General features: G+C 37.7%; 1 protein-coding gene and 1 non-coding gene across 5 annotated transcripts; one reads left to right on the forward strand and one right to left on the reverse strand.

Annotated features, from left to right (window-relative positions):
- The first annotated feature begins 2,602 nt into the window (after nt 1–2,602).
- Nucleotides 2,603–58,317, forward strand: LOC122025676 (glyoxysomal processing protease, glyoxysomal-like). Of its 4 annotated transcripts, none has more exons than XM_042584513.1 (14): nt 2,603–2,748; nt 2,861–2,907; nt 3,006–3,186; nt 3,320–3,370; nt 3,514–3,585; nt 4,306–4,428; nt 17,817–17,891; nt 18,046–18,149; nt 19,718–19,803; nt 19,905–19,999; nt 20,072–20,783; nt 20,925–21,126; nt 57,800–57,888; nt 57,984–58,317. In XM_042584513.1, the coding sequence occupies exons 1-14, from the start codon at nt 2,698–2,700 to the stop codon at nt 58,214–58,216; spliced, it is 2,121 nt and encodes a 706-aa protein (XP_042440447.1). In that variant the 5' UTR covers nt 2,603–2,697; the 3' UTR covers nt 58,217–58,317. The 4 variants fall into 4 exon arrangements, with proteins under 4 accessions (XP_042440447.1, XP_042440445.1, XP_042440446.1 ...); XM_042584511.1 differs by having other exon boundaries at nt 2,606–2,766; XM_042584512.1 differs by having other exon boundaries at nt 2,606–2,766; nt 17,835–17,891.
- Nucleotides 58,318–107,661: 49,344 nt separating this feature from the next.
- Nucleotides 107,662–107,767, reverse strand: LOC122025865. The gene has a single exon (XR_006123889.1). It is a non-coding gene; the product is annotated as a small nucleolar RNA R71 (small nucleolar RNA).
- Between the last annotated feature and the right edge of the window lie 36,412 nt (nt 107,768–144,179).

The raw sequence follows: 144,179 nt of genomic DNA on the forward strand, positions 1-144,179 counted from the left end.
AGTCCAAGCAGGGAGCTTGGCACGAGGGAAAGACCTAACTGGGATGTTAGGCATGTGGAAAAGTCCTGGTGAGTGAAGCCAGGCAGTGGGAAAGTCCTAACTGGGATGTTAGGCAGTGTGGAAATCCTGGTGAGTGAAGCCAGGTGGAAAGTCCTGGTGAGTGAAGCCGGGCAAGGGAAAATCCAGATAGATCAAGGGTAATCGGACATCTGGTGTTGAGAAGTCCAAGTGAGTGAAGCTTGGCATATGGAGTCGGAGAGGGCTCGGTAGCTCGTTCTCCGAGCTAGGTTAGAGAGGGCACTCTAAACCTAGGAGTTGGATCGGTCTGCAGACCGATCCGATGGCTTCGATGTTTCGATCGGTGCGGTGACCGATCGATTCCACTCGATGGCATCTTGTGGGTTCTGATCGGTCCTGAACCGATCGGTGACGATCAGTGAAGAAAGAGCTCTGATCGGTCCGGGGACCGATCAGGTGTATGCTGATCGGTCTCCACGACCGTCGAGAGCAATCGCCACGGTGGGAGGCTGGGATCGATCGGGGACCGATCGGCCCTGATCGGTCCCCACGGCCGATCGGGCATGGACCGATCAGGCTGAAGCCTGATCGGTCCAGGTTCTAGCCGTTGAGTTGCAACGGCTAGTTTCTTCGCTGTCTTCTTCGTAGGTATAAAGGGGTCGAGAGCTGCTGCTGTTTTTCTTCTTCTTCCTCTTCTTCTCTGCGACAGAGCTGCTGTTCTGGTGCTTGAGCTTTGTTGAGCTCTTCTTCGCAAGCTTCGCGTGAGCTTCATTCCACGACTGGATCAGCTGCTGCTGAGTTGCTTGTCGGCATCCGTCCGTGAAGTTGTTGCTTCATCTGGGACTTCAGTCGACAACGAGAAGGCAAGCTAGTGTTGTTGCATTCATATTGTCTTGTATTTCTTGTTGTATCTCGTGTACTCTTTGCTTGCTGTTGCAAGATTTTGTGGCGAGGTTTCTCCACCCAGAAGGAGTATATTTTAGCCGGGTTTCCGGGGATTCATCCACCGACGGATTGACAGGGCTCGTCCACCTTACGGACACGCCGAGGAGTAGGAGTATCATCTCCGAACCTCGTACATCGCTGTGTTAAGGTTGGATATTCTTCCTTTCGTTTCTAGTTTATTTTTCCGCTGCGCTAACGAAGTGTAGGAAGAAACGCGAGCGATTTGGGGTCGGCTATTCACCCCCCTCTCTAGCCGTACAAAGGATCCTAACATTTGGTTGATGGGAATAGAATCAAGATTTTGGAATGAAACCTAAAAACTTGGGTATGGATGAAACCTACCCCCTTCCTTGGGTTTTGATAGAATAGAAATGTGAATTAAGTTTTAGACAAAAATACCCTTAGTATATTTGTTTGTTTTTTTAAATTTCACACACTCTTTTCTTGTTCTCTCTCATCATATTTTCTCTCTCCTTATTTTATCATCACACTTTCTCTCTCAACGTACTTTCTCTCTTCATTCTCTCTCATCACACATTCTCTACCATTTGCTCTCTATATTCTCTCCCATCATACACTCTTTCTTCTCATTTTCTCTCTCTTCATTCTCTATTCTCTCCCATCATACACTCTTTCTTCTCATTTTCTCTCTCTTCATTCTCTTCCATCACACTTTCTCTCCCATTACACACTTTCTCCTTATTTTTTTCATCATACTTTCTCTCTCATCACACTTTATCTCTCATCGTACTATCTCTCTTATCATACTCTCTTTTCTTATTTTCTCTCATCATACTTTCTCTCTCTTTATTCTCTCTCACCACTCTCTCTCTCTTTATTTTCTCTAATCACACTTTCTCTCTCAGCACACTTTCTCTGTCATCATACTAATTTCTCTCTCCCTAGTCGCTCATTTTCTCTCATCACACTTTCTCTCTCTTCATTTTTTCCCATTACTTTTTCTCTCTCAGCCCACTTTCTCTCTCATCATACTTTCTCTCTCATTATACTTTCTTTCTCCTCACTTTTTCATTTTCTCTTATAATACTTTCTCTCTTTTCATTTTCTCTTATAATACTTTCTCTCTTTTCATTTTTTCCATCCATCTTTCTCTCTCAGCATACTTTCTCTCCCCTCAGTCTCTCATTTTCTCTCATCACACTTTCTCTCTCTTCATTTTTCCCATCACTCTTTCTCTCTCAACCTACTTTCTCTCTCATCATACTTTCTCTCTCCTCACTCTTTCATATTCTCTCGTAATACTTTCTTTCTTTTCATTTTTTTTCATCACTTTTTCTCTCTCAGCACATTTTCTCTCATCGTACTTTTTTTTCTTCTCAATCTCTCTTATCATGCACTCTTTCCTCATTTCTCTCATCATACTTTCTCTTTCTTCATTTTTTCCTAACACATTTTCTCTTTTATCATTTTCTCTCATCATATGTTTCTCTTACATTCAATGTTCTTTCCCATCTATTTTTTTTTCTTATTTTCCTGAAAAAGTAAAAAAGGAAATTTAGATTAATTCTGATTGAAAGTATTTAACTAACCAAAATTCATTTTTAAGAATAATATCCAAACTCATACTCATTTTTATTCCGTAATAATATGATATCCATTCTCATTCACATTCATAGAGCCCGTTTAATATTTTGCCATCTTTCTCTTCTACACTAGTCTTTCGACCTTCCCTGTTGAGGCCATCGTCCTCGATTCACCGAAGAAGCGATTAACATGGAGGTGCTTCCGAACGTGGCCGCGTACTCCCGGAACTTCGCCGTCATGGTCCGCTCCCTAGGCCCAGTCAGTCTTTTCCTCTCTCCCTCTCTCTTTCCGTCTCTCTCTCTCTCTCTCACTCTGAGTGAACTTCAATGGATTCCGATTGTTTGCTTCCCAGGACCCCAAGGGCTTCAAGATGCGCAACCATCCTTTCCACCTCCATCAGTGAGTTTAACTTCTGAACCTTTTCATGTCGATTTCCCCTATTTTAGATGGCTGCTGCTTGACTTTGCGGATTTACGAATTTATGTAATTGGAATCAGGACAGGAATTACAACCCTTTCAGCCTCAGGGATTTTACTGCCTGCTGGTTGCCTCAGCACTCGACCCCCAATCTTTGATCATGTTTGCGGCATTCATGGACACCACGGCCATCTCGTTGTCACCACGGCCTCGTTGGTGGAGCCCTTTCTGAGTCCTGAATACAGGAATAAGGCCACTCAGGTTGTTTTTGTTGATTTATTACGATTTAAGGAAAATGGAAAATGATCATCCTGTTACTTCATTTGTTGTTGTTTATTACTTTCAATTGTTATGTTAGAGTTTTTTTTACCACTTTTTTTTCTCTTTGCTTCAGGAATTTTCACCAAAATTGATTTCTTCTGCTCATGTTGATGTTCTGGTAGAGGTATTGATTTTAATAGATGTTACTGGAACTCTGAGCTACTAGGAGCATTTGGGATGAAAACAGAGCTAGAAGATCTTGAATTGTTTTTTCCCCTGGGAAGAAGCACATACATCTTATACTTTCTAAATGATTTTCTTTTGCAGGGAGAGGAAAGAAGAAACAACAAAGATCATAATACAAATCCTCTCTGGCATAGCTGCAAAATTTTGGCATTGGTAGATATTTTGTACTCTTTCATTACTTTGTGGTATCTAATGTATGTCTGAGTGAATGCTTGTTCATATCTTATATTTGTTTGTCCAATGATAGTTGTCTTGTAGAAGATCTCATTCACTGTTGTCAGCTAGAATTTTCATTAAGCATTTATATGTCCATAGCATCTACAACTCAAGAGGCAGAATCATAGTCATTGCACCAGAAAGACAAGATCAAAGAGTTTATAATCCCAGGGCATGCCTGCACTACGAAGGCCTGAATCTCTTAGTTGAAACATCGATTTTATTACAGTTTAAATTTATGGAAGTGTATGCTCTTTCAATCCGCACTTGTCACACATCCAAAAGGATTTGTGTTGTGCTTTTGCTCCTTAAGTCACTGTGGGAGTTGATTGTGTTATATGTGTTTTCGTTGACATTTAGCTAAATAGCTCCTTTAATTTAATTGAAGCCTTATCCTAGGTTAAATATAAAAGTTTGCTGATTTCCTTCTTGGTTTGGTAATCTGAACCAAGGGGCCAAGCTGCCAAGGGTTTGACCTTTGTCTTTTTAATAAGAAGATATAATCAACCTTTTTCAAGTGGATATGTTAAGTTAATTTCAGAGTCCAGTTACTGAGCATGTTTCCTTTGATTCAAGTGTATTTTGTTAATTAATTTGAGAGTCCATACTATCTGTGCAAGTTGCATACAATTATTTCAGTTTTTTAATGTGCTTCAGGTTGATGTTACTGCATCTTCCATTGCTCTTCAATCCTTGGTTGGAGGTGAGAATATTTTGCAAAGTTCTTCATGGGATGTGGGTTTTTCCTTCGCTAGTCAGGATGACAACAATGAGACAATGGTAGATGTTTTTGTTAAAAACTTTTCTGTTCAGTTTCTTCAAACTTAAAAATGCACATCATGCTTTGATTACTTTTTTTTTTCCCATGCCGATGGATTGACTATCTTGGTAATATCAAAAAGGTTTAACTTTGGAACTATAGTCATTGACTTTTAGTTATGAATAAACTATCTTACTTTGTATGTACATAACTATAAAAGGTTAACAGTAAAATTATTATTTCTTCTGATGCATTTTTCCATTTAGGTTTGGTATGATAATTTTTCATATACTAAAGGAGATTACGATGTACATCAAAATCTTTTTCTAGTTTATATAAGTTTGGTCTATTATCATTGAGGTTGTGACTCCCTTCTGATGCTAGGTTCAAAACCTATGAGATTTGGATGCTAGTTATGCTTTAGGAGGGGGTCTATTAATAGTGGTAACCATTGGTTTGAGATCTCGTATTGTATGAGATGGCAAGGTTAAAACGTATTGTTATGATAAATTATTGAAATTTAATACACAAACAATGTCACCTATGTTATTGTGTTAATCATGTTGATGAGTATCATTTCATGCCAACACTCATGATATAAGACACATGTTGTAAGATAGGTTAAGATGAATTGAGATAATATTAATCCAAACTTTTAGTAGATAGTTGTCTTATTTTTTTTCCATCTCTTTCCCCCATTCACCTCTAATTTGCTACTCACATTATAAATCAAAATGTTGGCACAATTATGAAATAATATCGTTTATTCAATCAAAGACTGAAACTCCAACATGACTTGAAATTTTGAACCTGGGTAATAACCAATATTGGTTAGCAAGGTTTAAAATTTTGAAACTGGATCAATACGATTTCAGTACTGTATCGTGTTGTGTTGATATGATTTTGATATTTTTTAAATATAAAATATATTAATTAAAAATAAAAATTTAATCTAAATATTTAAAAATAAAAATACAAAAATTTTAAATAAAATAATTTTTTAAAAAAGAAATAAAATGGAATCGCAACCCTCCATATAATAAATAAATAAATAAGAATTTTGTTATATATTTTCAAAATTAAAACAAATTATATATATATATAATGGGTGTAACTTTATTAGGGTTCGATTAATCCTGTTTAGATTATTCTAGAACTTGATTGAAATTATTGACCAACTTAATTATTAACCTACATTGCTTTCTTATGCATCCATCCACACTCCCTTGGCATCCCCGTCGCGGCCCACGAAGGTCACACCGACCTCCATGACCATGCGGAGTTGGCCGCAGGATCGCGGTGCCTTTGTGATCCCGCGGTGGCCGGTGCTAGTGGCGGGCTGAACAACAAATTTTGCGTGTTTTTCTTGGCACAAAATGAAATTTTAAATCATGTTGGCTATTATTAAAAAGAAAATTACAAAAAATGGTGTAAAAGATAGCTCAAATTAATTTTTGGTAGCTGTGGAAGCTGACAAGATCCACTTTAAAATAATTAAGATGGTTCATGATGAATAACAGAATAAGTAAAATATTGATTATGTTAATCATTACAGTTTTAACAAGATTATACAAGATTTCAAATCTCGCAGACAACATCAATCTAGGTTTAGATAAGTACAAACCATAGTTGTTAAAGTGAGCGCTTTGCTCGCTTAAGCGCGAAGCGTAGCGAGGTGCAGCGAGGCGCAAGCCTTGCACTTCACTCCGTTTCGCACAAAAGCACAAGCGTTCGCTTTTGCGCGAAGCCTAGAAACATTTTTTTTCTACGATCCTTGTGACGATTTCGTCATCCTAGAGATGTCGCGGGATGCTTCCGGTGCCGCTGGAAGTGTCGCGATGCTCGTGGTCACTGTAGCACTGTGACAATTGTGGGAGCCGATTTAATTAATTCAATCAATTCCTAACTTAAATGGGATAGTTCGAATAGACTTTCATAAATTCTAATTGAATTATCCCAATAAAATATATAAAAATATATTTAAAATTTTTAAAATTCTAATAAATTTAATTAATTCATATAAATCAGCTTTATATTCTAAAAAATTCTAAATAATTCTATCACATTTTCAAAGACTTTTGATTTATTTTTAGTTTTTTGAATAATCTACCGTTTATGGTCATTTGGATTTTCAATGATTTTTAATAGATATAATAGTCTTTTTTGTTTATTACGCTTTTTTTCCATAAAGCATGCGCTCCGCTTTGCGCTTTAAGCCTCAAGACTCTTGAGCACTTTTTTGCACCTCGTGCTTTTGACAATTATGGTATAAACATGGTAAAGACAATAGTGACAAATGGTGTTAACTTCTAATTGACTTTGTTATGGTGAATTTACAACGGAACATAAAAGGTGACTAGCTGCAACAATTTAGGTAGGACCTCAGTCAAGAACAAAGCTAGAGAGCTTGAGTTATGAAAAGTTTAGTCAACTTGAAGTTAGGTTGAGGGAATTTTAGCCAAATTGAATTAAGTCTAATTAAAGGTAAGTTGGATGGGATATTGTGGAGTTCAATTTTGTTGAGTTCCTGGGATATTATGGAGTTCAATTTGTTGAGAAGCTAGGGGTTTAGCTAAGTTTGTTTATTTTGGCTTTATGTATGATCCTGGTCTGAGATCTGTAAGGATAAGCGCTGGTCCTGATGAATGATGATGACCTCCGATGAAGATGAACTCCGATGATCCGAAGAAACTACTCCACGCTCCTACGCACAGTGAGACGCGCCAATAAAGCGTTAGTGACCTAAGACCGGGGTGGGGATCCCTAGCTAGACCCTCCGACGCTCAAGTCAATTCTTCTCCAAGATGAAAGAAGCAGCAGCAGAAGAAGAAGAGTAACTAAAGTGAAAAATAGAGTTCTGATGTTAGAACTTGCGTACCTTGCCAACGCAGAAGATTCCCCTTTTTATATCACCTCACGTGACCTTAGTAGTCGTGAGGTGGTTCCCGGTTCGTTAGAATTTGTTAGGAGATGAAATCATCTTCTATATTTCATGCAATAATCCTTTAAGGAATCTTTTTTGTACCCCAGATATGCCCGTTTTGTCGTTTATAACACGTCATCATAATTAAAGAAGCTTCTAGAAGATATTTCTCGTCAAATATTCTGTTAAGCATGTTTCGGCCGATCATTTGAGCCGACCATGTATACTGTTAGGAATGCCCCCTGTTCAATATGTCTCGATCGGTCGTTCAGGCCGGCCGCATATACTGTTCAGAATATCTTTTGTGAAATATGTCTCGGCTAGCCGTTCAAGCCGGTTAAGAATACCTCCTGCTGAATATATCTTGGCTGGTCGTTCAAGCCGGTCGTATATACTGTTAAGAGTGCTTCTTGTTAAATATATGTCGGTCGGTTGTTCAAGGCAGTTGTATATACTATTAAGAATGCTTCTTGTTAAATATATCTCGGCTGGTCGTTCAAGCCGGTTGTATATACTGTTAAGAATGCTTCCTGTTAAATATATCTCGGCCGGTCGTTCAAGCCGACCGTATATGCTGTTAGCATATATGAGCGCGAGAGCGCTTGCTCGTCCTGCTATCGACCGGTAATATATTGAGAATATTATATAAGGCTAAATGCCTTTATGCTCGGGCAGGTTTTGCCCGACCGAGCCTATATGAGCGCTGGGGCATTCACTCGACTTTCGGTCGGCCGGTAATATATTGAGAATATTATATAAATCTAAATGCCTTTATGCTCAGGCGGCCTTTGCCCGGCTGAGCCTATATGAGCGCTAGGGCGCTCACTCGGCTTTCGGTCGATCGGTATTATACTGAGAATATTATATAAGACTAAATGCCTTTATGCTCGGGCGGGCTTTGCTCGACTGAGCCTATATGAGCGCTGGGGCGCTCACTCGGCCTTCGATCGACTGGTAATATGCTGAGAATATTATATAAGGCTAAATGCCTTTATGCTCGGGCAGACTTTGCTTGACAGAGCCTATATGAGCGCTGAGGCGCTCATTCGGCCTTTGGTCAACCGGTAATATACTGAGAATATTATAGAAGGCTAAATGCCTTTATGCTAGGGCGGGCTTTGCCCGGTCGAGCCTATATGAGCGTTGGGACGCTCACTCGGTCTTCGGTCGACCGGTAATATACTGAGAATATTATATAAGGCTAAATGTCTTTATGCTCAGGTGGGTTTCGCCCGGCCGAGCCTATATGAGCGTTGGGGCGCTCACTCGACCTTCGGGCGGCCGGTAATATACTAAGAATATTATATAAGGCTAAATGCCTTTATGCTAAGGTGGACTTTGCCTGACCGAGCCTATATGAGCGCTGGGATGCTCACTCGGCTTTCGGTCGGCTGGTAATATACTGAGAATATTATATAAGGCTAAATACCTTTATGCTCGGGCGGGCTTTGCCCGGCCGAGTCTATATGAGCGCTGGGACGCTCATTCGGCCTTCGGTTGGCCGATAATATGGGAATATTATATAAGGCTAAATGCCTTTATGCTTGGGCGGGTTTCGCCTGGCCGAGCATACATGGACACAAAGGCAATCATTCGGCCTTTGTTCGACCGGCGATTATACCTCTCCTATTTTTCTGGACTTAAATTCCTCTTTCACTTGTTCGACCCTTCTAACATAACCCGTATCAATGTATATAGTGAGTCTAGGAGAAGACCATGGGTTAGATCAGATTCTGAGTTTCGTAATACAACATTGGATTTATATGTGAATAATTGTTTCGTGGATTGTCATATTAGGTTAATTACATTTAAAAAGTATTAGGCAATTCGGGTTTTAATATATCTCATAATGTATAGGCCTTTAATGTATAGAGACTTAAGATTAATTTCTATTTTTATGATGGGCATATCAAAAATTAATAGGGAAGTTATCTATAGATTTGGTGGTTATGATCCATAGAATACACGTGACATTACCCTTTTTTTTATATTCTGTCACCAGAGAAAGATGACAGAGTCTCTTTGGAAAATGTGTTGCATTCAAAGATAAACTAGCAAACTACACAATTCGTTATTATGGATTCATATGCTTCTATTTTATTTTTCTTGATAATTGAACGTAGATACTAAATTTAAAAGATGCCTTTTATCTATTCAAGTTTTTTTCCTAACAAGTGGTACTAGAACCCTTCACGTTGAATCACTGATAAATATTTTTTAAATTTTGTTTATGTACAAATTTTGTTACATTTTGTTATATATATATATATATATATATATATAATTTTGTTATTAAATTTGAGTACATTGAAGGACTTTTTTTGATATAAATTCCTGAAAATTTTTATTTTATTTTTGTTTATTAGTTCCTTATATTAATTTTTTGGGGATTTGGTTTTGCAAGGAATAAAAATTCTTTATACTTGCATTTAGGTTTATCTTTTGGAATTGAATCAGATATGCTTGCAATGGTTGTCTAAATCAAAAGGGTTGATTTCAGTTGGGTTCAGTGTTTATTATGCTTATTAATTGAAATTAAAAAAGGTTTGTCTATTAGGTTTCAAGATATTTAGCCAATATTTCTTTAGGCTGCCAGTAAATTCAAACATTAGTATCATAATATATGTTTGGAGATGAATTAGTTAAAGCAACATGTCTCTAAATGACCTATCTTGTGGAAATTAATTTATTTTGCAATATAAATAGTTTTGTGCATTTAACTTATGTGAATATTAACTGACTCAAAGAAGCAATGTGGATATTTAACAATCTTGCATGTCCACATGTGGTAATAAATACTTGATGATTACTTGACTTTTCATGTGAACGATAAATCAACTCCAAAAAGGTTATTGTTTGTTATGTTTTTCCTAGCATAGTTTGATTACTACACCAAGAGATTGCTTATAAGTTAGAATTTTTATCCAAAAAAATAATAATGGACTGCATCATGGATTATATTTATCTTTTTTAAATTTATTATCAATTTTATTTTAGCTTGTTTTGTTTGTTTATTGGTCTTTGTTTACCTATGAATACTCCTAATATTTTTGCCAACATCAACTATATTCTTATGTTAAATCGCCCTAGCTTCAAGCCATGGCAAGAAAAGCTCTTGATACTTTTAGGAGTCATGAGCACAATGTTTAAAAATCATCCAAGGAGTGCAAAATTGAATAAAATGGGTCCAACACATCAACCAGAGGAAGTGAATAAATGAATCTTAAAGCACAATTCTTGTAAAACACAAATAATTCACAAGTTATTTGTTCACCAATGCTCATGTATGCCTTATTGATTGTGTCAAGTAGTATATCCATCTGAAACAATACAAATCAAACAAGACACAATTAGGTACAATTATTTTATGTGGTTTGGAGACTTCGCTTATAATTGACAACCTATGTGTTAATGTGTCACCCAGTGTTTTAAATCGCGTAGCATTGGTTTATTGCGTTTTTATCTTGTCATCGCGTAGCGTAAATAGTGAAGCGCAAAATGCAAACTTTTCGTGCATGTCAATGTTTAAATTTAAAAAAACAAAATATACTTATATAAATAAAATAAAAATAACATAATCTAAAATTAATCATAATAATTCATTATATGTCAAAATATCTCATAACAACAATTTAAAAAGTCTTATAATTAAAATAACATAACCTAAAAATAATCAGTATCATCCAATTCTATATCACTATCATCATCAATAGTATCATGGTTGGGAAATTTCCACTATCAAAAGTTGTTGGAATTACTCCACCATAATTTTCAGCATCAAGATGATTATCTTCCACATCAACAAGACTCAATCTTGCTTGTTTGTCTTTGCTTCTACCTATTATATAAGAGATACGACATTTAAGAATCAATTATAGGTGAAGTAGATATAAATAAATAATTTGCATATGCTTAGTGCTTGCTTGAATTTTCAACAACTCTTTTTTTTTTGAATTCGTAGGAGGAACTTCAACTATATCCTCAACATCTTCGATTCGCTTATCTGAGTCGAAAAGACTTTCAAAGGTAGCCGACGACACACTCACAATAGGATCACTTTCAAATAATTCATCATCTTCGAGCCATTTAGTAGTTACGGGGAGGACTGAACCTTCTTTCTCAGTTATCCATTCATTATCCGAATTAATTTCATCAACTACAATGGGATCAATCTTGTCTCTCCTCCTAATGCTTCTCTCCCTAAGCTTGAAGTTATGTTTCACAAACACCAACGCATTCAACTTTGCATGTTCAAGCCTATTTCTCTTTTTTGTATGAATCTAATATTACACAGAAGAAAACATATATAAAAAAATTAAACAATGATATGAAAATTATAAAACAATTAAAATTCAAGTAGAGTTAGAAACTTAGAATACTCACTGATTCAAAAGTGCTCCAATTTCTTTCACATCCTGAAGCACTACAAGTGAGACCAAGTACTCAAATTGCAAATGTAATAAGCTCGGGTGTCTTACTTCCAAAACATTCCCACCACGAGACTAATAAGTAATAACATAAAAAAAAAATTACAAGAATGTATATCATTTTAAAATACGAATGCTAGTATAATTTTACAAGAATGGTTACAAGAAGAAAATTTTACTCGGAGTTCGCAACATTCTTTGTTCATTTTGCTATTGGAGTTCCAAATTCTCCTTCAGCTTTGTTATACAAGTCCAATTGAATGCCCGCTTTAAGACGATCATCAGAAGACAACATCCTATCCATGCAAGTATGCAATCCATTTCTAACTTCATCACAATAAGAAAATCTTTCTTCATAACGCAATTGCGGGTTCAAATAGTACCCGACCGCGTGTAGAGGATGATGAAGTTGTGGAGTCCATCGTGAATCAATTTTTTTCCAAATGGGCTTGTATTTTCTGCCAACTCCCCCACACTTAAATTTTATTATCTCTTTTGCATTATCCATAAGTTCATAAATATATCCTATGGCCAATCTCTCCTCCGAATCAACTTCCCTTAACACACTTACAAGAGGAACAATACTCTTGACACAAAATGCAACATGTGGCCAAAAGTTTGGATCATTAACAACAATTCTCTTCACGACCTTCTCCTGAGTTGTTTGAGATAGTGGTGAACTAACCCAATCTTCGGAAGCAAACATTTGTTCAAGTGACCTTTTAACCTTACACATATTCTGAAGAGTGAGAAATGAAGTAGCAAAGTGAGTAACAGCGGGACGGAGAATTTCTTTTATCGTTTGTATACTTTCTCATTAAAGAAAGTATAGTCCCATGACCATAAAGGAACTTCACAACCATTTTAGTATGCTCAATTATGTAAGAAAAAATCTTCAATTTTGCAATATCCTCCAACATTAGATCAATGCAATGCGCCGCACAAAGGTGTCCACCAAATTCTGTGTCTAGTCTCCATAATTTTTTCCCTGCCTTAATGCAATTCGAAGCATTATCTGTGACAATTTGAATCACATTTTCCTCTCCCACCTCATCAACAACATCATCAAGATATTTAAAGATCAATTCCTCATTTTTAATAGAAGCTGATGCATCAATAGATTTCAAAAAGAAAGTGCCGGCGGGAATATTTTCCAAAAAATTGATCAAACTTCTATTCTTTCTATCTGTCCAACCATCAGACATAATAGTGCATCCATATTTTTCCATGCCTTTTTATGCTCCTCATATATTAGGTTGATGCCATCAACCTTAGCTTTAAGTATCCAAGTTCTTAATTCATGCATTGAAGGAGGATTGAACCCTCTTCCATGTTCCGTAATACCCTCAACCATATTCAACCAATAAGAATCATTCACAACATTAAATGGAAGTGCGGTAGAGTAAATAAAACAACCAACTCTACGCTTCTCATCAACCAATAATCTTTCTTGTATGTCGAATTTAGGGTTGTTTGTCTAGGTTTGGAACTAACAAACCCATGAAGAGTACCTTTACCTTTTGATTCATCACTACCAGAACATCCAATTGAATTTCCCCATACACTTCCAACTTTTGATGATTGCGTACTCATACTCTGGGACCCTCACTAATCTCTCGTAACAATTCGGTTTGTTTACTTTTAGATGCTCTAATTTTGTCAAGTGGTTCTCTAATTTCTTTCTTAATATCATTCGGAACACTAACACAAGGTACAACCCCCTTATGAGTTTGAGCTGAATGTTCCTTCAAGCGAGTAGTCCCTTCATTCGATATATGATGATAAAATTTGCACCGAACAGATTTCGCCCCCTCATTTTGATAATAATACTTCCAACTAATATCTTTTTTTGACAAATTCGTAGACATTGCAAATTCTAACTAGACAATCAAAATCCTAGAAAAACAAAAAAAAAATTAGAACAAATAATTAATTAATTAGAAACAAATCAGCAAAAAAATGGGAATCAATCCAGGGCATCTGGATCGATCCAGGATCTGGATCGATCCATTGAACTATCCAGATCCTTTCTGTTCGAACAGAAAGGATCTCAATCGGTCACTTGATCAATCTAGATGCTCGACTTTTAGAAATCGTGAAATCGCTTTTGCTCCTTCGAGAAACAAAAAACGAAAAGGAAAAATTAAACGAAGAAAACGAAAGGAGGAGAAAAGCTGACCTCTAATCGCTGTCCCTCGCCGCCGCTCACTGCTCGCCGCTCACAAGTTGTTGCTCGTCGATCGCCCGTCTCTAGTCGCCTGCCGCTTGTCGCCTCTGCCCTACCTTCTCGACGATCATGATTCCACTCGCCTTTGTCCTAGCTATTTTGTAAGCAATTTGCAATTATAGCGCCCGCTATCGGCCGCTAGGTCATCATAGCGCACGCTATATGCACTATCGACGCTTTTGTCCCGAATAGCGTGGGCTATTCGGGACAAACGCTAATTAGCGAATGCTCTGCAGCGTTCGCTGATCGTAGCGTGCTATTCGCTGTTATTGAAAACCTTGGTGTCACCCTCGAATAATCCACTAAAAGTACTACTTCACAAAAGGTGATAAAACAAGCCTCTTATAATCCAAATCTTTGGAATGAATATAATATTGCACTTCTCTCTCTTAAATGTAAGACTTAGTGAGAAGAGATTACTAAAGTCTTATTTTGAATCCATTAACACGGTTTCGCCCTTAGAGAAGTTGAACATTTGAGCACAAATTGACATGATAATTAAGCGTGGTTTCATGCAACTTTATTGACTCAAGACTATAAATTCTTATATAAATGTAGCTCTAACGAACACATCTTTTCCACCTCTAATCGGTAAAGTCTTCCATTTACTTATAGGGAAAATGTTACTATTAAGTAGTCACGACTATATCTAAGACTAAAATTAATTGGAAGTTTTGGTCTAGTCAATTGTTGCTCAAATAAAACCTTGTCATTCACCAAACGCTTACATTCAATTGACTCACTAGTTTGTTGAACTAGTCTAGTCGATTGAATTACCAATTGATTGAATTTTATTAGCGATCCCTTCCTCACTGGACTTACATCCTAATTAATTTACACAAAGTTTTGTGACAAAGCTAAGTTGGTAAAATACTTCTTAGTAATTGTCCCTCCGATGAAGGCTTTAAACCAAGCCATCAAGACATTAGGTATTTTACCTCTATCTGGCGACAATCATTCTTGATGATGTTGCTAAAAAGCAAAAACTTATGGTGATATCACATCTTTAGTAACTATCATGCCTCCAAGTTTTCAACCTTGTTGATACTCTTGTACTTAAGTCCACCTTGTGTCAAACCTTTGGCCTATCAATTTCATCAAGTTTCTCAAGCTTCGTCTATGTAATTTGATCTTCTAATCTTACGAGTTCACTTTACTCTAGGCAGTGCTAGAGTACACCTTGTGTACACCTTGAGTTAGACCTTTAGTCCAAATATTAACCTATATTGTTAAAGAGATCCACTAGAGAAAGAAGTGTGCCAAATAATTCAATTGTATTTTTCTAAAAACATGTTGACGATGAGGGCGAGGTTGATATTAGAGTGATGATAGATAATCCAATTAACTTCGGTCAAGTCATGAAAAATTCTAAATCTCAAAAGTGGATTAATGCAATGAATGAGCATACGAGTCCATGAACATGAATGAGGAGATGATGTTCATAAAGGACAATGGTGGGATCTTATCCCATTGCCAAAAGGTGTGAACCCCATTGGTTGTAAATGGATAATTAAACAAAGAGGTATTTGAAAGGATATATGAAGTGCTACAAGGCTTGTCTTATCACAAAGGGTCCACAAAGAAGGCATGGACGATATAGAGGCCCTAGTGGTGCATTTCAATCGTACATCCAAGGTTCAAAATCTCAGCCATACTAGAACATCGAACTTTGACTGAATGATACTGTTTCCCATATCAATGTTTCAATGCGTGGTGCTGTTGGAGAATTGAAAGGAGGAAGAGATGAAAAAGAAGAATAAGAAAAGAACACATCTATTCTAACTTCCATATAGAATTGTGCAATTTTAACTTTGTGTTGCATGGACAAAAGATAAAAAAAAACAAACATCACTTTTAAGCTGACTCAATTTGTCACATGTCAAAGGTTGTTGAATGTTAGTATGACACTATACTCATCGACATGATTGATACAATAACACATGATAAATTACCTATGTTGAGTAGTTTTGCCTAGTTTCAAGTTTCGGTAATTTATTAGAATGGATCATTAGAATGTAGTCAAATGAGTCTTGCAGTATGTACAAAGAATAAAAAGACTACATGCTTCCCTATCAAAGGTTGGACTTGCGTAAGATCATTTTGTCTATGGACTTTGATGTCAAGATAGTATGAGATCTATGTCGAGCTATATCTACCTACTAGTTGGTCGGTGTTCTCTCTCTGGAAGAATGCTAAATTATATCTTATAACCTCTTCTACTATCGTGGTAGATGTTATAGTGTGTTATGAGGCATCTAATCACAAAATATGGCTGTGAAATTTTATGACAAGGTTGCACATAGTGGGAGGTATTAAAAGACCACTCAAGTTATTTTGTGACAACAAGTTGGCAATTTTGTAATCCAATAGCTATAAGAGCTTGACAAAGTCAAAATATATGGACATAAAAGTTCCTAGTTGTTAAAGAAATTGTTTAGATTGGATAGTTGTCTACATAACACATCAAAACAAACGCTATAGTTGTAGATCCTCTAAGGGATTGCCATGCAAAGTGTTTCATGAGTACATTGCATTGCTCGTAGATGTGTTACGCCATTTGAGGATATCCATTTTTAGATTTTTAGTGGGTTATAATTTTAGATGCTTTTCTGCAATTTAAAAATTATTCTTCAGTTGTTTCTGTTTACAGATAATTTGAAGGTTATTTTTGAAAAAAAAATAAAGTTTTAGTTTGTTTACACCTTGATTTTAGTACACTTTTGGTATGGTTGGATCTTACCAAGGTTTAAGGGTTGACTAGCTGGAAATAAATTCACATTGCATAAGATTTTCATGCTACACATCCACATCATGATCCATGCTATTCAATTGTATTTGCATATGTGACATTGATGGGGTCAAAGTTATGACAAATGTAGTGAAGGCTGCATTGATCCTAGGTTGGTATGATTGTTGAGGATTTGTTATAGATACATTTTGATAATTGCAACAATGTCGAATCCATACGATTATTTTTGCAATGCATGATTATAAGGTTACACATATTGTTGTATCCTTAATCCAACATTGAACTTGTACGTGAATAATTATGCGTTGAACTCAAAAGTCCTAAGTGATTGGATACGGGTTTATGGGTTCTACTTCTAGTCTAGTCTATCAAGGCTTAGAGTTAGTAGTTGCTTTCGATGTACCAAGCAGGTTGGAGTATCATATAAGGTTAAGCCCTTTTAAAAGTGAATTTCTAAGGCTTGAGTGATTCACGCTTTAATGTGCTCGATAGTGTGGACTTTTAATGTGTAGAAATTTAAGGGTATCTTATGATAGGGTATATTAGAAATATCAAAAGATAATGGAAGTTATCTATCTATATGGTAGATATGGTTCACAGGACACACATGACATTACTTTTTTTGGTATCTCATGATTGGAAAAAGATAACAGGGAGCAAGGGAAAAGATTCTTTTGGAAAAACGTGTTAATCAGAAAGGTAAACTGCACAGTTCTAAAAGAGTAATTAGTTATGGATTTAGGTATGATTCTGCCATATGCAGATAAGTTGTGATGGATTTTGGTATGCTTCTGCTATTTTTTTTCTTGAAAATTTAACATGAGGTATTTAATTTAAAAGATGTCTTCCATCTATTCAAGTTTTTTCTAACAGAGTCCTAGGTCAAGAAGGGTTTGTGTAGTTGTGGACATAGTTAGCATAGTGATGCTCTATTCAAAAATGAGTACAACCTTCTCATTTCTTGACTGTTTTTCACGGGCACGAAGTTGGTATACTAGTGAAGGCCCTGTTCAAACTTTTATTACTGTTTTAATAAGTACTTTTTATTGATTCTATCAGTTAACGTTGTTTCCAGTGTTTAGCTACCTACTCTCTCGCAGATGGTAAAGTCAATCTCAAGAATTGCTATTCTTGGAGTTTCAGGATTAGAACTGAAGGTAGGTATTTGGTTATCGATCCTGTATACTTAATGCATTTTTAAGTTGATGGTGAAGTAAATTGGATCTTCTATAATTCAGCATATTTTTGGGATTGCAATATACCACTGTTAAAAACCCATGTTGATCTATAACTGCTTTTGATGATTATCAGAACATTCTGCCTTTAAATATTTCTCAAGATCAACAAAGAGGAGATTTACTTCTGGCTATGGGTTCTCCTTTCGGAATCATGTCTCCATTGCACTTTCTTAATAGGTAATGATACCATTTACCAAAATAACTGGTTCTTGTTTTCCCCTTGCTGCATGTTATATTATGTAAACTAATTGAGTATGGTGATCTTTTGAACTTTTAAATACTTTGTTTTCTTTGACAATGTTGAATTGAATATCATGTCTATTATATTGTTTCATTCAGTGTCATAAAACATGGAGAACCAATATAGGATGGTATTAATATGAGTGTTTATGATGGCCTATTTTATATTGAGCAATAATCAACAGAAACCCAATTATGTTATATATGTACAACATACAAGAGGAAATTTCATTCTATTGACAAAGGGCAGCCAAGTGTACGAAGCTCCCGTCAATGTGGGTCTATTGTACGCAGCAAGAGGCTGTTTCCGAGACTCGAATCCGTGACCTCCATGTCAAATGGCAACAGTCCAAGGCTCCCTTTCAACACTTTGATCAAATTAAATTTGAAAATTTAAGGAGAAAATACAAAGGCCATATAACCTGAATGCAAGAAAATTTTATCCTATGCCAAGTTTCTGGCCATTGGCACCAGATAATTTGAAACTATATCCCAAGATACAATGAGTGAGAAGCTCTCTGCTTGCAATGAAACAGTGGGAGATACATCCTATGCAATTTTTAAAACCCAAGATGAAACAAGAATATTGAAAATAATACACCCATCCACATGGTGAGTTAATCTCTTTAAATAGGGTCTTGATCTGTGATAGTGATAAATTGATGCTTATTGGGCTAGATAGATTAATTAGATAACATTTGCCCACTATTTGTATAAACTCAAGTCATATCTAGTCAATTAAATTAATAAAATATTTTGGAAACATTGTGGATCGACTTTAAAATATGAAAATTGAGAAAAGCTTAAGAAGATAAAATCTGGTGGCAAGAAAACTGTCCTAAAGTAATTTTTTGACCTTTTTGTGCAGAATGATCAACTGCATCCCAAGATATAACTGGTGATAGATAACCTCTCCTTTCTGGTAGTGAATAGTGGGAGATCCTAAAATAACAAGAATATAAAAAATAGTACACCCATCCACACCATGAGTTGTTCCCTTTAAATAAGTTGTCTTCACTTGTGATAGGGATAAGTTTATGCTTATCTATATTGGCTGGATATATTAATTAGATAACATTTATCCATTATTTGGATAAACTCTTAAGTCTCTACTTAAATTGATAAAATATCTTAGGGAAGTTGTGGATCCACTTTATATTAAAAACCTTCAAAACTAAATAAATAAAAATTATATTTGGAATTTTTTAGTTTCAAAAAACTCTAACAAGTTATTGGATTAACAATGATTGGTATAGTAAAATAGAATGAATCCATAATTTTTTTACCTGGATAAAACATGGAGCATAATATAGGATGATATTAATATGATTTTCTGTCATGGCCTATTTTATATCAAGTAATAATCAACAGAAATCCAATTACTGGATTTGAAATGATTGGTATAAAATAAAATGAGTCCAAAAAATTTCTACCTAAATAATATCTTATTTGATTAATCTTTAATTGGATATTGAGTTATTTGATTATTTTTCTGTCTTAATCAGTGTGTCTTTTGGAACTGTTGCAAACTGCTGCTCTTCTTGTTCTGTTCAAAATTCATTACTGCTTGTTGACATTCGTGGTCTTCCAGGTATGTCAATGTGAATACATTTTTGTTTCAGTGACAAACTGAAGGATCTGTTTTTCTACTAATATTATACCACTAGTCAAGCTTGATGTATGTTTATTCAGGAATGGAAGGTGGTCCTGTTTTTGATAGACATGCTTGCCTCATAGGCATGCTGACATGTCCATTAAGACAAAAAAACAGCAACACAGAAATCCAGGTATTGAATGTTACTTGGATATATTTGGCTTTTCAACTGTATTTGAAATTACAAATGGGATCTCTTAAACAGCTTGTAATCACATGGAATGCAATAACAATTGCATGGGGAAAACAACTGCAAGAATCTCAAGATTCCCAGCAAGAACTGACAGGAAGGTACTTGGACAAAGAGAGCAGTGTGTTGCATGACTTTGCTTATCCAAAGGCTAGCAGATGCCTACCTGAAATTGATAGTCTTTACCATGTGACTTCACTAGGAAGAGCTATGTCTTCAATTGTACTTATTTCAGTAGGTGGGTCCTGGGCTTCTGGCACCATACTCAATCGACAAGGTCTGATACTAACAAATGCCCATGTCTTGGAACCATGGAGATTTGTTGGAAAATCATTAGTAAATCTGATGAAGAAAAGAACTGCAATCCTTGCTGAAGATAAATTTTGTTTCTCTGAGCGAGAGGAAGAAACCATCGAACAAGAGAACCGAAGATTGCTTTCTTCAGTATCAGGAACTTTGAGTTCTTATGGTGTTGTTGCTCATGGCATCCCATCACTCGGTCCATGTCAAAACTATGGGAAAATCTCAGTTCGCCTCCACCACATGGGAGTTCAGTTTTGGAGTGATGCTACTGTGGTTTATGTCTCAAAGGGACCACTGGATGTTGCACTTTTGCAGCTTGATTGTGTTTCATCGCAACTTTGTGCCATCAATCCTGAATTTAATTGCCCATCTATTGGTTTACCTGTGCATGTTATTGGGCATGGTCTATTTGGGCCTCAATCTGGTGAGAAATAGAAGGTTCCCAGAGAATTGATGCATACTATTAAGTGTTGTTAGTTTTCTTTATTATTATTATATTTTTTTTGCAGCATTGCTAAACACTTTATTTACAAGGCACTTCCTGATTGCCTTCATCTCACTGCAGACCTCTGCTCATCTGTTTCTACTGGAGTTGTTTCACATGTTGTTAGATTACCAGGGCCTTTCCATATTGAAGAATCTGGCAACATGGAAATTGAGAAAGCAAGTGTACCTGTGATGCTTCAAACAACAGCAGCAGTCCATCCAGGAGCCAGTGGTGGTGCTGTTGTCAATTCAGATGGTCATATGATTGGATTAATAACAAGGTTCTTTGTCTTTTTTCAGTTAAATAAAATTTATTTCTTTTGTTCTACTTGTTAACTCCGCCCATGATGACCAGTCATGGCCGGTCCCAAGCCCGGATAAAGGAGGAGGGTTGCGTTAGGTTGCCAGCCAGCGTCAAACTATGGCAAAATTTCATGAATGAATCCATTAAACTATTGTGCTAATGCTAGGTTGTTCCCCGGAAGGAACGCGTTGCAGGGTCCGACTGTAACGTCTCGGCAAGGACCGCTACATCTCCAGAACTCGGGTGTAGTGATAAATATGCAAGAGTTCGCGTTACAGGGTCCGACTGTAACGTCTCAGCAAGGACCGCTACATCTCCATGAGAACTTGGGTGTAGTATTAAATAGGCAAGAGTTCTCACACCATAGGTTAGATAAGAACAAATATGATAGGAAAACTAATAATCTAAGATTTGGAACATGGAATATAGGAACTCTCACTGGTAAATCAATGGAGGTAGTAGATATGATGATTAGGAGAAAAATTAATATTTTATGTGTACAAGAGACAAAATGGACAGGTGAGAAGGCAAAGATGATAGAGAACTCGGGTTTTAAGTTATGGTACACTGGAAAAAGTAAAACAAGAAATGGAGTGGGTATTATTGTAGATAGTTTGTTAAAGGATGAAGTTGTAGGAGTAGTTAGAAAAGGGGATAGAATTATAACTCTTAAGATAATAGTGGCGAAAGAAACTATGAACATAATTAGCGTATATGCACCACAAGTAGGATTAGATGAAGCTACCAAATTAAGGTTTTGGGAGGACTTAGATGAAATATTACAAAATATTCCACCAAATGAAAGGATTTTAATAGGAGGTGATCTATATCGAAGTGAAAAATGAGGAATATGAGAGAGTACATGGGAGTTATGGGTTTGGAACGAGGAATGAGGAAGGGAAAACTATATTAGATTTTGCGATAGCATATGACCTTATATTAGCTAATACGTTTTTTAAGAAAAGAGAATAATACTTAGTCACATTCAAAAGTGGGAATAATAAATCGCAAATTGACTTTCTTATGATTAGGAAGAAGGATAGAAAGATTTGTAAAGATTGCAGAGCCATCCCTGGAGAAAGTTTAACTACCCAACATAGGGTAGTAGTGTTGGATATACGCCTCAAATATAGTATCAATAGAAAGAAAATATATACAATTCCTAGAATTAAGTGGTGAAAGTTAAATGATGGGAAGCAAAATATATTTAAGGAGAAGGTAGAAGTACAAACATTAGGTGAAATATACGATGACTCTAATACAACATGGGATAAGATGATATCAAAGTTGAAAATAGTAGCTAAGAGTGTACTCGGTGAGTCAAAGGGACATGCACCACTAAGTAAAGAATCTTGGTGGTGGAATGAGAAAGTACAAGAGAAAGTGAAGGAAAAACGAATAGCTTATAAGGAATTATATATTTGTAAGAACGAGGAAAACTAAAAAAATATATAATAACCAAGAAAGAAGCTAAGAAAGTAGTGAGTGAAGCAAAAAATGAAACTTTTGAACGGTTATATCAAAAATTGGATACAAAAGAAGGGGAAAGAGACATTTATAGAATAACTAAAGTGAGAGAAAGAAAAACAAGAGATCTTAGCCAAATAAAATGTATTAAAGATGAATGTAATAGGATATTAGTAAACGATGGAGAAATAAAAGAACGGTGGAAGAGGTATTTTCATCAACTTTTTAATGAAGGTTTAGGTGACCAACTTAACTTAGGTAATTTAATTGGGTCAAATGAGCATAGAAACTTTAATTTTTATCGTAGAATTCAAACTTCAGAAGTAAAACAAACTTTAAATGAGATGCACAATGGAAAAGCCGTTGGACCAGATGATATTCCGATAGAGGTATAGAAGTAAGGTATTGAATGACTTACAAACTTATTTAACATGATATTGAAAACGAAAAAAATACCTGATCTATGGAGGATAAGTACTCTAGTTCCCTTATATAAGAATAAGGGAAACGTACAAAATTGTGCAAACTATAGGGGTATTAAACTAATGAGTCATACTATGAAACTTTGGGAAAAAGTAATAGAAAAAAGATTAAGGAAATAGACCACAGTGACAGAAAATCAATTTGGGTTCATGCCTGGAAGGTCGATAATAGAAGCTATACATCTTCTTAGACAATTAATTGAAAAATATCGGGAGCAAAAACAAGATCTACACATAGTATTCATTGACTTAGAAAAAGCTTATGATAGAGTCCCAAGAGAAATTATATGGAAAATTTTAGAAAAGAGAGGTGTTAGCGTAACATATATTGAACTAATTAAGGATATGTATGAGGATGTAACGACTAGAGTAAAGACTTCAGGCGGAGTAACTGAAGCATTTCCAATAAAGATAGGGTTACATCAAAGATCAGCTCTAAGTCCCTATCTTTTTACATTAATTATGGACGAACTCACTGCACACATTCAAGACACAGTACCGTGGTGCATGTTGTTTGCAGATGATATTATTTTGGTAGATGAGACACGTGAAGGAGTAAATGCTAAGCTAGAATCTTGGAGGGAAACACTAGAAGGGAAAGGTTTTAAGCTTAGTAGATTAAAGACAGAATATATGAAATTTAAGTTTAGCAATATTAGAAGTAATGAAATAATTGTTAAGATAGGAGAGGACGAGTTGCCCAGAACCGAGAGATTTAAATATTTAGGATCATTTTTACAAAATGATGGAGGGATTGAGAGAGATGTCTTACATAGAATACAAGCAGGATGAGTGAAATGGAGGGGAGCGTCGAGTGTTTTATGTGACCGTAAAGTACCTCTTAAACTTAAAGGTAAGTTCTATAAAACCGCAGTTAGACCTGCTATGTTGGGCTATGACTCGAGCACATGAGCAGAAGATGAGAGTTGCAGAGATGAGGATGTTAAGGTGGATGTGTGGACATACGAGGATGGACAAAATAAGAAATGAGAGCATTAGAGAGAAAGTAGGAGTTGCATCTATTGAGGAAAAACTCAGAGAGACACGTTTAAGATGGTACGGACATGTACTTAGACGACCAATAAATGCTCCAGTTAGGCGATGTGAAACTATGATAAACATGCATATAAAACGAGGAAGAGGAAGACCAAAAAAGACTGGGTTAGCAACAATAAAACAAGATAAAATTTATTTAAATATAGATGATGATATAATAGGAGATAGAGCTCAATGGCGTAAAAGGATTCATACAGCCGACCCCACCTAGTGGGAAAAGGCTTGGTTGTTGTTGTTGTTGTGTTGTTGTTCTACTTGTTATTTTACAATAATTTACAATAAGTCTGTCAGTTGTTAGGAATCCACATAGACCTCAATAGGAAATGGGGTCAGAGGAAGTCAGGTTAGATCAAGTACGGTTTGTCTGGATTTGAACCAGTTCAAACGAAGTCAACAAGAGGTAATAAAGTAAATGTCAACTCGTTGAAGTTGTTCAGGGATTTGTTCGAGTTGGATGAGTCAATGTACTATGCAATTAGGAAAATGACAGTGATGTAAGATTGAGCTTGGTTCAAGTACTTTAATCTTTGTGGGAGAAAGTGTGGTTAAAAATAAATTGTGACACGGTGAAATCAGTGTCCAAACTGGGGATGCCTTGCACGCAGTCCGAGATAATTCTAAATGGTTGCAGTCTTTCCCTTCTGTAGGATCTGGAAATAAGTGCCATCCAATCATATCTTGCCATCTGTTGGTGCTATTTATTGCATTAACTTTCTATCATCTGAACTGCTTCACCTCTTCTACAAAGATCCCTTTTTCTACCTGGATGATCTGAGAGAGTCACACGAATGGGTATTTTACCCATATTAGTTACTCTCCCTCGGATTAAGCTTTTCATAGTGTTATTTCACATAATTTGTTGAGAGATTATATATTTTGCATTAATTACTCTTTATCTCGACCTTCGATCTCCATTTATTTTCACAACTAGTTCACCACTGTTTACTCTACTGCTATAAATTTTACAACAATAAGGATCTCTTCGACTCTTTACCTTTTTTTGTTTCCTATTATATTTGATTTTCCAGCTTATGTCTTGAGACTAATTTAGACAAACTCACCTTAGCTTTCATTAGACCCTTTCATGCCTTGTCAACCAATTTTCACTTCCAATGAACTGACTTTGATTTTATTTTGTCAATGTCATCCCTCAAATTGAACATCTTGAAGTTGTTGCCTTTCAATCCACTCACCCAACTTTCGCCAGGTTAAATCTAGCAGGTTACTTGGGAGGATGTTTATTTCAAGTAGTCAGCTATAACCACATCTAAATTTGAGAAAATCCACTTCCAGTCCTAGATTCTGAGTCCGTAATGCAACAAAAACATTGACAAGATGAGAGGGTCTATAATCTTCATCTAAACTGTTGCAACATTTTCCAAGATCTTTTTATTGCCAGTCTCTGTTATGCCCTTTAACATTATGATTGCCCAACATTCTAAATTTATGGAATTTATTTGTGAGTCAATTCTCTATATGAGTCAAATAACACGCAAAAAATAAATAAAGCAATGAAGGTTCAATTTTTTAATGTGGTTTGAAACTCTCGGATTCCTATTCCACGATCTGCGAACTCATAAGGTGAGTCAACTCACGCAAAACCAATGTATTTTCTCTTTCTTAGATTCTTTTAGAGGCGAAGAAACCTTGTAAAAAAACCATCTCAGAAACTAAAAGCAATAAAATGCGAGAAAAGCCTTTGCAAAAAATAAAAGTAATAAAGAATGAGAAAAGCTTTGTAACAGGGCTAAAGCTTGAAGGTATAGAATTTAAGCTTAAAATAAAAATAAAATTAGACAATAAATTAAATATAATTTGAGAAGTGAATTAGTAAGAGAAAGAATGCTTTATTGCACCGGAATTGTCACTAGACGAGCTCCTCTTGATCCTCTTTTTGTAGTCCTTTAAATAACTATTGATAAAATCTAACTGAGTTGTATTAGTCGACTCAATCATGTCATCTGTCAACTCAAACATGAATCACGTAGATTTATTGCCAATTTTTTTCCTCAGTTGATTCCACCTTTTAAGTTGACTCATATCAAAATTAGTTGACGTTGACTTCTTTGAATAATAATATAAGCTTATCTTCTAGGCAATCACCAAATAAGTTACTTGAAATAGTAAGTGAAAGATCACTTCGTTGAACTGAAATTGTTGTTAGACGAGCTTCCATTGACACTCCTTTTATAGTCCTCTAAATAACCACGGATAAACTCCAACTAAGTTGGATTACTATCAGTTGACTCTATCATGCCATTTAGTCGACTCAAACATAGATCACAGAAGATCTCTCTACCAACTTCTACCCTCAGTTGACTTAACATCTTCCAAGTCAACCCATATCCAAACTAGTCAGACAGTTATCAGTTGACTCCTCTAAATAAAAATTTAAGCTTGTCTTCCCTACAATCATGAATTGAGTCGGATGAAAATCCTTATTATTCAATTCTAATTGTACCTAGTCGACTCCAAGCTCAAGTAGATCAAACAGTATCAGAGTATCAGCTCAACTAATTGCCTAGTTGACTCCACTCCAAATAGAATAATTCTATTATTTGAGAGTCAACTACTTAGTTGACTCAATCTAGAACAATAACAGTAATCAAGTCTTATCCCATTAGGTGGGGTAAATTATATGGATCTTTCTATACCATTGGTTTTATCCACTGCTGTATCATCATTTATATTTAAAGAAATTTTATTTTATTATTACTAACTAAGTCTTTTTTTGATCTTCCTCTTTTTCGTTTGATGTGTATATTTATTATAGTTTTACATTGCCTAACTGGAACATTTATTGATCATCTAAGTGTATGTCTGTACCATCTTAACCGTATCTCTCGGAGTTTTTCCTCAACGGATGCAACTCTGACGTTCTATCTACTATTCTCATTTTGTATCTTATTCATCCTCATATGTCTGCACATTTACCTTCATATTCTCATCTCTACGACTCTTATCTTCTACTTATGTGTTCGAGTCATAACCTAACATTTATTTTTTTATAATATACCATGCCAAATTGTCATTTTGTATAACTTTCCTTTTAAATTTTAAAGGTACATTATGATCATAAAGAACAGACGCTTTCCTCCATTTCAATCACCCTATTTATATGCTATTATGATTTTAAATATTCTTGTCATCTTTTATCTTAACAATTATCTCATTCCGTCTAATATTGCTAAATTTAAATTTTATATATTCTGTTTACTCTACTTTACTCTATCGAGTTTAAAACCTTTCATTTCCAATGTTTCTTATCAAGATTTGAGTTTAGCATTCGCTCCTTCACATGTCCCATCTACTAAAACAATATTATTTGCAAATAATATGCACTGCGGTACCATGTCTTATATGTGTCTAGTGAGTTTGTCTAATGATTAGTATAAAAAGATAGAGACTTAGAGTTGATCGTTGATAGAATCCTATTTTTATAGGAAACTCTTCGGTTAATCTGTTTGGAATTGAGCATGGTCTTGCATCCACCAAAATAAACTTCAACATAACATAATAGGGATAAACATGATGCAATGGTGGTAACCTTTACTAGAGCACATTCATTTGGTCCTTCTTCATGATCCATTGAGGTACCTCTTAGGAGAACATAGATCGTTCATCCGTAGTCATTCTACATTTCTTTATCATTCATGATTGGAAGGGCCCTCCCTGGAGTTCATCCCAGGGCACCCATCCTGTATTGTCACCACACATGCCCATATTCATTCCATATACCATACGAGGAAAAATAAAAGAAAACCACGAGTAAAACATAATATTGCACACAGGTACACAGGCATGGTTATTATACTAGCATTCATACATGATATAGTGGGAATTATATACAAAACATATGCGAATCAAAGGATCATAAGGAAGTAACGGAGGAACAATTACTTGCCATGCATGATCATGCAACCTAAGGACCCAAAAGGAAGAAATGATAGCACAACTACTTGAACAACACCACTTTCCTATTTAACTAAACTAAAATTGTGAACAATAAAATAATCACACAGCTTCATTTATTTGCTGAATAAACTGTTGCTGACAACGGAAAATTGAATGATCGAAAGGCAGACAACATTAAAAATAAAATTCAGAATTCTACAACTACAATTAACACAATAGAAATTTATAAATTATTAGATTACTAAAGAAAATTGGTAATATGCTTAACCATTATGGTGATGATATTAAAGTGGTATGTAGCATGCCTGATATGAAAGTTGTATGAAACATGTCTAGATCATAAATAACAAATTGGTCAACGTCAACTCCATTTTTTTTAAACAAATCATTGCATCTTGGCATGAATATTTTGGGTTGTACGTCTCTCTATCTTCTCTCTTTTCTAGTCTCTATAGTTTTCCTCATCAATAATATGTTTTCAATTTGCAGTTTGTCATCCTTTCATTATCTATGATTTATACTTGTTCCAATAGACACTAATCATAAATTATACATGTAAATTTTGTCATCATTAGAGTGCTGTTGCCAGAAGAAGTGTATAAGATACAACTCCATTTTGTTACACTAATAGGAGCCCTCCTACAAAGATTTTGTATTAGCTGATATCCCATATTCCATATTTTCATAAAGAAAAAAAGGACCTTTATGGATATCGTCCCAAATAGATAAGACAACTCAGGTCCTTCAATTAAACTCAATGATGTAATCAGATTGAACAAGATCCTGTTGGATTTAAAAGAGCCGCGAAGAACCTTATAATTTCTCCATTGACCATTGGGTTGCTTCTACAACCCCTGGTTTGACTTCCTTTCGATTGCTGGCTTATTTGTAACAAAGGTATGTACTCAAAATACAAAATTATTAATTTAAGACCACCAAGCAAAATCTGCCCATCTCCAATTTCCAGTATTGACTTTCCTCTAACACCATATTCATCAGAACAAAACCAAGCAACTAATCGTTTCTGCAAGAGTCAAGCTTCAAGTAGCTTTCATTACAATATGAATTAAGAATAAGCGATCTTTAGGTAGAAAGAGAAACCCATACAAAAGCTTTCTCACTGGAACAGGGATCAAGTGAAGTTTTCACCGTCCTATCTAGAGGAAACCCTCATCCATATCTAATCTACAATGGGAAGATACTTGCCTTTCTCCTTTTTGTGTCACCGACAGGAGCTTTATCCCACGGGATGATGCGCCGGCGGTGAAGAGTAGTAACGGAACTCCACGACCTGTGGCGATGTTCACTGAGGAGATCTTTGGTGTGATGACGCCGGCCTGCCGAGCTTAGAGCACGGTGAAGAATTTGGGTTGAGGAGGCAGAGAGACGAGGAGGTGAGGAACTCGACAGAGGAGAATCGGGAGGGGTGAGCGGTGGAGGGACTTAGGGCAATTAAAAACCTAGGTTTAATATTAAACATAAGTTTATATACAATCAACTCCCAACTTAATTGGGTGTTCAGACAGGCTTTCATCAGGCTTAATAGATGTACTTAAAAAATGTCATACGAATTCGTTTTAAATCCCAAAAAATTTATAAAAATTCCTAGAAAATTTTATAAGCTAATTTCTTAAATAACGTCTATTATTTTATTTTAATCTGGCTCGTGAGACCTTACAACTTTCCCATGAAAACCCATGCCTGCACTTTAATAGAAGTTGAGACTTCTTCCCAAATAGGTTAGTACTTTACTACCCAGGATCCTGAGACTTGATACCTGGTAACACCTCTTAGGCAAAACCTGTCAAAAGGGAGTTGAACCCAATACTAAGCAAGTCCCACTGAAACTTTAGCTGAGGGCTTGATCGTTCGACCTATAGTGTCGCATCCAAGTTTGTTTGCATTACAATTGAGGTGTTGATCAACCTCATTTGGATCTCACAAGAAACACATGATTTTCAAAATAAACTAGGCCAAATTTGTTGAGGCCAAGGTTGAAGCGCTCATAGTGTAGAGCCCAAGACCCTATGAGCTTTCTCTAGGAAGGGGTTTTCATCTGAAGGTTAAAGCAATAAGGTAGCCATAATAGAGAATCAAACTCTGCTGAATGCCCTTTGTCTTCAATTCTCCATTCCTGAGGATATCTGCAATTGATTTCTGCTCTTTTAAGGATGGTACTCTTCATGAGGTGGGAGACATTGGAAAAGCTCACAGTTTGTAGTTACCTAGATGAGGCGATGTTGTGGAACCTAGTTAAGATCTTTATGACCTCTCTGTAGACTCGCTTGTTCATTCCTTCAAGAATATAGTACTTCCATGAGCAAATTGTCTGCATCAACCTTTTCTTTGAGGTAAGTCATGGGGCTTAAGGAGGAGAATGCTAAATTAAAGGAGAAACAAGTTGAGATGGCTGAGCTTGAATACTTTAGGAAGCAGGCTGAAGAACTCAATGACTAGTTGATGGATGCCAAGGTGCAGAAAGTGGCCTCATTGAAGTATGAAGAGGACTTTGGACAATGAAAAGTGGGAGCTCATCTCCTACTATAGATAATTTCAGTCGATCAGGTTCTCTAGGTAAACTTGGTAGCCTAGAGGAAAGTAGTTTCTTGACTAGGAAGAGGCCTTGAAGCCATCAAGAACCTCAAGCTTGCTCATTACCATGCTGAGTGAGCCAGATCTGCCAGCCTGCTTGCTAGGGAATTAGGACTCGACCATTTTTAGTGTCAGACTGCTTAACTTGGGCTATGTCCTCTGCAAGGCGCAGGCCATGAGATCCAACTGAGCCATAGGGCACATTATGTTTATAAAAAGGCTCCTACCGGTGAAGAGGTTGAGGGTGTCTAACTCCATTTGGCGATAATCCAAGAACTTCTTTGGCTCCTCCTATTAGTTTGTAGTTACCTAGATGAGGCGATGTTGTGGAACCTAGTTAAAATCTTTATAACCTCTCCGTAGACTCGCTTGTTCATTCCTTCAAGAATATAGTACTTCCATGAGCAAATTGTCTGCATCAACCTTTTCTTTGAGGCGAGTCATGGGGCTTAAGGAGGAGAATGCTAAATTAAAGGAGAAACAAGTTGAGATGGCTGAGCTTGAATACTTTAGGAAGCAGGCTGAAGAACTCAATGACTAGTTGATGGATGCCAAGGTGCAGAAAGAGGCCTTATTGAATTATGAAGAGGACTTTGGACAATGGAAAGTGGGAGCTCATCTCCTACTATAGATAATTTCAGTCGATCAGGTGCTCTAGGTAAGCTTGGTAGCCTAGAGGAAAGTAGTTTCTTGACTAGGAAGAGGCCTTGAAGTCAGAGACAGCTAAACATGATAAGCCATCAAGAATCTCAAGCTTGCTCATTACCATGCTGAGTGAGCCAGATCTGCCAGCCTGCTTGCTAGGGAATTGGTACTCGATCATTTTTAGTGTCAGGCGGCTTAACTTGGGCTATGTCCTCTGCAAGGCGCAGGTCATGAGATCCAACTGAGCCATAGGGCACATTATGCTTATAAAAAGGCTCCTACTGGTGAAGAGGTTGAGGGTGGCTAACTCCATTTGGCGATAATCCAAGAACTTCTCTGGCTCCTCCTATTCAACTATTGCACCTCAATTTTAGTGTTTGGTGACTTCATGTCCAAGACAGTTTTTACCTCTTTTGAGTTAATATCAATTCCTTTCTGATAAACCCTAAATCCTGAAATCTTTTTGGATCCAATACTGATGGTAGATTTCAGTGAGTTCAACTTCATATCTGATTCCTTAAATGCATTAAATACTTATTTAAATTTGTGTACATGTTCTTTTCTAGTCTTAATCATAACTACCATGTCATTGACATGGTTTAAAATTTCGAGCCGTATCTAAGTTTTGATTTATAACCGAAATGATATGGTTTTATTATCGTATTATATCGCACCGATACCGTTTCGATATTTTTTTTAATATAAAATAGATTAATTAAAAAATATTATTATAATATTTAAGTATTATAAATACTTAACATTAGGTTAAACTAATATTTTAAAAATTAAAATTGATTAAAAATAATTAATTAAAGTGCAACGTAATGATTCGGTGCAAGAAAATTTTTTAAGGAGAAAAGGGAATTTAAAAAGAAAATTTTATATGAATAAAAATAAAATATGGGGGAAAATAAGAAAGAATTAAGAGGGAATGAATTAATCATGAAAAAAATAAAAAAATAATAATCGTTTAAAAAAATAAAATTGAAAAAAAATTGTAGAAAAAAATGTAAATTAAAATAAAACTCCTTTTATGACTGGACTTGCGTAAGGTATTACGTCTCAGAGGTATACTTATTTGACAAAACGGATGATACCCCCTTTGACAATGTTAGATATAACACAACCACGCAAGATAATAATTACCAACTATCAAGAGTAAATATATCTAAAACCACTCAAATATAAAACTTAATAGATTGCGTGCCGACACAACTTAAACATAATAGGTACTACAATCAAAATAAAATACTCAACAAGGCCAAAATCCATACACAAGTTAATTATTATATGAAACGAGTCCGAAAAATCCAAAGTGCAAGCAAATGCAATACAAAACATGGAAAACTCTTGACATGACGTAGGATTGACGAACAAGATCTCCAAAGGACTCCATACATCCTTTATTTGCTATTTGAGGAAGAAATAACATAAACGGGGTAGTGAGTCCAAATCACTCAACAGATAATAGAAAATAGTGTATGAACTAAGTGTAAGGAGATTCAAAAGTAATCGCATATCAAAGGTAATATCAATATAAATAACAGTAAAAATATAATAAATACACATATCAAAATCTGATCCACCAAGTATAGAATAATGGGCAGAAATAAATAATGATCTGCAACAGTACCGCTCGTAATCGCATGAGCAACATATATAGCATATGTATACCAATAACATGCATGATAATGTCCAATACATGCAACAACCATATCTCAAGCATATGCAACATATCACCTAGCAAATGTAATATATATATATACTCATCACATGCATATGCAACACATATCTCATGCATATGCAAAGTTACTTCTGCACACCACTCTAGCTACCACGATATCTGTGTGGCCAAGTGGGCAGGACTATAACAATTGTATGCAACTCCAGCTACCATTACAGTTAGAGTGGCTGAGTGGACAGTATGCAAAGTAGCCATTTAGTTACATAACAAAAGGGGCCATTGCCTGCACGCAACTCTAGTTACCACTACCTCGAGTGGCCAAGTGGGCACGACATGATAAGCTGCATGCACTCTAGCTTCTACTACCCCGAGTGGCTGTGTGGGCAATTAAAATGACGGCTGACTCTCACACCACAAGGGAGACATGATTGACAGCATGTAATGTAATGCAATAATGAACAAGATGTAAATAATCATAACTACAGATATGGTCATCACTATGCAATAGTAACACAAGTATATTTGGATGTATAAACGGTAAACACTATATATGAGAGCTAATAGGTGTCTACTAAACCACATGAGTGTATCAATACCAAGTAGATCATCTCTAAGGTCAAGCACTAAGTATCAAGCTAAAGCTAAATAAGAATAAAGTCAAGGTACTAAAACTACCAATCAACCCATAACTCATGCACTAAGGTCAATAAACTAAAGAAAACAAGGAAAGAAGTATTCGCTTGATCTGCAGATTGTGCTAAATGTCTTCACGTCCTAGAGTCTGCTTCACATCAGAATTAAAACCCTGCAACATAGTACACAATTAAAACCAAGGTCTAATGTAAATCGAATAACGAACCCTATCCTAAATTGATTAGGAACACTGTTTAACTCAGCCTAATGATTCAACCACTATGTTACTCATACACTACATATTACCTAATTACTCCCAAAATCAATAATTAACTGATCGTTTAATCCATGTATTAAATCAACTATTAAATATTAGGAATTGATTAACCTAAATCAATCTCATCAGCATTTGAACTATCAAAGGTGCTAACAGAATGACATCCCTTCGAAAAATCGCTAACCAAATTCATTCTCAATATACTCAGATAACATTTCATGAATTTATATAAACATAACTTAGGGAGGGAGATTCATTACCTTAGGTTCATAGCGATCAGCAACCCACTAAGTCGAGGGTTAAGGTGGTCGGCGGTGAGTTGGGCTACTAGCAGAAGAAAATGGCAATCAGTGGCCATGAATTAGTTGTGGTGGCCGAGGATAGCTACTCGCGTTTGACCGCAGGGGCTTTGGCGGAGGAAAGACATCGATGGATTGAGGCAAGGGCTTGGCACAGTCGGAGAGGGGCGTTAGATGGTTCGGGAGAAGAAGAGGAGTGATGACGACATCGAAGAGAAGGGCATGGGTGAGAAGGAGTGGATTGGGAGAGGGTAGGGCTTGGGTAAGGAAGAAAAAAGCTTAGATATTTATATTTATATCTTAGGTTAATTAGTTATAACTTTATGTTAATTAAATCAATCAACTCTCACTTAAGTGATATTCCAAATAGGTTTCCTCCAAGCCTAATAGATTTATCCCCTTAAACATGTCATACAAATTCAGTTTATATCCCGCAAAATTTCTAAAAATTCTAAGAAAATTCTATAAAGTAATTTCTTAATTAACACTTATTTAATTGTCGTATCTAACATTCTCCTCCATTAATAAAAATTTGGTTCCTTAATTTCCTACTTAAGTGCGATAAGTAAACATTATCGTATTCAATTAGTTCAAGTATTGAAGGAAATTACACGCATCTTAGGTATACAGGTGAGGGTATCGAGTTTGGATCTTTTCTTATGCTTCCAGGTTGCTTCTTCATTGGTATGACTACCATCCGACCTTGATGAGTTGAATGGTTTTGTTCCACAACTGACGCTCCTTGTGACCTTGAATTCGCACAAGAACCTCTTCATAGGTTGCATCTGGCTATGGGGGATCGGCACATCCTTCAGAATATGAGTAGGATGCGGCACATACTTCTTCGACATAGATACATGGAACATATTACGTAGCGCCAACCGATAGACTACCTCACCTATCCTCTCCAATATTTGAAAGGGCTCGATATAGCGAGGGGCTAACTTATCTTTCAATCCAAACCCTTTAGTGTGTGAAACATGCAAACACACATGGTCATCCACTGTGAACTCTAAAGGTCTTCGTCTCTGATCCGCATAACTCTCTCATCGATCTTTAGCTTCCAACATTCTTCATGGTGTGTACTAACTTTGCGTCATGCTGAATGCTCCGTGATCCCAAAATTTATTGTTCTCCAACTTTCTCATAAGATAGGGGATCGACATGCCCTGCCATATAAAGCCTCAAAACGTGCCATCTGAATAGCAGAATAATAGCTGTTGTTGTATGCAAATTCCATCAAGTGTAATGATCTTCCCAATTTCCTCTAAAATTCATTACGCACACTTTCAATAGATCCTCCAATGTCTGTATAGTGTGCTCTGGCTGTCTATCTATCTATGGATGAAAAATTGTACTGAAATGGAGCTTCGTATCCATGGCTTGTTGGAGACTTTGCTAGAATCAGAAGGTGTATCGTGAATCTCTATTCGATATGATACTCAGAGGTATACCTTAAAGTTTGGTAATCTCTCTATAGTGTAACCTTGCTAGGTGATCCAACGGTTCTATCTTATGGATCGGTAAAAAGTGAGCAAATTTGGTTAAGTGATCAACAATTAACCAAATTATATCATGTCCCTTCTGTTTTCTAGGTAATCTCACAACAAAGTCCATCGTGATATGCTCTCATTTTTATTCTAGTATCTGAATATTCTGAAGTAATCTCTGATGTTCAGCCTTCACTTGCTGACATATCAGACATCGGGCTTCAAAATTCGTAATGTCTTTCTTCATGTCATTCCACCAATAGGAGCGTTTCAAATCTCTATACATTCAAGTACCATCCGGATGAATTGCAAATCTAGATCGATGTGTTGCTATTTGAACCCCTTAAAATTTTCTACTCAAAGCATCAATTTCTTTATTGGCTTTCCTAGATGATAGTTTATGGTGTAGTCATAATCCTTTAAAAATTTCATCCATCTTCTTTGCCCAAGGTTCATTTCCTTTTGAGTAAACATATACTTAAATCTTTTGTGATATGTGAAAATCTCAAAAGTGATTCTATACAAATAATGTGTCCATATTTTTAGACCAAAGATGATATCTACTAACTCCAAATCATAAACAGGATAATTCTTCTCGTGGTCCTTCGGCTGGCAAGATGCATATGATACTACTCGCTCATGCTACATCAGAATTGCACTTAACTCCTAGAACGATGCATTTATGTAGACCATGAATCTATCATCACTAGAGGGAAGCACTTAGACAGATGCAATTATCATTCTTTGTTTGAGCTTTTGAAAACTAGCCTCGCAAACCTCTGTCCAGGTAAATTTCATTTCCTTCATGGTTAGTCGACTCAACGGTGTAGAAATGCTCGAAAAATCCTCTATAAATTTCCGATAATATCCAGCCAAACCTAGGAAGCTACGAACTTCCTCTTCGATTGCTCCCAATTGGTAACGACCTTTATTTTCTGAGGATCTACTGAAATACCTCTACTAGCAACAATATATCTGAGAAGAACAGTCGAAATGCGCATTTACTGAACTTCGCATAGAGATGTTCTCGTCAAAGTGTCTCCAGAATTATGCGAAGATGTCGTTCGTGTTTCTCAGACCGGGAATATATCAAAATATTGATAATGACAAACTGATCCAAATACTCTAAGAATACTCGGTTTATCATGTCTATGAAAACAGCTGGAGCGTTGGTAAGTCCAAATGATATTACCAAGAACTCATAATGTTCGTACTGGGTTCGAAATACTGTCTTTTGTACATCTGCATCCCTTAATCTAAGCTGATGATAGCCTGAGCATAAATCAATCTGAGTATACACAAGTGTTCTTGAGCTAGTCAAATAAATCATCTATTCATGACAGAGGGTATTTGTGTAACGCCCGCCCTTCCAGGTAACACTAAGGCCACCCCAGAGGGACGGACGTCACTAAAACATGGACATCAATTATACTAATGCATATGGATTCATGGCAGCGGAAGACATATATAATTAATTGATTTTCTTTTTTCATATCATAACATATACCATATGCATCTAGTTCTCTTAACATGGCATGTGAAGTCAAACGTATCAACATAACATGAGTAGGATATCATACTAGCTGAACATTATCATAAGCATAGGTCCAACATTGTTCACATGCATAACTTAGATAATTCAAAAACTTAAATAGATCTATCCACCAGCACTTCCACACACATCCTCATTGCCTTTCCTGCTCTGCTCCCCTTAAACAATCCATTCCTTGCCTTTATCTGCAGTACAAGGAAAACGTGTAGTTATAAGCCAAAGGCTTAGTGAGATCCTTGCCTACCCATAAATCCGAAAAACACATAACATAACATGTAGAAACCATAGCATAGCATAACATAGCATGGAGAATCATAACATAGAACATATCTTATCATGTAAAAACCATAACATCTCATAACATAACATGTGGGAAAACAGAACATAATATATCATATCACATAAGGAGCATAACATATCAGAGTATAGCATGTGAGTGTATATCATGATTCATATCACATTCTGTAAGCATATATCATGAAGCCTATCATATCATGTAAACATGTATCATAACTCATACTTGTTCATAAAGGTGTATAAACATAATTTCATAAATATGTGCATGTAGATGCAATATGTATATTTTTAAAACATGTATCATGGAATGCACATATGCATCATGCTTCTTTCAAAACATATAGTATACATACTTGAATATCATATCATCATCATAAGAAGGGCCCCGGCTTGTACCACATGTAAACATAAATGCGCGCAATCCCTAGGACAGGGTAGCTAGCCCCGAACCTACTAGGGATCTAGGTCCGTTCATAGTCCGTCGACCTAGGGGCGTACTGAGGAGCCCATCCCTTAACGAGGTCCGTTCATAGTGCGTCGACCCCGGGGCGCTTATGGAGCCCACCCTTGGTACAAGCCATACAAAGTAAAATATCATGCATATCATATCTCATCATATCATACATGTCATAATTCTTGTCATATCATGAAGAGTGCTCTTGATCCCAACTTAAGGGAAGCAACTCTTTTTCATAACATGAAGAGTGCTCTTGGTCCCAACTTAAGGGAAGCAACTCTTTAGGCTTTTCTTCTTACATAAGCCATTCACACATGCATTATATAACATGTTCTTATCATAACATAAAGTATAACATGTTATTTTCTTATCATCAAACTTGGCATATCATCTCATGAACTTAGCATAACATATCATGAACATGGCATATCATATCATGAGTCTAGCATATCATATCATGACCATAGCCTATCATGTCATAAGTCTATCATATCATATCATAAACATGACACATCTTATCATAAAACATAGAAATGCAACATATCGTAAAGCATATTTTCATCACATCATAAAGCATGAAAGCTTAATCTACTTATATATCAAAGGCTACATATCATGAAAATGCATAAGCATGTTTGGTTAGGTTTAAACTCTTTCCTAACCCAATTAATCCATCTTGGCCGAACCATATCAGTAGGTTTCAACCTCATTTCATTCCATATGAAGCATAGAACTTATCCACATAACATGTAAACTTGATCTAAGCACATACAAGGCATTATACTTCATGAATAAGAATGTTTGAGTTCAAAACTCTAACCTTAACTCATTTATCTCAATTTGGCCGAAACATATCAGTAGGGTTCTTATATCATTTGGTTCCATATGAAGCATAGAACTTATCCACATAACATGTAAACTTGATCTAAGCACATACAAGGCATTATACTTCATGAATAAGCATGTTTGAGTTCAAAACTCTAACCTTAACCCATTTATTTCAATTTGGCCGAAACATATCAGTAGGGTTCTTATATCATTTGGTTCCATATGAAGCATAGAACTTATCCACATAACATGTAAACTTGATCTAAGTACATACAAGGCATTATACTTCATGAATGAGCATGTTTGAGTTCAAAACTCTAACCCTAACCCATTTATTTCAATTTGGCCGAAACATATCAGTAGGGTTTCATATCATTTTATTCCATAAGAAGCATAAGACTTAAACATGTAACATGCACATTTAGTCTAAGTACCTATAGAGCATTGTACAAGTACCTACAAGGCACTATACTTCATGAATAAGCCTATTTGAGTTCAAAACTCTAACCCTAACCCATTTATTTTCATTTGGCCGAAACATATCAGTAGGGTTTCATGTCTTTTTATTCCTTAAGAAGCACAAGACTTAAACATGTAACATGCACATTTAATCTAAGTACCTATAGAGCATTGTACAAGTACCTACAAGGCACTATACTTCATGAATAAACCTATTTGAGTTCAAAACTCTAACCTTAACCCATTTATTTTCATTTGGCCGAAACATATCAGTAGGGTTTCATATCATTTTATTCCATAAGGAGCATAAAACTTAAACATATAACAAGCCCATTTAATCTAAGTGCATACAAGGTATTATACTTCATGATCTAAGCATATTTGAGTTCAAAACTTTAACCCTAACCCATTTATTTCAATTTGGCCAAACATATCAGTAGGGTTTCATACCATTTTATTCCATAAGAAGCATAAAAACCTTGGTTATAAACATGTAAAAATTCATACATCACAAAGAGGTACAACTAGTATGGTTTCTATCTAAAATTCTTGACCTAAGGCCTTATAATCAATTTTGGCCGAACCATATAGATAGGTATCTCTTTTTTTTTCACAACATGAAGAATGAAGACTTAACTAACAACATGTGAAATTCATATATCATAGAGTAGAAAAATTAAGCATGTGATCAAAGAAAACTTGTTCTAGGTCCTCTCTTCCATCCTTGGCCGAAACATGCAATAAGGCTCTAAATTTCTCTTTTTCTTTTTCTACAACATGAAGCATCTCTTATCACTTGTTAACCCTAAGTGACTACCTATTCTTTATCTTGACCACATTCTTGCAAGAAAATTTTTTTAGAGTTTCGAAAAACATTTTAAACCGAAGCTACTTGTACTGCAGTGAGGGAATACTCACTTCCTTGCGCTTGTTTTCCTTAAAGATTTAACCTTTGTTGTGGATCCTTCCTAGAGAGGGGAAGCTTCCTTGCTCCTTGGTCTCGGCAAGAAGAGGAAATGGTGAAGAAGAGGTCACGGTGGAGGAGGAGGGAGTAGGAAGGTGAATGAGGAAAAATGCCAACTCATTTTAATTTCCTCCTTTTATTCATCATGAGAGGAGGAAGGAAAAATATATTTTTCTTCCTCCTTTCCTTTACTCTCTTTATAATTAAGAGAAAAGTCTAGATACATCCCTTCATGGTGAGTAAGAAAAGAATATTCTAGAGCATCTCTTCATTAGAGAGGAAGAAAACAACTCTCACTTCTCCTTCTAAGAGAAGAGCCTTTTCTTCTTACATTTAATTATGGTTTCCCTCTCTTTTCTAACAATAATTTCTCTTGGTCTAGTGGTTATCTTATTCAGGCATCTAATGAGAGATCTAGAGTTCAAGTCCTAGACCTTATATATTTTTATTTCTATTTTATTTGTTTAAGTGTTCGGCTAGGAGCAAAATTTAACTAAAGCATATATATTTTTTTCTTTATTCATGATAAAATATTCTAGAATTTTGCTAAGGACCCTATGAGTGTTACAATTTGTTCTTGATAGTTACCACATTCATTTATCGATAGTCTATACATAATCTTAATGATCCATCATTCTTTTTAACAAAAAGTACTGCAGCTCCCCACGGGGAAATGTTAGGATGGATGAATCCTCTATCTAACAACTCCTGTAGCTGTATCTTTAGCTTCAGTTTTGCCATACCGTAGTCTTAGGCATTGGAGACATCATCGAATATCTCAATTGCAAATTCTATTCTTCTTTTAGGTAGGTCGGGATGTTCTTCTGGAAATATGTCTGGATATTCTCGAACTATACAAACGTCTGAGAGCTATGAAGCATCATCCTCATTAGCCTTTATTAACGATAATAATTATCCCCGACAACCATGGGATAATAGTCTTTGAGCTTGTAGTGCTGAAATAAGATAAATTCTATTATCTTTGGTCCCAATGAATACCTAAGAGGGTTGGTTCGAAGGTCGAAAGGTGACTACTCTCACTCGACAATCGACTGTAGCATGGTAAGTGGCCAACTAGTCCATGCCTAGGATGGTGTTAAATTCCACCATTTCAAGCACTTGAAGATCCACTATGAGTGTATGGATTCTGAAGTCCAAGGGGCATCCACTGCTTTTCTGATTGATGATCAACACCTCTCCAAACGGTAGAGATACTGCTAAATCTTTTGATTTGAGTATGAGAATTCTATGAATCTTACCCCAAAACACTTGAGATATAAAGAATGTGAACTACCAGTATTTATGAATAAATTTGCGAGTGGAATAAACTGAAATAATACCATGACAGACAGATCCCTTGACTTGTTGTGCCTCCTCTCGAGTAACTGCATAGACATGTACATCCTCTGAGTTCGACGACAGCATTTCTGGAACAGGTTGAGGTTAGATCGGAGGGGCAGTAGTCAACTTCTGAGATTGAGGCTGGGGCAATGGATATGGTCGAGGTGGAGGTAAGTATTGCTGTATTGGATATGCCTGATGGGATGAGGTTGCTGTAAGGTACTAGATAGACATAGGAATCATGATGTGCTCCTGACCTTGGATGTAATATACCTACGCTTGTGGAGGTATCAATCGCTGTTGATGTGAAGGGTACTGAGTCCTCTAGGATCCTCTCTACGATTGAGACGAGGTAGATCGACCCCCTTGAGGGGATACATTAGTAGTCTCCAATTGAGCCTTTAGACTACAAACTCGGCTCACATGCCCAGGAAGTTTACAGTACAAGCTTATAGCCTGGTCCAAAGGGTAATCTGGTTTGGTGTTATGCTATCGCAAGTGCACGGTTACGTCGTCAGTAATATAAAAGATTGTCGAACTTACAGGGATTGACTATAAGCACTAGTGATATCTGACGGAGAATTAGCTAAACAATTGACGATTGAAATTTATGTGCAAGGGAAATAGATTGAGAAGAGGAAAGAGAGAGAAAGAAATTTGGTTTGGGAAAGTGTTCTAGGGGTTCGATTTTATTGTGATATTTATCAATGTATCATGATCCACCAATTGTCTATCCTCAATTATCATGCACTTGTAGCAAATTAGATTCATTACCAGCTCTCCCCACACACTGGTCAAGTCGGCATGCTATTTGGATCTATATCCCATGTTATTAAATATAAATAATCCCTATAAAGTCTGATAACGGGTTGCCCCTGTCACTAAGGCCCCTCGATCATAAATCACAAGAACACACTTATACTTAATAAACATAGGAATAGGGATAACAATTATGTCCAATTCTCTACTTGTGGGGAATTGTTTCTCCTTTCAAGGTAATGTCCTAGACGTTCAGAAACGGGGTACCCGTCACTAGGATCCCTCGGTCATACAATCTAGGGCATTTCTCCTATGGGATCAACAATTCTACGTAACCATTCAATCAAACATGAGAATCACGCTCAAACACAATACATGCATATAAGATAAAATAGATACAAGGCATGACAATGTCATATAGATAGGAAATTGGCATATCCATGAGTTCTTACATCAATCCACACCACAATTACTCCCTTAATCCTAAAACAATAGATCTGCTCCATGGCAAGAAGAAAAAGATCCAAAGACAAAAGGATTAAAAGCATCCAAACCCAACAACAAGAGGAAGGGAGAAGAATGCTTATCCGGTTGCGTTGAGTAATTTTCAGATCCAATCCTTTGCTTACGGAGTCGATGCGTTGATGTAAACAATCTGGGATCGTCGAACGAAAAGCGTGGAGAACGTAGATCGTCACCAAGATGGATCTCCCAAAGGGAGAACCGATCTCCCAAAGGGAGAACCTTTCTCCCCTTGAAAAGGGGAAGAGATTCCCTTAAATAGTGCTGGGCACGGGCTTGGCACGACCCATGCCACGGTCATGTGGCATCAACACAGCCAACTTCTTGCTCTCGGATCAGGTGACATGGTCGTGTGGCTTCACACGACCGTGTCTTGCTTAGTCTTTGGATGGGTTGCACAGCCGTGTGAAGTCACATAGCCGTGTTCTTCTTCTCTGGTAGGCCACACGATCGTGTGGAATCACACGACCATGACCTTTTCCTTCTCTGCTTCTTTGACATAGCCGTGTGGCTTCACACGACCAGAGTCTTTTGTCCTCGTTTGCTCTTCGAATCGTCTACGAGCGCCGTTTTCACCTCAAAAATAACTCCTGTAAGTAGAAAAACACACAGAGCAGATCTTCGACAAAGAAGAGTAATTATGTTGAAAGTATGATAAGAGGTGTAGACATGCACAAATCAAGCGCAAATAAAATACGTGAATGCGCGTCAAAACATGCATAAAAGAGTATATGGTCTACGCACATCACACCCCCAAGACTTAATCTTTTCTTGTCCTCAAACAAAATGACGCAATCTAAATTCATGTGCTCCTATAATGCATTATAATCCCTAGTGCACTTTTCTAATTCTATCAATTAGTTTCATTTTGAGTATGATTGTGGAGTAACCTAAGTATGACTTAAGCATAAGTTCTTGTGCACAGTGCATTATGTGACTCAAGCTCTTTAAGCTTCAATCTTTGTCCTAATCAAGTCATCCAATTGAGTTTTTTAATGTTCTCGGTGATGATCATTTATTTGCCACTCACTTGGTTCATATTCCTTAAACCACACAAGGTCTCAAAGGAGTACTCGAAATCAAGAGAAATATAACATTTATTTCCCAAACCTAGCTCGGTCTCAAAGGGGTAAATTGTTAATTTCTGCTCATGACAATTATATTTTTCATCCCGGGTGCTTTAAAGGTGTAGCACTAACACATGCAAGTATATTGCAAATGTTGGGATTTTGATTTTTCCAAATGAGTTAATATGATCCGAGGTCATTCAGTAACGAAAATACAATTCAAAGAATCATCATGGAAACCAAAGTATTAAAAATTCAAATAAATCATGACTATTCCAAAGTTATCTAATATCCAAGCTTAAGTGAAGTGAAGGTAAGATCCTTAAGGTTAGGCCAAAACTCAAACTTATCTCCGTACAATACTTAACTCATTTCATGCTACTATAGATAGAGAAAAGAGGTACACTAAACATACTATCACTATATCCACAATAATATGATTCAAGAAATGAATGTGCTAATAATTTTGCTATTAGACAAGTTAGCAGTAATGTGAGGATTGATATTTTCGACATGTCACAAAGTAATTTAAAAGACAGTCGAAGCGACAATCAAAATAAACTGAATAAAGACTAGCAAACACTAACATGAAAATAAGCAAGAAGTAACATAGAACTGAAAAAAAATGAAAACAAGCAAAACAAATGGAAGTGCTGAAAATATAAAGAAAAAGAAATGCAAAGGACTCGGGATGTGTAAACATCCTGACTTAAATTTTTCATCGTCCCGATAAAATCAATAAGATGGTGGAGGTGGGAAATTAGAAAATTTAGGAAGATCAGGAAATAAATTAATGAATCGTCTTACCTTATCCCTCACAAATTTATGATATAAAACAATTCATTGAAATCATCTTGAAAAAATTTCATGAAACCCTGAAAATCTTCATTTAACTTCATTTGATATCTATAAGCTTTCATGAACTCAGATATTTTTTTACACAATTCTCTCTCACTCCTAAAATAATCTTGCAATTGCTTAAATTGTTCGTCCGCCATGCACATATCACTTGTAAGCAACTTATTATGTAGTTCTAAATCATGATGCAAGTTTTCAAGAATAGGACGAAACTCAAGGAAATTAAGATCTTGACTAACCGAAGGGAGGTCTTTAGGAACTAGAGAGAGAAGGGGCCAGAGTGTTGATTTGCCAAAGTCAAACGCCAATTATCTCTAATGCAAATCGTGATCAAGTCTGGATTGTGCAATCGTAAAGGGAAGTTGTTTTTGAGTACAAGACTATATTCGTATCCCTCACAACGTATCATATGTATTGCCAGACATGAATTTAAATCTATTCCAGGAGCATTTTCGATTATCTCTAAGTCATCGAGATTATAGCCTAACACTAGTGCCATATGAGTGAGCACCCCTTCCAAAACAATGGGGGTAGTAGAAGACATCTTTTCTAATTTCACTAAGTGCTTTAGAAAGAAATAATCAGAATTTATTGAAACAGTTTCTATCATTGCCCATAAATAAATACAAATATGAAAGTCTCACTATTCCTTCTTTACCTCCCCATCCAAATATAGTATTCTTCATGACCAATTGAAAAATGGGATTAATGATACTAGTAGCACGGATACGTGAGGGTTATAGTGAGATTGCTCAGAGATCAATTGTCATATGTTTGAGGTTTCAAAAGTAGGGAGAATTATACATGTTCCAACTCTAGGCAAATCATAACACACATTAAAGTCATCAAGTCTCCATTCATAATCATCATTAAACAAACAAAATTTGAGTTTCCCCCCTCCTTGAATATTGTCAACAGTGATGGAACTTCAGATTTCTAAAACAATCCTAGGATAAGTTGAGTATTTCATATTCATCAAGTTGTTCCATCCTAACCTTTCGAGGAGCCAATCTACATCATTTCTAAAACCCAACACATCTAATATTGTTTGATCCATGAATCTAGTGTCCAAAATGGAATGTTTAGACAATGAATTATAGCGATGCATTTGTTCGTCACTAGAGAAAATGATACCGAAGTTATTAGATATACCTTTGAAGCGTGAATTCCTTTTTCTTAAAGCATCCATCTTCTCCTTTCCTTTTCTTGTTGGAGTGCTTCCTTTTATGGGATTTGACATTGTGGATGATAAAAATGTTAAGTTTAAAGGGAATGGATGGTGAGGGTTGAAGGGAGTAATTTGAGGGCTTTTGGAGGAAGAGAGAATTGGAGAGGGATGGGAAAGAAGAGTCGGCGGGCACGACCGTGCGGATTCCGCACGCCCGTGCCCTAAAATGTGGTGATCGGGCTGGTCCACATGGCCCTATTCTTACTGACTTCACATGGTCGTGTTGATTGACATGGTCGGATTCTTCTTTCTCTCAATCGGAATTGCACGGTCGTGTCGATTGACACAACTTGGGTCGGTTTCCTATCGGTTAACTTCACACGGCCGTGTGAAGTCACATGGTAATGTTCTTCCTTTCAGTTAGATTCACACGGCCGTGTGATGTCACACCGCCTTGCCCTTCTCCCTTTCCCTTTCGACTTGCTTTACACGGCCATGTGAGGTCACAAGGCCAGCTCTTTTAGGTGTGTAAGGGCTGAATTCTCCTTTTAACTTTGTGGAGGCTGTTCATAACCTGAAAATAAAATTAAAAACGGCTAAGACAAGCTATAGACAAAATTAAAAATCGAATTAAACAAAAAAAACCCTTGGATTGCCTCCTAAGAAGCGTTTGTTTTAGGTCTTTAGCTCGACCTATATCAGCTCATTTTGGAGGGCGCGGTTCGGAGAAATATAAACTTTGCTTTTTTTAACCTACATGTCGTGGAGATATCTTTTTAAACGCTGTCCGTTTACTTTGATTAACCCGAACTGTTCATTCCAAATGTCGACCGCTTTGAATGGATAAGTCTTTTTAACTTTGAACGGATCTGTCCATCGTGATTTCAACTTTTCGGGAAAGAGTTTCAAACTTTAATTAAACAATAGCACTGAGTCCTCTTCCTTGAATTCCCTGCGTAGTGTATGCTGATCATGCTATTTCTTTGTTCTTTCTTTGTAGGATTTAGCATGCTCGTAAGCATCCATCCTCAATTCATCAAGTTCATTTAACTGGAGTTTCTTTTTTTCTCCTGCTGCCTTGAGATCCATGTTAAACTGTTTAATCACCCAATAAGCTTTATATTCTAATTCTATCGGAAGATGGTAGAGCTTTCCGTAGACTAGCCGAAACAGGATCATACCAATTGGAGTTTTGTAAGCTGTATGGTATGCTCGTAAAACATCATCTAACTTCAATGACCAGTTTTTGTGTGAGGTGGACACCGTCTTCTCTAGAATTGCTTTAATTTCCCGATTAGAAATCTCAACCTGTCCACTAGTTTGTGGATTGTAAGGTGTCGCCACTTTGTAACTTCATATTTTTTGAGTAAGTTTTCAAATTTTTTTCAATGAAATGAGAACCTCCATCACTAATAACTGCCTTGGGTATACCAAATCGTGGGAAGATCACCTTCTTAAATAGTTTGATGACTGTCCAAGCGTCACATGTTGGAGAAGCTATGACTTCTACCTATTTTGACACATAGTCCACTGCCACTAGGATATATTCATTTCCACATTCGAAGGGAAAGACTCATAATCAAATAACTTAATTTGAAGGATATAGTTCAATGACATCTCGTTTCTTTTAGTGATTCTCTCGGTCTTTTGACATTAATCACAAGATTGCATAAATTTTCGTGTATCTTTAAATAAATGTGGTTAAAAGAAACCTGCTTGTAAAATCTTTTTAACTGTTTTCAAAACCCCTAAATGCCCTTCGTAAGATGATGAATGACAATGGAACAAAATATTCTTGACTTCTTCCTCGGGCACACACCTTCGGTAGATTGCATCCCCGCATTTCTTGTAAAGCAAGGGTTCATCCCATACGTAGTATTTGGTATCCGAAAGAAACTTTTTCCTTTGTTGTTTGGTGAGGTTTGGGGATAGGACTCCACTTGTAAGAAAATTAATAAAATCTGCATACTAAGGAACCTTTACATTAGCCAATGCCAAAAGGTGTTCATCTAGAAAAGTGTCATTAATAGGTGAATCAAATTTTGCATCCTCTTGCCCATTTTGCCCCATTTTGCCATACTCGGGATAAATGGTCTGCCACTACATTCTCTGTCTCTTTCTCATCTCTGATTTCTAAATTAAAATTTTGAAGTAGGATCCATCTAATAAGTTGTGGTTTAGCGTCTTTCTTGTTAAGTAGGTATCGAATGGCAGCGTGATCAGTATACACTATTACTTTTGAGCCTACCAAATACGATATGAACTTGTCAAATGTAAGATTATTGGCAATTTTTTTTTCTGTGGTAGAATAGTTTACTTGGACTGGATCTAATGTCTTGCTCGCATAATGATTGCATGTAATATTTTATCCTTTCTTTGTCCTAAAATTGCATCTACTGCAAAATCACTAGCATCACACATGATTTCGAACGAGAGCTCCCAATCCGGAGCTTGAATTTCTGGAGTTGTGATAAGATCATTTTTAATTTTCTTGAAGGCCTCCATGCAATTATCATCAAAACAAAATTCAGCATCTTTAATCAACGGATTAATCAATGACATAGAGATTTTTGAAAAGTCCTTTATAAAGCGTTGACAGATCTGAACTTGTCAAATGTAAGATTATTGGCAATTTTTTTTTTTTCTGTGGTAGAATAGTTTACTTGGACTGGATCTAATGTCTTGCTCGTATAATGATTGCATGTAATATTTTATCCTTTCTTTATTCTAAAATTGCATCTACTGCAAAATCACTAGCATCACACATGATTTCGAACGGGAGCTCCCAATCCGGAGCTTGAATTTCTGGAGTTGTGATAAGATCATTTTTAATTTTCTTGAAGGCCTCCATGCAGTTATCATCAAAACAAAATTCTGCATCTTTAATCAACAGATTAATCAATGACATAGAGATTTTTGAAAAGTCCTTTATAAAGCGTTGACAGAATCCAGTATGACCCAAAAATTCCTTACCCCTTTAACATTAATTGGCAGGGGTAGTTTATCAATTGTTTCTACTTTGGCTTGATCCATTTCAATTCCACGTTTTGAAATTTTGTGCCCCAAGACAATTCCTTCTTTAACCATGAAGTTATATTTTTTCCAATTTAGGACTAAGTTCACATCCTCTCACCTTTGAAGGACTCTAGAAAGATTTAATAGACAGGTATCAAAGTTATTCCCATAAACTGAGAAATCATCCATAAATACCTCAATGATTTTCTCCGTTAAATATGAAAAGATTGCCATCATGCATCGTTGGAAGGTAGCCGGGCATTACAAAGTCCAAATGACATACGACGATAAGCAAAAGTCCCAAATAGGCATGTAAAAGTGGTCTTCTCTTGATCTTGGGGATGTATTGAAATTTGAAACAAACCAGAATATCCGTCCAAATAATAGAAATATAAGTGTTTTGCTAATCTTTCATGCATCTTATCAATAAGTGGTAGGGGAAATGATCCTCCTAGTTTCTTAGTTTAATTTTCTATAATCAATACATATTTGCCATCTTGTGACTGTTCGTGTTGGAATCAGTTGCTTTTGTTTCGGATGATGATTATTCCTCTTTTTTTGGAACCACGCGCACTGGACTCATTCACTCACTATCGGAGATAGGGTAGATAATCCCTACATCTAGAAGCTTAAGTACCTCCTTCACCACCTCTTTCAAGTTTGAGTTTAATCTCCTTTGATGTTCAACTAATTTTTGTACCCTTCTTCAAGTAAAATTCTATGCATACAAATAAAACTGATTCCTTTAATATCATCAATGCCGTGCAACCTTAGCTCCTTGATTAATTTATGTATTTCCAGCTCAATTAAATTTGCATTAATTATTATTGGAAAAGTAGAATTTGGATTAAGGAATGTATATTTGAGGTTGAGCAGCAAAGGTTTAAGCTCCACCTGGGGCGGTATGATCTCAAGCAAGGTTGGATCTTGCTCTAATAACTTTATTTCCCTATTTCATTATTACTTCTTCTAAAATTTTCCTAATTTCTTGTACCATTTCTTCTATTTCTTCATAGCCCAAATTCTCCCCTCATACAGAATATTGTCACATTTCTCTTTTACAATAGGATCAGCTGAAGAAGTCATTCCTCCTAACAATTGTGATAAGGACTCACCATACCAAGGGGATAAATTTTGGAGATCCTCACATTGTAAATTGATGTCCTTTTCCGAGTTGCTTTGAGTTTTGGCATCTTGATACACTTGTTCATTCCCTTATATTGATTCCTCCTTATTTCCTTTTGCTTCAAATGCATGCAATGAAAGGGTCATCAAATTTTGTCCCGACCATTTGACACCACCCGATAAATTATTTCATGTGTTTTATCTAAACTTTTCCTCATAAAGGATCTTTCAGCGTCTGACTGACTCTTATTTTGGAAAAAAAGAAACCCAATGTAAAATAAGTGGATGATCAACCAATTCTCAATATCATGATGTGGACACTGATGCAGAAGAGATAAATATCTATCCCAAGTTTGATGCAATCCCTTTCTGTCTAATTGCTTAAAATGTAAAATTTGATTTCTCAAATGGGTGGTCTTCCTTAGGGAAAAATATTTATTCAAAAATTTTAGCTCTAACTTGTCTGAAGTTCTGACACTTTTAGGTTGCCGAGTATTGAGCCAAACCTTTGCAGCATTTCTAAGACTGAAAGGAAAAATCATAAGTCGTATGAAATCAGTAGAAACCCCCTCATATTTCAATGTGTTGTAATATCTGTGAAACTCCATGAGATGGGAATAGGAATTCTTTGAATCTAATCCCCCAAACTGATCCTCTTGAATCCTGGAGATAAAAGATGGTCTAAGCATAAAATTCTTTGCTTGAATTTCTAGCAATACAATGGGCCTAACTCTTTAGCAGACTTAGGAGCCCCATAATCTTTCAACGGTCTTAGAACCATATCCATCTGAGCAAGCTAGAAGTGTAAGAGGAATTGGATAACACTAAAATGCAAATAACATGAAAAAAAGAATTTACAAAAATATAAATTGGGAAACTCAAAAATTAAAAACGCAAAAATAGAAGTAAACAAATGCAAGATGTAATTGTAAAGATAGAATTGCAGAAATATTTATAATATAAGAAAGAAAACTAGCTTAGATTAATTCAAATGATTATCTACTAATGTGATAGTTGCAGTCTCCGACAACTACATCAAAAACTTGTTATGCAATCGTAAGCGCACGGTTACGTCGTCAGTAATATAAAAGATTGTCGAATCCATAGGGATTGGTTATAAGTACTAGTGATCTCTCACGGAGAATTAGCTAAACAATTGACGATTGAAATTTATATGCAAGAAGGGAAATAGATTGAGAAGAGGAAAGAGAGAGAAAGAAACTTGGTTTGGGGAAGTGTTCTAGGGGTTTAGTTTTATTGTGATGTTTATCAATGTATCATGGTCCACCAATTGTCTATCCTCAATTATCATGTACTTATAGGAAGTTAGATTCATTATCAGCTCTCCTCTGCAGTGGTCAAATCGGCATGCCATTTGGATCTATATCCCATGTTATTAAATAGAAATGATCCCTATGAAGTCCGGTAACGGGTCGCCACTGTCATTAGGGCCCCTCGGTCATAAATCAGAAGAACACACTTATAATTAATAAACATAGGAATAGGGATAATAATTATGTCTAATTCTCTACTTCCTTTTGGGGAATTGCTTCTCCTTTCAAGGTAATGTCCTAGACGTTCGGAAACGGGTTACCCTATCACTAGGACCTCTCGGTCATACAATCTAGGACATTTCCCCTATGAGATCACCAATTCTACATAGCCATTCAATCAAACATAAGAATCAAGCTCAAACACAATACATGCATATAAGATCAAATAGATACAAGGCATGGTAATATACATAGGAAATTGGCATATCCATGAGTTCTTACATCAATCCACACCACAATTACTCCTTTATTCCTAAAACAATAGATCTGCAAGGAAAAAAGAAATCCAAAGATAAGGATTAAAAGCATCCAAACCCAACAACAAGCGGAAGGGAGAAGAATGCTTATCCGGCTGCGTCAAGTGATCTTCAAATCCAATCCTTTGGTTACGGAGTCGATGTGATGATGTAAACGGCCTCGGATCGTCGAACGGAGAGCGTGGAGAACGTAGATCATCACCAAGATGGATCTCCCAAAGGGAGAACCTTCCTCCCCTTGAAAAGGGGAAGAGATCCCCTTAAATAGTGTTGGGCACGGGCCTGGCATGGCTCGTGTCACGGCCGTGTGGCATCCACACTGCCATCTTTTTCTTGCCCTCGGATCAGATGACACGGCCGCGTGGCTTGCTTAGTCTCTGGATGGGTTGCACGACCGTGTAGAGTCACACAACCGTGTTCTTCTCTTCTGGTAGGCCACACGATCGTGTGGAGTTACACGACCATGACCTTTTCTTTCTCTGCTTCTTTGACACAGCTGTGTGGATTCACACGGCTAGTCTTTTGTCCTCATTTTCTCTTTGAATCGTCTACGAGCGTTGTTTTCGTCCCAAAAGTGACTCCTGTAAGCAGAAAAATACACAGAACAAATCTCCAACAAAAAAGAGTAATTATGCTGAAAGTATATTAAGAGGTGTAGAAATGCACAAATCAAGCACAAATAAAGTACGTGAATATGTGTCAAAATATAATTAAAAGTGTATATGATTTACGCATATTATTTTATATGACTTCTGGAATCATGTTGTAAACATTTGAACATACCAATGTCATTTTTCTGATTTTGTTGATTAGAACAAGACGATCCTGATGATGATTAACCTGTCTTATGTGAATACTCTCTAGTGGTAGCTCGTGGGCCTTGGTTCATGTTTTTTCTTTTTTGTCTAGTAACCTGATGCTTTTGATTCGGATGTTTATTTTGGAACATCTGCTTATCGTTTCCCTTCTCGTGAGACACCTGTTTTGAGTCATCTTTATAAATAAGGTTCGATCTAACGCTTCCCGTTAAGTGTTGGTAGAAGATCTTGACATCCTGATCCGAATATTTGCTGCAAGGCCTTGAGTGAACTGACACATCCGATCATAGTCCTGAGATATAAGATGAGGGCAAAATTCGACGAGTCGGCTAAATTTTGCGTTGTACTCCATCACAGTACGATCACCCTGCTTGGGATTCAAAATTCCTCATAACGAGCCATGTACAATGGGGGCGAGAAGTATTGCCCTCAAAGGCACCTCGAAATAAAGACCAAGTGATGTGTTGTTCTCTAAAAAATTGTCTTATGCATTTTCCACAAAGTAACGGCGAGATGGTATGTAGCTGATTCAGCCTTTTCTGCATTCGTGCAAGTTAGATACTCAAATGTGCATTCCAGGTTATCTAACCAAGCATGAGCAATCCAAGGGTCGAAATCTCCATGAAACAGAGTAAAACAGTCCTTTACTGACCGAGCTAACAAGGGTATACGACTCTATCTTTCACCCAGCTGGTAGTAGTAGGGGTTGGTATTGTTGGTGATATTTTCTAAGACTGATCTCCAATAGGGGTTTATGGCCTGACCTCTGTTATCTAACTCAACCTCAGTTGGATCTCAAAAAAATTTTACTTCTTTGGCAACGGGTTCAGGTTCCATCGACTCAATAGGTGGTTTCCGTGGTCGACCAGGACCATGGCCGTGAACAGTGGCTGACCCATCACGTGTTGTTTCTATTACAGACAACTAAATAAGTACTAATAGAAGTATAATTAATAGTTACTGTCGTTGCCTGACCCCAAAACTCAAAAAGTCATATCGCGAAAGCAAATCGCGAAATCCGAAATATAAAAATAGGCTTCGCAACCCGTGACTCTGATACCAATAAATTGTTATGCTTTGGAGGTATACTTATCCAACAAAACGGATGGTACCCCCTTTGACAATGTTAGAGACAACATGATACATGACCATATAGCTAGTACAAGCACAACCACGCAAGATAATAATAACCAACTATCAAGAGTAAATACATCTAAAACCACTCAAACATAAAACTTAATAGACTGCGTGCATGCACGACTTAAACATAACAAGTACCATAACTAAGATAAAATACCTAACAATAACAAAATTCACACAAGTCAATTATCATATGAAACGAGTTTGAAAAATTCAAAGTGCAAGCAAATGCATACTAAACAATATGGAAAGCTCTCGACATGACGTGGGTGTGATGGACAAAATCTCCAAATGATTCCATACATCCTGTATCTGCTATTTAAGGAAGAAAGAACATAAACGGGGTAGTGAGTCTAAATGACTTAGCGGGTAATAGAAGATACTGCATGAACTAAGTGTAAGGAGATTCAAAGGTATACAGCCTCAAAGGTACTATCAACATAAATAACAGTAAGAACATAACAAATGCACATACGCCGATCTGATCCATCAAGTATAGAATTATGCAACACACATTTCATGCATATGGAAAGTTACTCTTATACACCACTTCAGCTACCACGATATCTATGTGATCGAGTGGGCAGGACTATGACAATTGTATGCAATTCCAACTACCACTACAGCTGAAGTGGTCGAGTGGATAGTATGCAAGTAGCTATCTAGGTACATAACAAAAGAGGTCACTGCCTGCATGCAACTCCAACTACCGCTACTCCGAGTGGGCATGACATGACAAGTTGCACGCACTCTAGCTTCCACTACCCCGAGTGGTTGAGTGGGTAGATAAAATGATTGACGACTCTCTCACACTACAAGGGAGACATGGTCAATAGTATGCAATGTAATGCGATGATGAGTGAGATGTAAATAAATCATAACCACAGATATAGTCATCACTATGCAACAATAACACAAGTATATCGGAAAGTATAAGTATGCTAAACCACATGAATAGAAAAAAAAATAGAGACTGTATCGACATCAAGTAGATCATCTTTAAGGTCAAGCACTACGAAATAAGAATAGAGTCAAGTTACTAAAGCTACCAATTAAATCATAATTCATGCACTAAGGTCAATAAACTAAAGAAAACAAGGAAAGAAGTACCCGCATGATCTGTAGATCGTGCTAAATGTCTTCACGTCCAAGAGTCTGATTCACATCAAAAATAAAACCCTGCAACATAAAACATAATCAAAACCAAGGTCTACCATAAATCGAGTAACGAACCCTAATCCTAAATTGATTAGGAACACTGATTAACTCAAGCTAATGATTCAACCACCATGTTACTCGTACACTAAAGTTTACCTAATTAATCCCAAAATTAATAATTAACCAATCGTTTAATCCATGTATTAAATTAACTATTAATCATCATGAATATTGACCCAAATCAATCTCAACAGCGTTTGAACCATCAATGGTGTTAACAAAATGACTAATCCCTTTGAAAAATCTCTAACCAAATTCATTCTCAATATACTCAGATGACATTTCACGAATTTGTATGAATAGAACTTAGGGAGGGAGATTCGTTACCCTAGGCTCCTCTAATAGTGGCTCACAGTGATCAACGACCCACTGAGTTGAGGGTTAAGGTGGTTGGCAGTGAGTTGGGCTGCCGATCGAAGAAACTGACGGTCAGTGGTCACTAACTAGTTGTGGTGGTTGAGGATAGCCACCCGTTTTTGAACGTAGGGGTTGCGACGGCTGGAGCAGAGGAAAGGCGGTGATGGATTGAGGTTAGGGCTTGACACAGCCGGAGAGGGGCGATAGTTGGTTCGGGAGAAGAGGAGCAATGGTGGTGCCAAAGAGAAGGGCTTGGGTAAGGAGTGAAAGAACTTAGTTATTTATATTTATATCTTATGTTAATTAGTTATAACCTTATATTAATTAAATCAATCAACTTCCATTTAAGTGATATTCCAAATAGATTTCCTCCAAGCTTAATAGATTTATTCCTTTAAACATATCATACGAATTTGATTTAAATTCCGAAAAATTCCTAAACATTCTTAGAAAATTCTACAAGGTAATTTCTTAATTAATACTTAATTATTATTTAATTGTCGTATCTAACACAAGACCTTCGCGACGATCGTGGGCCTTGCGCGATGTCCGGTGACTGCGGGGCTTGTCGATGTCTATGCCATGTCGGTCGGCAGGTGGAACGAAATGTTTTGCCTATGCTGATATGACATGAGATTTTAAACCATGGTTATATATACTTCTAAATTCCTTCTGATCATCTTCTAAACAACTTGTTCATCAATCTTTCATATGTGTCTCCCAGTAGTTTTCTGGTTGCATTACTTAATAGTAATAAGTATCTTTCAAAGCCTAGAATGATGTGCGCGGCTCGTTGTTCTCAACATCATAAATTGGTTGTAACCAAAGAAAGCATTTAGAAAGCTAATTGTGTTGCCCACCATGTAAGTAACCTTTCACACATCCGTCCTGCAATTTCTTTAGGCTATGTTTGCTTTGAAAGATGGAAAGGTAAAGGAAAGGAATCGATGGTGGAAAAAAATCCGTAGGGAAGGGTAAGAGAAAGGAAAGAGAAAAAAAAAAGAATACGAGGGAGAGAGAAAAGAAAAAGCTTTACATGGAGGGAAGGGAAAGAGATGGAAAGAATTGGGTCTCACCTATCCTGTGAGAGACCTTTAAGGTCGCTCGCCCTCGCGGGATGAGTTCGCTTGTGCGAGCAACCTCGGAGGTTGCTCGCGCTCACTCAACCACCTCCTCCTGTCCATGCGCGACGCCCTCTTGGGGCCGCAGGTAGGAAGAGGAAGTCGTGTGGGGCCGCGGATTACGGTCGCAAACTGTGAGAAATAGTTGTGCACGTTGAAACGTTGAAAGAGGGAATTGTTTTTGGCCCGATTTGGACGGAAGCAAAAATGATGAAAAAAATGATCCGTCGATGAATTTACTAACTTGTCCTATCCATTAGGTAAAACAAAAGAAAGGAAAATAACTCCAATTGTTTGAAGTAAATAAAAGAAAGGAATATAATCCATCCTTTTTTACGAAGTAAACAAAGGAAAATTTTTCACGATGAAAATTTTTCGGTAGTTGTTATTTACTTCCAAGTAAACATAGCCTTAATCAAGCATACTCCTAATAATTGGTTCGCTTCATCCACTACTTGCCTCCTTTCGCTAGCAAATTTCCTAACCTTTTGATGTGTCTAATGTGCTTTGGGCTAAATGTATAACCTGTACTCAACCAGTTTTCTTTATGCATTACTTTCGCAATATCAGGATATCTTTGGTCTCAGCGACTAACTTAGAGTATCCATGCAAGTTTCTCTATAATATATTTAAAATTTAGGATATACCACCCATTTTATTAAATTTAGATAATCACTTTTCATTATGCATTACATTAGCTATCCTAAAATTTCATTATCTTCATTTTTTTTTTTTATTTTCTTCTCTCTTTCAATTTTTTTTAAATTTTTTTCTCTCCCTATGTAATATATACTTTTCATTGCCCAATCCATTTGTTTGATTTTTTCTCTCTCAAATAAAATGATATTTTAATATTTAGGGAATGAATTTCATTTCCTAAATTTAAAAAATATTATTCATGAAATCTAAATTTAGAGAATGAATATGGTAGCTGATGCAAAAGTTTTTTTAACGTAAAATGTAAAATTTAAGGTAAATTCTATATTTAGGGAAGTTGATGTGGATGCACTTAGTCCTAGCTTCAGCATGTTCTTTGATGATCAAGTGTCCCTAGTTAATGGAACTTTATGCTGATTCTTGGAAACCCGTCTTTTTAAGTCTGCTTCATGAGGCAAAGTTTTCTTTCGGAGACAATAGGAACTATCGGGTTATTTTTTTCTTATATTTTTTAAAAGATTATCTTTTATAGCACGTTTGAGATTGTTGGTTGCTTACCAGTTTCTTTTTCTTTCAGCAATGCCAAGCATGGTGATAGGAGTACCATACCACATTTAAATTTTTGCATCCCTTGTGCAGCATTGCTGCCCATATTCAGGTTCTCAGGTGATCTATAACTTTTATTTAAAGTTTTCAAACAAGGATTCTATTTGTTTACTACTTTTAGCTTCTAGAAATACAAAATCATTGTGTTTGTACAGACGAACGTAACTTCTCAATACTAAAAGTTTTGGACGAGCCCAATGATCTCTTATCTTCTGTTTGGGCATTGCTACCTCCATCCGAATTGCAAAATGCCTCAGATTCACATAAGAACAACCACGAAAGCAAAGGATCTCGTTTCTCCAAGTTCCTTGCAGAAAAGCATTTGGGTGTTGATGCTGAGAAAGGTCTAACATATCTTATTAAGGATAAGCCGCCAAGTAAGATGTGATTGAGAATGGAATGGAGAATGCTGGATTTGGAAGATGCCTATATATTCGGTAGGTAGATGTAATTGTGAATATGGAAGATGCATTCCATAGGATCAGGATATGTGATGACAAAAGGGGATCTATCATTACCTTTGTATGTTTGTGCACCTTTTGATGATATGCATTTTTACCTTTCATTTAAAAAAAACTTGTATAAGAAAGTAGTCTCAAGCAATGAACAGAGAATCATGACTGTTTGAAATCAATTTTCAACTTGTAAATTTGTGATTGTATTAATGTGTTATTTTGTGGTTATTTTGATTGGTAAATAATCATACAGAAAGTTGACAGTATGTTGTCAATTTTTCTTTTTGATTTTTGACAAATTTTTTCTTAGTTATGTTAATTTTATATTGGCGAGTGTCCCAAAAAAAAAAAAACTTGCATTGGAACATATGTTAAGGCCTTGCATTGGTACCTGATGGCTCAAAATATGAGGAATAATCTGAGGTAGCTATGTTAGAAAAGCAAAAGACACCAAGTAAGCATGAAGGATGTAGGAAAGACACCAAGTACATCTAAGAGAGGAACTCGGTGGAATAGTAGGTGGAACTAGAAGGAAGAGAGTCAAAGGATTGATGCATCAAAGGGATTATTAACCTAATGGGAGACTATTAGAGAAGGCAAAGGGTCGTGAGCTGAGGGTTGAGCGAACCTATATTTGGGTGAAGGTAGAACTCAAGTTAGGCGGATTTAATTTTTAAATGAGTCAGTCAAATTAATAGTTGATTAAAATAGTTGACAAAAAAAATAATGAACTGTGGTTTATGATCTTGTCGAACGAGGGCCTATGTTTGGTCGACCATGAGTTTAATTAACCAAACATGTCCTATTAGTCCACCAATGTAGGTAAGAGTCACGATGGAGTCAATTAAAGTTAGTCAACAATTGTTTAGTCGACCAACTAGTGTAGTGTTGTCGACCAAAGTTATGTGAATAAGATTTGATGAAGTGAAGATTAGTTAATCAGATGGAGCTGTAGGATCGAGAAAAGTAATAGAGGGGGGTGTGAATAGTACGTGTCACTAACTCCCATTTTTCAAAAACTCTGTTTGATTTTTAGCAGCGGAATAAAAATACAACACAACAATGATATGTTTTCTTTTTTACTTGGTTCATAGTTCGGTGGCTGTTAGTCCAAGACTAACGGTTTTTGATCGTTTCTGATAGACAATCCACTAATAAATCTCCTCCAAATAACAACTCGAAGATAGAGATTCGTCTTTTGCAAAAATCGAGGAGCAGTAACATGTTAACCATTCCTAATAAATCAAAGCACGAAAAGAACAACAATATCTAAAAGTATACCAACAATAAAAAGCTCGGAGTAGCATGTAGTTGCCGGTGTAAGATATAGTAATTAAATAACAAGTGTTATTGGAAAAATAATCTTATTGGATATTTTAAAAAATTGTAAAACTTTTTCGGGATTTAAACGGAGTCTATATGACATGTTTAAGGGGGTGAAGTAATTAGGGTTAAGAAAAGACTATTTGAAATAACTATTTGAGTGAAAGTTAATTGAGAAATTAACTTAGATTTAATTATATTTAATCTAAGTATTTAAATCAAAACCTAACTCCTTTCTTCATTCTCACCTTATCCTTTTCCCTCTTCCTCTCTCCCGATCCCAAACGTTGCCGCCCCTCTCCCTTCTCCTCTTTGCACTGCTACTGACCACCACGACCCAATGCCCTTCGTCGGCCACCCTACGCCAGATGTCGTTGTCATCGTGTCTCCATCGCTGTCGTCGTGTCTCTGTCGCTGACATCCCGATTGCGCTGATGCCATTCAATCCACCGTTGACTGAGCCCCCTTCTTCCTCTCTCAATTTATGTTGTCGCATCCTCACTGATGGTTGTCCTTTTCGGCCACGAGCTAGAGGTTGTAAGCTCCACATCATCGCTGACCTTTGCTACCCCTCATCGCCGGTGTTGAGCTATCGCTGCCCTTCTCTACCCCAGCATGGTACCATGGCAGCCATCGTCGGGTCTCTTTTCAATTCTTCGCTACCATGCTCTAGATCCCTATACTCCTCCCCCCCAATCCAGAGAGGGACGATTCAGAGACACCATTTCTTCTACGAATTCGAAAAAGAGTGCTTCATTGCAACCACAGCGGCAATTTAGATTCCGTCCGAGAGGAATCAGTCAATCTAGTTCAGGCGTAAGACATTCTTAGGGTTAGATTTGCAGAGATTTGTTTTCATTCTCAGTGTTGGGATATTGTGATTAGCAGCTTGATCGATTATTGTAGCTCCGACCATCAATTCTGATAGTGAGATTCTCCAACTATGAAGCAACGACTGAGGCATCAACTTGGGTGAGTTTTTGGAATTGATTCATGCTTAGCTAATCTAATTTAATTATGAAGTGATTAGAGCTAATTGAGGATTAAACCTAATCTAATGAAGAAAATGGGATTAGAGAGACTTAAATATCTATTCAGGGCTTAAGTGGAGATTGTATTATCGATTTGGGCTTCCCTAATTAGTTTAGAGAATTTAATTCAGCTATTTAATTCTTATAAAGGTAGCTAAATTGTATATACGGATGTAGGACTATTACCGAGATGAGTGACACGACATGGGAGTCATTTAGCGAGACTTACATATATGTCAGGTACATCCTACTTTGACACTTTAGTACTTTGATCTTAGTGCATGAGCTATATTAGGATAGTTGTTGCATTTACCTTGACTCCACTCACATTTTACCTGAGTTTGATATTTACATGCTTGATCTTTAAGATAATCATTTTAATATTTATACATACTCTTGTTGTCATTCATGATATTTAGTAGATACTGTTGGATCAAGAAGTGCTAGGGGAGGGGGGGGGGGGGGGGAATAGCGCTTATGGCTATTTCGTTCGATTTAAAACACTCGAGATAATAAACGCAGCGGAAAAGAAAAGAACACAGTCAAACGCTAACACAGGTTGTTTATTTGGTTCGGAGCCTATGACGACTCCTACTCCAAGCCCCACGATCGTTGATCGCTTCCGGTGGGCAACAACTATAAGCTCAAAAGATTATTACAAATTTATTACAATTTGAACTGTAAAGAAAGCAATACCGACAACAAGAATATCAAATCTGGAGCTCTAGGTCGTCGGGATGTTGTTGCAGCACTTCGGGAACTTCTTGTTAGTAGCTTGTCGCGGAAGGATCACTTAGAATGTGTGTGTTCAAGCTGCTGGTCGAGACCCTCTTATATAGGGTGTTCAATGCGCCTCCATCACGCATCAAGACGCCTCCAACCTGAAGTTTGATCCCGAAATCCACTCTGCGATAAGCCTCTGCTCGCTGCCCATTATCCATCTGAATGCGCCTTCAACGCAACTCCAAGGTGCTTCCAAGCAGCAGTCCAAGGCGCCTCTAAGTCCCATGGAGGCGCCTCCAGCTCCTTGCCGCAGACAGCTTCCGCCTTGCACCCGAGGCGCCTCCAAGCTCCATGGAGGCGCCTCATATACTGTTCATCCGAGGTGTGACTTGCTCCTTTATTCTTGTAAAATGTGTTAGTCCCAAACACATACCCTGTAAAACAAAGTTAGCACATAATAGTCATAAAATATTGACAGTCTTCGGACTGTCCGGGTCTGACTTCGAATTTCTTACTGGAAATCCTAGGTCGACCCGACGCCTACTGTTCCCTTTGCGGGGAACGCGTCCTCACCTACTCTACTTAGGAGAGTTACCTGTTGCCAGTGCGATCCTCCAGATCGACTGGACTTTTGCTCAGCGCTCGATGCTTCCAGACTTTCTTCTGGACACCCGCTCCCCGACTCGTCCAGTCTTCCACCTAGTTCGCGACACTAGGATTTTCCACCTAGGGTTACCAGCCCTAGGACTTTTGCCTGAAGCCCTCGACCCGCCAAGAATTTCTGCATAGGGTTACCACCCCCTATGACATAGGGTTACCACCCCCTATGACATAGGGTTACTACCCCCTAGGGTTTTCCATCTGCCTAACCGCAGCTAGGACTTTTGTCTAAGTACACTTAGGACTTTCCTGCAATCTTATTCAAACTATTAGATCACAAACTAACTTAACTTTGAACTCTTTTCCATTATCAAAATACAGGTTAGGTCGTTGGATGCTTCCAGCACCAACAATCTCCCCCTTTTTGATTATGACAACTCAAATTCAAAGTTAAGTAAAAATAGGCATAATTAAACAGATGCATAAGTAACATTTTTAAAGTTTTAGTGTAAGCATAAGAACACAATTTTAGACGCAATCAAAGCTTAAGCTAACACCTTAAAGTGTAAGGCTCCCCCTTAATTAGAGCTTTCTTTTTGAATTTTGAATTTATGCTACTCTCCCCCTTTGCCATATATCAAAATATAAGGAAAAAAGGAAAAACCATTGTACTTAGGTATATTTAGAATGATTTTAAAAAATGTTTAGTTATACCTTGAAAAAATACTTAGCTTTTTAGAAGAAATATTCTTGTAAATTATTACAATTTTGAGAAATAACTTAGCTAATCAAAATACTTTAAAGAAAAATAAAATACTTAGTTGAATTTAGAAGTACTTAACTAAGAGAGTGATTTTTGTAAAACATTTAGCTAATTAAATGTTTAAGGATTCAGAGAGGATCTTTTTTTAAGAAAGTTTGAAAAGGTTATATTAAGAAGCAAAATTCGAAAAAGTACTTAGGTAACTTTTGAAGGAAAAACCTTTTTGAGAAAAGTTAGTTAGATTCGAAAGACTTTAAAGAATTTTTCTCAAAGAAGGCATTTGCAAGAATATTTGAAAATGGCTATACAAGGTACTTTTAATAGGTCTTTTGAAAAATAGCTTTGAAAAGTTAGAAAATATAGCTAACGTTGAAATATTTAGTTTGAAAGACTTAGTTAAATTTAGCTGTAAAAAGGGAGGAGCTTAACTTGTAAAAGTTTGAATTAAGGTCGTTCATCTAAATTCAGGTAGCCCTAAAGTCCAAGCATGAGTATTTATTTAATCTCCTGAGTCAAATGTCTAACCATTAGCTACTAACTGTTTACCTAGAAGGTAACAGCTTTCACTTGGCTAGTCAAGTTAAGTTGACAATCCAGTTAGATTTGACTAAGTCAGGATCACTTAACTTGATTACTGTATTTTTAGTATTTAACGCCCAGACTTCCTGCGATGCACAAAAATAAGCATTCTGAAGTCTAGGCTGTACCTTATGCATCTCACGCCGTTCTAAGTTTTACAAAGACAAACAAGTTATCCCTAGTGTGCTTGTGAGATGCTCTGGCTAAAATCTAGGGTAACATGATATCTAAAGATAAGTGCCTAGGCTAAGTCCAATTTTGAAAATCTAATAAAGTTAGAATTTTGAAATTATTTTTCCTAGAAGTTTAAAATCCAAAAAAAACTGAATAAGTTCTATTCTACTAAACACATTCCTATTTGTCTTCTAAGTGCATTGAACTCAAGTTCAGGTAAGAGTTTTGTGAATATGTCGGCTAGGTTTACCCTTTCCGATTATCTTAAGTTTACCGTCGTTACCGAATGCAACTGATCCTAGGTTCTTGCATTTGAGCTTAGTGAACTTCAACCTATCTCTAATCATATGTCTAGAGCATCCACTATCCAACATCCATTGATCCAATTCCTACACATAAAATATTTGGATTGGATTCTATTTGATGGATCAGAAGATAATTTTATTGAATTAAGTTGCCTTTCCATCTCACCTAGTCTAGGTTAACACTTAGTTTAGTTATGGGTGATTGTTAGATGGTTGAGTTTGTTTTAAGTTGAGTAAGGTAAGTGCCTTTTGAAGAATAATTAAGGTAAGTAATTTTGAGAAATTTTACTTTAAATTGAATTTTAACTTAATTTTAATTTAATTTTAAATAAGTTTTTTTTGGTTTTTCTAAAATAGATTTTTAAATAAGTTTTTTAAATAAAATTTTTAAAACATTTTGAATAAGTTTTTAAATAAAATTTTTAAAAAATTTTGAATAAGTTTTTTAAATAAAATTTTAAAACATTTTGAATAAGTTTTTAAATAAAAATTTTTAAAACATTTTGAATAAGTTTTTTAAATAAAATTTTTAAAACATTTTGAATAAGTTTTTAAATAAAAATTTTTAAAACATTTTGAATAAGTTTTTTAAATAAAATTTTAAAACATTTTGAATAAGTTTTTTAAATAAATTTTTTAAGACGTTTTAAAGGATAGATTTATTTTATTTTATTTAGTTTATTTAATTTAATTTGATTTTAATTTAATTTGATTTTATTTAATTTAATTTGATTTTTAATTTTATCCTTAGTCATCTCACTCAATCTAAAATTTTCAATCAGGGGATCCTATAATTTTGTGAGATGAATTAGGTTCAATTATAGGGTTTGGTTTAACTTTGTGTTAGATTCAGGTTTAGTTTTGGGCTCAGCAAATAGGCATTGTTTGGATAAACCTCTGGGCTATGGTGAGTCACTTGGACATCATTAAAGTAATCATGCCTTAGAAGTTTTCCAAATAGTCCTATCCACCGAACTTAGTACAAAACCTTGGTCTAACTAGTTAGGATCCGTAAAGGGTAGCTTCGGTCAGTTCCACTTAGCCAAATGCACCAGGTCGAAGCCATATCTTCCTAGACATGCATATACTAAGCTTCCCTAACGTACTATCATCCAAAACTTCACCAGTACCATAGTTCAAGTTAAACCTAGCCCTTTTAGTTATAACCCTAATTACCCTGTCGGGTAGCTTGGTTTGGATTACCCTGCCGAGTAGGTTAGTTTTGGAGGTGCCAGCTATTCTGGAGCCTCCCTACATTATTAATTTATAGATTGGATTTAAGTTTCTTAATTTAATTATATTTTAATTATTATATTTTAATTATTTATCTATTTATTAAGATAATTTTTCTTTTTACTTCCCCTGGATCATAGCCTCGATAAGGTCTATCAAGGTAATGTACTTGTTCCTTAGGAACCCAATATTGACTAAGTCCAAGTTGATTGACCAAGTTAGACTTGGGTACCCATGCTTGGACTGCCTTACTATTTGGTTTGTTGACTAATGATAAATATGATCTATATTTCTTTTTAGGCTTGAATCCAATTCCGGATCTGTTGTATACGACCTTTTGTTTTCCAAGAATCAGGTCAAGATTCTTGGAACCCAAAGTGAACCGTTCCAACGCGATCTTCAAATCCTTGACTTGAATTTTCAGGTTGGAATTCTCTTCCTCAAGCTTTTGGACTTGAGTCGAGGTTCCAGTCTAAATGGATTCAGACAAGGATTTGGAGTTGGTCACTTCTTTAAGGGTTGTCACTTCTTTCAGAAGTGGCTTGATCCGAATATTGGATTTTGCTAATTTACGTAATAAATAATTAACTAAATTATTTAAACGCAGAATACTTACAGTGGGGTCAGGACCTTCGGAAACGGATACGGATCCGTGGCTTCTTTCCGATTCAGCTTCTGATTCGCTCTCGCTCTCGGACCATCAGTGCAAGGAGACTCGTCTGATCGAGTTCATCGTTGTCGTCTTCTGAGGAAGATTCTTTGAATGCTGCCTTCAAGACCTTTTTCCTTCTTTGTTTCTTTATCTCCTTTTGGTTGGGACAGTTGGCCTTGACGTGTCCATTCTGGTTGCAGCCATAGCACGTCACTTCAAATTTTACCTTTGAGCTTGATTGGGCTTCCTTGGACTGGACTGCCTTCTTGAGGTCCCTTTTGTTGAACCCCTTCTTCTTCTTGTAGAGCTTCTTTACAAGATTGACGAGTTTAGTCGTTAGTTCGTCGTCTTCATCGTCTGAGTCAGGTTCTTCATCTGATTCTTGTTCGGTTCTACGCCTTGGTCTTGGTTCGCGTGTTCTTCTTGTACCTGCAACCAAAGCAATGCTCTTCTCGGTCGGCTGTGCATTAGTCTGCTCATGTAATTCAAACTCAGAGAATAACTCGTCTAATTTTATAGAAGATAAATCCTTGGAGACTTTGTAGGCACAATGTACTCCTCGGAAATGCGTTGAGAGCGTACCTTATAATATCTCTGTTCTCAACCTTTTGACCGATCGCGTGGAGGGAGTTGAGAATGTCTTGAATACGTGCGTGGAGTTGACTTGCTGTCTCTCCTTCCTGCATTTTGAGATTATATAATTTATTAAACAAAAAATCTCTTTTGCTTACCTTGGTGTCGGAGGTGCCCTCATGCAGTTCGATCAGCTTCTCCCATAGCTCTTTTGCGGTTGAAAATGGACCAACTCTGTTGAGCTCTTCCTTGGTCAGTCCACACTGGAGGGTGCAGGTTGCTCTGGCATTGGCTTCCACCTTCTTGATTAGAGCTGGTTCCCAGTTCTCGTAGGGTCTAGGCTTGCCGTCTTCGTCGGTTGGCAGTTGAAACCCAGTCTTGACGATCATCCACATTTCGAACTGGATTTTTATAAAATTTTCCATTCATCTTTTCCAATACCCAAAATCTTCTCCGGTGAAGAGAGGGGGATGAACGGTGTTGTAACCTTCTTGCTGAGCCATTTAATTAATATACAAGAATAAAATAGAACGAGATGTCCCAAGACTAGGTCTTGGATTAGTAGTGCGGGAAAAAGTTAAAATAACAAGCTCGAGTGGTGTTGCACCAATTTCGAGCAAAACCCCAATTCGTAAAAAGAATTAGAATGTAGCTATTAAGCTAATTCTAATTGACTCCGTAAAACTGAAAATAACCACAAAAAAATGCTTGATTGGTGGTTGCACCAAATCGAAACGACCCCGCTCTGATACCAATTATTGAATCGAGAAGCGCTAGAGGGGGGGGGGTGAATAGCGCTCGTGGCTATTTCGTTCAATTTAAAACACTCGAGATAATAAACACAGCGGAAAATAAAAGAACACAGTCAAACGCTAACACAGGTTGTTTACTTGGTTCGGAGCTTATGATGACTCCTACTCCAAGGTCCGCGATGGTTGATCGCTTCCGGTGGGCAACAACTATAAGCTCGAAAGATTATTACAAACTTATTATAATTTGAACTGTAAAGAAAGCAATACCGACAACAAGAATATCAAATCTGGAGTTTCGGGTCGTCGGGATGTTGCTACAGCACTTCGGGAACTTCTTGTTAGCAACTTATCGTGGAAGGATCGCTTAGAATGTGTGTGTTCAAGCTATTGGTCGAGACCCTCTTATATAGGGTGTTCAAGGCGCCTCCATCAGGCTTCAAGGCGACTCCATCACGCTTCAAGGCGCCTCCAACCTGAAGTTTGATCCCGAAATCCACTCTGCGATAAGCCTCTGCTCGCTGCCCATTATCCATCTGAAGGCGCCTTCAACGCAACTCCAAGGCACCTCCAAGTCCCATGGAGGCGCCTCCAACTCCTTGTCGCAGACAGCTTCCGCCTTGCACCCGAGGTGCCTCCAAGCTCCATGGAGGCACCTCGGATACTGTTTATCCGAAGTGTGACTTTCTCCTTTGTTCCTTCAAAATGTGTGTCCCAAACACATACCCTGCAAAATAAAGTTAGTACATAATAGTCATAAAATATTGACAGCCTCCGGACTGTCCGGGTCTGACTTCGGATTTCCTACCGGAAACCCTAGGTCGACCCGACGCCTACTGTTCCCTCTACGGGGAACGCGTCCTCACCTACTCCACTCAGGAGAGTTTCCTGTTGCCAGTGCGATCTTCTAGATTGACTGGACTTTTGCTCAACGTTCGATGCTTCTGGACTTTCTGCTGGACGCCCACTCCCCGACCTGTCCAGTCTTCCACCTGGTTCGCGACACCAGGATTTTCCACCTAGGGTTATCACCCCTAGGACTTTTGCCTGAAGCCCTCGACCCACCAAGGCTTTCCGCATAGGGTTACCACCCCCTATGACCTAGGGTTACCACCCCCTAGGGTTTTCCACCTGCCTAACCGAAGTTAGGACTTTTGCCTAAGTACACTTAGGACTTTCCTGCAAGACTATTCAAACTGTTAGATCACAAACCAACTTAACTTTGAACCCTTTTCCATTATCAAAACACAAGTTCGATCGTCGGATGCTTCCAGCACCAACAGATACTGGATACCTTATTTACTCGCATTGAATGTCGTATATACATGTACTCTGTTGAGCATGTTAGCATAGTTGATTGCTATTTATAAAAATATGGTGATGACTGTTCGCATCTTGCTCATCATATCATTGCATGCATGTTGGCGACTATGTCTCCCTTGTGATTGAGAGAATCATTGGACAGAGCCACACACTCAGCCACTGATGGGTAGTGGCAGTTGGAATATGTACCGCTTGTCCTGTTGTGCCACACTCGACCACTCATGAGTAGTGGTAACTGGAGTTACGAATAGTAGGGCTCTATTGCTATGTAGCTAGTGTTATGAGCTGCAAGTGTATGGTTACGTCATCAGTAATATAAAATATTATCATACCCACAGGAACTGGTTATAATCACTAGTGATCTCTCATATAGAATTAGCTAAACAATTGATAACGACAAGTTACGTGCTAAGTAAAAGAAATGAGATTGAGAATAAGAAGAGAGAGAGGAACTTGGTTTGTGGAATGTTCTAGAGGGTCGGTTTCATTGTGATGTTTATCAATGTATCATGGTTCACCAATTACCTATCCTCAATTTGCATGCACTTGTAGGAAGTTAGATTCATTACTGATTCTCCCCTGCAGTGGACAAGTCGGAATGCTATCTTGATACATATCATATGCTACTAAATGATAATAATTCCTATAAAATCCACTAGGACCCCTTGGTCATAAATCATAAGAACGCACTAACACTTAATAACATAAAGATAGAAATGACAATTATATCCAATTTCCTACTTCCTTGTGGAGAATTACTTCTCCTTTCAAGATCATACTCTAGATATCTGTTAACAGATTATCCCTGTCACTAGGATCCCTCGTTTATACAATTTAGGACATCTCCCTACGGGATTAACAATCCTACACATCCCACTCAATCAAACATGAGAATTAAGCCCAAAACACATGCATTCACATAAGATCAAATAGATACAAGGCATGATAATGTCATCTAGATAGCAAATTGGTATATCCATGAGTTTTTATATCAATCCACACCATAATTACTCCTTTAATCCTAAAACAATAGATCTACTCCATGACAAGAAGAAGAGATCCAAAGACATAAGAATTACAAGCATCCAAACCCCAATGAGAAAGAGAAGGGAAGAGAAGCTTATCCAATTATATAGAGTGATCTTCGGATCCAATCCTTGGCTTTCAGAGTTGGTGAGGTGGTGGAAACGACTTCGGATCGTCGAATAGAGGTCCGAAAGGTTGTGGATTGGCAGCAAGATGGATCTCCCAAAGGGAGAACCTTCCTCCCATTGGAAAGGGGAAGAGATCCCCTTTTATAGTGTAGGGCACAGGCTTGGCACGGCCCGTGCCACGGTCGTGTGGAATTCACACGGTCGGCTCCTTCTTGGCCTCGGCTCAGGTCACACGGCAGTGTGAATTCACATGGTCGTATCTTGCTTGCTCTCTAGATGAGTGACACGACCGTGTGGGATCACACGGTCGTGTCTTACTTACTTTCTAGATGAGTGGCATAGTCGTGTGGGATCACACGGCTATGTTCTGCTCCTCTTCTGGTCAGGCCACACAGCCATATGCCTTCACACGGTCATGGCTATCCTCTTGGCTGGTTCTTTGACAGGATCGTGTGGGATCATATGGCCGGTGCCATTTGCCTTCTTTTGCTCTCCGGATCGACAATGAACATCATTTTCACTCCAAAAGTGGCTCCTGTCAACACAAAGATACACAAAAAGTAGATCTCCAACAAAGAAGAGTAATTATGTTGAAAGTAAGATAAGAGGTGTAAAAATACACAGATCAAGCAAAGTAACGTATGTGAATGTGTGTCAAAATATGCATAAGAGTATATATAATCTACGCACATCACACCCCTAGACTTAAACTTTTACTTGTTCTCATGTAAAATGCCGCAATCGAAATTCATTTGCTCCTATAATGCATCATAATCCTAGTGCACTTTCTTAACTCTATCAACTAGTTTCATTGGTGAGCATGATCATGAAAATAACCTAAGTATGACCTAAGCATAAGGTATTGTGCACAGTACAATGAGTGACTTAAACTCTTCAAGTTTTAATCTCCATCCTAGTCAAGTCATCATCCAATTGAGTTCCTAATGTTCCCGGTGATAAACACTTACCTGTCACATACTTGTTTCATATTCCTTAGGTCACACAAGGTCTCAAAGGACTATTCAGAATCAAGAGAAACATAATATTTATTTTACCAGTAACCTAACTTAGTCTCAAAAGGGTAAATTATTAGTTTCCACTCACAATAACTATTTTTTTAATCCCTTATTCTCATTTTTTTTGGCGCTTTGAAGGTGAAGTACTAACACAAATGTAAATGTAGGGATTTTTGATTTTTTTCCAAATGAGTTGACATGATCCAAGATCACCAAGTAACAAAAATATAATCCAAGAAATCATCATGGGAACTGAAGTACTAAATAAATAGGATGAATTGTGACTATTTCAATGATATCTACCATTCAAGCTTAAGTAAAGTGAAGGTAAGATCCTTAAGGTTAGGCCAAAACTTAAACTTATCTCTGTACAATACTTAGCTTATTTCAGGCTACTAGAGATAGAGAAAAGAGGTACACTAAACATACAACATTATATCCCAACAACATGAATCAAGAAATGAACGTGCAAACAATTTTACTATTAGACAAGTCAACAGTAGTGAGGAACAATATTCTCGATATGACACAAAATAATTTAAAAGATAGTCAAAATGATGATCAAAACAAACTAGAAAACAATAAATGAAAGTGCAAACAAGCAAAACAAACAAAACAAGCAAAATAAACGAAAGTGCTAAAAATGTAAAGGAAAGGAAATGCAAAAGACTCAAGTTGCAGACTTAAACTTTTCATCATCCCGATGAAATTAGTATGGTGGTGGAGGTGGGGGAAAGGGAAGTCCTCATCCACGTCAGCTAGAAGGGAAACTAAGCATACCAGGGAGTTGACCAATTGCTGATGGTAGTGGAACAGAGTATCCACTTGATGTCTAGTAATATTCATGGCCTCCATAAACTCTTGTATTCTCACTTGGTCAGTATCATAATCCTGAATAAATTCGGCCACTTGGCCTTGGAAGTTCCTCGTGAATTGAAAGTGGTCACATACCTCTTGGAGCTGGTCATCAGACAATTTCAAGTGACCCTCCAACATTTGTTGTTGGGCACTGTGCTTCTCATAAAGTGAATCTACAGAGGCACGAAAGTTAGAAAAGTTAAATATGGAAGGACCCGTACCATAGGCAAAAGAATACCTAGTAGGGTTCGGATGTCCGGAGAGCTATGGGTGTCTAGATGATGAGGGCTCAAGGTGAGGCTCGGTGTCTCCTACCAATGGAGGGACAGATTTGGGATCTACATCGGTAATAACCCAATTAGCAGGGTTACAAACTGAGGTACGCTCGGGATAAGGTAGAGGGATATGAAAACCATCCTTTCTAGGAAAGGCAAATCCGTTCTCATTCCGAAAAATCATCTTCATGGAAATACAAGCATCGATATCAATCTTGTTATTGCCATGAATGACTTCCAACTCACCAAGTTCATAACCCAAATTTATAACAAGGACGCTTTCCTGGCTCTCACAAGGTTCAGTAAAAAAATAAAAATCAGAATCAAAATCAACTTTATTGAGCATAACCCAAAGAGAGTAAAGTTCCACCTTTCTAACTACTATCACTATCCCCTCTACTAAAAATAATTTTACTCATAACACGGTACAGGTATCTGAATACGGGATTTTGTATGTGGGAAGCTTTAGCTCTAGAGGGCTAGGATTGTTTGACCAGGTAATAGAGGTCTAAAATCCATTCCAGTTAAAACTAGAATTAAACCTTCGAGCACCCCTATAGGTAATTAAAAAATAATTATTAAAATCACTAAATATCCACTGAAATTCTTGTTTCATTAGCCTAAAACTGATTTTGCCAATTTAATCATCTTCAGAAGAGAAGTGGACATCAATTGAACTTAGAAATTCAAGGACAAGGTGGGGATATATTGGTAGATGTGAGTATATCATATCATCCCAATCAAAAGCACTAATCATCAAATCTACATCATCCCTAATTCTCAAAACATCCATGGTAGTTGGATCCATATATCTAGTGAACATAATTTTTTTAACAACAAGAGTATATATATATATATATATATATATATATATATATACTCTCTTCATTTTTGAAAATAATACGATGCTCATTATCGTTACCTTCATCGTGTGCCATCCTCTTGCCTTTGCCCTTTGATGAAACTTTTTCCTTGCCTTTATCCCTTCCCAGTTCTTTTCCTCCACTAGATCCACCACTTTCTCTTCAGATTCTTTTCAAAAGATGAGACATGATGGAAAGATAAGTGAGGGATAGTGATTGATTGAAGAAAAAGGAGGAAAGATCTTGTGAGAAGAAATAGATCTTAAGGAAGAAGAAGGAGGAGAAGATGAGGAATTCTTAGATTTGAAAGTAGGTTTTAGATCTAGATCTAGATTTGGATATTGAAGAAAAGGAGTCTAAGATCTAGATTTGTAAGGTGGATGAAGAGGGATTGAGGAGGAAAAGGATTGGAGAGAAGAAATGAGTGAAGATGGTGCTCTTGGAAAGATTTTGTCGCTGACACGGCCTCGGCACAACCGTATCTTATAGACACGACTCGGTCGAGGGTAACTTCACACGGCTATGTTGAGTGACATGACCGGCTTCTTCCTCCTTTCGGCTTGATCCACACGGCCGTGTCGATTGGCACGGGTCGTGTCTGCTTCCTTTCTGTAATCCTCACACTGTCGTGTGAAGTCACATGACCATGTTCTTCTCCCTCTCAGTTGAGCTCATATGGCCGTGTGAAATCACACGGTAGTCTTCCTTTTCTCTTCCAGGGTCATATGAACGTGTGAGGTCACATGGCCTAGTGCTTTTCCTTTTCTGCTTGCTTCACATGGTCGTGTGAGGTCACACGACCGCTTCATTGAAGTGTACAAGAGCTAACTTTTCTCCTTTTTAACTTCATCGATGCCTCCACGCTCATGAGATGATCAATGGCTAGTTCATAGAGGTAGATCACAACTTGAAAACAAAATTAAGAAAAACTTAGATAAGCTAACTAAGAGAGAAAAATTAAAAATTGAACTAACTAAAAAGAACCCTTGGGTTGCCTTCCAAGAAGTGCTTGTTTTAGGTCTTTAGCTTGACCCCGTCTCCGTTGATATGGATTATACCTATGGAGGCACGACTTTTCCTCCTTGGTTTAGTGCTGCTGACTCTTCCTTCATTCTTTCTCTTGTAGGGCATATGTACTTTTCATTATTTGTTGGGTGCCTTCTCCCAACTCTTGTCGGGTCATGTGTTTCATCCGGCAGCCTTCCATGAGGATGGAAATTTCATTCCTCAATTTTAAAAGCATTTACGCCATTGCAAATGCTTACTAGAAAAGAAGAGACATCGTTAGGGAATTCAGATAGATCAAATTCTAACCTTTCCTTACCAATAGCTGAGATAGTTTATGATTCTTCATATCAATAATGGCTCCGAGTAAGGAAAGGTCTTCCTAATATGATTAGGATCTTTGGATCCTCCTCCATGTCCAAATGATAAAATTGGTGGGTATGATACAACCATCCACCTCTATTGGCACGTACTCGACGATACCCATTGAGTACATGCATGAATGATCAACTAACTAAAGTGCCATAGTAGTAAATTTAAAGTTTTTGAGACCTAGCTTCTTACAGACCGAATATGGAATGAGGCTAACATTTGTACTCAAATCACAAAAAGCTTTTTCTATAAATGTAGCTCCTATCGTGCCATGAACAGAGCACTGCATTCTTTCGTTAATGCTATGGTCTCGAACTCTCCTTTCTTTCTTCTGTTGGATATGTTATCCTTCAAAAATTTAGCAAACTTAGGTATTTGTAGAAGAGCGTCAATTAGAGGGATTTCAATACAAATCTCCTTGACCTTCTCTAGAAATTTATTGAATTCTTCATCCTTTTATGTCATGGCTAGTCTTTGTGGAAAAGAGACTAGTTGACTTTGTATAGGAAGTGGAAGAGTCCCTTCAACCTTCTTGATAATCTCCTCATCTCCTTGGATCTTAACTAGGTTAGGTGTAGGAGGAGAGGGCTCTTCCTGAATGTCAATCCCTTTAGGATCAGTCACTTGGGGATCTCCCAAGGTTTGTCCGCTTTGGAGTTCTATTCTGTTACAATGTTCCACTGGATTTACATTAGGCTTGCCTGGGAATGCTCCTGGTGTTCTTGAAGAAGATGAAGCTATCTAGGCAATCTGGCTATCTTGCACCATTCTTTGAGTAAGCTATTTGATTTCATTCTTCATTTCCTTTTGCTCAGCATGAACTTCTTCAAGCAACTTTTCTATTCTGGACAGTTGATTGCCTCGTGTTGGTTGTTATTGATAGCTTTATTGTCTAGGTTGGTAACTTGGCCTTGCCCCTGTGGATGATCCTTGATCTTGGTTGTTCTAGTAAGAATAGTTTGGATGATTCTTCCATTCAGGGTTGTATGTGTTAGAATACGGATTATTTTATCTTTGATTATAACTCACTATTGTATCATATTGCTCAAGTTGATTTATTTGTGCAAAGATGGCCCCTAAAGGACAAGTGTCTTGAGCATGATATGTGCTTCCACAAGTGCCACATACACATACAATCGCATTGGCAGTACTAGTTCCCATATTCTCAAGCTTTTTAGTCAGAGCATATAATTTTACAGACATAAGAGTGATTGCATCCATATCAAATTTTCTTGATGCTTTGATAGGGTTTCCAGAGAAAGAGCTTCCATATCTTTCAGATGCCCACTAATGATGGTTCTGAGGCACACTTTCTATGATATCTTTGGCCTCATATAAGCTTTTGTTCATTAATGCCCTCCAATTGTGGAATCAAGGGACACCTTCGTGTGATAATTGATGTCATTATAAAAAGTGTGTAGCACTAACCACTTTTCAAGTTCGTGATACGGGCATTGCCTGAACATATTTTTGAATCTAACCCATGCTTCAAATAATGATTCTGAGTCTGACTATTTGAAACTTACTATAAGATTCCACATATGGGCAGTTTACTGGGAGGATAGAATTGTTGATCTCATTGTTCCCAAGATGTGATGCTATTAGCTGGTAAGGAGTTAAGCCACTGCTTGACTCAATCTCTTAAGGAAAATCCAAATAACAATAATCTTACTGTCTCTATTGGAACTCCATTCATCTTCATTGTACTACAAATTTCATAAAAAACTTCCAAATGTTGGCTCGGATCTTCATGTGATTCCCCTCCAAATTGATTTTGTTGAATCATTGTGATCATTGCAGGCTTAATCTCAAAATTATTAGCTTTAATGGGTGGTCTGGTTATGCTAAACTGAAGCCCACATGCGTAAAGTGTTGCGTAATCCTTTAGAGGTTTGTTTGCCATTTCTGATAATTCTCATTCTTCTTGATGTCTTTGCAGGTTTCTCCTTCTATGAAATGTTCTATTAATTTTAGGATCGAGTGGTAATAGATCTCCTGCAAGATTGGATATTTGCATGCAAGAATAAGATTAAAAATATTCTAATAACAAATTCTAAGTGCAAAAGAAACATAATTTTTTAGTTTTTTAAAGTAGAATTAAAATGCTTGAAATCCAAAGTGCAGAATTTAAGTTGTAAAAAGAAAATTACCGAAAAAAGTAACAATTGCAAGATATATATACAAAAATAGAATTACAGAAAATATTTGCAATAAGAAAAATAAAAATAATTTTTAAAGACTAACTCAAATGATTATCAACTAATATTATAAGCACAGTCCTCGACAATAGCGTCAAAAATTTATTACGAACCTAAATGCACGATTATATCATTAGTAATATAAAAGATTATCGTACCCACATGGACTGGTTACAATCATTAGTGATCTCTCACATAGAATTAGCTAAACAATTGACAGTGATAAGTTACGTGCTAAGTAAAAGAAACGAGATTGAGAATAAGAAGAGAGAGGAACTTGGTTTGTGAAATGTTCTAGTGGTTCGATTTTATTGTGATGTTTATTAATGCATCATGGTTCACCAATTACCTATCCTCAATTTGCATGCACTTATAGGAAATTAGATTCATTACCGGCTCTCCCCTACAGTGGACAAGCTGGAATGCTATATTGAACCATATCCTATGCTACTAAATGGTAATAATTCCTATGAAATCCGTTAACATATTACCCCTGTCACTAGGACCCCTTGGTTGTAAATCACAAGAATACACTAACACTCAATAACATAGAGATAGAAATGACAATTATGTCTAATTCCCTACTTCCTTGTGGAGAATTACTTTTCCTTTCAAAATAATACTTGAAATGTCCGTTAATGGGTTACCCCTATCGCTAGGGCCCCTTGGTCATATAATCTAAGACATCTCCCTATGAGATCAACAATCCTACACATCCCACTCAATCAAACATGAGAATTAAGCTCAAAACACATGCATTCACATAAGATCAAATAGATTCAAGGCATGATAATGCCATCTAGATAGTAAATTAGCATATTCATGAGTCCTTACATCAATCCACACCACAATTACTCCCATAATCCTAGAACAATATATCTACTCCATGGCAATAAGAAAGAGATCTAAAGACATAAGAACTACAAGCATCCAAACCCCAATGAGAAAGAGAAGGGAAGAGAAGCTTATCTAATCGTGTAGAGTGATCTTCAAATCCAATCCTTAGCTTCCAGAGTTGGTGAGGTGGTGGAAGCGGCTTCAGATTGTCGAACAGAGGTCTGAAAGGTCATGGATTGGCAGCAAGATGGATTTCCTAAAGGGAGAACCTTCTTCCCATTGGAAAGGGAAAGAGATCCCCTTTTTATAGTGCAAGGCATAGGCTTGGCATGGCCCATGCCACGACCGTGTGGAATCCACATGGACAACTCCTTCTTGGTCTCAGCTCAGGTCACACGACCATGTCTTGCTTGCTCTCTAGATGAGTGGTACAATCGTGTGTGATAACACGACTGTGTCTCGCTTTCTGGAAGAGTGGCACGACCGTGTGGGATCACACGGCCGTGTCTTGCTCCTCTTCTTATGCTGAAAGTAAGATAAGAGGTGTAAAAATACACAGATCAAGCATAAGTAAAGTACATGAATGTGTCTCAAAATATGCATAAGCGTGTATATAATCTACGTATATTAGCAAGTTAGCTACTACGCAAATTGCCCACTAGGTCACTCGAAAGTAGTGGCGGTTGGAGTGTCGTATAGTTGTCATTATCCATGCCTCTTGACCATACAGGGGTCATGGTGCTAAGGGGTGGGTGGGAGTGACCATGTCGTGTATATGCATATGATATTGTGTTTGCATATGTTGTTGTTTTATTGTATCCATATGATTATCTTGTGTTTACATATGATTGAGATATGCCTGCTACATGTGTATTGACACCGGCTTAGTTATCGGGAGTATCTATATGCCATTCATGTTGCTCTTGTAGTTATGAGCAGTACTATTGTAGATCCTCACTTACACCTAACTTTCTATTACTTGCTTAGTATATGGGTCCAGGTATGGATATTTATTATGATATCACTATTATTCATGTTATTATTTTCCCATGAGACTATATACCTTTGAATCTATAGATATATTATGTTCATACTGTTGGGTGCTACTCGGAATTCCATTTTGTTTCCCTTGTAAAAAAAAATTTATACAAGTACAGAACTTTTCTTAGCAACCCATGTGCTTTTCAGAAGTTGAACTTGGATTGCAAACAAAACTTAACATTATTAATCCAAGTTTAACTCATGTGTTCTTCAAAAGTTAAACCATATTACAGAAGTTGATTAAATATCTATTTCACGGATTGACTTCCAGGTCGTTGGCGAGGCACTCGACCTTCTTGGTTATGGGATCATCCACCACTTCCTAGACAAAGCCTTTCAAAGAAATTGAATATTTAAGCTCCTTACAGTAACCTTAGGTTTAACTACAGAGACCACAATCGAAGCACAAGATCGAAATACAAAATTGATACACAAAGTCGAAACACAAAATCGCTAGCCTCTTGTGTTGGTATTTCAGGATCCATACAAAGAAAACAAAACTAGTTGAGCTGCGGAATAAATAACTAGTTGTACCTTTCTTCGTAGACAAAGACCTCTTGATCTTCTGCCATATTCCTCTCCTCTTCTTGGAAGTCGAGTGGGCGACGATCTACCATGACAAAAATACACGAACCCTTTTTGTTTCCAAGCCGCGTACCACCAAAAGAAGCAAAGAAAAGGGGCGCCTCCTCCTTCTTCTTCTCCTCCAAAACCACCGGCCACCAAGGTGCTTTGTCTCTTCATTTTCTTTTCCTCCAAGCTCCGGCCACCAAGAGAAGATGGGGCACCGACCCTAGAGGGAAGAAAGGGAAGAAGAAAAGGATGGGGTGCCGACCTTAAGGGAAAGGAGAGGTTTATTAGTTGTGGAGAAAAACTTATCAATTTTTAATCGATTAATTGTTGTGACCCAACCTCCTCTCCTTTTATAATCCTTTGCGCCAGATTAAAAAGGAGAAAAAGTAATAGATTTTTTAGAATTCTATTGAGAGAAAAAATCTCCCTTTTCATAACTCTTTTTTTTTTCTTTTATTGTGGTCGACCCCTTGCTAGGGCACCAAGCAAGGCTTGGCCAGCCCTATGCTTGGGCAACAAGCAAGGCTTGGTCGGCCCCTTGCTTGGGCACCAAGCAAGGATGTGGCCGACCCCTTTCTTGGGTTGGAAGCAAAACCAAAATGGGTGAATGCGAGGCTTTATAGAGGCTACAACAGGGACCGAGAGGAGGAATTGGTTTTGACCTCCTGATGGACTTGAGCTTCCTGTGTTCGCCCCGAACACCCAACTCAAGTTCATCAATAATAACTCATACCACTAAAGAGTTATGATTGAACTACCGCACCAATCCCATATTAAAATATGGGCTCCTACATATCATGAGTGCGTTAGTCTCCTTGTATTTAAGATATCGTATGCCCGTTAATTAAATGAGTTACTGGCAACTCGCTTAATTAACATCTAGCTCCAAGAGTAATACCACTCAACTTTATTATCATGTCGGACTAAGTCCACCTGTAGGGTTTACATGATAATCCTTATGAGCTTCTCAAGGGGACATCATAAACCTTGTAACGACCCGCCTCCTATTGATACTAAGCTGTAAGGTCGGACCGTCACATTATGCTGTGCTAAACTATAAGGTGCGGAAATCTGAGCTGAATAAAATCTTACTCTGCTAATGACTATTACAGCCTGTAAGATTAGGTTCAAAGACCTTTCCATTGACATACATATACTAGGGAAGGAACCCATACTTTCTATTTGCTCAAAAGACTGAATTGAGACCCTTCCAGCTGAAATCAGACACTCCAATCGATCAGCTGATCGATTGGGGTCATCTAATTGATCCGTTGATCGATTAAGCGTGCTACTGTGCACGGACAATATTCTGGATCGATCGGCTGATCTATCCATCCTGACTAATCGATCCATTGATCGATTCAGCGCGTTACTGTGCGCGGGGTAATATTCTGGATCGATCGACTGATCGATCCAGACTTGCCAATCGATCCAGTGATCGATTCTAGGGCTTACTGTTCGCGGAACCAGCTCTCAATTGATCAACCGATCGACTGAGGTCCCTCCAATCGATCGGTCGATCGATTGGAGTTTCTGATTTCATTGCAGAACTATGATTTCAGAGTTCGATCATACACAACTCAATATAATAAACCTAAAACGCCTAGAGAACATTGTAATTAGTCTTCACTAACATTGTGCATGATTTACTACTCATCAACAAGCTAGCTAGTGTCCTAGGCATGGCATAAGCATGGTTTCACAGTTCAAAATTCTTAAACATTCTAAAAGCGCATAAACATTGAAAAGGACAAAAGGTTCCAATTCTTTAAGTTTGCTAGTTCCCAAGGGTCTTCATTCCAAGTTCCTACCCACTCACATCTTTGTAGCATTGTCCTGAAGCCTCCTCTAGTCCATCTTTCCTTTACCTTTATCTGCAGTATAAGGAAAAGAAGTATCTGTAAACTTACGCTTAGTAAGAAACCATCTACCTCACAAAACATGCATACGATGCAATTTATGCTTTTAAAATATGCTATTTGAAATATATGCTGACATTGCTAAACATGGATTCTAAAACACGGCATAATCACAGACAATATATGACATTCAAAACTAAGCATAGAACTATCATGTGAATCCATAAGAAACTAAACTGAAATGAAAGATGAGCGAAGCTAATGCTAAACTAATGCTAAAGCTATTTTGAATTCACATAACTGTTTTGTGAAGTTTTAAAACTATTTATCATAAATAGTTGAAAATACATAATCATGCTGCTGATGGGCCCGACAACTGTACTTGCTATGTACGCATCCCTAACTAAACCCGGGGTTGTAAATTCCGAATCTAGTAGGGTTTAGTAGGTTATCTAAACCTAGGGACGACTATGAGAGCCCAACCCAATGGATATCTAGTCCAGTACAGTGCCACTGCTGAAAATAAAATACTGGTTATAGCTGAATTTTTCCTTATCTTGCTATTTTTAGGTTATCTGAACTTAGAGCTAGGTTGTCTGAACCTAGACGCGACTGTGGGAGCCCACCCATTGGACCGTAGTCCCATATAAGTTGTAATAAAACTGAACATGCTGTAAAAATGCTTCTATTACATTTACTGAGCTATTATAATGCCTATGGTGGTATTTAACTGAGCTATACATTTTATCAAACATATGGTGTGCACTAGTTCACACCCTACATGCTAAAATTCTGCATACAACTAAACTAATGCGTAAAACCTTGAAAAGAGCTACTTATATTGCAGGTGAGGGGTTTCTTACCTCCTGCTCGAAGTTTCTTACAAATCTAAATGCTAGGTTTCCGGTGGAGAAGATCCTTTCGTTGATCTCCTCGCGTCTACGTGCCCTTCTCGCGGAGGGGAATGTTCTCGTGCTGAAGTCGTCGCCGGAAGGTACTCCTATGGCCCTTGAAACGGAACCCTAAGTCCCTAGGTCTTGGGCGCCGAGAGGGTGGAGAGGAAGAGGGGCGGCGTGTGAGGGTTTTAGAAAGAGGAGAGTTGCATTAAAAATAATTCCCCACTTAATAGTTTTCCTATTTATATTAAGTGGTTAATTCGGCCAACTTAAATATAAATATAATTGGTTCCCTCTTCTTTCAGCACGGCCCTGCTGGGTTCACTTGGTTACTAGAGTCCTCTATAATGCATAGGGCCCATAGGTTTCGGGTTCAATTCCCGCCTAGACCATTCTACGTTTATATTTGTTTTTGCTACTTTCGCTAGTCTAAAAATTCCATAAAAATATCCTAAAATTCCAGAAAAATCATAGAATATTTCTAAAATTGATTTGAGAATTTTCTGGCATTACAATTCCCCATACCTTATAAAAAGTTCATCCTCGAACTTAGAATAACTCTGGGTACTTCTGTCTCATACTGGCTTCTGTCTCCCAAGTTGCCTCTTCTGCTGTGTGACTTTGCCAAATAACTTTTACTAAGGGTACTTCCTTGTTCCACAATTTCTTAACTGCTCGGTCTATTATCTGAATAGGCTGACTATCATAGCTGAGGTCTTCGCGGACTTGTACCGACTGGGGCTCAATCACCTGGGTGGCATTTGGGATATGCTTCTTCAGCATAGAGACATGAAATACATTGTGGACAGCTGACATCTCCTAAGGTAGCTCTAGCTCATATGCTACCTTGCCAACTCTTCTAGTAATAAGGTATGGTCCCACATATCTGGGACTTAACTTGCCCTTTTTCCCAAAACGCATTACTCCCTTCATGGGAGCCACTCTGAGGAACACTATATCCCTAACTGAAAACTCTAAGGGTCTGCGTCGTGTATCGACATAACTTTTCTGGCGGCTCTGAGCTGTCTCTATCCTCTGGCGGATCTGCTGTATAGCTGCTGTGGTATCTGCTACTAGATCTGTCTGAAGTTCTAGTTCTTTCTGTTCACCACTCTCATACCAGCAGATTGGAGATCTACACCTCCGCCCATAGAGAGCCTCGTAGGGTGTCATACCGACAGTGGCCTGATAGATATTGTTGTATGCAAATTCTGCTAAACTCAGATATTTGCACCAACTTCCCTTGAAGTCTAGGGCACATGCTCGGAGCATATCTTCGAGTACCTGATTTCCTCGCTCCGTCTGACCATCTGTCTGAGGATGGAAAGCTGTGCTAAATTTTAACTTGGTGCCTAATGCTGACTGTACACACTCCCAAAAGTGTGATGTGAATCTACTGTCTTTGTCTGAAATAATGGTCCGTGGGACTCCATGCAGTCTAACGATCTCATTGAGATACAACTGAGCTAGCTGTTCCATGGAGTAGGATATCCTGATAGCTAAGAAGTGGGCTGATTTAGTTAACCTGTCAACTATTACCCAGATGGTATCAAAACCATTCGTGGTTCTGGGTAGTCCCACTATGAAATCCATAGAAATGTCTTCCCACTTCCATTCTGGGATCTGGATAGGCTGCAGAACTCCTCCTGGTCTCTGGTGTTCTGCCTTGACTCTCTGACAAGTCAGACAGGTGCTAACATATCTAGCGATGTCTCTTTTCATCCCAGGCCACCAAAAACGCTTCTTTAGGTCCTGGTACATCTTGATGGAACCCGGATGCATCATATATGGAGTCCTATGAGCCTCATCTAAAATATTTCTCTTTAGTTCCTCCTGATCCGGAACACAAAGTCTATCACCAAAATATAATGCCCCACTATTTGATACTCTGAACTCTCCACTTTCTGATCCTGCTAGTCCTTGCTTGATTTTCTGAATTTCAGGATCCTGTCCCTGAGCTGTCTGGATATCACCAAGCAAGGTGGATTCTAATGTCATAGTAGAGAGCTGTCCCACTATAAGTTCGAGGCTGAAATCTGTGATCTCCTTCTGTAGGGGCGGTGACATGGCTGCTAGTGATAGTAAGGTGGCACTAGACTTCCTGCTAAGTGCGTCTGCCACCTTATTGGCTTTTCCTGGATGGTAGAGGATGTCTACATCATAATCTTTGACCAGTTCGAGTCATCTACGCTGTCGCATATTCAGATCCTTCTGAGTAAAGAAGTACTTCAGACTCTGATGATCTGTATACATTCTACACTGAGCTCCATACAGGTAATGTCTCCAAATTTTGAGAGCGAACACGACTGCTGCAAGCTCAAGGTCATGAGTAGGGTAGTTCCTCTCATAATCCTTGAGTTGTCTGGAGGCATAGGCGATCACCTTACCTTTTTGCATCAGTACTGCTCCTAGTCCCAATTTAGAGGCATCACTATAAATGTCAAAATTGTCTGTGCTTTCTGGTAGAGCCAGAATAGGAGCACTGGTCAATCTCCTCTTTAGCTCGCTGAAACTATTCTCACAGTCCTCTGTCCACTAAAATTTTTTGTTCTTTCTGGTAAGAGCTGTCAGTGGGGAGGCTATCCTGGAGAAGTCCTCTACGAACTTTCTGTAATAACCTGCTAGTCCCAAAAAGCTTCTGATTTCACTGGCATTCTTAGGTCTTTTCCAGTTACTCACAGCTTCTATTTTACTGGGGTCTACCATAACACCATCCTTTGAGATGATGTGACCTAAGAAAGACACCTGATCTAGCCAGAATTCACATTTCGTGAACTTAGCGTATAGCTGGTTTTACTGAAGAGTCTGCAATACTGTTTTCAGGTGCTCTGCATGTTCCTCCTGAGTTCCGGAATAGATAAGGATGCCATCGATGAAGACAATAACAAACTTATCTAGGTATTGTCTGAATACTCTGTTCATGAGGTCCATGAAAGTAGCTGGAGCATTTGTCACACCAAAGGGCATGACTACGAACTCATAATGTCCGTATCTGGTCCTGAAGGCTGTCTTAGGTATATCACCTTCTTTAACTCTAACCTGATGATATCCTGATCTGAGGTCTATTTTAGAGAACACTGCTGCTCCCTTTAGCTGATCAAACAGGTCATCTATTCTGGGAAGAGGATACCTGTTCTTGATCGTGACTTGATTTAGTGCTCTGTAATCTATACACAGGCGCATGCTCCCATCCTTCTTCTTCACGAACAATACAGGCGCTCCCCATGGTGAGTGACTAGGACGTATGAAGCCCTTGTCAAGCAGCTCCTGTAATTGCTCCTGAAGTTCCTTCAGTTCTGCTGGAGCCATGCGGTAGGGTGCTTTGGAGATGGGATTTGTACCGGGAATAAGTTCTATCTTAAATTCTATCTCCCTGTCTGGTGCTAGGCCTGGTAACTCCTCAGGAAAGACTGCTGGGTAGTCACATACGACTCAGACCTCCTCTAGCTTTCGGTCCTTGTCCTGGCTGGTATTGACTACATGCACTAAAAGTCCCGTACATCCTGAATCTAGCAATTTCTGTGCTTTCAGAGTTGAAAGAAATTTCTTGGCTTTTCTCTTTGGTTCTCCACTGTACTCAAATTGTACTCCTACTTCAGGTTGGAATATGACTTTCTATTTACGGCACTCTATGGAAGCACCGTACTTGATTAGGAAGTCCATTCCCATGATGACATCGTAGTCAGCCATATCTAGCACTATCAGATCGCCAAACAACTCTCTGTCTGCTATAATGACTGGCACTGCTCTAAGCTAGTGCGTAGATGCCATAATTTCTCCCGAAGGTAGCGTAGTCAAAAACTGACCACTGAATACCTCTGGGGGTACTGCTAACTTTTCGGCGAATGCCCTGGATATATAAGAATGGGTTGCCCCAGTATCGAATAAGACAGTTGCACTTTGCTGTAAAATACTAATCTGACCTGTAACAACTGTCGAGGCATTCGCTACATCCTCTCTGGTGAGTGAGTAAATCCTTGCCTTCGTCGTGGCTGAGGGGGCTTCTAGTCTGCCCTGGTTGATGGATGGTCCGTCTAAAACAGCCTGCATCTGGTGTAACTGGGCTGGCTGGCCTCCATGCTGAATTGGCTGTGGTTGAGGAAAATCGGTCTTGTTCGGGCACTGCTTAGCCATATGCCCCTCTTGTCCACATTCGAAGCATCCCCGTGTGCCCTTGCGACAAACTCCTGGATGGAATCTCCCACAAGTAGAACACTTGGGATAACTAGGCTGTTTGTTGGCTGGTCCTCCTTTTGGGTAACTCCCTGGTTTGCGTTTGTTGCTGGAGTTCTCTTTCCAATTTGAGCCGTGGGAGCTGTGGCCCTGGTGTTTCTGAGTACCTGAGCCTCCCTGACCCTTGGACTCTGAGAGGACTTGCTTATGCTGTCTGATATTGCTCTGATAGTGCTCGGTCGTCAAAGCACTGCTTACTAGTTCTTCAGTGGTTTGCGGCCTATGGACGCCGCTGGTCACATTCATTGTTATTTCCGGCCTTAGCATCTTGAGCATCAACCGGACTCGTTCTTTTTCAGTGCTGACTAATTCAGGGCATAGACGAGCCAATCTGTTGAATTTCTTCACGGCTTCCTCCACTGAAAGGTTGCCCTGACGAAATTCAGTGAACTCGTCGTAGTGGCGGTTTGTGACCCGCATGTGAAAGAACTCCTCGAAGAATTCCTTCTCGAAGTCAGCCCATGTCATCTGGTTCACTAGGCGCTTCGCTTTAATTCTCTCCCACCACATACGTGCATCCCCTGTCAAGCAGAAGGAGGCACACTTCACCTTCTCATGTTCTGGCCAGTGTAGAAGCTCCATCGTACTCTCCAGTGTTTTGAACCAGGCTTGAGCATCCCATGGTTCACTGGTGCCTGAGAAGTTCTCTGGCTTAACTCTCTGCCACTGGATCAGATAGACTTCTCCCCTTGCCCCTACTGCTGGGGCTACTGGTGCTGTAGGTTGGGCTGGTGGAACCGCTATTATTGCTGGGGTCACTAAATTGGGTTCTGGGGTGACAGTGGGAGTGTTCTGCTGATTAGCCCTTAAGGTGCCTATCTCCTGCTGTTGTTCAGCTAGCTGCTTCTGTAACTAAGCCACTACTGCGGTAAGGTCTGGAGGAGGCATTGAGTTGCCTGCATTATGCTGGGGCTCAGTAGCTGGTGTCTTTCTAGCTGGGCGTCCTCGTACCATTTTTTAAAGAATAGAGGACATACATAACTAATAGGATTGTATGGTATAACTATTGTTATCATGTTTAATTAGCTACCATAATCACACTAGAGCTATTATACACAAGCATGCTTTAATTATCTATAAATATGAAAGCAAAACATAACTGAAGTGAGAAATGTTCTTACTTGGAAGCTGCAGGTTCAATGCTGATGTGTATGTAGGAAGTATGGAACTTTTGCTCTGATACCACTCTGTAACGACCCGCCTCCTACTGATACTAAGCTGTAAGGCCGGACCATCACATTATGTTATGCTAAACTATAAGGTGCGGAAATCTGAGCTGAATAAAATCTTACTCTACTAATGACTATTACAACCTGTAAGATTAGGTTCAAAGACCTTTCCATTGACATACATACACTAGTGAAGGAACCCATACTTTCTATTTGCTCAAAAGACTGAATTGAGACCCTTCCAGCTGAAATCAGACACTCCAATCGATCAGCTGATCGATTGGGGTCATCTAATGGATCCGTTGATCGATTCAGCGTGCTACTGTGCACGGACAAGATTCTGGATCGATCGGCTGATCGATCCATCCTGACTAATCAATCCATTGATCGATTCAGCGCGCTACTGTGCGCGGGGTAATATTCTGGATCGATCGACTGATCGATCCAGACTTGCCAATCGATCCAATGATCGATTCTAGGGCTTACTGTTCGCGGAACCAGCTCTCAATCGATCAACCGATCGACTGAGGTCCCTCCAATCGGTTGATCGATTGGAGTTTCTGATTTCACTGTAGAACTCTGATTTCAGAGCTCGATCATACATAACTCAATATAATAAACCTAAAATGCCTAGAGAACATTGTAATTAGTCTTCACTAACATTGTGCATGATTTACTACTCATCAACAAGCTAGCTAGTGTCCTAGGCATGGCATAAGCATGGTTTCACAGTTCAAAATTCTTAAACATTCTAAAAGCGCATAAACATTGAAAAGGACAAAAGGTTCCAATTCTTTAAGTTTGCTAGTTCCCAAGGGTCTTCATTCCAAGTTCCTGCCCACACACATCTTTGTAGCATTGTCCTGAAGCCTCCGCTAGTCCATCTTTCCTTTACCTTTATCTGCAGTATAAGGAAAAGAAGTATCTGTAAACTTACGCTTAGTAAAAAACCATCTACCTCACAAAACATGAATACGATGCAATTTATGCTTTTAAAACATGCTATTGAAATATATGCTGACATTGCTAAACATGGATTCTAAAACACGACATAATCACAGACAATATATGACATTCAAAACTAAGCATAGAACTATCATGTGAATCCATAAGAAACTAAACTGAAATGAAAGCTGAGCGAAGCTAATGCTAAACTAATGCTAAAGCTGTTTTGAATTCACATAACTGTTTTGTGAAGTTTTAAAACTATTTATCATAAATAGTTGAAAATACATAATCATGCTGCTGATGGGCCCGGTAACTGTACTAGCTTTGCGCGCATCCCTAACAAAACCCGGGGTTACAAATTCCGAATCTAGTAGGGTTTACTAGGTTATCTAAACCTAGAGACGACTATGAGAGCCCAACCCAATGGACATCTAGTCCAGTACAGTGCCACTGCTGAAAATAAAATACTGGTTATAGCTGAATTTTTCCTTATCTTGCTATTTCTAGGTTATCTGAACCTAGAGCTAGGTTGTCTGAACCTAGAGGTGACTGTGGGAGCCCACCCATTGGACCGTAGTCCCATATAAGCTATAATAAAACTGAACATGCTATAAAAATGCTTCTATTGCATTTACTGGGCTATTATAATGCCTATGGTGGCATTTAACTGAGCTATACATTTTATCAAACATATGGTGTGCACTAGTTCACACCCTACATGCTAAAATTCTGCATACAACTAAACTAATGCGTAAAACCTTGAAAAGAGCTACTTATACTGCAGGTGAGGGGTTTCTTACCTCCTGCTCGAAGTTTCTTACAAATCTAAACGCTAGGTTTCCGGTGGAGAAGATCCCTTCGTTGATCTCCTCGCGTCTACGTGCCCTTCTCGTGGAGGGGAACGTTCTCGTGCTGAAGTCATCGCCGAAAGGTACTCCTATGGCCCTTGAAACTGAACCCTAAGTCCCTAGGTCTTGGGTGCCGAGAGGGTGGAGAGGAAGAGGGGCGGCATGTGAGGGTTTTAGAAAGAGGAGAGTTGCGTTTAAAACAATTCCCCACTTAATAGTTTTCCTATTTATATTAAGTGGTTAATTTGGCCAACTTAAATATAAATATAATTGGTTCCCTCTTCTTTCAGCACGGCCCTGCTGGGTTCACGTGGTTACTAGAGTCCTCTATAATGCATAGGGCCCATCGGTCTCGGGTTCAATTCCCGCCTAGACCATTCTACGTTTCTATTTATTTTTGCTACTTCCGCTACTCTAAAAATTCCATAAAAATATCCTAAAATTCCATAAAAATCATAGAATATTTCTAAAATTGATTTGAGAATTTTCGGGCATTACAAACCTAAATAAATAGGACACAATTTTCTTTCATAATCGACAATACACCATGTAAATGGTACTATCTCCCAACTCATCGGGCCTATTGATTTAACGAATAAATCTCACCCATTGATAAGTTAAAGAAACAAATACTAAGTATACGTGTTTGTTATTATATTGGAATTAAGAGAATGCACATCTATAATAATAGAAGTTCTGTTCTTTTAATCACTTAGTATAAATCGAACAACCTCAAATGATCATGCTCAATACACACATAGTGTACTAGTGTAATTTTATAGACAAGACAAACTAATACCAAATTACACTACAACCGTTCCAATGGTTTGTCCCTATCCATCTCGGTCGTGAGCTACTATTTATAATTTATAAGGAACTGATAACATGATCTTCTGTGTGACATCACACACCATGTTATCTATAATATAAATTAAATGGACAACTACATTAACATATAAAATGCAACATTTGACCAAAGTGATTTTCATTTCAAAATATAAATGTTCATACAAAAAGCTAGGCTTTTAGTATACATCCTAACAATCTCTCACTTATACTAAAAGATTATACTATCATACATCTGATTCTCATCCCCTCAACATGCTCATATCAAAAGCTCTCGCCGGAAGGGCCTTAGTGAAAGGATCTGCCAGGTTATCTACTGATGTAATCTTGGTGACAACAACTTCTCCTCGCTTTATGATGTCTTGTATCAGGTGGTACTTGCGCTCAATGTGTTTACTTACCTTATGGGCTCGTGGTTCCTTCGAGTTTGCTACTGCACAACTATTATCACAATAAATTGTGATAATTTTGGGCAAACCAGGAATCACATCTAAGTCCATCAAGAAGTTTCTGAGTCATACAACTTCTTTGGCTACCTCAGAGGCTGCCACATACTCGGCTTCCATGGTGGAGTCTGAAACGTATTTCTACTTAACACTCCTCCATGCTATGGCTCCACCTCCCAAAGTAAACACATACCCCGAGGTTGACTTACTACTGTCTCTATCTGATTGGATGTCCGAATCTGTGTAACCCACAGGGAGCAAATTATCTGCCTGGTAAACTAGCATATAATTTTTAGTCCTTCTCAGGTACTTTAATATATGATTTACGACAGTCCAATGCCCCTGTCTTGGGTTACTTTGATATCTGTTAACCATGCCCACGGCAAAACAGATATCCGATCTCATTCATAGCATTGCATACATTAGACTTCCTACAGCCGAAGCATAAGGAACTGCCTTAATCTCCTCTATCTCCTTTGATATTTTAGGACACATCTCTTTAGATAAAGGTACTCCATGCCAAAAAGGTAGAAAACCTTTCTTGGAGTTTTGCATGCTAAAATAAGCTAGGATAGTATCGATGTATGAAACTTGGGATAAGCACAATATTCTTTTCTTACGATCCCTTATTACTTTGATCCCAAGAATATGTCCACATTCTCCCAAGTCCTTTATATCAAATTACTTGGGAAACCATACCCTTATGTCTGACAACACTTTGACATTGTTGCCAATGAGCAAAATATCATCTACGTATAGTACAAGAAATATCATCACATTTCTATCACTTTTCTTGTATACACAAGACTCATCTGGACACTGAATGAATCCATAAGACTAGATTACTTCATCAAATCATATGTTCCAAGATCTCGAAGCTTGCTTCAGTCCATAAATGGACCGATTGAGCTTACATACAAGATGCTTTTTGCCCTTTGTAATGAATCCCTCTGGTTGCTTCATATAGATATTTTCTTCAAGACTTCTGTTAAGGAAAGTTGTCTTGACATCCATTTGCCAAACCTCATAATCCATATGAGCATCAATAGATAAAAGAATCTGGATAGACTTGAGCATGACTACCGATGAAAAGGTTTCCTCATAATCGATTCCCTTTTTCTGAGTATACCCTTTTACAACAAGCCTTGCTTTGAAGGTTCCCACCTTCCCGTCTATCCCTCTTTTTCTTTTGTAGACCCATTTTCATCCAATGGCTTTTACACCATTTGGTGGTTCTACAAGCTCCCAGACCTGATTAGAATACATAGATTATATTTCAGAGTTCATTGCATTTTGCCAAGATGCTGCATTTTTATCTTGGAGTGTTTCATCATATATCCAGGGATCAACTTCATGTTCACCAGGGATTAAGTCCGAAGATTCTCCCAAAAACATAAATCTATCAGGTTGCCGAACAACTCTCGCACTACGACGAGGCACTACCTGTAATTGTGCATCATTTGTGACACGTGTTGCACTTTCTTGTGGTATCTTATCTTGTACCATTGGTACTAAAGTAGACGTGTCTTCTCTTATTTCCTCAAGAACAATTTTACTCATGGGCTTGTGGTTCATCACATAGTTCTCTTCTAAAAATCGAGTATTGGTGCTTATAATGACCTTCTGATCTTTAGAACTATAAAATAAACCACCTTTCGTTCCTTTAGGATAACCCACAAACAAGCGAACTTCTATACGTGATTCCAACTTATCAGCATCTCCCTTTAGCTGTGGAGAGGAGAGATTTTTTAGTTGAGGAGAAAAACTTATCAATTCTTAATTGATTGATTGTTGTGGCCCAACCTCCTCTCCTTTTATAACCCTTTGCGCCAGATAAAAAAAAGAGAAAAAGTAATAGATTTTTTAGAATTCTGTTGAGAGAAAAAATCTCCCTTTTCATAACTCCTTTTTTTTCTTTTATTGTGGCTGACCCCTTGCTTGGGCACCAAGCAAGGCTTGGCCGACCCTATGCTTGGGCAACAAGTAAGGCTTGGCCGACCCCTTGCTTGGGCACCAAGCAAGGATGTGGCCGACCCCTTTCTTGGGTAGGAAGCAAAACCAAAACGGGTGAATGCGAGGCTTTATAGAAGCTATAACAGGGACCGAGAGGAGGAATTGGTTTTGGCCTCCTGATGGACTTGAGCTTCCTGTGTTCGCCTCGAACACCCAACTCAAGTTCATCAATAATAACTCATACCACTAAAGAGTTATTATTGAACTACCGCACCAATCTCATATTATAATATGGGCTCCTACTTATCATGAGTGCGTTAGTCTCCCTGTGTTTAAGATATCGTATGTCCGTTAATTAAATGAGTTACTGACAACTCACTTAATTAACATCTAGCTCCAAGAGTAGTACCACTCAACCTTATTATTATGTCGGACTAAGTCCACCTGCAGGGTTTACATGATAATCCTTATGGGCTCCTCAAGGGGACATCATCAACCTAAATAAATAGGACACAGTTTTCTTTCATAATCAACAACACACCATATAAATGGTACTATCTCCCAACTCATCGGGCCTATTGATTTAACGAATAAATCTCACCCATTGATAAGTTAAAGAAACAAATACTATGTATATGTGTTTGTTATTATATTGGGATTAAGAGAACGCACATCCATAATAACAGAGGTTCTGTTCTTTTATGCAGCCAGTATAAATCGAACAACCTCAAATGGTCCTACTCAATACACACATAGTGTACTAGTGTAATTTTATAGTCAAGACAGACTAATACCAAATTACACTACAACCGTTCCAATGGTTTGTCCCTATCCATCTCGGTCGTGAGCTACTATTTATAATTTATAAGGAACTGATAATATGATCTTCTGTGTGGTATCACACATCATGTTATCTACAATATAAATTAAATAGACAACTGCATTAACATATAAAATGAAACATTTGACCAAAGTGATTCTCATTTCAAAATATAAATGTTCATACAAAAAGCTAGACTTTTAGTATACATCCTAACACATACACTATTTGTCTTATACCCACTGAGTCATTTGGACTCACCACCCCTTGTACTGGTTTCCTTTTGCCCGGGAGCGGGTAGAGGATTTATGGAGTCTCTTGGAGGTCCTGTCCGTCAGTCCTATGTCACATTGAGTGACTTCTTTCATTATTACTTTCACTCGCATTATTGGTTTTGTTCTTGTACATGTAATATGTATCTTCTGTGTGGGTTTTGAGACTTGTTGCATCCTTTTATTTGGTTATGTAATTGTTGTGTCAAGCTAGGATGGCTTGCAGTTAGTTGTGCTGTTTATATATTTTTCTTATGTCTTCCGCTGTGTTTTTGATTCAACCACGTGGGATTATATTATCTTGTGTGTTTGTGTTTGATTCCAGCTGTTTGGGTTGTAGATATTATTCTTGTATAGCAGTGTGAGCTAGGTTTTATTTGTCACTATTACAGGGGAGATGTTGTTCGTTTATTGAGCAGGGACTCCTCTTGGGTGTGACAGTCGGCATAGTAGTTTGGCATCATAGCGGTGTTTCAAGAATGAGACAGGAGTATTAGGACATAGTCAAGTGATGTACAACTCTCCTATTCACATCTTCTTTTAAAGACCATTCCGGGTGCCTAGACTATCCCCGGGTGATCTTAGCTTGGCCTCGTTTGATCTGACTGTGTCTCAATTATCCATCTCCGGGGGCCTAGACTCCTTCTGGACCCCTAGATTACTGCCATGGTTAGAACTGGGTGAAGCTCTATCCGACCTCTTCAGTGGAGAGTTATCCTTGTTCGAGTGTCTGGATGTAGACTAATCAGCTTGTGCCACCTCATCTATACAAGGCTCCTATTCACAACTTCTTTTAAAGACCATTCCAAGTGCCTAGACTAGCCCCGGGTGACCCCAGCTTGGCCTCGTCTGATCTGACTATATCCAAATGATCTATCTCCGAGCGCTTGAACTCCTTCTAGGCCCTAGATTGCTGATGTGGTGAGAACTAGGTGAAGCTCTATCCGACCTCTTTAGTGGCGAGTTATCCTTGTCCGCGCATCTAGATGCTGATGTGTGCAGACCAATCATGCGTGTCGCCTCATTTGCACACTGGACTAAGTTGGGACCATCCAGGCACCTAAACCCTGTTAGGTCACCCAGATCTCTGGTGGCTAGAACCAGTCTGGTCACCTAGAGTTCACTGATTCTAGCATCTTCTGATTATAAATCCCTGCATTATAATGTTAGCACAACAATATATAGAAAATAAGAACTTTTATAGTTGTTCAACTGTCTGATCATGACTTTAGATTTCTCGTGAAATCCAGGGTAGGACTGATGCCTACTATTTAAAGGGAACCCGTCCTTACCCACTTTACTCAGGAGAGTTTTCTTGGTTGCCAAACATCTGGTCGTTGAGACCTATTTAGATTTTTGCTTAGCATCTAATCCTATGACCCCAAGACTTTCTTCGATGTCCAGTCCTTGCTGACCCATCGACCCGCTAGACATCTGAGCAGTCTTTGCACCTAGTGTCCTTGATCTACCAAGTCTTCCACCTTTGTCTGGTATTTGGTTTAACTGACCTACTAGGACTTTCAGTTTCCTAGTATCGGGTCCAGCTGAACTATTAGGACTTTCCTAGTTGAGGTACGTGCACACTTGATCAATCTTGTTAGATCACAACGAAGCTTAACTTTGAACCCTATTCCAATATCAAAACCAGGTTCGATTATATGATACTCCTTACACCAACAATCTCTCCCTTTTTGATTATAGCAACATTGTTTAAAGTTAAGGAAAAATAAAGCGACTCAAAAAGTTAATATGAAGTAATTTTTAAAAACACCTTCCCTTAACTTAATCTCTCCCCGTAAATTTAATTTATTTATATATATTTTTAATTTTTTAAAAAATAGAGAACTTAACTTTTAACCTATCCTTTTACCCTTTGACACATATAAAAAATAACCAAGGAGATCATGTTATATTTGAGAAGTTACCTAAGATAATGATGTACATAGATTATATACACTTTTAATCATATTTTGACGCACATCTACTTGTATTTCATTAGTATAATCTATATTTATTGTATCCTATTTCATTATAATGTTATGCTTCTATTATATTTTATTCGGAGATATGCTCTTTACTTATTTTGATTGATAGGACGCGATTTGGAGTAAAAACAGAGCTTAAATGAAGTCTAGAGCTTCCAGAGTGTCTGGGTCATGTGGAACTCACATAGGCATGCAAATGTTGGATCGAGACCGCGCTAGAGGGGGGGGGGGTGAATAGCGCTCACGGCTATTTTGTTCGTATCGGAATCGTAAAAACTATCGGATAAGAGTTAATGCAGCGGAATAAAAATCAACACACAAAGACGCAAGAGATTTTTACTTTGTTCGGAGCCTAAGGCGACTCCTACTCGAAGGCCCGCGATCCTTGATCGCTTCCGGTGGGCAACAACTATAAGCTCGATTATTACAAACTAAGTATTACCAGAAATGCGATAAAAGAAACCTATACCGACGACGAAAAGAGAAATCTTGGAGCTCTGGGTCGTCGGAGACTTGTAGCAGCACTTCCGGGAGTCTTTCGGAGCAGCACGTTGAAGAGAGAAGACATGGAAATCGTTGGTTTGAGCTGCTGGTTGAACCCCCTTTATAAACAGTGTCCAAGGCACCTTAAACAAGCTCCAAGGCGCCTTAAACGAGAGTTTTATCCCGATCTGCTCGCTGTGATAACCCTTTGACTGCCACGACCTGAAGGCGCCTTTAAGCCCTTCAAGGCGCCTCCAAGCTGTCTAAGGCGCCTTAAATCCATCCAAGGCGCCTTAAGCCTGCTCCTCGCGCCAGCTCAGGATTTTGAACCCGAGGCGCCTCCAAGCCTCATGGAGGCGCCTCAGACACTGTTCATCCGAGGCAAATCTTCGTTATTTTGTACCTGCAAGACATGTTAGTCCCAAAAAACATCCTGCAACACAAGGTTAGCCCAAAATAACAGTATGGATCATAAAGAATGTTTAAGACAGTCTCCGGACTGTCCGGATCTGACTTTGGATTTCCGACCGGAAACCCTACGTCGACCCGACGCCTACTGTTCCCTCTACGGGGAACGCGTCCTCACCTACTCCACTTAGGAGATTTACCTGTTGCCAGTGCAATCCTCCAGATCGACTGGACTTTTGCTCAGCACTCGATACTTTCGGACTTTCTGCTGGACATTCGCTTCCCGGCTAGTCCAGTCTTTCACCTGGTTGGCGACACCAGGACTTTCCACCTAGGGTTACCACCCCCTAGGACTTTTTGCCTGAAGTCATCGACCTGCCAAGACTTTCCACATAGGGTTACGACCCCCTATGACCTAAGGTTACCAGCCCCTAGGGTTTATCCCTTTGCCTAACCGCAGCTAGGACTTTCCTGAGATCCTCAAGTAGACTTGTTAGAATACAAAACATCTTAACTTTGAATTCTTTGCCATTATCAAAACACGAGTTCGATCGTCGGATGCTTCCCACACCAACAATCTCCCCCTTTTTGATTATGGCAACTCAAATTCAAAGTTAAGTAAACAAACGAATATATAACCATTTAACACAGGCAAATTTGCTAATTATAGGTGAACACATTAACCAAAGCAAATTTGCTAAACTATATGCTCCCCCTTAACTATTGCTCCCCCTTAAGTGATGCTCCCCCTTTAATATTAATTTAAATTTGATTTGATTTGAATTTGCTACTCTCCCCCTTTGCCATATAGAAAAAATAATAATAGAGTTTTGAATAACTAGATACTTAACATTCATTTCTTATTTATGGCTAAGATGTATCTTTTTGACATATTTTAACGGCTAGGAGAAAAGTAATCTTTTAGGGTAATAAAAAGAACTCTGCAGGAATTTACAATGTTAGATTTCAAAGTTAGCTAGGCTCAGCCAGGATTTGAACATTAAGATTGTAACTTAGCTTAGATCTTTAGAAGTATTGAATTTGAAAAAATAGTAAACCTAAGTTTGAACAACATTTAAATTTGGTTTAGGTTATTTATTCAAATTCAGCTCGTCCTTAAGTCCAAGCATGAGTTATAATCAGTAGATTAACTTACTAGGTATCGGAGCCCTAAAGATCAAAACATGCTTAAGCAGACAACTGAGTGTCCTTTTACCAGCTGTCTAACCTTTAGCTACTTGCTGACTCCCTATAGGGCAACAGCTTTCACATGGTTAGTCATGTTAAGTTGATTTGGTCCAGGTAGGTTTGACTAGAGCTGGAAGACTCAACTTGATTAATGTATGTTGCGTATTTAACGCCTAGACTCATATCGATGCACAAATATAAGCATTCTTGAGTCCAGGCTGTACCCTATGCATCTCACACCGTTCTATGTCTTTCAAACACAAACAAGGTAAACCTAGGTGTTTGTGAGATGCTCTGGCTAATTCTAGGGGAACATGATTTCTAGGGGAAAATTTAGGCTAATTCCAGAATTTTGAAAAATCTAGGAAATTGGGAATTTTGAAAAATTATTATTTTTTCTAGATTTTGAAAAATGAAGACAACAAAATGAGACACCTACTCTACCCAACACATTCCTATTTGCCTTCTAAGTGCACTGAACTCAAGTTCAGGTAAGGGTTTTGTAAAGATGTCAGCTAGGTTTGATTTGGACTCAACGTGGTTGAGTGCAATTTCACCTTTAGCTACATGATCCCTTACAAAGTGGTGTTTTACCTCTATGTGTTTAGTCTTGGAGTGGTGAATAGGATTCTTGGTGAGATTAATTGAGCTGATATTATCAATAAAGATTTGTGTATTTTTATATTCTAGTTGATAGTCTTTTAACGTATGCATCATCCACAACAGTTGAGATGCACATTCTCCTAGAGCTATGTATTCAACTTCTGTGGTGGATAGAGCAACACAATATTACTTTCTGCTTGACCAACTTACTAGGCACTGACCTAGAATCTGGTAGCTACCACTTGTACTTTTTCTGTCTAACTTGCACCCGACATAGTCTGAATCAGAATAGCCATAAAGGTCAAAGGTGCAAGTTCTTGGATACCAAAGTCCTACATTTAGAGTTCCTTTAATATACCTAAGTATTCTTTTAACGTATGATAGGTGTGACTCTTTTGCACAGGATTGGTATCTTGCGCACATACCTACTGCAAACAATATGTCGGGTCGACTTGCAGTTAGGTAAAGTAGGCTACCTATGGCACTCCTATAGTATTTTGGGTCAACTGGTTTTCCTTCTGGGTCAGAGTCAATGTTTATGTTGGTTGCCATTGGAGTATTTATAATTTTTGAATTTTCCATATAGAATTTTTTAATTAACTCCTTAGCATATTTAGTTTGATAAATGTAGATTCCATCTTTAGTTTGTTTAATTTGTAAGCCTAAGAAGAAATTAAGTTCCCCAACCATACTCATTTCAAATTCACTTTCCATTAATTTGACAAATTCTTTTAAGAATTTTGAATTAGTTGAGCCAAAGATTATGTCGTCAACATAGATTTGGACTATAAAGATGTCTTTTTCTATGGTTTTCACGAACAAAGTTGGATCGATTTGTCCTTGGTTAAAGTCTTTGGATATTAAGTAATTAGATAATCTTTCATACCATGCTCTAGGGGCTTGTTTTAGTCCATATAATGCCTTTTTAAATTTAAATAAGTGGTTAGGGTAGTCTATGTCTTCAAACTCTGGAGGTTGGCTTACGTAGACCTCTTCCTTGATAAAACCATTTAAAAAGGCTGACTTAACGTCCATTTGGTACAATTTGAATCCTTTATTTGCTGCATAGGCTAATAACATCCTAATGGACTCGAGTCTAGCTACTGGAGCATAGGTTTCATCATAGTCTAAGCCTTCGACTTGACTAAACCCTTTGGCTACTAACATAGCTTTGTTTCTTATTATATCACCATGATCATCCAACTTGTTCCTAAAAACCCATTTGGTGTCTATTATTGATTTATCTATGGGTTTAGGTACAGGGTCCCAGACTTGGTTTCTCTCAAATTGTGCTAACTCTTCCTGCATTGCAATGATCCAGTCTGGATAAGGCAGGGCTTCTTCTATAGTCTTAGATTCAATTTTAGAAATAAGGGCAATCTGACTAAGGTTTCTATAGGATGATCTAGTTCTGACTCCTAGGTTTGGGTCATCCAAAATTTGGTCAGGTGGGTGAGAGGTACTTACTCTGGTTGGTCTTATCTGTGGGTCAGAAACTGGTTCTTCTGACTCATTAAGATTAGGTTGAATTTCATCATCTTCTATAGCTCTTGGATTAATGTCAATATTTTCATTTATATAAGGTAAGCTATTTTCTTCATCAAATATTACATTAGTTGTTTTTAGAAATTTTACCCATGTGTACCTAGAGTAGTCATCAATTATTACTAAGCAATATTGGTTCTTGCTTAGTGATTTGGCTCCATGTGAATCAAATAGATCAAGGTGAAGGAGCTCAAGTATAGTGTTAGTTCTTTCTAGGTTGGTTGACTTGGTTTGTTTTCCTTTTTGACACGCATCACAGATTGAATTTTCAATAAATTTTAATTTGGGCAAACCTCTAACTAGACCATTTTGACTCATTTTTGAAATGAGTCTAGTGTGAGTGTGACCCAGCCTTCTGTGCCACAGTTGGGTTTCCTCTTGTTGTGTCAGGAGACACTTTATTGAGGATATTGATAAGTCAATTGTGTAGATGTTATTCTTTCTAAGTCCTTTAAGTTTAATTTTCGGGTTTTCAATATTCTTAACTAAACATCCAGATTTACCAAAATTGACTAGGTATCCGCTGTCACACAATTGACTTATACTTAGTAAATTAAAGTTAAAATTTTCAACCAATAAAACATTTCGAATAATGAAATCGGAACTAAGTTCAATATTACCTTTTCCGATTACTTTCAGTTTACCGTCGTTGCCGAATGCTACTGATCCTAGACTCTTGTACTTGAGTTTGGTAAACTTCAACTTATCTCCAGTCATATGTCTGGAGCATCCACTATCCAACATCCATTGATCCAATTCCTACACATGAAGTAGTTGAATTGGTTTCTTTTTAATGGATTTAAAGATAGCGTGATTGAAGTAGATTCCTTAGATTTTCTATTTTACTCTATTGTATTCAAGGTAATTTAGCAAACACTTAAGCCTATGGTTATTAACGTTTTGAAATTTAGTTTTTAAAATAATTTTGAAAAATAATTTTTGAAAGTTAAGTTTTTTAAAACCAATTTGAAATTTAAGTTTTTAAAATAATTTTGAAATTTAAGTTTTTAAAATAATTTTGAAATTTAAGTTTTAAAAATAATTTTGAAATTTAAGTTTTTAAAATAATTTTGAAATTTAAGTTTTAAAAATAATTTTGAATTTTAAGTTTTTAAAATAATTTTGAAATTTAAGTTTTTAAAAATAATTTTGGAAATTTAAGTTTAAAAATAATTTTGAAATTTAAGTTTTTAAAATAATTTTGAAATTTAAGTTTTTAAAATAATTTTGAAATTTAAGTTTTTTAAAATAATTTTTGAAATTTAAGTTTAAAATAATTTTGAAATTTAAGTTTTTAAAATAATTTTGAAATTTAAGTTTTTAAAATAATTTTGAAATTTAAGTTTTTAAAATAATTTTGAAATATAAGTTTTTAAAATAATTTTGAAATTTAAGTTTTTTAAAATAATTTTTGAAATTTAAGTTTAAAATAATTTTGAAATTTAAGTTTTTAAAATAATTTTGAAAGTTAAATTTAAAATGATTTTGAAATTTAAGTTTTTAAAATAATTTTGAAATTTATGTTTTTAAAATAATTTTTAAAATTTAAGTTTTTAAAATAATTTTGAAATTTAAGTTTTTAAAATAGTTTTTGAAATTTAAGTTTTTAAAATAATTTTGAAATTTAAGTTTTTAAAATAGTTTTTAAAATAATTTTTGAAATTTAAGTTTTTAAAATAATTTTTAAATTTAAGTTTTTAAAATAATTTTTGAAATTTAAGTTTTTAAAATAATTTTTGAAATTTAAGTTTTTTAAAATAATTTTGAAATTTAAGTTTTTAAAATAATTTTTGAAATTTAAGTTTTTAAAATAATTTTTGAAATTTAATTTTTTTTTTTAAATAAATGTTAATTAATTTAATTTTAATTTCTTAGTTATCTCACCCGATCTAGATTGTCAATCAGGGAATCCTATAATTGTTGTGAGATGAATTATTGTTGAATTTAAGGGTCTGGTTTAACTTTGTGTTAGATTCAGGTTTAGCTTTGGTTTCAACAAGTAAGCATTCTTTGGATAAACTTCTGGGCTATGGTGAGTCACACGGAGCTCATTAAAGTAACCATGCCTTCGAGGTTTTCCAAATAGTCCTACCCATTGAACTTAATACTAATCCTTGGTCTAACTAGTTAGGATCCATTTAAGGGTAGCTTCGGTCAGTTCCACTTGGCCAAATGCACCAGGTCGAAGCCATATCTTCCTAGACATGCGATGCCCAAGTTTCCCTAACGTACTATCATCCAAATATTTCACCGGTACTGTGGTTCAAGTTAAACTTAGCCCGTTTAAACTAGCCTTAATTACCCTATCGGGTAATCTACTCTTGTTTTACCCATTTCGGGTAAATTAGGTTCAGTTACCCTGTCGGATAGTTCAGTTGGAGGTGCTAGCTAGTTTGGATCCACCATCTATTTTTGAATTTTGAATTTATAATTTAATTTTTAGTTTGAATTTATAATTTATAATTTAATTTCAAATTTTTAATTTTGATTTTGAATTTATAATTTAATTTTGAATTTTGAATTTTGAATTTAGAATTTAATTTTGATTTTAGATTTATAATTGAATTTTGAATTTTGAATTTTGATTTTGAATTTATAATTTAATTTTGAATTTTTAATTTTGATTTTGAATTTATAATTTAATTTCAAATTTTTAATTTTGATTTTGAATTTATAATTTAATTTCAAATTTTTAATTTTGATTTTTAATTTATAACTTAATTTCGAATTTTTAATTTTGATTTTGAATTTATAATTTAATTTCAAATTTTTAATTTTGATTTTGAATTTATAATTTAATTTCAAATTTTTAATTTTGATTTTGAATTTATAATTTAATTTCGAATTTTTAATTTTGATTTTGAATTTATAATTTAATTTCGAATTTTTAATTTTGATTTTGAATTTATAATTAAATTTTTAATTTTTAATTTTGATTTTGAATTTATAATTTAATTTTAAATTTTTAAGATCGTCTTCCTTTTAGCTTTCCCTGGATCATAGCCTCGATCTGGTCTATCGAGGTAGTGTATTTGATCCTTCGGAATCCAGTATTGGCCAAGTCCAACTTGATTGATCAATTTAGACTTGGGGACCCATGCTTGGACTAATTTACTACTTTGTTTGTTTATTAAGGATAAATAAGATCTATATTTCTTTTTTACTTTTATATCCCAGCCCAGTTTTGTTGTAGACGGCTCTTTGTGTCCCAAGAATTAGGTCCAAATTCTTGGATCCCAGAGAAAACCGTTCTAAAGTATTTTTTAAATCTTTTACCTGATTTTTCAAACTAGAATTTTCTTCCTCAAGTTTTTGAACTTGAGTAGAATTTCCAGTTTGAACTTGATTAGGTAAAGAATTAGTGTTTGTCACTTTTTTAAGGACGACTACTTCCTTTAGAAGTGATTTAATCCTAAGGTTTGATTTAGCTAGTTTACGAAGTAGGTAATTAACTAAATTATTAAGCCTTGGAATACTTACAGTGGAGTCTGGCCCTTCTGAAACGGATGCGGATCCGTGGCTTTGCTCGGACTCGGCTTCTGACTCGCTCTCGATGATCTGGTCCCGGGCCATCAGTGCGAGTAGACTTGTTTGATCAAGTTCATCATCGTCATCCTCCGAAGAAGATTCGTCCCAGGTTGCTTTCAGGGCCTTCTTTCTTCTTTGCTTTTTTGGCCTCCTTTTGGTTGGGACAGTTAGCTTTGATATGCCCCTTCTGGTTGCACCCGTAACAAGTGACTTCGAACTTTACCTTTGAGTTCGATTGGGCCTCCCTAGATTGAACTGCCTTCTTCAAATCTTTCTTGTTGAAGCCCTTCTTCTTCTTGTAGAGCTTCTTCACAAGATTCACGAGTTCGCTGGTCAGTTCATCCTCTGAATCTTTTGAGTCAGATTCGTCTTCCGATTCCGATTCAATTTTTCACCGTACTCTTGGTTCCCGTGTTCGACTCATACTTGCAACTAAAGCAATACCCTTCTCGGATGGCTGTGCATTAGTTTGTTCATGAAGTTTAAATTCAGAAAATAACTCATCTAGCTTTAAAGAAGATAAGTCTTTGGAGACCTTGTAGGCATCTACCATTGATGCCCACAATGTACTCCTTGGAAACGAATTTAATGCGTACCTTATGACGTCCCGGTTTTCGACTCTCTGTCCAATTGCATGAAGAGAGTTGAGAATGTCCTAGATGTGCACGTGAAGCTGGCTTGCCGTCTCACCTTCCTGTATTTTTAAATTATACAATTTATTAAATAATAAATCTCTTTTACTTACTTTTGTGTCAGTGGTGCCCTCGTGGAGTTCGATTAGCTTTTCCCAGAGTTCCTTTGCGGTTGAAAAGGGATCGACTCTGTTGAGCTCCTCCTTGGTAAGACCACACTGGATGGTGTAGGTAGCTTTGGCGTCGGCTTCCACCTTTTTGATAAAGGCTGGCTCCCAGTTTTCACAGGATGTAGGCTTACCGTCTGTATCAGTTGGAAGTTGAAGTCCTGTCTTGACTATCATCCAGGTGTCGAACTGGATCTTCAGATATATCTCCATTCACCCCTTCCAATATCCGAAGTCTTCTCTGAAAAATAGTGGGGGACGAACAGTGCTATATCCTTCTTGTTGAGTCATTTTTGACCTAAACAAACAAAAACAAAAAGATCTATTCCAAGACTGAGTCTTGGATTAGTGGTGCGGGATGAAGAAGAAAAATAACGAGCTTAAGTGGTATTGACCAACTTTGAGCAACACTGATTAGAAAAGAATTTAGAACTTTAGCTAATTAGCTAATTTCTAATTGACTCTGCAACAAAATACCTCGAAATTTTTTTTCATTGAATGGTGGTTGCACCAGTTCAAAACAACCCCGCTCTGATACCAATTGTTGGATCGAGACCGCGCTAGAGGGGGGGGGGGGTGAATAGCGCTCGTGGCTATTTTGTTCGTATTGGAATCGTAAAAACTATCGGATAAGAGTTAATGCAGCGGAATAAAAATCAACACACAAAGACGCAAGAGATTTTTACTTCGTTCGGAGCCTAAGGCGACTCCTACTCGAAGGCCCGCGATCCTTGATCGTTTCCGGTGGGCAACAACTATAAGCTCAATTATTACAAACTAAGTATTACAAGAAATGCGATAAAAGAAACCTATACCGACGACGAAAAGAGAAATCTTGGAGCTATGGGTTGTCGGAGACTTGTAGCAGCACTTCCGGGAGTCTTTCGGAGCAGCACGTTGAAGAGAGAAGACTTGGAAATCGTTGGTTTGAGCTGCTGGTCGAACCCCCTTTATAAACAATGTCCAAGGCGCCTTAAACAAGCTCCAAGGCGCCTTAAACGAGAGTTTTATCCCGATCTGTTCGCTGTGATAACCCTTTGACTGCCGCGACCTGAAGGCGCCTTCAAGCCCTTCAAGGCGCCTCCAAGCTGTCTAAGGCACCTTAAACCCATCCAAGGCACCTTAAGCCTGCTCCTCACGCCAGCTCAAGATTTTGAACCCGAGGCGCCTCCAAGCCTCATGGAGACGCCTCGGACACTGTTCATCCGAAGCAAATCTTCGTTATTTTGTACCTGCAAGACATGTTAGTCCCAAACAACATCCTGCAACACAAGGTTAGCACAAAATAACAGTATGGATCATAAAGAATGTTTAAGACAGTCTCCGGACTGTCGGGATCTGACTTTGGATTTCCGACCGAAAATCCTAGGTCGACCCGACGCCTACTGTTCCCTCTACGGGGAACACGTCCTCACCTACTCCACTCAGGAGATTTACCTGGTGCCAGTGCAATCCTCCAGATCGACTAGACTTTTGCTCAGCACTCGATACTTCCGGACTTTCTGCTGGACATTCGCTCCCGGCTAGTCCAGTCTTTCACCTGGTTCGCAACACCAGGACTTTCCACCTAGGGTTACCACCCCCTAGGACTTTTTGCCTGAAGTCATCGACCTGCCAAGACTTTCCACATAGGGTTACGACCTCCTATGACCTAGGGTTACCACCCCCTAGGGTTTATCCCTTTGCCTAACCGCAGCTAGGACTTTCTTGAGATCCTCAAGTAGACTTGTTAGAATACAAAACTTCTTAACTTTGAATTCTTTTCCATTATCAAAACACGAGTTCGATCGTCGGATGCTTCCCTCACCAACAGCAAAAACTAAGTATTTTCATGTTCTGGCTGTGTGGAAACTATACGGTTGTGTGGAAGCCATGTGGGAGTTGTGTGGAGGCTGTGTAGAATCCACACGGTCGTGTGAAGGCCGTGTGGAATTTTCAGCACTGCAGATGGAAACTAAAACAGTCATAACTTTGTGTTCAGTTGGAGTTATGGGTTGTTCTTTATATCTAAATATAGATAACTTCAAGATCTACAACTTTGATGAAAACTTCAACTAGAGAAAACCCTATATTGATGGCATAAAAGATGTTGCAATAAGACATATCCATGCAGAGCCATGACAAGGGCTATGCAAGGGGTGTGTGAGATCCACACGGCCGTGCAACACTTCCAGATAGTAAGTAGTGGTTGGCTGTGTGAGCCAGACGGCCATGTAGCCCATCCAGAACTAAAGCAGAACATGGTCGTGTGAGACACATGGCCGTGTCACCCTGACCGAGAGCAAGAAGAAGGAGGTCATGTGGAGGCCACATGACCGTGTGGTGCCCGTGCCCTACTCTATAAAAGGGGTTTTCTCCCCTTTTCACTCATCTTTTGCTTTGAGTTCTTCCCCATTGCTTGGGGAAGGGTTCTCCCCTTTGGGGAGGTCCTAGATCTTCCATCTTCACTGATCTGTCCTCCTCCGGAGCAAGGTAGCACCTCTGAGGATGCCACACATCAAGGATAAGCTTTCTCTTCTCTATATCTTCATGTATTGAGTTGTAGTTTGGTTTACTTATCGTCTTTGGTTGTAAACTCCCTTGTAAGGGAGTAGATCTCTAGATCTAGGATGTAGGAAGCAGTTGTGATGTGATGTGATGTATGAACTATGTATTTGGATGTTTCCTTATGCTATGAAATTTTTATATCATATTCTATTGTGTATTGTACCTTGTATGTGTTTGCCGAAATATGTGTGAGGAAAATTCATGTAGATATAAGGGATTTGTCTTTATGTTAAGGTTGCTACTAAAAAATGTGGAACCGCCACATCAGCGGCCCCCCTAAAGCCGGTCCCACGGATATGGAGGGAGGTAAATACAGGTACACAGCTGAAAGCGCAAAGCTGGGACGCTAACCTCAGGCAATGACACATCGAGGATCAAACCCTGGACCTTTCAGCCATGAAACCATGCGCTCCCAGCTGTGCTACGCCCTGGGGACATGTTAAAGTTGCTACTAGATTGGATAACCGGGGGATCCTTGTGACAGAAGGATACCCATTCAACTGGACATATTATGCCCTTTGTGACAGAGGATATCGATACTTATCCAATTTCTAAAATCAAAAGATCTTAATATAGGGACTAATCCTTGTTAAAAAGATTAGTTAGAGTTTAGAGAGTTTTCCCAAATTAATGTTAGGAAGTGACTTGTGTAACCTAGGAATGTAGACCGAGGGCCCTGGTGACAGAAGGATAGCCCTATTATTAGACTTTCTAAATTACCTCTTCTACTTAATTGCATTAATCTACCATTAGGAAGTGACTTGTGTAATCTAGGAATGTGGACTGAGGGCCATGGTGACAGAAGGATAGCCCTATAATCGGACTTCCTAAATTACCTCTTCTACTTAATGGCGTTAGAACTTGGGTAAACTCTTCGGTGTGATCTTTGCGGGATTGTATCAGACTTTAGTTAGAACTCCTACACGAGTGTAAGCATGGAGTTAGGTAAATGAATAATGCATAGGGACATTAACTAGCATCGCAACGAAACTCAAATTCTAGTATCTATCATCCTTCATTCACTTACGCTCTTTACTCTCTCTCTCTCTCATTTCTCTTTTCTTTCTCTCTAGCAAAGTTAACTAGTGTTTAATCAACAGCCCCTGTGGGATCGAAAATCTTTTGTATTATTGATGACATAATTGTGCACTTGCGGTGATGTAACAAGTTTTTGGTGCCGTTGCTGGGGACTGTTTTTGATTAACATTAGTTTATTAGCATATGAGTTACTCTAGACATTTTTTTTTTCCTTTTGCCTTTTCTTTCTTGTTTCCATTATGCACTTTCTTTTTTGAAATTTAAATTCTGCATTTTATTTCTTGTTTTTCTTATAGCATTTTACTTCTTGTCTTTGATTCTTCATTTTTGTTTTTTTTTCTCATATTTTTTTTAAGATATCATGAGCACTAACATGTCAAGCAGGCCTTTGAGAGAATTTTTGCACCTATTTATGTAAGATTTTTATCTCAGATTGTGCAACCTCATATCGAAGCAGAGAGTTTCCAGCTAGACCTAGAGTTAATTACCATGATACAAGGTCACAAATTTGGAGGAGAAATATCAGAAAACCTATATTTTCATCTTCAAGAATTCCTGAGGCTTTGTGATATAGTAAACTATGAGGGTGTCTCAGTGGATGCAATTCGACTGATTGCATTTCCTTTCAGTATTAAAGATCAGGCAAAGACTTGGTTTAATTTTCTCCATCCTCAAAGCATCACAAGTTGGAAACAATTGGAGTAGCAATTTCTGAATCATTTTTCCCTCTAAGCAGAACAATGTATATAAGGAATTACATCACAAATTTTACTCAAGCAGATGGAGAATTACTATTTGAAGCATGGGATAGATTCAAAAGTCTACAAAGACAGTGCCCTCATCATGGTTTGGAAAAATGGTTGACCTTGCACATATTCTATAAGGGAATTTCTTTCTCAGATAAGTGTTCGTTAGATTCATCAGCTGGTGGTTCTTTCATGAACTCATATTGAACCTCCATGAATGGTTGAACAAAAGTTGGATGGAATCTCCCTAAAAAATTTAAGAAGTGCAAGCTATAAATGCAAGAGTGCCTGTTAAACAAATTGCAATTCAACCATTCAAGAGTTTTGAAATTTACAAGTCACAGAATGAGGGGTCCAAATAGTTGGAGGCAAAGATTGATAGCATAGTTTCAAAATGGTTCAAACATGATCCCCCTCCTACACAGACAAGATCTAGTGAAAATGGTAATGATATTAAGTTGAGAAGTGGCAAGAATCGTGAAGAACTTCTAAAAAAGGACTTGTATAGAATTGAGGAGAAGAACAATAGAAGACCTCAAGAACTCAATTCCACTTCTCCAAGAAGTTCCCAAAGGTCACAAGTACCTTTCCCTTAACGATTGATCACACCAACACTAGATAAGAAAATTGGACCTCCTTTGTAAGCTCAAAGGGAATATGGGAAAAAGGAAGTTCAATCTTTCCCAAGATCTTCACTAAGGGTTCCTTTTCCACAAAGGCTAGTAAAGGTCAATGAAAAGAAAGATTTTAAAAAATTTTGTGATTCTAATATGGTTGAGTGCAGATTTCTGGATATATGTAAAGATGAAGACTTTTCAGATGAGGATTGTGATAATAATGCAGTGGATAACAAGTTTTCATATCTACCTCCAAGTTTTATAGAATATTATGATAAAATTGAATTTACAGATGATGAATGTAATGAGGTAGATCAACTTAAGAATGCAAATGAAGTCAGTGATCCTCCTATAGTTGATTCTCCCACTGAGGATATTGATGTCGGTTTATTTTTTGATGTTTGTGTTGATGATGATGTTATAAAAGAAAGTGTAGGGAGCTATGTTGTGGAAGCAGCATCTCAAGAATCGCCTCCTTTGCCCACACAATCTTCTGAGATTATGAGAGTTGCAAGGATTGAACATGTTGTGGACCAATGTGTAAGGACTTATGCAGAATTAACAAAGTCTCAAGAATCACCACATTTGGTAGCACCAACACCTGAGCCAGAGCCAGAACCATCATTTGATTCAGAGGAAGTCACATTCACATGTTTAGAAATTTTAGGTATCTTCCAGCAAAGCAAGGTTAGTATTTCTAGTGATCTTTTAGAAAATTTCATGGAGGTACCTGTAATTAATTTTGCTAGATATGATTTAATTATTGATACATACTCAGTTCATTCTAATATGGTTCTAGTTCTTTCTTATATTATTTGCTTGTGGGAGATTTGTTTTTCTTTTAGGTGTGCAGATTTTACTTGGGCTGAAAATTGGAAGCTCAATCTAAATCATCTTCGACCTCCTGAAGGAAGTTTCAAGAAGACAAAGATGGAGAGAGCTATACTTTACTTTGCAACTCCTTTGATGAAAGCTCTCTCTATAATAAGAGCCCTTGGTAAGTGGGTGCTGAAGTATCTTATCCCTCCAAGAGCAAGATTTCGATGAGACTAATGAGGTGGTCTAGCTAATGACCTAAAACAAGCGCTTATTGGGAGGCAACACAAGTTCTTCTTTCTTGTTTTCTTTATATTTTTAGTTCCTTTCTAGTTTCTTTCCTTTATTCATAATAACTCTAATCCCTTTACTTAATGTTTCTTGTCTATTTCTTTTTGTAGGATGCTAAGTTGTGGAGGATTACAATTCACATATAGGGAAGTATCTTCAAAACATTAATGCCAACCATTTGGAGCTCATCACTTGGTAACTTCTCTAAACTTCATAAATCTCCTCCACATTCCATTTATAGTTTTCATTGATACAATGAAAAGTTTAAATCTGGGGGGATGTTTGAGTTTAGGTTAGTATTTGTCATATTTCTTAGTTTTTGCACATTCCTTTTTGAAAATTTTCCAAGTTGCATCAATCATCACATCATGATTATTTGTTCCTTTATGCAAAATACTAGCATGTTTCATCTAGATATTTATGTTGTATGATTTGGTATGCTAGTATGTCTATTGATCTATGTTTTCCTATCCATAGTAGCATGAAGTGAGCCTTGTTATTACTAGAAGAATTTGAATGTTGGTCTAGTTTAGGATCTCTTCACATTATGCTTGACTTTGATGGTAGATATTTTTGAAAATAGTCATGATTCATAGAATCAGACTAGTACTCTTGCTTCTATGGTGACATCTCAACTACATTTTGGTTACTGAATAAACTCAGATCATGCAAGCTCATTTGGAAAAATCAATCCCTAAAAAAAAAGAATAAAGGTTTGTTCAAGTTTGATACTTTGTAAACATTCAAAGAAAGAAAAAAAATAAGGGGAAAAAATAGTTATCGTGAGTGGAAACTAGTAATTCACTCCTTTGAGACTGAGTTAGGTTATTGGGGAAATGAATGCTATGTTTCTCTTGATACTGAGTATTCCTTTGAGACCTTATGTAGACGATGCATAGCATTTTTGTGGGGAACGAACCTTGCGTGTGACAGGTAAGTGCCTATCGCTATGAGGAATACGGTTAAATAAAAAATTGACTAGGCTTATAGATTGACACTTGAGAAAGTTAAGCCATTTATCACACTAAGCATGGAGAACTTTTACTTAGGCCACACTCAAATAATTTTTGTATCATGCTCATCAATGAAACTATATGATAGGTTTATATTGATTCATTAGGGATTATTACATGCCATCTACACACATAAATCTAGATTGCGGGTTTTGCTTAAGGACAAGCAAAGGTTTAAGTCTGGGGGTGTGGTGTGCATAGATTATATACACTTTTAATCATATTTTGATGCGCATATACTTGTATTTCATTAGCATAATCTATGTTTATTGTACTCTATTTTATTATAATATTATACTTCCATTATATTCTATTCGGAGATCTGCACTTTGCTTGTTTTGATTGATAAGATGCGATTCAGAGCAAAAACGGAGCTTAAATGAAGTCTAGAGCTTCCAGAGTGTCTGGGTTGTGTGGAACTCACACGGGCATGTGAAAACTAAGTATATCCATGTTATGGCAATGTGGAAACCACACGATCGTGTAGAAATCACACGGGCATGTGGAAGCCGTGTGGGGGTCATGTGGAGGCCATGTGGAATCCACATGGTCATTTGAAGGTCGCGTGAAATTTTCAGCACTGCAGAATGAAACTAAAATGGTCATAACTTTGTGCTCGGTTGGAGTTATGGGTTGTTCTTTATATCAAAATGTAGATAACTTCAAGATATACAACTTTGATGAAGATTCAACCAGATAAAACTCCATATTGATGGTATAAAAGATGGTATAATGAGACATAGCCATGCCAAGGGCCATGCAAGTGGTGTGTGAGATCCACACGGCCGTGCAACACTTCCAGAGAGTAAGCAGTAGTTGGCCATGTGAGCCACACGACCGTGCAGCATTTCCAGAGGTCAAAAGAGCTAGGTAGTGTGAGACACGCTGCCATGTAGTCCATTCAAAATTAAAGCAGAACATGACCGTGTGAGCCACACGGCTATGTCACCCTGGCTGAGAGCAAGAAGAAGGAGGCCGTGTGGAGACCACACAACCATGTGGTTCCCATGCCCTGCTTTATAAAAGGGGATTTTCTCCCCTTTTCACTCATCTTTGGCTTGGGGCTCTTCCCCATTGCTTGGGGAAGGGTTCTCCCCTTTGGGGAGGCCCTAGATCTTCCATCTTTGCCGATCCATCCTCCTCCGGAGCAAGGGAGCACCTCCGAGGATGCCACGCATCAAGGATAAGCTTTCTCTTCTATATATCTTCATGTATTGAGTTGTAGTTTGCTTTACTTATCATCTTTGCTTGTAAACTCCCTTGCAATGGAGTAGATATCTAGATCTAGGATGTAGGAAGTAGTTGTGATGCGATGTGATGTATGAACTATGTATTTGGATGTTTCCTTATGCTATGAAGTCTTTATATCATATTCTATTGTGTATTGTGCCTTGTATGTGTTTGACGAAATATGTGTGAGGATAATTCATGTAGATATAAGGGATTTTTCTTTATGTTAAGGTTGCTACTAGATTGGATAACCGAGGGATCCTTGTGACAGAAGGATACCCATTTAACTGGACATATTATGTTCTTTGTGACAGAGGACATCGATACTTACCCAATTTCTAGAGTCAAAAGTGTTGGCGCTACTCGGAATTTCGTTCTGTTTAACAGAACTTTTCCTAGCAACCCATGTGATTTTCAGAAGTTAAACTTGGATTGCAAACGAAACTTAACATTATTAATCTAAGTTCAACCCATGTGTTCATCAGAAATTAAACCATATTACAAAAGTTGATTAAATATTTATTTCAAGGATTGACTTCCAGGTCGTTGGCGAGGCACTCAACCTTCTTGGGTATGAGATCATCCACCACTTCCTAGTCAAAGCCTTTCAACGAAATTGAATATTTAAACTCCTTACAGTAAACCCTAGGTTAAATTACAGAGACCTCAATAAAAGCACAAGATTGCTAGCCTCTTATGTTGGTACTTCAAGATCCATACAAAGGAAAAATAAACTAGGACACAGCGGAAACAATTAACTAGTTATACCTTTCTTTGTATCTTAAAGACCTCTTGATCTTCTGCTATATTCCTCTCCTTCTCTTGGACATCATGTGGCCGACGATCTACCAAGATGCAAAAACCACCCAAGTTCTTCTTTCTTCCAAGACTTTCGGCCACCAAGGGATCTAAGCTAGGAACACCACCTCTTGTTCTTCTTTCTTCCTTGCAACCCGCCGGCCACAAGATGGTTGAAGCTTCTTGATGCTGCCGTCCTTAGGTGAGAAAGCAAGGGGAGAATAAGAATATGAGGGGGCCGACCACAAGGAGAATAGAAGAGGAATATAAATTGTATAGATGATTATTTCCTCTTTTATAATCCTTGGTAATGGATAAAAAGGAAAGATTTTAACAACAATTAAAATCTCTCTTTTAAATTTCTTATTGTCGATGGCTACAAAAGGAAAGTTTTAAAATTAAAAATCCCCTTTTTAAACATTGTAGATGGCTATAAAAAGGAAAGATTTTTAGAATTAAAACCTTTCTTTTAAATCATGGTTACAAAAAAGGAAAGTTTTAACAAAAATAAAATCTCTCTTTTAAACCATTGTAGATGACTACAAAAGGAAAGATTTTTTAAATTTAAAACTCTCTTTTAAAACCATGTGGATGACTTCAAAAAAGGAAAGTTTTTAAAATTTAAAATCTCTCTTTTAAAACATTGTAGATGGCTACAAAAAGAAAGATTTAAAAAATTAAAAACCCACTTTTAAACCCATCTTGGTCAGCCCCTTGCTTGGGCACCATGCAAGGGGTGGCCGACCCCTTGCTTAGGCACCAAGCAAGGATGTGGCCGACCATAAGGATGACTTAGGTGGATGCGAGACTTTATATATAGAAGCTACAACAGAGACTTAGAGGAGGAATTGGTTTTGGTCTCCTGATGAGCTTGAGCTTCCTGTGTTCGACTCGAACACTCAACTCAAGTTCATCAATAATAACTCATACCACTAAAGATTTATCATTGAACTACCGCACCAATCCCATATTACATTATGGGCTCCTTCTTATCATGAGTGTATTAATCTCCTTGTGTTTAAGATATCGAATGTCCATTAATTAAATTAGTTACTGACAACTCACTTAATTAATATCTAGCTCCAAGAGTAGTACCACTCAACTTTATTGTCATGTCGAACTAAGTCTACCTGTAGAGTTTACATGACAATCCTTATGAGCTCCTCAAGGGGACATCATCAACCTAGATAACTAGGACACAGTTTCCTTCTATAATCAACAACACACCATATAACTAATATTATTTCCCAACTTATTGAGCCTATTGATTTAACGAATAAATCTCACCCTTTGATAAATTAAAGAAATAACTACTAAGTACACGTGCTTGTTATTATTGTAACGACCCGGCCCTTTGGCCTCTTGGGCGGCCCTTGTGGCGGCCCAACTAGCGGCCCTTATGTCGTCGACCGACGACCTTTGGCCGTGCCGTTACTCACTAGGTCTTTCCACCCCTGGCAGTGGATTTTTACCTCCCCCAGGATTCGAACTCTAAACCTCTAGGCTTAAGTATTAGAGTTTATGAATCCTGGTAACCAAGTGAGATGATCTCACTTGGTTACCAGGATTCATAAACTCTAATACTTAAGCCTAGAGGTTTAGAGTTCGAATCCTGGGGGAGGTAAAAATCCACTGCCAGGGGTGGAAAGACCTAGTGAGTAACGGCACGGCCAAAAGGTCGTCGGTCGACGACATGAGAGGTCGCCAAATGGGCCGACGACATATGGGCCGCCACAAGGGCCGCCCAAGAGGCCAAATGGGTCGGGCCGTTACAATTATTTCGGGATTAAGAGTATGCACATCCATAATAATAGAGGTTCTGTTCTTTTATGTAGTCAGTATAAAAGGAACAACCTTAAATGGTCCTACTCTATACACACATATTGTACTAGTATAATTTTATAGTCAAGATAAACTAGTATCAAATTACACTACAACCATTCCAATGGTTTGCCCCAATCCATCTTGGTTGTGAGCTTCTATTTATAATTTATAAGGAACTGATAACATGATCTTCTGTGTGACACCACACACCATGTTATCTATAATATAAATTAAATGGGCAATTGCATTTAACTAAATACAGACATTTGACCAATGTGATTCTCATTTCAAAATAAATGTTCATACAAAAAGCTAGGCTTTTACTATACATTCTAACAAAAAGATCTTAACATAGGGACTAATTCTTGTTAGGAAGATTAGTTAGAGTTTAAAGAGTTTTCCCAATTTAATGTTAGGAAGTGACTTGTGTAATCTAGGAACGTGGATCGAGGGTCCTGGTTATAGAAGGATAACCCTATAATTGGACTTCCTAAATTATCTCTTCTACTTAATTGCATTAATCTACCATTAGGAAGTGACTTGTGTAATCTAGGAACGTGAACCGAGGGCCTTGGTGATAGAAGGATAGCCCTATAATCGGACTTCCTAAATTACCTCTTCTACTTAATGCCGTTAGAACTTGGGTAAACTTTTCGGTGTGATCTTTGTGGGATTGTATTGGACTTTAGTTAGAACTCCTACACGAGTGTAAGCATAGAGTTAGGTAAATGAATAATGCATAGGGACATTAACTAGCATCGCAACGAAACCCAAATCCTAGTATCTATCATCCTTCATTCACTTACGCTCTTTACTCTCTCTCTCTCATTTCTCTTTTCTTTCTCTCTAGCATTTGTGAACCATTTTAGATTGTCTAGATAATTTACTGCGCGAAGTTAACTAGTGTTTAATCAACAGTCCCTGTGGGATTGATAATCTTTTGTATTACTGACGACGTAACCATGCACTTACGATGACGTAAAAGATAATTGCTTTAGATATTGTATTATTTATTGGATAAATATAGTTCCTTATTCGAGTTTACATTTTATATGTATATAATATTAATTTTAGACTCAATTAATGAAGTCCACATTAGAATATATAGCATGAAAGAAATTGTGATTGAATCACAATTAGTGGGTGTCTCTCCATGTGTAATTATGTACATATTGAAATATTTCCTAGTCGATGAATTACTGAGACTAGACATTGATGTGCGTAGATTATGTATGTTTTTAGGCATTGTTTGTCATACATTTACTTAATTTCATGGCCATGATTTACATTATCATACCCTATTTCATTGTGATTTCATTGCTTTTATTATTTAGTTCTGAGATCTACTTTTTTCATATTTTGATTGACAAAATGCTTTTTTAGAGAAAAAATGGAGCATATTGTGTTAGATTTTGAGGAAAGTCCTAAGACAATCGCCTTATGAATTTACTATTTATTTGATAAATATAGATTCACTATTTGAGTGCATATTATATGTTTAAATAGTCTTAAACTCATTTACTAAATATCCATAATACAATTCATAGGATGTGAATTTGTGATGAGATCACAATATATGATTATCTCTACATGTGTAATTATGAACGTATTAGAATTTCCCTAGTCATCGAATTGGTGCATTCAGACATCATCAATTCTATAAGACTAGCACGGATTATACTCCTTGGTTTGGCTAAGCAACTATTTCTCACTAGCTGGAGACATTGAGATGTCAAGAGTTAAATGTAGATGCTAGTTATGGTAACTAGCTCATTGGAGTGATTTGCTGTATGACTTCATATGACTTTCTATATATATGAATATGTCTGTGAAGTTCTTACTGTAGCTTGAGTGCAAGTTTCCTTTGACTTAAGGTTTACAGTGCTGTAACTAGCATCAAAACCTAAACCCAATACCTCTCTCTCCCTCTCCCTCTCTCTTACCGTTGGCCACAACAAGAGGTTCACCTCTTGTTGCCGTGAGCCTCCCTAAGGAATAAGATTTTCCTTTTGCTTCTTCTTTCTCTTCTTGATCCTTCTCCTTCACTCATGGCTAATACCTTCTGAAGGCAAAGCTTATTCTCTTGGAGTTGTCTTGAAGAGCTCGACATGGATACAAATGGAGGCAAGGTTAGATAACGTCCCAAAAGGTTGATGTCTTTCTCGTTATTGGTCATCCATAATATATACCTAGAGTAATTATTATTTGATTTTATTTTGTTTTATTATCTTATCTGCGTGATTGTATCTTGTATGTGTGTGGTGTATGTGATGTAATAAATTAGTTTATTTATCATTAAGTCTTCCACTGTGTATATTTACAAAATGTGTTTTAACACATACCGCATCGGACATATCCCAATAATGATATTAGAGCCCGATCATGTTTCGACATGATCAAAAAATTATTTTACAGTTCATAATTAGTGTTGTAATTATTTTTTAGGATTTTTCTAGAATTATTAAGAATTTTTTATTTTTGGAAGTTTTCTAAATTATTAGGAAATTCTACTTTTGGAAAGTTTTTGAAATAATTTTGAAAAATTAAATTTAAAAATATTCTATTGATTTAGAAATTATCATTTATAAAATTTTCTAGAATTCTAAAAAAATTCTATTTTTGAAAAATTTCCTAATTTGTTAGGTAATACTAAATTTAGAAAGATTCTAAATTTTTTTAAAAATCTAGATTTGAGATATTCTGAATTAAATTATAGAAATTATCTTTTCCAGAATTTTTAGATTTATTAAAATATTTTATTTTTATAAAGTTTCCTAAATTTTTAGAAAATACCAAATTTAGAAAGATTTAAAAAATCATAAAAAATCCAGATTTAAATTATTCGGTAATAAATTAAGAAATATTATTTATTTATTTCTTAAATTATTAGGAAATTAATTTAGACATTTATTTTCAAAATAATTAAAGATTCTTAATTGATAGCAAAGTTATAGATTAGATATGCTAATTAAATTTGGAAATTAATTTTCTAATTTGATTAGATAAATCTTGATTTATTAAAATCATATTTATAACATATTTTTATTTTTAAAATAGAATAATAACATATTTAAATTTATGCAATGTTCATGCCATATTGTATGCCATATAGATGTATGAATTATGATATAATTAGATTTTACCATATATACGATGTGATTAGATCTTGTCATATATGTGATGTGTCATACTATGCCATGCATATGATGTGTCATGTCATCATCTATACCATGCGTATGATGTGTCATGTCATCATTTATGCCATATGTGTAATGCCATGTAGATAGAATATTTACATGATCTATATGAGACCAAATCCCTTATACAATATTAAAACTTACACCCTCCGTTAATATGGTAAGAATCAGAGTTTAAGTTCTTATTTAAGTTGTTGGCCAAAGTTAAGTTCAACTCAAAATTAAATATGTTCAAACTATGGAGATGTAATCTCATAATTAACGGGCTAGTTTTAAACTTAAAATGTTGATTTATTGTGCCAAAGTCATGATCAATGTGGATAGAAGTGAAGTTGGGTAATATACATTTGATGTATACTTGTTAATGTGTTAACAACCCAATATTTATGTAAAAATTAATTAGTCACTAGCATAATGTGATAGTTGCATATAAACGATATGTAATTAGTAAACCTGTTACCTACTGCTATAGCTAAGAATGACTTGTTGGCCAAAGTCAAGGTTATTCTTATCTATAATGTATATCAACCCACTTGGAGAAAACCTACCATCTCCCAAATTCAAAATAAGGGTATTTGAATTTGATAAATAAGTGGACTTTTATTACATGTAAATTGTTTATATAAATAAAATCATATCTCTAATACATTCTAATTTTTATACTTTTAGGTTAATCATTTAATTATGACTTTTGTTAATTTACGTTCGATTTTAGACTCGAACAAACTGACTGGGCTGAATTTCTTAGACTAGTTTTGAAGTTTGAGAATTGTTCTCAAAGTTGAGAAGCATGCTTATATCCTTGATGTGCCTCTTCACACAAGTCTTGATTGATGTCGAATAAATGCAAACCAATTATTGGTCCATCAGAAATATAAGGATGATTCTATACTTACAAGTTGCATCATGCTAGCTATTATGATTCCTGAACTATAGAAACAACATGAGCATTTGGATGCTTATGATATTATCTATCATATTCGTGAGTTGTTTGATGAGTAAGCTAGATCCAAAAGGTTCGAGGTCTCCAAGCTTCTCTTTTGCTCAAAGATGCAGGAGGGTTCATCTATAGTATAATTTGTACTAAAGATGAACAACTATATAGAGCATTTAGCATCATTCAATTTTACGATGGATTATGAGTTAAGTATTGAGTTAATTCTACATAGTTTTGCTAAGTCATTCATAATTTATGGTGAACTATCGCATTAACAATTTGGAATCGACCATCCCCGAGATGATTAATATGCACAAGACTGTGGAGCCTTTTGTTAAAGGTGAATAAAAAACTGTGATGCTAGTAAATCCTCCAAGAAAGGTTATAAGAGGAAGTAAAAATATCAGGCTAAAGGGAAGAGCAAAAAGGTCAAGACAGTAGAACCAACACAAAAGGGCCCATGCCATCATTGTGGCAAGATGGAACACTGGCAAAGAAACTGCAAGATTTATCTTGAGTTTGTGAAGAAGAATAAGGCATCCAATGCCCCTTCCTTTTCAGGTATTTTCATTATTGATTGTCATGCTATTTTCTCAGATACTTGGATATTGGATATTATGTGTTACTCATATATATGTAATGACAAATGGGGCTAAGGAATAACAGAAGACTCGTCAAGGGAGAATCAAGTCTGCGAGTTGGGAATAGTGCAAAGGTTGCTGCAGTCACCATCGAAACATACTTATTAAAGCTTCCTAGTGGACTTATCTTAGAACTAGATAATTATTATTTTATTTCTGCATTAATAAAGAACATTGTTTCTATTTCTTACTTGAATAGAAAAGGTTTCCAGTTGCCTTTTAGTAACAATTGTTGTTATATAACTTTGAATGTTGCTCTTTATGGCACTGAAACTTTATGCAATGACATCTATGAATTAGATATATCTGTTGATGTATTCAATATCAAAATGAGTAATAAATGCACTCGAATAAATAATCAATTAATCTCTTACTCATGGCATTATCGCCTTGGCCATATAAGCAAGAATCGCATGTCCAAATTATAAAAGTTTACAATTCTTGAATCATTTGAATTAGATATATTTGATACACGCGGTTCATGTTTTAAAGGTAAGATGACAAAGTTACCTTTTTTGGAAAGGGTGAATGAGTTACTTGGGCTCATACATACCAATGTATATGGACCAATATTAACTCATACACTAGGAGGTTATGCTACTTCATTACTTGTGATCTTATCTGAGAGCTTGCGGGATGAAGCGTTGGGCGATAATGAACGATGACGAGTAATGACCCTGATGCCGATGAACAGGGGATGATCCGAGAAAACCACAGGAGACCTCACAAGCACCTAAATATAGAGCGATAGACCTGAGAAAACCAAAGCTGATCTATGAATAATACCTCGCAAAAAGGAACTCCGGCGAGATGACTCCGTGGGTCGACAGAGGTTCAACAATCCAATGGATGATCTCCTCTCCCTGCACATAATGAGACCAACCAACAAAGTGTTAATGACCTAAGACCGGGGTGATAATCACTAGCTAGGCCCTCCGACGCTCAAGTTAGTCTCTGGCGAGAAGAAAGGAAAAATAGTGCAGAAGAAGATGAAAATTAGGGTTTGATTCTGACGCAATGTGTATGTTTGCATACCTGACCAGTGGAGAGGATTCCCCTTTTTATTCCACCTCATCTAACCTCCATAGTCATGAGGTGGACCCCGATTTGTTAAAGTTTGTTAAGAGATGACATAAGTTGAAACTGCAATAATAGTTTAAGGAATCTTTTTCTTACCCCAGATGTACCTTTTTTGTCGTTTAGCATACCTGAGGAGACTTCTAGAAGCTATTTGCCACCAAAATAATTAAGTTATCATATGATCACATATTCTTATGGTTCACCTATTACATACATTTGGTTAGTCACATAAGCCCATTCTATATATATGAGAAATATCTTCTGTTGTATTAGTCTCTACCGGTATTATATACTCGATCGGTTGTTTATACCCGACCAGGATTCTACTATTATAAATATGCCAGGGACCGTGCAAGGTTGAAGACCTTTATGCACAACCTGCTTTCCATGCTCGGCTGGTCTATTGAACTCGACCGATCATACCTTATCGGCCGAGATTAATCAATCGGGCGTATATATATGTTACCGTCTGGTAGACCTTCCCTCGGTCGGCCGTATACTAAGGGTCATGCGAGACTAAATGCCTTTGTGTTTGGCCGGTCTACGGAGCCCGGTCGAACATGCCTTATCAACCGAGATTAATCAGTCGGGCATATATAAACATTCAAGACAGCTTAAGGATAAGTACTTCTACGCTTGATCAGTCTCTTACCCTCGACCAGCCTTTGCTCGCTGAACTTATATGCTTGGTCGGTCTATTACGTTCGACCGATCTTTGTCTATTGCGCGTATAGTTAAGAGCTTATATGTCACGCCCCGGAGGAGTCCCTGTCCGAAGAAATTTCGGCAGCATCTCCCCTGTACGGCGGACAATCTGAAACTTTCTACATCGCCCTCTGGGCCACATATACCTTGGCCAACATGGCCGGAAACAATAACAGATAATAAAACAGTATATATATCCATCACCACGTAGTTAATAATAAATAAACTGTAACAGGAAATATATGACTAAAAAATAACCCTACTCAACTACACCCATAAAGCTCAAATCCGACGATAAGATAAACTTACCTCTTCTGCCGTCCAGGCAGGCATGTAGTAAAACAAATCCAAATAAAAACTCATCGACAATATCCATACAAAAATCCAAACGTATCAAAATAGAACAAGTCTCAACATAGTTTAGTAAAAGACACCAAAAGACAAATAAACATCCTCGTGGACTGCAGGGGACTAGCAACTAGAACTCTCTCCTGATAGCATCAACCTGAAAATAATAATGGAGGCGGGGGTGAGTCCAACGCTCAGCGGGTAACAACTGATATACATAGTAAGGAAATAACATCTAGCACTAATCATACGTACAGTCTCCTGACGTAATAAAGGTAAATGCAAACTGAAATAAACAAGAGAATGCTGTACTAACCAGGATCTGGTACCAGGAATAATAGTCCGAGAGGTATAGAAATCCTGTATGCATGTCAAGCATGGACATCCAACCAATATGCAGCAAATAAATGCAGCAAACACAATCACAAGAAATAAATGTATCAATGCGTATGATGCCAATGATGTGTCCTGGTCACCCCTGACGCCAGTCAACCATCTCACACACAATGGTGAGACCGAGTGGGTAGGGCTGTGACAACCGTGCACTCTGTCGTCACTGCTCCTGATGAGTGACCGAGCGGACGGGATGCTGTCGGAGTACACCTATCCTCCTACCCCAAATCATAAATGGGGGAGCGCAATGCTCTTATCTCCCGGTACATGATGACGGGGAGGAATCTCTGCCGGCTACCACGCTGCGTCACACTACCCATGAGCGGACCAACGGAGCCAAACAAAGTCCCTGCTGCAACACACTCTGCCTGAATCGACCGCTAACCCATGAGTGGTGGTGTGTGCAGATCCATGTAACTGGCGATGCGCTCAACAACAATGGAGCGGACTATCGCACAGCATGCAATCATGCGAATGATGCATGGCACTAATCTTGGAAATATCCTGAGCTAAACCATATATATATAGAAGGTGCACCTTAGGTCAATGAATCAAATCAAAGGTACACAGATAAGATAAGGTATAAAACCTAGGTCCTGAACATGGTGAAGCATGATATATCACTACCCCCTATAAGCATGTATAAGCAGGTAAGGAATAACATGAGATGCAAAACAAGTATCAACCAAGCATGTAACAAGTATCGGGTAGTGACTAACCGAAATAGATAAGAAACATAATTATTGCAATTTGTTAAATTCACTACTATGTATATCAAACGACATAAAGTCAGAAGTACCCGCCTCAAATCGAAAAGTCCAAACTGGTAGTCGAGATACACGTCTCGCGTCAAAGTCCTGTATCGAACATATAGACATATTTTATTTCGCTACAATTCTTACAAATAGCTAAATAAAACCTCTAACCCTAAAATTAGGGTAAAATGCTAATCATACCAGTAGACAAATTCCAAACCTATTCCATATATATAACCAACTTAAACTTAACTAAGTTTATGTATTATTCATTCCTTACCTCAATTCACAGCCGCTATGGAAACCAGGTGCTGCCGGAGGGAATTTCTGCCAGAAATTCCACAGAACAAAATCTTGCCTTACTGGAATCAACCGGATCCAGAAGACAAGATTAAAATTCCATACATTAACCTATCACCAACACAAGTTAATTTAACCTCCTTACCACAGACGAGTGTTAACAGTGCAAGGACAAAAAATGGCACGGTTCGCTGTGAGGAGAGCTCGGCTCTGATGAGAGGAGATCGGAGGATTAGGGCACGGTGTGGAGGTGGCCGGCGGTGTCTGGGGAAGAAGAGGAGGAAGATGATCGGCGCCGGTGGGTAGAGAGGGTCAGCGTCGCCTGTGCTGGTCGGCTCCGACATCACAAAAAGGGAAGAAAGGCTCAGATCAGGAGACACTGAAGATCGAGGTATTGCGGTAGACTGCCGGCGCTCAGAAGGGAAGAAGGCACAGGAAGAACTGTGGCGTCAATGTCCGGTGATCGAGATCCCCACGGCGAGGGCGACGAGCAAAGGAACGAGGCTTCTGTGGCGTCGGCGCTGTCGTGTGGAGAAGGCGTCAAAGAAATTATGGAAGAAAAGTTCTTGCCGGCTGCGGATGCTCGGAAGAGGAGAAGAAGAAATAGGAGAGGGAACCGCCTCGGCGGTTAGGGCATAGTCGGGCACGAGGGGAAGAAGGTCGCGGTGAGGGGTTCGACAGGGTCGGCGTCTCGGGGGAATAAGAGAAGAAATCGGCGAAAACAAAGAAAATAAAGAAAAGAAAAAAAACAATAAATAAATAAATTCAACGTTTCCTCGCTTAAATGGACAGCCTAAACAGGCTTTCCCGGCCCCATTTTTATCCTCGTTACCTTGTCCATATGAGCTCCGAAAAATTTCCGAAAAATTTCCAAAAATTCAAGAAAATTCCCTTATTAATATTCGCCTATTTTCAGTATTTTACATTCTCCCCCACTAATAAAAATTTGGTCTCCAAATTTCGTTATCTACCATCAGTAAGTACTAACAACAGGTAAAGCGTATAAATGCTGAACGGTAAATAAATCACATACCTCAAGTGAAAAGATGGGGGTATCGAGCTCGGATAATATCCTCGAGCTCCCAAGTAGCCTTCTCATCCGAATGATGCTGCCATCCGACTTTAACCAGCCGGATAGTCTTGTTCCGCAACTGACGCTCTTTCCGGTCCAGAATCCGTATCAGAATCTTCTCATAAGTAACGTCAGGCTGAACTGGAACTGAGACCTCTGTCAGCACATGCGTCGGGTCGGGTACGTATCTCCTCAACATAGATACGTGGAATACATCGTGCACGCCAGCCAGGGACGGTGGTAGTGCCAGCCGGTAAGCTACTGCTCCAATCCTCTCCAGGATCTGGAAAGGACCAATGTACCGCGGAGCTAGCTTACCTCTAAGGACAAATCTCTTCACCCCTTTCGTGGGTGAGACTCGTAGAAATACATGGTCGCCTGTAGAGAACTCCAAAGGTCTACGTCTCCGATCTTTATAACTCTTCTGACGGTCCTGTGCCTCTGACATCCTCCGTCTGATAATATGGACCAACTCTGCCTCCTGCTGAGCTCTATGAGGTCCTAACATCTGGGCCTCCCCAACCTCATCCTAGAGGGTGGGTGTCCGACAAGGCCTACCATACAACGCCTCAAACGGTGCCATCTGGATAGCCGAATGAAAACTGTTGTTGTAGGCGAACTCTACTAATGGCAAATGGTCCTCCCAACTGCCTCCAAAATCCATAACACACGACCTCAGCAGGTCCTCTAAAGTCTGAATGGTCCGCTCTGACTGTCCATCAGTCTGTGGATGGAAAGCTTTACTAAATCGGAGCTGCGTGCCCAAGGCCTGCTGCAGACTCTGCCAGAAACGAGACGTGAACCGAGGGTCTCTATCCGAAATGATAGTCAAAGGAACACCATGTAATCTGATGATCTCCCGGCAATACAGATCTTCCAATCGATCCAGGGGATCAGTCCTCCGGATCGTTAAGAAGTGTGCGGATTTGGTAAATCGATCAACGATTACCCAAATCACGTCATGGCCTCGTCGTGTCCTCAGCAATCCCACCATAAAGTCTATACTAATATGTTCCCATATCCACTCAGGAATAGGAATCCGCTGAAGTAATCCGGTCGGTCTCTGGTGCTCAGCCTTCACCTGCTGACAGATAAGACATCTAGCTACAAATTCTGCGATGTCTTTCTTCATACCGTTCCACCAGTAGGAACGCCTCAAATCTCGATACATGCGGGTCCCGCCTGGATGGATCGTAAATCGAGAGCGATGAGCCTCCTGAAGTAGCTCCTGTAAGACCGGATGAGACTGAGGTACGTACAATCTACCTCGGAAGTATATAATACCCTCCATGTCTCGTGTAAACTCGGTCTGCTGCCCGTAAGCTATCTGACTGCTAATGAACTGCAAATGCTGATCACCAGCCTGGGCCTCTCGGATCCTTGTCCTGATCGACGACTGAGCAACCATGGTAACAATAATACCCTTCTCTGTAGGTCCCTGCTCCTCAAGGTCTAACTCGGAGAAACCCTGAACCAAGTCTGTAACTGAAACTCGGTGGCAAGCCAAAGTCCCTCTGGACTTCCTGCTGAGTGCATCTGTAACCACATTAGCTTTTCCCGGGTGGTAGCTAATGGTACAATCGTAGTCCTTTAGGAACTCCATCCATCTCCTCTGTCGGAGATTAAGCTCCTTCCAAGTAAAAATATATTTGAGACTCTTATGATCAATGAGAATCTCAAATTTAACACCGTACAGATAATGCTGCCAAATCTTCAAGGCAAAAATAATGGCGATCAGCCACAAGTTATGTACTGAGTAGTTCTCCTCATGCTCCTTCAACTACCGAGAAGTAGGAGACTACCCTGCCGTGCTGCATCAAAACAGCCCCAAACCCTATAGAGATGCGTCGGTATAGAGCACGAATCCGTCCTCTTCAGAAGGTAAAACCAAAATCGGAGCGGACACTAGTCTCCACTTCAGCTCCTGGAAGCTGGTCTCGCAATCCTCAGTCCAAGTGAACTTCACACCTTTCCTGGTCAGGTGTGTAAGTGGCATAGCAATCCGAGAGAAACCCTCAACGTATCTCTGGAAATATCGAGTCAAACCAAAGGAAATTGTGAGCCTCTTTTATAGTCTCCGTCTACTCCCAACGGTAACAACCTCGATCTCCTGTGGAACCACGGTATTATACCCTACTGGTGACTGTGTGTCTCAAACATCTCACAGAAGACAACCAAAATACGCACTACTGATCTTCGCATATAGATGTTCCCATCGAAACATCTCTAGAACTATGCAAAGATGATGTGCGTGACTCACCGCGGATCCGAAATAGATCACAACATTGTCAGCAAGACAATGGAAACTGATCCAAACATCCTCGAAATACCAGAATCATCGAGCCCCTGAAAACATCTAAGGCTCTGCAAGCCCTAATGGTAAAACCAAAATACATAATGTTCGTATCACAGTCATTCCTAACCATAAGATCTCCGATAATAAGTCAGAAATCTGATCACCAACAACATAAATCACCAAAGAATAAAACCTCTAGTGTGAGAGCAACGCTCCATCACAAGAAATACCACATATGTGGGAGCAACGCTCTACCACAAACAATCCGTAATATGTGGGAGCAACGCTCCACCACAACAATCCATCAGTGACAAAAATATTTAACTATCCAACTAGAGACTGTACAAGATCACTTTACCACATGTCATTGTGGCTAACTAAAGGTATAACAACCTAGTAAGCAAATTAAATCCATTGTCAACTCTCTCAATATCATAGTGGGGCGGTCACCCACCAATAGGAGAATTAGTTGACAGGGTAATACAACAAATGATGTAATGTAGGCACTCCACATCCTACACTCAACATAGGTAGAATCATCATGATGCTACCAACAATACACCTAGCACATGTGCACACACAACATAAGTATGATTGACATAATCCTCCATTTAGTACACACCTAACACACTCATAACACAGGTATAAATCAGTGTGATACCTCCAATAATACATACCAAACTCGTATGCATAAATCAGCGTCGGTATAATCGACAATACACCTCAAATATTACACCGAACACATCTGCACATATCACAACTCAGATTAAATCGATAAGATACCTCCAAATAAACAATCAGACATGTATGTCTAACCACAAGAGTATAGCCTACTAGACACCCACAATAATCATAACTGGACAAGTATACACTGTAGGATCGAAAAGAATTTAGATATCTCCACAATAGCATAATATTGTCCACTTTGGGCCTGGGCCCTCATGGCTTTGCTCTTGGGCTCTCCCCAAAAGGCCTCATACCAATGGAGATATCTTTTTCTCTTATAAATCCATGATCTTTCCCATGTGTTTCGAATATGGGACTATGTTTGTGTAACACCCACTAAGCTTTTAAGATAAGCATATGAATGTAGGATTTTTTCCTTAGAAAAATAATAAGAAGTGGGTTAAAGCAAAAAGAAATAAAATGAAACAAAAAGAAGAGGAGGTCAAGGATTGACCCTTGAATCTCTTATATTATAATTCATAGGATTAATTAGTAGAAACCAATTGGGATAGAGAGAAGATATTGATAGCAAAGGAGGGAAACTCATGATAAGGGTGAGAGTAAAAGTTAGCCAAAAGAAAACAAGAAAAGAGCAAGAGAAAGGCAACTTGCCTTCCTTCTTTCTCTCCCTCTTTCTTTCTTCATTTTGCCAAAAATTTAAGAGGGAATTAAAGGGATTCATTCCCCCTTATTTCATCATGAATGGTGAGAATAAATTAGAAAATAAAATAAATAAAAGAAAAATAGAAAATGGGTTAAGGGAGAAGGAAAGCAAAAATCAATTTTGCTACCTCTTCCCCCTTAACATAAAAGGGAGCAAGAAAAGAGAAGGTTATTTTTCTCTCATTTCCTCATCCTCCCTCTCCCTCATCGAACACCACTTCCCTCTCCTCCATCTTCGGCCCCAAGCCAAGGTTTTCTCCTAAGAAAGCCTAAGATACAAGGAGGACTTAGCAAGGGAATCAAGGGAAAGGAACTAGAAGAAGAGGCTACTTCTTCCATCACCATACCTTAGATCCACAAGCGAAAAGGATGTAAGCTTCCCCTCACCTGTGGTACAAGGCTTTTTATGTGATTTTTGGATTTTATGAGGATTAGAAAACCTAGAAAAGAATTTAAGAAAATTCGGCCAAAGAAGAGTTTTCAAATCTAGGAAGGTTTAAACAAGTCCTCATTTCATGATATTTTTCTATGCTATGTAGGAAGGTTTTTCCTTCATGTTTTATACCTATATGATGCTTGATCAGAGGAGTACCTAACCCTAGAATTTTGGCCAAAAATATTTTCAAATGGTTAGAGAAATCATTGTTTAACCAAACTAGTACAAGATTTCCCCCATGAACTACTAAGGGTCTTTTATTGGTTTTCTTGCTTGAAAGTTACTTGGAACCAAAAGAAATCCACTCATATGTTACGACCAAGAAAAGGGCTTAGGGTTAGGAAGACCTTTAAATTTAAGTAACCATGTTTGTATGATAGAATATAGAGTTCTCTTAAAGAATTGCATGTTGAATATTGCTAGAAATTCATGAACTCTTATTTTAGATTTTCGGCCATGATAAGATGGATAGCTTAGAAAAGCTTAAACAAAATTTTAACATGCTCAAGACCTCTGTAATATTATGATATGGAAGTTGTTTGATGCTCTTATGCTTAATTAGAGTATAGAAAATTTAGTTACATGATATATGACATGTAAGACCACAAGGGTCCTAGCTTGTTTATGAACCAACTTTGTATATGATGTTCTTAGTAATTTTTACCATGAAACTTACTTAGGTTTTCCATGCTTTAGGCCACTTAAAACCTAGTTTAGGGATTGGTAGGTTTCGGCCATGAGGAAAAATAAAAGAAAAAGGGAAAGAAACCTAGGAAGCCTAAGACACAATTCACATGTATGTTTATTATGCTTGTCTTTATATATGCTATGAAACTTGTATGACTTCTTATGCTTTTAGGCTATTTGAAGCAAGTTTATACACTGATGAGTCTCGGCCAAGTAGGGTTTAAAAGACCTAGAAGCCTTAGAATTGAAACCAATGGTGTTAAAAATGCTTCTTATGGAAATATGATAATATGTTGATTGTGTCACATGCTTGTATAATTTTTCCATGACCTAAATGGACCATTGTGTTAGAGTGTATACTAAAAGCCTGGCTTTTGGTATAAACATTAATCTAGAAATAAGAATCGCATTGGTCAAATGTCTACATTTATGATAAATGTAGTTGCTCAATTAATTTATATTGTAGATAACATGGTGTGTGGTGTCACATACAGAAGATCATGTTATCGGTTCCTTATAAATTATAAACAGTAGCTCACGACCAAGATGGAAAGGAACAAACCATTGGAAGGTCGTAGTGTAATTAGGTATTAGTTTATCTTAACTATATGATTACACTAGTACACTTAGAGTGTATTGAGTAGGACCATTTGAGGTCGTTCCTTTTATACTGACTTTATAAAAGAATAAAGACCTCAGTTATTATGGAAGTGTGTGCTCTTAATCCTAATATAATAACAAGCACATATATTTGATATTTATTTCTTTAATTTATCAATGGGTGAGATTTAGTTCGATAAATCAATAAACCCGATAAGTTGGGAAATGGTATCACTTATAGTGTGTGTTGTTGATTATAGAAGGAAACTGTGTCCTAGAGATACTAGGTTGATAATGTCCTCAAGAGGAGCTCATAAGGATTGTCATGTTAAACCCTGCAGGTGGACTTAGTCCGACATGATAATAAGGTTGAGTGGTACTACTCTTGGACTTAGATATTAATTAAATGAGTTGTCAGTAACTCACTTAATTAGTGGACATTCGATATCTTAAACACAGGGAGACTAACACGCTCATAATAAGAAGGAGCCCAAAATGTAATTTGGGATTGGTGCGGTAGTTCAATAATAGTTCTTTAGTGGAATGAATTATTATTGATGAAATTAAGTTGTGTGTTCGGGGCGAACACGGGATGCTTAATTTCATCGGGAGACCAAAACCAATTCCTCCTCTCGGTCCCTATCGTAGCCTCTAGTATATAGAGATTTATACCCACCGCATACCCACCTTCTTACCCATCCAATGGGACCGGCCAAGCTAGCTTGGAACCCAATCTAGGGCCGTCCAAGATCAAGTGGATGAGTTATGTAGGTGGCCGGCCAAAGCTTGGGTCCCAAGCTTAGGTGGCCGGCCAATAGAATATTAAAAAGGATTTTTATTAAAATTATTTCTTATGTGGATATCATGATTTTAAAAGAGAGTTTAAAAATTAAAAATTTCCTTTTATAACTTTCTACAAAAGATTAAGAGAAGAGATTAATCTCTTTCCTTATTTGTAGTTTAAAAGGATGGTTTTAATTTTTTTGGTAAAAACTTTCCTTATTTGTAAATCATCTACATGTTTAAAAGAGAGTTTAAAATTTGAAATCTTTCCTTATTTGTTGATTAAAGGAGGATTTTAAATTTTAAGAAAACTTTCCTTTTAACCATGTTTATGATTTAAAAGAAAGTTTAAAAATTAATAATTCTCTTTTATTAGTTTCTACAAAAGATTGAGAAAAGATTTGATATCTTTCCTTATTTGTAGATTAAAAGAGATTTTAATTTTTAGAGATAACTTTATTTTTATCCACATGTTTAAAAGAAAGATTTTAATTTATTAAATTTCCTTTTTATAAACCAATCATGAAGGGATTAAATTATTGGAGAAATTTTATAAATTTCTGGAGACAAATTAGGAAGTTTTAATTAATTAAAACTCTCCTTGTTTGTAGCTTTGGTGTGGCCGGCCATGTAAATTGAGAAAAGGAAAATTGTTTTAATTAAATAAAATTTTCCTTTTCATGGCAAAAGAATTAAGGAAGTTTTTAATTAAATTTCCTTATTTGCCAAGACCAAGGATTATAAAAGAGGGGGTAGAGAAGGCTTCATGGTGAACAACCTCTATTATTTCTCTCCCTCTTTTCCTTGGTGTTGTGGCCGGCCAACCTCTCTTCCTCTCTTCCTCTTGGTGGTGGCCGAACCTTCTCTATTTGCTTGGAGCTCTTGTGGTGGCCGGATACTACTTGGAGAAGAAGAAGAAGAAGGAGAGAAAGCTTGTATCCCTTGGAGCTTGGTTGGTGGAAAAAGATCTTCATCTTTTGGAAGCTTTGTGCTTGGCCGAAACTTGAAGAAAGGAGAAGAAGGTGCTTTGGTGGATTCTCATCTCGGAAGATCGTTGCCCACACAATGTCCGAGGTTAGAAGAGGAATACGGTAGAAGATCAAGAGGTCTTTCTAAAAGGTATAACTAGTATTTTTTTTCTTTCCGCATCATACTAGTTATTTTTGGAAATAATACCAAATACAAGAGGCTTACGATTCTAGTATTTCGAATATGTTTTTTGAAGTAGTGTTCTTTTGTTTTATTTTTCCTTGTGATTTGATTGTTCTTTTCGGTTAACCTAAAGTTATTTTAGGAAATTAAATATTAGATTTCTATAAAAGGTTTTGTCTAGTCGGTGGTGGTTGCTCCCATATCCAAGAAGGCCATGTGCCTCGCCACGTCAGTACTGGGAACCAATTATGGAAATTAATATTTAATGGAATTAATAACTTAAGGTGATTTGGGTCGAACGTGTTAAGTTCCGCAGGAGATCCAAGTCAAAACCTAAAAGAACAAATAGATTAAGTTTTGGATCAAACGTGTTAAGTTCCGCAGGTGATCCAAAATTTAATTTAAAAGAACACATGGTAGCTAGGAAAAGGTTCAGACCTTTGTACAAAATTTTTGTACAGTGGAACCTCTAGGCTTTCCGAGTAGCAACCAACACATTATATGTTTCGGCCATGAAGGGATAGATGCCCTAGAAACCCTAGAACAAAAATTAAATATGCTTATGTCACTTTACATGAAATATGATAAGTAGAAAACCAAAGTTCTCATGCTATATGTTATTTAGTGACCTAAATGAGGCTAGGGTAAGTTTCGGCCATATCTATTGTATGATGTCTTATTATGAATTTATACATGATGTTAGTTCAAGTTCACATGCTTGTATACTTGTTTTTAGCCCTAAGGAATACTTGTTAAAAGTTTGGCCATGACATATGTTAAGGGCTTGAAGAACTTAGTAACTAGCTCAAATGTGCTTATTATGTTACTTGGAAAAATATGCTATAAATATGGTTTAAGGTTTCCATGCTTTCATGACATTTGAGACCTTGTTTCACACCTGATAGGGTTCAGCCACATGAGTTTAGGGACTTGGAGAACTTAGAAACCAAGTTAATCATGCTTATAATGCTTCCTATGAAATTGATGTGATGATAATTTAGGTTCCACATGCTTGGAGGTTGTTTTTTTTACCTAAATTGAGATCTAAGGGGGTTCGGCCATGATAAGAACCCAAGGGATTAGGAAGCTTAGAACCCAAGTTAACTATGTTACCATGTTTCTTATGTTAGTATAATCACATGATACACCTTTATGCTTAAACATGTATGCTTGTGATTTATACTTTCCATGATATGATATGTGCTTAGAAATATGCATGCTTTGATGATATGTTATGTGCTTAAAATATGCATGCTTTCATGATATGCTATGTGGATAGAAATATGCATGCTTTGATGATATGCTATGTGCTTAAAATATGCATGCTTTCATGATATGCTATGTGGATAGAAATATGCATGCTTTGATGATATGCTATGTGCCTAAAATATGCATGCTCTCATGATATGCTATGTGGTGAAAATATGCATGCTCTCATGATATGCTATGTGGTGAAAATATGCATGCTTTTATGACATGATGTATGCCTAAGTGATGCATACTTTTTATGACATGATGTATACCTAAGTGATGCATACTTTTTATGATATGATGTATGCCTAAGTGATGCATACTTTTATGACATAATGTATGCCTAAGTGATGCATACTTCTATGATATGCTATGTGACTAAATGATGCATTTTTATACATGCTACTTTACTTTGTAAGGCTTGTACCAAGGGTGGACTCCTAATCAGTCCCTAGGCCTTGGCTGTGTGATCCGGGCTAGTAAAAATAAAGGGATGGGCTCCTTAGTACGCCCCTAGGCCTTGCTGTGTGATCCAAGCTAGTAAGGGATGGGCTCCTTAGTACGCCCCTAGGTCTATGGCTGTGTGATCCTGACCTAGTTCCTAGTATGATTCAAGACTTGCTACCTTGGATATACTTAGGACGCGCGCATCTATGTTATCTATGTATGGTACAAGCCGGGGCCCTGAATATGTTGATATTATGTTCAAGTATATATGCAAGAAGAAATGGTTTTAAAGATCATAAGACATACACATGTTTTTCGGATACATGTTTTCAAAATCATATTGCATATACCTTATGATCATGTTGTGATGATGCTTTGATTTATGATATGCCATGATTAGATATGATTATGTTATGTTTCATGCTATGCTGTAAGAGATGATATGCCATGATTAGATATGATTATGTTATGTTTCATGCTATACTTTAAGAGCTTGATATGCCATGCCATCTTATGATGATACTATGATATGTCATGATTAGATATGATTATGTTATGTTGCATGATATGCTTAAAGAGTATGATATGTTATGCCATGACTAGTTGAGATCATGTTATGTTGAGACATTCTTTGATTATGTGATGATTTTCGGTTTTAGTGAGTAGGAAAGGAACTTACTGAGCCATGAGTGCTCATAGCTTACTTTCCTTGTACCACAGATAAAGGAAAAAGCTGGATGTGCTAAAGGAGCAGCAGGAGAGGCAAGGAGATGTGTGTGGCGGTGGCTAGGCAACCAAATAAGAACCTGCTTTAAGAACTTTTAAGAATTACGCTTTGGTTTCATAAATTGTAGTACTAAATGGGTGACTTGATGTTATGTTTCTATTTATCTTGTTATCATGTTATGGAAACCATATTAGTGTAGTTCGGATATGAAAACAAAAGAAAAGTTTTATTAATCTAAGAAAAATTATTTTAAGTCTTCCGCTGTAATATGTACGTAGAGTATCGTAGCCCCGTCCCTTAGGGTTAGCAGGGAGGGCGGGCGTTACAGTTTGCAACCTTGCAACCCCAACAATCCCCCCTCAAACAAAGGACCATAGGCTTCCCACGTCCGATCCTCGACCCACCAGGTCTTCCTGCCTCTCGGTCTACCCGACCTACTAGGACTTCCTGCCCCTCGGTCTACCCGACCTACTAGGACTTCCTTGCCTAGCCGCAACTAGGACTTCCTGCCCCTCGGTCCACCCGACCTACTAGGACTTCCTGCCTGGTGTCTGGTCCTCTTGATCCGAACATAGGAGCCCCTACTTTTTTTGTTCGAGGTCAATATTGTACTCACATGGTTTAATCAGACCATAGCTCTTGTGCACAGTCGGCGGTTAAACCTTCTGGCAGTCCGAGCTCTGATACCACTTGTAGGATCGAAAAGAATTTAGATATCTCCACAATAGCATAATATTGTCCACTTTGGGCCTGGGCCCTCATGGCTTTGCTCTTGGGCTCTCCCCAAAAGGCCTCATACCAATGGAGATATCTTTTTCTCTTATAAACCCATGATCTTTCCCATGTGTTTCCAATATGGGACTATGTTTGCAACCTTGCAACCCCAACATACACCACATAGATATACATAATCAGTATATTCATGTCTGATACCAAATAAATTGTCAAATAACTAAATCAGTTCATGGGTCAATTCAACACTAATTACATCAACTCAAACTAGAAAATGCCAACCCACATAATATCATATGTATAAATGTGTACAACCCAAAAGAAAAAGTCAGAATTCAAGAACATCAAGACACTCTCATTTTTATCCTCAAAAATATCAGCCCACATAATATCAGATGAATAAGTCTCTACTCCCCATGAGAGCAAGTTAGCATTCAAAACATCAAATCATTATTTATCCACATAGTCCAATATCAGAGGAAGCAAATATCAATTTTTATCATCCTGTTAACTAACCACAACTAATCAGATTTATTAAAATCTCATAGACACACTCAACCGTAAACTCTCTAGCACCCGATTTATAATCTGATCACCAACTATAATCATCAAACCTGTGAATATCATACATGACCCTCACTAAGTCACCATCAACGACAACCCAAATAATAGATCATCAAAATAGTTATCCACTAATAGATCATCAAAACAAATATCTAGTAATAGAACATCAGACAACCACATAACATTTACTCTCATAAATCACTAGAAATCAACATATCACAATACCTGATCTCACAATATCCCTCAACCTTTAACCATTCTCAACAATGATCAAACATGATAACTCCCCAATGACCAATTTTCATCGTATCGGCTACCCTAATATCCAAAAGATATGAGTATAAAAACTCTATTGGCTAAGTCAACAGGAATATGTAGGTATCATCCACTACCCAGCTAACACTAGCAGAGGCTGGTATGTGCCTCCATCTCCTACTAATAGTAACAGAAGCTAAAACTACTGATGTTATGATATGAAAAATCACTATAGACCATAATCCTTGATCTCTATTAAGGTCAACCATGCTCAATGGCTAACCCATCACATGTAATATGTGCTACAACAACCAGACATGTACTAAATAAAGAATGCTAATACATGTCATAAACTATAAAATTAAACATCATACCTATATGCCGTCTGGAGATGTTCCGTCGCTGTCCAGTCCCCAAATTGACCTCAAAATTCCGTACAAGAAAATCATCGGAAATCCATATAAATCCGAAACGGAAGTCCAAACATATACGTAATGGAAAATTCGTGCAACCAAAATAACTACCCAGTTTGACTCGCAAACTTGGGCTAGCACAAAAAAATATCCAGAATACTAAAAGCAGGTATCACACCTTGCTCAGATACCAATAAATTGGTATCAGATAAATCTCAAGATCCGTAACACGAAAATCAAAACAAGTATCGCCAAACCTTGGCGCTCTAATACCAAATAAATTGGTATCAGGTTATCCCAAATATCCAAAATATGAAAACAAAGATCGTAAAATTGTGCTCTGATACCACTAAATTGTCATGCCCCGGAGGAGTCCCTGTCCGAAGAAATTTCGGCAGCATCTCCCCTGTACGGCGGACAATCTGAAACTTTCTACATGGCCCTCTGGGCCACATATACCTCGGCCAACACGGCCGGAAACAATAACAGATAATAAAACAGTATATATATCCATCACCACGCAGTTAATAATAAATAAACTGTAATAGGAAATATATGACTCAAAAATAACCCTACTCAACTACACCCATAAAGCTCAAATTCAATGATAAGATCAACTAACCTCTTCTGCCGTCCAGGCAGGCATGTAGTAAAACAAATCCAAATAAAAACTCATCGACAATATCCATACAAAAATCCAAACGTATCAAAATAGAACAAGTCTCAACATAGTTTAGTAAAAGACACCAAAAGATAAATAAACATCCTCGTGGACTGCAGGGGACTAGCAACTAGAACTCTCTCCTGACAGCATCAACCTGAAAATAATAACGGAGGTGGGGGTGAGTCCAACGCTCAACGGGTAACAACTGATATACATAGTAAGGAAATAACATCTAGCACTAATCATGCGTACAGTCTCCTGACATAATAAAGGTAAATGCAAACTGAAATAAACAGGAGAATACTGTACTAACCAGGATCTGGTACCAGGAATAACAGTCCGAGAGGTATAGACATCCTGTATGCATGTCAAGCATGGGCATCCAACCAATATGCAGCAAATAAATGCAGCAAACACAATCACAAGAAATAAATGCATCAATGCGTATGATGCCAATGATGTGTCATGGTCACCCCTGATGCCAGTCAACCATCTCACACACAATGGTGAGACCGAGTGGGTAGTGCTGTGACAACCGTGCACTCTGTCATCATTGCTCCTGATGAGTGACCGAGCGGACGGGATGCTGTCGGAGTACACCTATCCTCCTACCCCAAATCATAAATGGGGGAGCACAATGCTCTTATCTCCCGGTACATGATGACGGGGAGGAATCTCTGCCGGCTACCACGCTGCGTCACACTACCCATGAGCGGACCAACGGAGCCAAACAAAGTCCCTGCTGCAACACACTCTGCCTGAATCGACCACTAACCCATGAGTGGTGGTGTGTGCAGATCCATGTAACTGGCGATGCGCTCAACAACAATGGAGCGGACTATCGCACAGCATGCAATCATGCGAATGATGCATGCCACTAATCATGGAAATATCCTGAGCTAAACCATATATATATAGAAGGTGCACCTTAGGTCAATGAATCAAATCAAAGGTACACAGATAAGATAAGGTATAAAACCTAGGTCCTGAACATGGTGAAGCATGGTATATCACTACCCCCTATAAGCATGTATAAGCAGGTAAGGAATTACATGAGATGCAAAACAAGTATCAACCAAGCATGTAACAAGTATCAGGTAGTGACTAACCGAAACAGATAATAAACATAATTATTGCAATTTGTTAAATTCACTACTATGCATATCAAACGACATAAAGTCAGAAGTACCCGCCTCCAATCGAAAAGTCCAAACTGGTAGTCGACATACACGTCTCGCGTCAAAGTCCTGTATCGAACATATAGACATATTTTATTTCGCTAAATTTCTTATAAATAGCTAAATAAAACCTCTAACCCTAAAATTAGGGTAAAACGCTAATCATACCAGTAGACAAATTCCAAACCTATTCCATATATATAACCAACTTAAACTTAACTAAGTTTATGTATTATTCATTCCTTACCTCAATTCACAGCCGCTGCGGAAACCAGGTGCTGCCGGAGGGAATTTCTGCCGAAAATTCCATAGAACAAAATCTTGCCTCATTGGAATCAACCGGATCCAGAAGACAAGATTAAAATTCCATACATTAACCTATCACCAACACAAGTTAATTTAACCTCCTTACCATAGACGAGTGTTAACAGTGCAAGGACCAAAAATGGCACGGTTCGCTGTGAGGAGAGCTCGGCTCTGATGAGAGGTGATCGGAGGATTAGGGCACGGTGTGGAGGTGGCCGGCGGTGTCTCGGGAAGAAGAAGAGGAATATGACCGGCGCCGGTGGGCAGAGAGGGTCAGCGTCACCTGTGCTGGTCGGCTCCGACAGCACAAAAAGGGAAGGCTCGGATCGGGAGACACTGAAGACCGAGGTATTGCGGTAGACTGCCGGCGCTCAGAATGTCCGGCGATCGGGATCCCCACGGCGAGGGCGACGAGCAAAGGAACGAGGCTTCTGTGCCGTCGGCGCTGTCGTGTGGAGAAGGCATCAAAGAAATTAGGGCAGAAAAGTTCTTGCCAGCTGCGGATGCTTGGAAGAGGAGAAGAAGAAATAGGAGAGGGAACTGCCTCGACGGTTAGGGCACAGTCGGGCGCGAGGGGAAGAAGGTCGCGGCGAGGGGTTCGGCAGGGTCGACGTCGCGACGGAATAAGAGAAGAAATCGGCGAAAACAAAGAAAAGAAAGAAACGAAAAAAAATAATAAATAAATAAATTCAACGTTTTCTCGCTTAAATGGGCAGCCTAAACAGGCTTTCCCGGCCCCATTTTTATCCCCGTTACCTTGTCCATACGAGCTCCGAAAAATTCTCGAAAAATTTCCAAAAATTCTAGAAAATTCGCTTATTAATATTCGCCTATTTTTGGTATTTTACATTATACGCTCGGCTGACTCTTCATGCTCGGTCAGTTATTTATTCCCGACCGAGCACTCGTGTTCAATCAGTCTTCATTTATCAAACTCATATGTTCGGGTGACCTTACCATGCATTGGACCCCCTAAGATTAAACTTTCTTTACACTAGGTCGATCCTTTATACCCGACCGACCATACATACTTGGTCGGTATTTTATATTCGGTGAGGCTTCGTCTGCCGGTCTTATATGCTCCGCAGATCCACTATGCTCGACCAGTCTATGGAGCTCGGCCGATCATGCTTTATCGACTGAAGTTGATCAGTCGGGCGTATATAAGCCTTCTCACCCGGTCGACCTTCCCTCGGTCGGCCTTCCCTCGGTCAGCCTTTGCCTGCTGAACATATATGCTCGATCGGTCTATTAAGTTCGACCAATCTCTATCTGCCATACGTGTAGTGACCCCCTTACCTGGTCAAACCTTTTCCAGGCGGCCCCTCATCTTGCCCTTTTCAGCCTTCCTTGTCCTTTTTATCCCCTTTCCTTCTCCTACAAAGGGTTCACTTATCATAACCCATATCACTAGCTTCCCCTTCAAGTCTAGTCGAAAGAGGTGTAGCCGACTGACTAGAGCTAAGTCTATTTCTGACCTCTTGATACCTTCTGTGGCAACTCTGTGATAACTTTTACAATGATCTTGTGGTAATTTTTACAGTGATCCTGTGACTCCTTTTACAGTGATCCTGTAACTTCTCCTACTGTGATCTCATGACTCTTTTTGGCAAGTTAAATAGAGTTGTGTTAGAGTATATACTAAAAGTCTAGGTTTTTGTATAAACATATAAGAATCACATTGGTCAAATATCTACATTAATATGCTAAGTGTAGTTGTTCAATTAATTTATATTGTAAATAATATGGTATGTGGTGGCACACACAGAAGATCATGTTATCAGTTCCTTATAAATTATAAACAGATGCTCACAACTAAGATGGAATGGAGCAAACCATTGGAGTGGTTGTAGTGTAATTAGGTATTAGTTTATCTTGACTAATAAATTACACTAGTACACTATGAGTGTATTGAGTAGGACCATTTGAGGTAGTTTCTTTTTATACTGACTAAATAAAAGAATAATACCTCTGTTATTATGGAAGTGTGTGCTCTTAATCCTAATATAATAACAAGAATATATATTTAGTATTTATTTCTTTGACTTATCAAAGGGTGAGATTTAGCTCGATAAATCAAAAGGCTCGATAAGTTGGGAAATGATATTACTTATAGTGTGTGTTGTTGATTATAGAAGGAAACTGTGTCCTAGCAATCTAGGTTGATAATGTCCTCAAGAGGAGCTCATAAGAATTGTCATGTTAAACCCTGTAGGTGGACTTAGTCGGACATGACAATAAGGTTGAGTGGTACTACTCTTGGACTAAGATATTAATTAAAGAGAGTTATCAGTAACTCATTTAATTAGTGGGCATTCGACATCTTAAACACAGGGAGACTAACACACTCATAATAAGAAGGAGCCCAAAATGTAATTTGGGATTGGTGCGGTAGTTCAATAATAATTCTTTAGTGGAATGAATTATTATTGATGAAATTAAGTTGGGTGTTCAGGGCGAACACGGGAAGCTTAATTTCATTGGGAGACCAAAACCAATTCCTCCTCTCGGTCCCTATCGTAGTCTCTTACTTATAAAGTGTTATACCCACTTATACCCACTTTCTTATCCAACCTTAGGTGGCCGGCCAAGCCAAGCTTGGAACTCAAGCTTGGGCCGGCCAAAGCCAAAGGGTTGAGCCAAGATGGTGGTCGGCCAAAGCTTGGAGCCCAAGCTTAGGTGGTCGGCCACAATTAAATAAAAGGGATTTTATTTTAAAAAATCTTTTCTTATGTGGAAGTCATGGTTTTAAAAGAAAGTTTAAAAATTAAATATTTCCTTTTATAGTTTTCTACAAAAGGATTAAGTGAAAGATTTGATATCTTTCCTTATTTGTAGTTAAAAGGAAGATTTTAATTTTTGATAAAATTTCCCTTTTTTGTAACCATGTTCATGATTTAAAAAGAGAGTTTTAAAATTAAATATTTCCTTTTATAAGTTTCTACAAAAGATTAAGAAAAGATTTGATATCTTTCCTTATTTGTAGATTGAAAGGAAGATTTTAATTTTGAGAAAACTTTCCTTTTTTGTAACCATGTTCATGATTTAAAAGAGAGTTTTAAAATTATAAATGTTTCCTTTTATAAGTCTCTACAAAAAATTAAGAAAAGATTTGATACCTTTCCTTATTTGTAGATTGAGAGGAAGATTTTAATTTTAAAGATAACTTTCCTTTTTGGAAATCATCCACATGTTTTAATAGAAATATTTTAATTTATAAAATTCCTTTTATAACCAACCATGAAGGGAAAAATTATTAGAGAAATTTTTATTTTAAAAATTTCTAGAAATAAATTAGGAAGTTTTAATTTTGTGTTAAAACTTTCCTTGCTTGGAGCTATGAGGTGGCCGACCATTATATTTAAGAAAAGGAAATTGGTTTTAATCAATTAAAATTTTCCTTTTCATGGCAAAGAAAATAAGGAAGTTTTTATTTAAATTTTCCTTATTTGCCAAGACCAAGGATTATAAAAGAGAGGGTAGGGGTGCCTTCATGAGACATAACTCTATTATGTTTTCCTCTCCTCTCTTCCTTGGTGGTGGCCAACCCTTGCTCTTTAGGTTCTCCTCTTCTCTTCTTCTTTGGTGGCCGGCGGCATCATCCCTTGGAGCTTGGTGGTGGTGGCCGGATCTTGCTAGGAGGAGAAGGAGAGAAAGGAGGCTTTGTTTCTAGCATCCCTTGGAGCTTGGTGGTGGTGGCCGAAACTCATCATCTCAAGGAGAGGAGCTTGGCCGAAACTTGCAAGAAAAGAAGAAGAAGGGCTTGGGTGGTTCTCATCTCGGTAGATCGTTGCCCACACAAAGTCCGAGATAAGAAGAGGAAGACGGTAGAAGATCAAGAGGTAGTTGCATACAAAGAAAGGTATAATTAGTAATTATTTTCCGCAACATACTAGTTTTTCTTTGTATAAATTCCAAACACAAGAGGCTAGAGATTCTAGATTTTCGGATTAGATATTCGAAATTGTGTTTTTTTTGTTTTTTTTTTCGAGTTTGTGATTTGATTGTTCCTTTTGGTTAAACCTAGAGTTATATAGGGAAATTAAATATTAGATTTCTTTAAAAGGCTTTGTCTAGGTGGTGGTGGATGATCCCATACCCAAGAAGGACTAGTGCCTCGCCATGTAGTCCTGGAAGCCAAGTTTAGAAATTAATATTTAATTAAATTTATAACATAGGTGGATTTGGATCAATAATGTTAAGCATCATTTGCAATCCAAGTCTAAACCATTAAGAACGGATAAGTTAAATTTGGAATCAATAATGTTAAGTTTCGTTTGCGATCCTGAATTTAATTTCTAAAGAACACAATAGGTTGTTAGGAAAGGTTCGACACTTGTACAAAATTTTTGTATAGTGGAACCGGTACGATCTTCCTAGGACCAACCAACAAGTTGTGCTCTTGCTTCCTTCCACACCCATCCTCATTCTTCTTTGCTCCATTTAATCTATAGATTTGTTGAGACTCATGGCCTCAGACCCTTCCCTCTAGGATCAAGTGTTGTGAGAGAAGGAGAAATTTTTAAGGGAGGTCATGCATGCCCTAGATTCACATCGTTCCCCTCAACAGGAACTAGAGGTGCAACTACTCTCAGCTCAATCACAGGTTCAGTCAGAAGTGGCTCTGAGGAATAAAGCTTACTCAGAGTTGTAGCAAAAGACTGAGGAGCTGGATAATCTAAGATTCCAGTATACCTCAGAGGTAGCCGCTCTGAACAGAAAAGCCCATGCGGATGGTTTACTAATATCCCGGCAGCAACGAGCTCTGGATTGGCAGAAAGCTAAGGTGGATCTTCTACAAGATGAGTTAGCTCAGATTAGGTCGAAGAGGACCTTTCAGTCGCTTATTTGTGAGGGGGAACCTCACAAATGCCAGAGGACAGGGCCAACTTCTCCTCCTTTCCCAAGCTGCCATTGTACTTCCCTCTCTCATTTAGGTGCAAAAGCATAATCTGACATCTATAAACGGAAGTGAGATTCCATTGGACGACATATCTCTCTCTCTACCCCAGTACCGGGCAAAATATTCCCTTCCCCCTACTTGATCAGGAATAGTTCGAATGAGATTGATATACTTACGGCAACCTCAGAACTACGTTTGTAAAATTAATGGTAATAATGTTAGGGTTTGATGTTTGAGAAATACATGTGATGTAATGTGTCTGGTCACACCCAGAATGAAAAAATGGGCGATCCCTTGTATGCGATTACATAAACCTTTGAGGTCCGTCCTGTCTACAAGACCGGCTAGACTTATGAACTATTAAGATATCTTAACTCTTTCTCACATTATAATTTAATATTGATCCCTTCTATTTATTACACCTAGGAAACCAGACACCTTTTCAATATCTTCTGCTCGTCGATTGGTCCTTCAACGGTAAGAGAACATTAGTAGTGTGTGATACGGCGACGCTGACATGAGCATGATTTACCCTGTTATGTCTATTATAAATGCTTGCTTACGGATTCCTGACACGTGTTTGCTAATTTCTCTTTCCGGACGTAATAAGGCGCACACTCTTGTGATAACGTCCTGTCATGTCTTTTCCTTGCGAGATCTACGGTTCCCCTCCTGGGTGCTCTTTACATCCAATGGTGCTCCTTACTTAATATTTTCAAAGAACCCTAAACCTTTTACCTCTTCGTCTTCTTCCTTACACTCTTTGCCGATATTACTGTCTGGGTTTTTCACATTCTCCACTGACCTCCTTTTCTTTCCTGTCTCTCCGTGTTGTTCCCTCTTCTTCAAACCTTAGTAAGTTGTTTTTCTTGTATTCTTGTATCGTTCTATGGCTGAAGAGTCCTTCTCGACTTGGTATGTTCAAATCCGCTCTATTTTTCGCAAATCTGATAGGTCTGCTCTTCGTTCTTTATATGATATCCCCAAGACTTATTGCATTACCATTCCTGACTCTGATGCTCACCCTCACCTTCCCTATAAGAATCATATCACCTTTTTCAAAGACCAATTAGTGGCGGGCTTGCGTTTCCCTATTCCCCCTTTTTTGGTAGAAATTAGCCAGTATTTCGACATTCCCCTACATCAATTCGCTCCCAATGCTTTTCTCTATCTTTGTGGTCTATACATGCTTTTCCGTATTCACGACATCCCTCCAACCCCCCAAAATTTCTTCATATTTTCCTACCCAAAGAAATCAGATCTCGGTGTCTTTCTATTTCAATCAAGACCTAAGATGACCTTTTTTGAGGAGATGCGTTTTTTCATTAAAGGATGGAAATCTCGCTTTTTCTTTGTGGAACTTCAGGAGCCTATCCCTTGGTTTTCTTCCTGGAAATCTTCTTTACCCGCTCTTCCTGACGTATAAGAATTACATAGAAACCCTTCCTTTGCTACCTACTCCAAGAAGCTATTAGGTTTTCGCTTATTCATTCACAAATGGATTCGTGATGACCTCCTCTATCTCTTCAGGCTAAGTCCTCTCAAGATAGAGCTTCATGGCTCTCTTGGTAAGTCTTTATTCATCTGTCCCAATCCTTTTTTACTAACTAAGATATTTTTTATTTTGTGTAGTGGACGCTCTATATGAAGTCGCGATCGATGATCAGTTGTATCTGGCGGAGGAATTAGTTATGGCTAAGGAGCAAGAACTTCTTT

The sequence above is a fragment of the Zingiber officinale genome, chromosome 9B (genome assembly GCF_018446385.1).
Source record: "Zingiber officinale cultivar Zhangliang chromosome 9B, Zo_v1.1, whole genome shotgun sequence".
NCBI lineage: Eukaryota > Viridiplantae > Streptophyta > Magnoliopsida > Zingiberales > Zingiberaceae > Zingiber > Zingiber officinale.

What these genes read in the sequence shown, in the direction of transcription:
- LOC122025676 (XM_042584511.1), top strand. Translation starts at nt 2,698, where the DNA reads ATGGAGGTGCTTCCGAACGTGGCCGCGTACTCCCGGAACTTCGCCGTC. An exon ending in TTTCAGGATTAGAACTGAAG is followed by an intron (nt 17,892 to 18,045) that starts GTAGGTATTTGG and finishes GATGATTATCAG; the next exon opens with AACATTCTGCCTTTAAATAT. An exon ending in TCTATTTGGGCCTCAATCTG is followed by an intron (nt 20,784 to 20,924) that starts GTGAGAAATAGA and finishes ATCTCACTGCAG; the next exon opens with ACCTCTGCTCATCTGTTTCT.